General features: G+C 45.2%; 1 protein-coding gene and 1 pseudogene across 2 annotated transcripts; one reads left to right on the top strand and one right to left on the bottom strand.

Moving 5' to 3' along the window:
• Positions 1-71,454: 71,454 nt before the first annotated feature.
• On the top strand, positions 71,455-133,556 carry LOC125446944 (cytokine receptor common subunit beta-like). 2 transcript variants are annotated; one of them, XM_048520952.2, is made up of 14 exons: positions 71,455-71,569; positions 95,804-95,952; positions 98,964-99,108; positions 102,417-102,586; positions 102,712-102,869; positions 106,179-106,374; positions 108,952-109,090; positions 113,626-113,783; positions 116,131-116,267; positions 118,289-118,472; positions 121,333-121,417; positions 125,252-125,321; positions 127,778-127,890; positions 128,427-133,556. In XM_048520952.2, the coding sequence occupies exons 2-14, from the start codon at positions 95,874-95,876 to the stop codon at positions 129,718-129,720; spliced, it is 2,928 nt and encodes a 975-aa protein (XP_048376909.1). In that variant the 5' UTR covers positions 71,455-71,569; positions 95,804-95,873; the 3' UTR covers positions 129,721-133,556. The 2 variants fall into 2 exon arrangements, with proteins under 2 accessions (XP_048376909.1, XP_048376910.1); XM_048520953.2 differs by lacking the exon at positions 71,455-71,569 and adding an exon at positions 83,873-84,010.
• Positions 133,557-136,512: 2,956 nt separating this feature from the next.
• The window catches only part of LOC125447010 (cytochrome P450 2J2-like), a 74,392-nt pseudogene continuing 66,725 nt past the window's right edge, over positions 136,513-144,179 (bottom strand).

Below are 144,179 nucleotides of genomic sequence, written 5' to 3'. Positions count from 1 at the left end.
TGAATGTTGGAGGCTGAAGAGGGCGTGACCTGATTTTACAAAATTATGAGAAGCATGATTAGGTGAAAACCCTTTTCCCAGGGTAGAAATGTCAAATACTGAGCGGCATGGGTTTAGGGTAGAAGGGGGAACGTTTAAAGGAGGCATGGAGAGGCTCAGTGGTGAGCACTGCAGCATCACAGCACCAGGGGCCCAGGTTCAATTCCAGCCTCAGGTGACCGTCTGTGTGGAGTTTGCACATTTTCCCCGGGTCTGTGTGGGTTTCCTCCGGGTGCTCCGGTTTCGCCCACAGCCCAAAGATGTGCTGGTTAGGGTGGATTGGCCATGCTAAATTACCCCATAGTGTTCAGGGATGTGCAGGCTAGGTCGGTTGTGGGGGATGGGTCTGTGTGGGATGTTCTGAAGGTCGGTGTGGACTTGTTGGGCTGAAGGGCCCGCTTCCACACTGTAGGGATTCTAAGAAATATGAGAAGCAATTTTTTTTTACATAGGGTGTGAAAGTGCATGGAATACGTTGCCAGAGGAGGTGGTGAAGGTGGATACAATAACAGCATTTAAGAGGCATCTTGACAGATACATGAACAGGCAGGGTACAGAGAGATACGGACCATGTAAAAGGCCAAGGTTCTTATTTTATTTTGTATCATGTGTCAGCACAGTTTTTGTGGGCCGAAGGGCCTATTCCTGCACTGTTCAGTTTCTTTCCTTAACCACAGAGTGTGAAAGCTCATCTGGTACAAAGGTGAAAGCCTGGGTGTGGTGCTACTTTGTAGTCAGCAGGAAGGTAGGCCTTTAGTCCCAAAGGGCAACAGGGAGGGTGGGGGACCTGCAGCTGAACAGGGAGGGAATGAACACCCAGGGTTTCTCCAAATAAAAACCTATCCTTTCACCAGCAGGAACTGGGCATCAGAGACCCAGGAGGCCACACCCTACCAACAAAAACAATGCAAACATTTAAAGGGGCCTCACCCCAACTCAGAGTCCATCTGCTCTCCATGGCAACCCACGGTTGCTCTCCAGTTCATGACCATTAAATCTCCTGTTGTGATTTCACTCAGGGGTTTTCACAGCAACACGGTGTGGGAAGTCCTGATCTAGGGAGTGTCACTTTGGCAAACTGTGGAATGAGACATGGTATCTGAGTGGTTAGCACTGCAGCCTCACAGCACCAGGGACCCGGGATCGATCCCAGCCTCGGGCATCTGTCTGTGTGGACTTTGCACATTCTTCCTGTGTCTGCATGGGTTTCCTCCCACAGTCCAGGGATGTGCAGGTTAGGGTGGATTGGCCGTGTTAAATTACCCCATAGTGTCCAGGGATATGCAGGTTAGGGTGGATTGGCCGTGTTAAATTGTCCCATAGTGTCCAGGGAAGTGCAGGTTAGGGTGGATTGGCCGTGTTAAATTGTCCCATAGTGCCCAGGGATGTGCAGGTTAGGGTGGATTGGCCGTGCTAAATTGTCCCATAGTGTCCAGGGATGTGCAGGTTAGGGTGGATTGGCCGTGTTAAATTGCCCCATAGTGTCCAGGGATGTGCAGGTTAGGGTGGATTGGCCGTGCTAAATTGTCCCATAGTGTCCAGGGATGTGCAGGTTAGGGTGGATTGGCCGTGCTAAATTGTCCCATAGTGTCCAGGGGTGTGTGGGTTAGGGTGGATTGGCCATGCTAAATTGTCCCATAGTGTCCAGGGATGTGCAGGTTGTGGTGGATTGGCCATGCTAAATTGTCCCATAGTGTCCAGGGATGTGCAGGTTAGGGTGGGTTGGCTGTGCTAAATTGTCCCATAGTGCCCAGGGATGTGCAGGTTGTGGTGGATTGGCCGTGTTAAATTGTCCCATAGTGCCCAGGGATGTGCAGGTTATGGTGGATTGGCCGTGTTAAATTGTCCCATAGTGCCCAGGGATGTGCAGGTTAGGGTGGATTGGCTGTGCGAAGGACAGGGCTGGATAAGTTGGATCCGGCTGGGATGTTGTTCAGCGGGTGGTGTGGATGGTTAGGCCGAATGGCCTGCTTCCACCCTGACTTTATAAGTTGAGTGGAAGTTCTCTCTCCTTGTTGGAAGAGTGTTTAAGCTTTGGGATGTCCAGGTTAGTGCTACCTAAATGCAAGTTCTTTCTTCACTTTGATTTTTTTTTTGTTATCTGGTCATGTGTGTATGGGTGTTCCTGGCTGGGACAGATTTTGTTACCCATCCCTAATTGCCCTCAAAAGGATGGTAGCAAACTACCGTCCTGAACTGATGCAGTACATTCTGATGATGGACACCCACAGTGCTGTTAGGAAGGGAATTCTAGCATTTTGATCTAGTGCCGGTGAAGGTGTAGCTCCAGTTCTGGACAGGGTGTGGTTGGATTATTCAGGAGTTTCATCTATAACTGTTACGTTTCTGAACAGAGAACAGGTCGAACCTTTGTTAGGCTACTATTACCTGGCTGATGCGCTGGGATTGTGAAATAGGCCTCTCACTAACTTGCCAAATTTATGTGAAGCATAACAATGAATGATGAATGCAACTCCTCCGCAAACAATGACACAACCTCCTCTTGCATGTTGATTAAGTACGTTACTGTTCCTCTTTCAGGTCCCCGGCAGTATCTTTCTCCTCACCCCAGTATTTGTGCCTAGCCATGTAGGTGTTTTTCTGGTTTTATCTTGTTTTATGACTCTTATCAGCTCTGGCTCTCTCACCTCTCAATTCAACTCATTCTGCTGGTCTCACTCTATCATTTGAAAACACTGCTGCCTGTATCCAGGCTTTTCACCCATCTGATCCCAAATTCACTGAGTCTGGCTTTAGAGCTGACGATACTTCCATTGTGAAACTCTCACCCTTCTCTATCTCTGCCAAGCCTTTTAGTTCCGTGATGATGCTGTGTCTTTAAGGACATTCTAAAGAACTGCGGATGCTGTAAATCAGAAAGGAACACAAATTGCTGGAAAACCTCAGTAGGCATTGCTGAGTTGCTGGACCTGCTCAACGGGAATGCAATGGCTTTATGGTATTATTGCTGGGCTGTTAATTCAGAGACCACATAATGTTCTGGAGACCCAGGTTCAAATCCTGCCGTGGCAGATAGTGAAGTTGGAATTCAATAAATATTTGGAATTAAGAATCTAATGATGACTGTGTGTCAATTGTCAGGAAAACCCATCTGAATGAAGGGTCTAGGCCCAAAACATCAGCTTTTGTGCACCTGAGATGCTGCCTGGCCTGCTGTGTTCATCCAGCCCCACACTTTGTTATCTTGGATTCTTCAGCATCTGCAGTTCCCATTATCTCTGGTTCATTAATGCCCTTTAGGGAAGGAAAGTGCCACCCTCACCTGGTCCGGCCTACATGTGACTCCAGACCCAAGGCAATATGGTTGACTCTTAACTGCCCTCTGGGCAATTAGGGATGGGCAATAAATGCTGCCTGGACAGCGATACCCCCACCCCGTGAATGACTAAAGCAAAAAACGACCCAGCAGCATCTGTGGGGAGAAGTTGGAGTTAACGTTTCAGTTAGACCGGCTCTTCCTTAGTTCTGAAAATAAGGTCACTCGACTCAAAATGTTAACTCTGACTTCTCTCCACAGATGCTACCAGATCCACTGAGATCTTCCAGGAACTTCTGTTTTTCTATCTGATTTACAGCAACTGCAGCTCTTTTGGATTTTATTTAGAGTCTCCGGCCACCTTCTTAAAAATTTGTTGAGGGGGCCTGGTCCGGTCCATAAACAGCTCTGACTTCTTCCTTTAACAGTGTGCAGCTCCGTGCTGGATTTGAGTGTTTTCTGACAATCCCTTTGGCGATCTCCAGCCTCTTCGTCTTTGTGAAGGTGAGGTGGAAGAGGATGTGTGGGGCCTTCAGTCACGAAATGGGGCCTATTGTCACTCACAACAATATCTGGAGTGCTCTCACAACTGAGGTGTGCTTTCTGGTTAGTCATCGATGTGAACTAGACACATCTCCATCAGTCTGAGTACTAGCTGATAGGTGATGAGATAATCAGTTCCAGGAAGACAGAAGTGGTTAATGCCAAGCTTCCTCCATGGCTTGCCTTATGCCAAAGGAAGTGTTTGTTGTTAAGCATGCATTTCATTCTGGGACCATACCGGCAGATGATAGTGTTGCTCATGTTTGGCTAATTGAGCACTTCTTTCACCTTCTCAGACTAGATTCTATTCCTTCAAGGCTCACATGGATATAGATTCCCTGCAATGCAGAAGAAAGCCATTTGGCCCATCAAGGCTGCAGCACCCCTCCTGGACCAACCCCTATCCTCTGCATTTCCCATGGCTAACCCACTCCCTGGACACTGCCGTACAATTGAGCACGGCCAATCCACCCTAACCTGCACATCTTTGGACTGTGGGAAGAAACTGGAGCACCCGGAGGAAACCCATGCCGACACGAGGAGAATGTGTAAACTCCACACAGACAGTCACGTGAGGTTGAAATCAGACCGTGTCCCTGGGCAGCAGTACTAACCACTGAGCCACTACACTGCCCCTATATCTCAGCATCTCTTTTCTTGGGCGAGCAATGTAGAGAGATATTTCCAGAAAGGCCAGCTGAAAGATCAAGGCCAGAGTATAGGATATCACTGTTACTGAGGATGCCACACAAAAGAAATGGGAACACATCTAGTGAAAGATAGAGGGCATCAGATGAACCTGAAGCTGAACAAGTAAAGTTACAATAGCCCTGTACTGAAGCATTGGTCATGTATCGGCAGCAAAAGGACTTATCCAGCCTCCACCTCCTGATCCTGATGGGGTTAGAGTTGAAACAGGAATGCGGAAACGAATAGAGGTGAAAACGGCGCAACAATTTGTGAGACCTTATGAACTACCTACCAAAGCTTTTGACTAACTTACCCCCTGAGTATGGACCTCTACATGAGATCACTGCAAGGCCAGTTCAATGGTATTGAGGCAACAAACAAGAAGCAGTTTTCAATCCTACCAAGCGAACAGCGACAACAATGCCAGTGTTGAGGTGCCACAATGTCAATGATAACGTCACCCTGCAGTATGATGCCCATGATAACATGGTATTACGGGTGAACTAGCAAGATGGATACAAAACTGACTTAGTCGTATGAGGCAGAAGGTAGTGGTGGAAGGATGCTTTTTAGAGTGGAGGGTTGTGACTCATAGTATTCCATAGAGTCAGTGCTGGGACATGATCTACGTAAACGATTTGGAGGAAAACGTAGCTGGTTTAATTAGTAAGTTTGCAGACAGTACAAAGATTGGTGGAGTTGTGGATAGTGAGGAGGATTGTAGGAGGATACAGCGGGATATAGATCAGTTGGAGGCATGGGCAGAAAAATGGCAGATGAAGTTTAATCTGTCCAAAGATGATTCATTTTGGAAGGTCAAGTACAGGTAGAAATTATACAGTGAATGGCAGAACCTTTAGGAGTATTGGTATGCTGAAGGATCTGGGTGTGCAGGTCCACAGATCACTAGAGGTGGCAGCGCAGGTAGATAATGTAATAAAAAAAGCTGATGCCATGCTTGCCTTCATTGGAAAGGGCTTTGGGTAAAACATTGGACAATTTATGCTGCAGCTTTATACAACTTTAGTTAGGCCACACTTGGAATATTGCATACAGTTTAAGGGGCAACCTGAAAGAAGTTTACAAGATTGTGAATTGTGTGGATAGAGTGGAAAATGTGAGACTTTTTTCCAGGGTGGAGAGGCCAATTTTAGGGGGCACAGGGTCAAGGTATGGTAGTAGGGGGGAAGTTTAAAGAGATGTGAGAGGTAAGGTTTTCACACAAAGGGTGGCGAGTGCCTGGATCGCGCTGCCAGAGGAGGTGATGGAGCAGATGCAATAGCAGCATTAAAGAAACACCTGGACAAATACACTAATAGGAAGGGAACAGAGGGATATGGGTCACATAAGGTAAGACAGGTTTCGTGTGGAAGGCCAAAATGTATTGGCTAAGGCTTGCAGGGCCAAAGGGCCTGTTCCTGTGCTGTATTGTTATTTGTTCTTTGTATGGACCCTCATGGACCAAAGCAACCAATTGCGATGGCATCCAGATCCATCACACAAACTGAAAGGCATTCCCTGAAGAAGGAATATCATTACTGGAATGAGCAGGTACCATCTGAACATTCAGTGACAATTCACGCAAATACCATTGGAAAACCTGAATAAAGGATTATTTATACAGTGTATAATGTAAAGGTAGGCAAAAGTAATGAGAAAACAGTTTGTTCATTCGTGATAATTTTCCTTACAGATTTTTTTTTAGTCAGGTAACTTAGATCCACATGTTAAAATATTTGTAAGTTTTATTTTGTTTAGGGAAAGCAGGAATTTTGGACAAATGCATTTGTACACAATGGTTTGTACCCTGCAACTTGCCATAGTCATGGGACCTTCGATATGGTCACTTTCTGTATTAGAGTTTGAAGGCAGCAACAATTAAAGCAAGGGACGGGAATAATCCCAGTAAATCTCCCTTTTAGGATTTTCATTAGTCAGGCATCAAAAAAAGCCCCTTCTCTCCTGCAAAGATCTGGCAGAAACTATTCCTTCTGGAGTGTATATTCCAGAACTTGGGGGGGTAGCCTTTATGTGTGAGCTAGGCCATTCAGTGATGATGCCAGGGGAGATTTCTTACACCAGTGGCATTGGGCCGCCCTCCCATAAACCTCCAGAGAAGTAGTTTCAGGATTGCGAAGGCAATTTTGCTTCACATGTCACCAATATCAGCCCTTGCTCAGTGGTAATGCCCTTACCTCTGAGCCTGAAGGGCTCTGAGTTCACATCCCACCCTAACACTGCAGCTCAGAGTCAAAGATAACATAGTGTGGAGCTGGAGGAACACAGCAGGCCAGGCAGCATCAGAGAAGCAGAAAGCTGAAGTAGGGTCCTGACCCGAAATGCCAGCTTTCCTGACTCTCTGATGCTGCCTGGCCTGCTGTGTTCCTCCAGCTCCATACTGTGTTATACAAGACTCCATTATCTGCAGCTCTTACTAACCTCTGAGCTCAGAGTCAAAACTGACTTCCTTTACTGAGCTAGTGCTACACTGTCAGAGGTGTCCCACACGGGTGGGAGGTTAAACTGAGAAACCGTATGCCTTCTCAGGGAGACACAAAAGCTCCGATAATATTATGTTAAGGAACTGGCATCCTGGCCTATATTTATCCCTCAATCAACATCATAACTACAGATTATCCAGTTATCATTCATTACTTGTGGAATCCTTGTCATGTCTTTTTTAACTTTTCAACAATAACTACACTTCAAAGGCTGTAAAGCACTTTGAGACACCTGGTTGTTGTGAAAGATACTATATAAATGCAGCCCTTCTTTTTGTTAGATATTCTGGAGCCAAGGTGAACAAAATGTAGTGGGCAGCAGGCTGATTCATTGCTCAATAATGCTGCCTCACAGCGCCAGGGTTCAATTTCACCGTCGGGCGACTGTCTGTGTGTAGTTTGCACGTTCTCCCGGTCTCTGCGTGGGTTTCCTCCGGGCGCTCCCGTTTCCTCCCACAGTCCAAAGATGTGCAGGTTAGGGTGGATTGGCCGTGCTAAATTGTCCCCATAGTGTCCAGGGATGTGCAGACTGTGTGTGTTAACTATGGAGAACTACAGGGAGAATGCAAGGAAGGGAGGGTAGGTCTGGTCAGATCCTCTTCAGAGAATCAGTGCGGACATGATGGGCCAAATGGCCAGCTTCCACACCGTAGGGATTGCTCATAGTGTTCAGGGATGTACAGATTAGTTGGGTTGTAGGGGGAATGGGTCTGTGTTCCACACTGTAGGAATTCTATGATTATGTGATTTGGTTGGTATCCCCCGAGGTCACGGGATCTCAATTTGGGAACAGGCTGCTATCTGCTGTTGTTTTGAATTTGACAAACATTGTGCTCGTTCCTGAATGGATGTATTCAGCGCATCACCTGAGCAGCGACATCAGCAGAGAGAGAGAAAAACTGAGTTAACATCGCAGACTCGTGATAAAAAAACCATCAACTCTGTTACTGTGTCCACAGTTTCTGTCAGACCTTCTGGGTGGTTTCAACACATTCTCTTTAAGTATCAGATTTCCATTATCCTCAGTAATACCACATCCTGTCATATTTCTGATGTATTAAGCATGAAATAAACAAGGAGGGCAGCATGTCATGACCAGCTGGAGACACATCATCTTTACTTAGAAATCATAGAGCAAAACGTCAAGAATGTTTGATGAAACTAACATCAAACAAACTGTTCCTTGCTTTAAATCTGTCAATTGGATTGTAGAATCACTAACATTTGGAAGCAGGCCATTCAGCTTGTACCCCAACCCTATCCCTGCATTTCCCATGACTAATTTGTCTAGCCTGCACATTCCTGGACACTATGGGGACAATTTAGCATGGCCAATCCACCCTAAATTGCACACCTTTGGGCAGTGAGAGGAAACCCATTCAGACGCAAGGAGAATGTGCAAACTCCACACAGACAGTTGCCCGAGGGTGGGATTGAACCCAGGACCCTGGTTGCTGTGAGGCTGCAGCGTTAGCCAAAGCACTGCACCCACATGAGGCAGCTTCCTACTGAGTCTGTCCAACTTCATTATTGTGGGTGACGCTGACAGCACTCCTCAGCATTAACCCTGACACAATAAAAGCTCTCCAGGTCTGACAGAAGTAAATGTGAGTTTATTTGTTTTGGTAGTAAACATGAAAAGGCAGCGCATTTCTGAAATGGGAACGGGTTGGGATCTGTGGGAGTCCATTGACGGCTGGGTATCATTGCTTATGAATCATTAAAAGGCCGTTTACCACCACCTTCACGGTGGCTCAGTGGTTAGCACTGCAGCCTCACAGCGCCTGGGATCCAGGTTCAATTCCACCCTCGGGCGACTGTCTGGGTGGAGTGTGCACATTCTCCCCGTGTCTAGGAGGGTTTCCGCTGGGTGCTCTGGTTTCTTCCCACAGTCCAAAGATGCTTGGGCTAGGGTGGATTGGCCGTGCTAAGATGCCCATAGTGTCCAGGGATGTGTAGATTAGGTGGGCTGCTCTGAGGGTCAGTATAGACTTGTTGGGCTGAATGGCCTGTTTCCATACCGGAGGGATTCTCAAGGGCAATGAGGGATTTGCAAGAAATGCTCACTATACTCAAGAAGGAATAAAGGGAGAAGCAGAGGGTACATGCCTCTGTTGTTCAGTTTGGCTGAGTGTGGAGGTTGGCAAGGCATAGTTGCTGGATGCAACAGAGGAAAAACTTGACCCCAGAAAAGCCCAACAGCAAAGTTCACTGTTTGTGTAAAGTTGGAATTTTGCCTGTGAGCAAGTACAGTTTCCAGATCCCAGCTTGGCATTGTCCCAGGAAATTAAAGTGAATAACACAGAATAGGAGGAAATATGGAGACAGTCTGTCAGGGAGTAGCCCTTTAGGCGAGTTTCAAGGCCAGTTCAGAGACTTAGAAACCAGGAGCAAGAGTAGGCCATTCAGCTCTTCGAGCCTGATCTACTATTCATTAAGATCTTTGCTGATCAAGCAACCTATTCCCACTTTCTCCCCATTCCCTTTGATCCCGTTATCCCTAGGAATTATATCTAGCTCTCTCTTGAAACCACTTAATGATTTGGCCTCAACCGTTTTCTGTGGCAGAGAATTTCACAGCCTCCCCACTCTCTGGGTGAAGAAATTACTCCTCATCTCAGTACTAAATGGCCCACCTAGCATCCTTAGACAGTGACCCCTGGTTCAGGTCTCCCCAATCAATGGTCACATTCTCCCTCTGTTTACCGCATCTAGCCCTGTTAGAATTTTATAGGGTTCTGTTCGAATCCCCATCCATTATTCTAATCCTAACTGACTCAGTCTCTCTTCAAATGCCAGTCCTGCCATTTCAGGAATCAATCTGGTAGATCTTCAGATAAGCCAGATTGAAGAGCTGTAACCCCTTGTGAACTTTGTTGAGAGTTACTGAACCAATGCAACATTAATGTCTGGGAACCGTTGCTTACAAAGCCGTGGGATCAGTATTTGTTATTTGATATGTATCAATGATCTCTAATCACACTCTATTACTCATATTTCTTACAGATGTTAGAAATGAGTTGGTGTTGTTTTGTAGATTGAATTCCTGTTCTAACTTGTACAGTAAATTTATTGCTGTTTACTCAATACCATGGCTTCATTGTCTTTGTAGATCCCCTGGATCAAGCACTTCAAAGATGACATTTCTAGCCAGACCCAAACTTGAATTTATGGGTCTGGCCCACAATGGATTGCAGTGGTATAGGGAAGATAGGGTAGGATTAGGTGAGCAAAAGCCTGGATAAATCACTTCAAAAGGTTATTTATTTTTGCTTTGATATTGAAGTTTAGAGGAAAACCTTAAAGAGCAAGTCTCATTTCTCAAGGTCCCCAGCCATTCTCCCGCCAAGTCCGTCAAACTTCATCAGTGTGCAGGGTGCTTACAGCATGAACCCTTTCAGACCCTCACACCATTAAAACAACAAAAGGTCTGACAAAACAACATTTAGAGAAACATGGGAATTAGGACCGGGGTGGGCCATTTGGCCATTTGGGCCACTCCACCATTCAATACAATCATGGCTGATCATCCAAATCAATAACCTGTTATCTCTTTGCCCACCCTCCCCAACGTTTTCACTTTGATCCCTTTAGCGCTAAGTGCAATATCTAATTCCTTGTGCAGTCATAGAGTCATACAGCATGGAAATAGACCCTGCGGACCAACCAGTCCACACCTGGCCATAATCCTAAACTAAACTAGTCCCGCCTGCCTGCATTTGGCCCATATCCCTCCAGACATTCCTTACTCATGCACTCATGGAAACACATTTTAAACATTGTAATTGTACCCACATCCACCACTTCCTCTGGAAGTTCATTCCACACAAGAATCACTCACCACATAGAAAGCTTGTCCCTCGTGCTTTTTAAATCTTTCTCCTCTCACCTTAAAAGTCTGCACCTTAGTCTTGAAACCCGCAACTCCAGGGAAATCACACCTGCCATACATCTTATCTATACCCCCCAGGATTTTATGAACCCCTATAAAGGTCACCTCTGAACCTCTTACACTCCAGTGAAAAAAAGTCCTTTCCTTATAACTCAAACCCTCCATTCTCAGCAACTTTGTTATCTCGGATTCTCCCGCATCTGCAGTTCCTATTATCTCTCATTTTCAGCAACATCCTCGTAAATCTCTTCTGAACTCTCTCCAGTTTAATAATGTCCTCCCATTAACTGGGTGACTAGAACTGGACATAGTACTCTAGAAGAGGACTCACCCATGTCCTGTACGACTTCAACATGACATCCCAACTCCTACACTCAAAGGCCTGAGCAATGAGGGCTAGCTAGCCGGACGTCTTCCTCATCGCCCTATCTGCATGTGGCACAAACTTCAAAGGATCATGTACCTGAATCCCCAGGTCTCTGTCTTCTGCAGCACTACCCAAGGCCCTAATTTTAAACTGCGTAAGTCCTGCCCTCGTTCGTTTTGCCAAAATGCAATGGTTTGGCCTCAAATATCTGGGGTAGGAAATTCGTCAGGCTCACTCACTCTTGGCAAGCAGTCTGTGGGTTAAAGAGCCGATTAGCACAGACTCATTCGTCATTTGGCCGTACGCGGGTGCTATATAAATGCAGCCATTCTTAACATTTAAAAACAAATCAAGCCTACATCTGGGTTATAGATGGAGTGCAACCAGAGAACCCGACAGCTGTAACCTATTTGTAACAAGTAAATGTACAGTTTTTTATTTCCTCACTGAAGCAATGACATCAACATTTCAGAATCAGCTCAAGGAAGAGGAGACGGTGTTGTGATACTCTTACGAAGAAGGGTTGGGTCTGTATCTGTTGTGATTTAGATGAATATGGGGTGATCTGGTTGAAACATACAGGAGAATTTGACAGGATTCTGTTGGACAAGATAAAACCACACAACACAGTTTAAAACTAAGTGTGCATCCTGTTTAAGATGTCAGTCCTTCCCGTTCTCAGGGATGGGAGTCTGTAGAGCTCTCCAACCTGTACAGTTGTGGATATTAATAGTTAAAAGTATATTTATAATACAGTACAATTGTAGATTAAAAAGAAATTGAATATTTTTAAGGCAGAGTGATATAGATTTCATGACTAACGAGGGAGTCAGTGATTATCACAGTAGCTGGGAATGTGAAGTTGAGGCCATTATTAGATCATCAGCCATGATCATACCAATGAGCAGAACAGGCTGGAGGGGCTGAGTGGCCAGCTCCTGTTTGTAATCTGTATCGAGCTGGGCTTTCAGGCTGCAAGTGGGGCAAGCATTTAGCTGAGAAGGAATGGAATTGTCCACGAGCGATATATTTTGGCAACAGCCACCCACAGCTGGGTTTTTGCCCTGGAGACAGGACTGGCAACCCCATCCTTAGGTGCTGACACGCAAAGGGCTTCCAGGCCCTCAGAGGCTTATGGTCAAAATGGGAAAATTCTACTAGGCCTGCGGGCCCCCAGAGATTATCAGAGGCTGTTGAATTGATTTGAGTTGATTTACTTTTATTGTCACGTGTACTCAAATGAGAAACAGTGAAGAGTTTATAAGCTTGGCCTGCTGTGTTCATCCAGCTCCGCACTAAGTTATCTCAAAAGTTTATAAGTCGCCACTTTACAGAACCAGCTTTGATACAAAGTACCTGGCTACAATCCCAAGCTCACGGTCTGGACGTGTTCTCCTGGCAACAGACCAGGGGCCCAGTGTCTCCAGATTTTGGATGACCGCCTAGCCTTGCCTGGTTTCAGGAAAGTGCACTCCCGAGGTGAAAAGGACAAGGTGCTCAATCTTTTAGTTTAAGCCGTGCAGAGATGCCATCCCAAAATAGAGGCAGCCCCCTGCAGGTACCTTCATCCAAAAACGGAGCCTGCACTTCTTTCATTGCTGGACGTCCTCCATCTTTGAGTCCTATCCTCCTGACTTACTTAGACACACGGCCACCTCCCTGAACCATTAATTTGACCAGCTGGGGGGAAATTGCAGCTGGGTGGGGGCTGGGGTGGTTGATTCCTCATGCACTGTGAGCTCCTGAACCCTGAACTCTCCCACAAATTTGATCCTGACATCAAGGTCTCAAAGTCTATCCTGTGACCCTTACTCATAACGTCAATATTTCTGTACTCTGCTCTCTTGACATCGTTGTCAGTTTTCCAACCACTCTCTACCAACAATCTAAGGTCACAAGTTTGAGACCCACTCCATATACCGGGGGCTGCAAACCAGCTTTAGACTGCAGCAAAACACTGTACAGGACTATGCTGAGAAACATCCTGCAAAGTTTGTGCAGAGATCAGCATGAGCACAAAACCCAAGTCCTTCTGAACAGCAACACCAGGCCAATGGGGTGACCTGGTGGTACCCGGGTTCAATTCCAGACGCGGGTGACGCCCATTTTGGAGTCTGTGCATTCTCACTGTGTCTGTGTGGGTTTCCTCCCCAGTCTAAAGACTTGCATGTTCGATGGATTGGCCATACTGTAGCGTGCAGGCTGTGTGATATTAGTCATGGGAAAAGTCAGGGGATACTGGGATTGGGTAGGGTGTTGGGTCTGGGCTGGATGCTCTTCAGACAGGCAATGCAGATTTGATGGGCTGAATAGCCCGTTTCCTCACTGGAGGGCTTCTATGATGTCTTGGAATTTCAATCCAATACAAATCTGGAATTATGAGTCTAATGATGTGCACGAACCCATTGTCAGAAAAACCCATCTGGCTCACTAATGTCCTTCCGAGAAGGAAACTGCCATCCTTACCTGGTCTGGCCTACATGTGCCTCCAACTCACAGAAATTTGGTTGTCTCTTAAACTGCCCTCTGGGCAATTAGGGATGGGCAATAAATGCTGTCTGGCCAGCGACGTTATCTTCCCATGTAGGGTTGCAAACCAGTGATATGCAAAACGAGGCACCTGCCAATGAATTGCTTCTGCTTGTGGAGGATAAACTAACAATTCCCTTCCAGGACACATATCTCTGTTTCTGCAGCACAACACTTCCCTTTCACTGAACAGTGGGGTACCCATCGATGTTTCAACGGGTGGGTTGCAATTATCAAAACATTGCAAATGTGATAGCTGCACACAGAAATTGAGCAAGCAAACGGTTGTGACAAGTTGCTTTCTTTTCCGCGAAAATGTTAGAAAATTTGACGAAACAAACAAAAATAAAAGTGGTAGTTGCTTATCGGACCTGTAAGCACAACAGGAAATGACAGAATGACTTGTCGAGGGAGCATGGTATGGTGTTCGAGCATTAAAAATTGAATTTCATGTTGCTCTCACAGTGTGGAAATTTCCTCTTGTCGTCCAGAAGCTGATACTTAGAATCTCCAGCCCTTCACTTAGCTCCTTCCCTCTTCAGCCCGTCTCAGCACCACCACCCCCCCCACCCCGCCGCAGTGGGAATGCTGGACATTCTGAGGCACGATGTCAGACTTCTGGGCCCAGCATGTTTGCCATGCAAGTAGACTCATTCGAATATTTCCAGGGCGATAAAGTGGGACTACCAGAGTAGCTATTTCCAGAACGCAGTACAGGCACGATGGGCCAAATGGCCTCCTCTGGGTACGATGAGCATTTTACTTCTTTTTCATACATGGGAAGATAACGTCGCTGGCCAGGCAGCATTTATTGCCCATCCCTAATTGCCCAGAGGGCAGTTTAAGAGACAACCAAATTTCTGAGAGTTGGAGGCACATGTAGGCCAGACCAGGTAAGGATGGCAGTTTCCTTCTCGGAAGGACATTAGTGAGCCAGATGGGTTTTTCTGATAATGGGTTCGTGCACATCATTAGACTCTTAATTCCAGATTTGTATTGGATTGAAATTCCACCATCTACCATATGATTGCATTACCCACGGCAATGTGGCTGTCTCTTAACTTCCCTCTGGGCAATTGGGGATGGAAAATAAATGCTGATCCAGCTAGCATCGCCCACAGCCTATGAAAATGAAAAGAAACTCAGAAGGCAGTTACGAGTTAATTTACCTCGCTGTGGGTCTGAAGTCACATGTAGGCCAGACCAGGAAAGAAAGGTAGATTTTCTTCCCTAAAAATGGCAGTGAACCAGGCGATATTTTTCACCACAACTCACACACTCACCATGAGGTGAGCTTTCAATTTCAGATTTTTAATTAATTTCACCAGCTGCGATGGTGGGATTTGAACCTGTGTCCCAAGAGCATGAATCGGAGGTTCTGAATTCTGTTTAAGTCCCCTACTCAGTGGACGTTCCAAACCTTCAGTTCTTCCTTTTCCCAAGGGTGTTGCACGCTGGTGATGGTGAGGCACACAAAGCTGCGAACTAAACGCTGACAAATGGGATCTGAATAGGTAGGAGGTTGTTTTCTCCTGGCACGGACTCAATGGGCCAATAGGCCTTCTGTTCTGTGGGAAGCTCTATGAGTCCACATACAAGGGGGAGCCCCTGATGAGGCAAGGTGATTGGGGGTCATCAGTGGGAAGTTTGGGTGCTGAAGTTTAACCCGATGTTTTGAGACCTCATGGGATTCAACGTCAATGTTGATAACTCTCAGGATAATCCTGTCATGACTGTAAATCAGTTCTCTGATTTGATTAAAGTTGATTTATTTACTGTTGTGTGTATTTATTATAAATTCAGTGAAAAGTGTTGTCACCATACAACGCCATCTTAAAACACAGAAAATGAGCTAAAACACAGAATATAAAGCCAGAAAAATGACACAATAAAGTTCACCTAAAGTTTAATGTCACTGAAGGTCAGGCGGTGTTTGGAAGAGCTCCCGCTTCTAGGTCAGCTCCTCCAACCCGCTTGCCATGCCCCCGAGCTTAAACCGACAACATTGCCACAAAGATAACAAAGTGTGGAGCTGGATGAACACAGCAGGCCAAGCAGCATCTCAGGAGCACAAAAGCTGATGTTTCGGGCCTAGACCCTTCATCAACATTGCCTCAAATGCAGCTCCCCATGCCACTGCTCCAATTAAACGTTGCCATTCTCCGACACAATCTCGCCTCCCGCAAACGCTGCCATCGCCGTGAGGTCACCCTGGGCCAACCTTGCCGATGGACTCGCCACTGATGCCCCTACGCCAGGACCAAACTCGCCACCGTTACCGCCTCCGCCCTGGCCCTGTCCTTCCCGTAGGAGAGAACAATCCCGTGCGGGATGGAGATAGTGGCTTCTGGCAGTTTGTTTCCAAGTGATGATTCCACGCAAATGATCATGCCACATTGTTGCTTGACCAGTCTGTGGGAGAGCCCTCTCCCAGTTTTGGTTAGTGAGGGAGATGTTACAGCGTCATAGAGACTTAGAGCTGTACAGTACGGGAACAGACATCCAGCTCATCCACGCTGATCAGATACCCAAAATAAATCTTGTCCCCACTTGCCAGCATTTGGCCCATATACCCCTAAACCCTTCCTATTCATGCACATATCCAGATGCCTTTTAAATGTTGTAATTGTACCAGCCTCCACCTCTTCCTCTGGCAGCTCATTCCATACACACACCACCCTCTGTGTGAAAAAGTTGCCTCTTAGGTCCCTTTTAAATCCTTTCTCTCTCACCTTAAACCTATGCCCCTCAAGTTTTGGACTCCCCTGCCCTGGGGAAAAGGCATTGACCGTTTAACCTAACCAAGCCCCTCATGATGTTATAAACTTCTATGAGGTCAACTGGGTTAGTGGTGTTCCTAATGGAACATAGAGCATAGAACAGCACTGCACAGTACAGGCCCTTCAGCCCACGATGCTGTGCTGACCTGTTATCCTGTTCTAAGATCAAAGTACTCTGTATACCCTACATTTAATGATAAAGCTGATGCTAATCTACCCACCTGGATCATATCTCCAGTGGTTTGGTACAAACAAGGGGCTTTCTAAGTATCTCAGAGGGCAGTGAAAAGTGTTTAGCGTTGTCACCGTACTGCTGTGGGTCTGGAGTCACATGTAGGCCAGACCAAGTAAGGATGGCAGGTTTCCTTCACTGTAAAAGACATCAGGACCAGATGAGTCTTTAACAACAATCAGCTAGTTTCACGGTCACCATTCTGGGAGTATACATTAAGTCCAGATTTATGAAACAGTTCCCAGGTTGGGATATGACTTTCCATGTCCCCCAGTTCATTAGCCCCTGGTCTACCAGGCCATTAACAGCCACATGTTTTTGCTCATGCAAATCATTATTTCAATGTTGGGATTTATAGTGACAGAGTTTAACAGATTCTTTTTAGCTGTTTGTTTCGCTTCTTAAAGTTTTTGAGGGGATTCTCTCTCTCTCTCTCTCTCTCGCTCTGTTAGCAGTTCCCAGGAACGTTAGACTTGTTCCCAGATGAAGATTGATGCCATGTGTGGGTTCCCTGTGGGAATCTCTCTTTCTGACCTTGAGAGAAAATCAGGGGAGGTCCAAGGCTCAGAGAGGCCATGTTGATCAGGTTTCATCGACGTGCAGTACTGAGGGAGCGCTGCACCGTCAGAGGCCCCCCTGCAGCGTGAAACCTCAGCTCTGTTGGCAAAACCAAGGCACTTTAGAAGCATAACCATTGTTGTGGAGAATCAGAGAATCCCAACAGTGCATTAAAGAAGCTATTCATCCCTTCAAATGTGTACTGACCCTCCAAACAGCATTCCACCCAGACCCAGCCTCCACTCTATCGTCCAATCCCACATTTCACCTCAGTTAACCCACCTAGTCTGTACATCCCTGGATATTATGGGGAAATTCGGCCAAACCACCCAAGCCTGCAGACCTGAGAGTTGATAAAGTTGATAAATGATGGAAGGGGTACGTGGACTTCAGTAAGGCATTTGATAAGGTTTCCCATGGTAGGCTGATGGAGAAAGTGAAATCACATGGGGTCCAGGGTGTACTAGCTAGATGGATAAAGAACTGGCTGGGCAACAGGAGACAGAGGGTTGTAGTGGAAGGGAGTTTCTCAACATGGAGAACTGTGACCAGTGGTGTTCCACAGGGATCTGTGCTGGGACCACTGTTGTTAGTGATATACATTAATGATCTGGAGGGAGGTATAGATGGTCTGATTAGCAAGTTTACAGATGACACTAAGATTAGTGGAGGAGCAGATAGTGAAGGGGACTGTCAGAGAATGCAGCAGAATATAGATAGATTGGAGAGTTGGGCAGATAAATGGCAGGTGGAGTTCAATCCGGGCAAATGCAAGGTGATGAATTTTGGAAGATCCAATTCAAGAATGATCAATATGGTAAATGGAAAAGCCCTGGGGAAAACTGATGCACAGAGACATCTGGGTGTTCAGGTCCATCGTTCCCTGAAGGTGGCAATGCAGATCAATAGTGTGGTCAAGAAGGCATACGGCATGCTTTCCTTCATCGAACGAGGTAATGAGCACCAGGGTTGGCAGGCCATGTTACAGTTGTATAAGACTTTGGTTTGGCCACATTTGGAGTACTGTGTACAGTTCTGGCCATTACATTACCAAAAGGATGTGGATGCTTTGGAGAGGGCGCAGAGGAGGTTCACCAGGATGTTGTCTGGTATGGAGGGTGCTAGCTATGAAGAGAGGTAGAGTAGATTAGGATTATTTACATTAGAAAGCTGGAGGTTGAGGGGGTCCTAATGGAGGCCTACAAAATCATGAGAGATATAGACAGGGTGGATAGCAAGAAGCTTTTTCCCAGAGTGGAGGACTCAATTACGAGGGGGTCACGATTTCAAAGTGAGAGGGGAAAGGTTTAAGGGAGATACGGGTGAAAAGTTCTTTACGCAGAGGGTAGTGGGTACCTGGAACGCGTTGCCAGCAGAGGTGGCAGAGGCAGGCATGATAGAATCTTTTACGATGTATCTAGACAGATACATGAATGGGCAGGGAGCAGAGGGATACAGATCCTTGGAAAATAGGCGACAGGTTTAGATAAAGGATCTGGATCGGCACAGGCTTGGAGGGCCGAAGGGCCTGTTCCTCTGCTGTAATTTTCTTTGTCCTTTGTTCTACTGGAGTGTGGAAATGTAGTATGGTCAGGGCTAGAGTCAAGTGAATGCATGTTAGCGGACTTTGTTGAACGTAAGTGGGCAGGACATGCTACAAGGCGTCATCATCGAATATTGTGGACTCAGGTTCCAGTTCCGTGCGGCCTGACGTTTCTATGATACAACTCCCTATACACATGCTCAATAGGTTTTCTTAATGTAAAAGTATATTTAATCAGTTTACACCACAGACATTTTGTATGTAACAAACTCCCATAAACAGCTGTGTGGCTATGACCAGTCATTTTTTCATATTCATTCATGGAATAAGTAAATAAAAAAGAAACAAAACCATCCAAGGGAAGAGAGGAAGAAAACCCAAAAAGGAGTGAAAAGTGAAGCAGATGGCACGGACTGGCCTAGGCTCAGAAGCCCTACTCCATCACCAATTACCGGAAGCTTCTACATCCCATGGCCTGGGAGAGGATTCTGAAGAAGGGTCCCGACTCGAAACATCAGCTTTCCTGCTCCTCTAATGCTGCCCGGCCTGCTGTGTTCCTCCAGCTCCACACTGTGTTATCTCTGACTCCAGCATCAGCAGTTCCTGTTATTGCTGAGGGAGAAGTGTTCGGTGGAACGTCTCCTGTGACAGGACATGTAGCACTCCCTCAGTGGAGCTTTCTGAAGGTCAAACTAGTATTTAAGCTCGAGACTGCTTCAGAGATGAGAGGGCTGCTCTAGGGTGTAGCTGAGAAAGTAGACTGTCTTGTTCACACAGGCCTAGCTTTACAGTCCCTAAGAATCAGAGAATCCTGACAGTGCAGGTAGCAGACCATTGTAACGCGACTGTTCGCTTCTCCGCTGCCCATCGCACTTACTCTCTTTGACCCGTTCATTTCCATCTGTTGCTGCTTCACCTAGTTCCAAACCCTTAGATCTTAAGGAATAGGAGCAGGAATAGGCCTTTCAGCCCTTCAGTCATACTGGCCCATTCAGTGTTACCATGCAGGTTCCTCTTGCATCTTGTGCCCCCAACTCTCACTACATTTGCAGGATTTGAACATTTAACTTGAATAAGGCTCTCCCAGAAAGTTAGAGCTGGTACTGTGTAGTTTTATATACCCATCTAACACTCAGGAAGGGAGCTAGGTGAACCTCAGGTAGAACATTGTTCTTTGAATTTAAAACAAACCAGAATTTTACATTAAAAAAACTCATCTTTCCTTTCCATTTCTTTTTCATTCCCTCTCTTAATCTAACCCTTCCCTCGCAATGCTTCTTCCTATTTCTAATCCAATTCAAAACCTCTCCCTTCCACGTTCTTCTGTTTGTTTCTCTGTTTTTCTCTTCTCACGAAGCATCTTTGGAAATCTCGTCCACAAAAGGAGCTCGAGACAGAGCCTTTGATTGTATTTTAAGGCAGAAGCACATACATTCCATCTGAAACAGATAAAATTCTAACAGGGAGGGGCAGACTAGATGCAGGCAGTTGGTATGGGTGCCGAAACGAGAAGGTACAGCATCAGGAAACAAGGGAGTGAGTCCTTTTAGGACAGAGATAGGACATAGAACAGCACAGCACAAGAATGTGTCCAAGACGTTGTGCCAAATTAAACTAATCCCTGCACCCTGCCCTTGGCCCATATCCCCGCATTCCTTGAATATCCATGTCTTTATCTAAAAGCCCCTTAAACACCCCTGTTGTATCTGCCTCCACCACCACCAGCATCTTCCAGACTCCTACCATTCTCTGTGTAAAATAACGTTCCCCTCATATTTCCTTGAAACTGTCCCCCCCTCACCCTATATACATGCTCCCGAGTTTTAGATGAGAAAAAAAGTTCATCATTGAATGGGTAGTGATCCCATGGAATTCTCTGCAACAGAAGATCAGGTCACAGAATATATTCAGGAAGGAGACGGATAGAGTTTCGGAACATAAAGGCATGAATGGAGGAATGAGAATTTGACATTGAGACAGAGGATCGGCCATGAACACATTGAATGGTGGAGCAAACCTCAGGGGCCAAGTAGCCTACTCCTACTCCCATTTTCTATCCTACGTATGTCAGGGGGTGGCGGGGGTGGGGGGGGAAGGTGATGGGAGGGCAGATGCTGTAGACAAGAAGATGGAGTAATCGAAACAGTCATGATCTTTATGAATGGCAGGACACCTCAAGGGGCTGAGCGACCTACTCCTGACCTGAATTAAATGGCTGAAGGGTGCAGGAGACAAAAGAAAAGAAGCAAACAATGCAAGGCGTAAACTCGAGTTGTGTGAGGGGGGAAATGTGTGGCAGATAAAGGGTAAGTACGAGGTATTGGGAGCAAAAACAGGAAGGCGGATTATTATGCGAATGGCAATAGTTTGGGAAAGGGGGAGATGTGTCCTTGCACACTGGTATGGGTAGGGCAGCAGGCAGTGAGAAAGGCAAATGGCATGTTGGCCTTCATTTAGAATTGAGAATTAGGTTTTATTGTCAATACAGGAGTACAGTAGAAAGTGAACAATGTCACCCAGCACGGCACCGTCATAGGTACAAAGCACCTGGACACAAATCTTAGATACAAAACGGAGAAATAAAGAAAGAGGAAGTCACATTACCTCACAGTGAATCATTCTTTAAGTTAGAAAAATAAGTAAGAAAGTTATAAAAAGGATAAACCATGCCAGTTTTTTTATAAGGGGCCTGCTGTAAATCAAAGCAGGGGGATTTCCACATGTGGCCTGACCAAGCTGACTGTTCACACTAGTCTCCAATCCAACAGCCATCCCTGCTCCGCTCCTGGCACACTGGCCATCCCACTCCGCTTTAGATCTCCAGCCTGAAGACTGGAGCACGGGAGAAGGGATGCCTTATTGCGACTGTAAGGGACCACTCCCTGGGGCTTTGTGGGCAATTTTGGTCTCCTTGTCTGACCATGGATGTTCTGACCATGGAGGGAGTGCACCTAAGTTCACCAGACTGATTGATTCCTGGGTCTGAATTCCAGGATTTTAACCCAGCAATAATGAAGGCATAGCCGCCTATGTCCAAGTCAGGATGGTGAGTGAAGCGGCTGGATTTCCCGCCCTAATTGTGGATCTACCTAAAGCACATGGCCTGCGACTGTAAAGAAAGCTCTTAAAAACATCAGTTTGTTGATAATGAACTAGGCATAGCCAATAAATGCTGAACCAGCCAGTGAAGCTGCTACAGCCTCAATGAACAAAACTATTTCACAGATCGTAGGAACCGCAGACGCTGGACAATCTGAGATAACAAAGTGTAGAGCTGGATGAACACAGCAGGCCAAACAATACCAGAGAAACACTGCGGGCCAAGCAAAACTATTGTCTCAGTTCTGAGGAAGGGTCACCGGACCCGAAACGTTAACTCTGTTTTTCTCCTTCACAGATACTGCCAGACCTGTTCAGCTTTTCCAGCAACTTTGTTTTTGAACAAAACTATTAAGGTCCCCTCTTGTTGTCCTCCTTATTGCTCTGCAACTGCTTTCTTGACCAAAACCATAGATGTTTCCCCTTCGGAAGTTACTTAACAATCTTCTATCATTTACTCGGTCAGGCACAACATTCCAGATTGCAACTCTCTCAGTGGGTGTGTGGGAGAGAACAAAAAATTCTCCTAATCTTCCCCTGGTTCTTTTTCCAATGAGCTGAACACATTCAGTTAAGTTATGACAGAAAGTTATTTTTGAAGATTTCCGGGTGATATCAGGAACTAAAGCTGAGAGTCAGCCTGGGACTTCCAAAAGGCAAGAGTTGTTACAAAAGGAACAGTGCAACTATAATATGAGAGCCACTTAAGTGTTTCAGTGGATATCTCTCTGCATATTCCTTACGCTACATCAATTCGAGATGGCTTCACCTTCTCAGGGACAGTTAACGATACTGACCCAGCCAGCCATGGTTCAGATCCTATGAAAACTTTCCTTAAGGAGTGAGCTGAGAAATTTTACACCGTGAAAACAAAGTGGCAATTTCCCCCAGTACATCATTGAATTAGTAAGTAAATAATCCAATAGTGATGCTTGCAATTTCTGTCTCACTGCTCTGGCAGTTCAAACATTTTTCCAGGAATTTAATTACGTCTAGTCTGGATGATTCCTAGAGTCGTAGAGACATACAACGCGGAAACAGACCCTTCGATCCAAATCGTCCATGCTGAACTGATATCCTAATATAATCCAGACCCATTTGCCAGCATTTGGCCCAAGTTGCTCCAAATTGTTCATGTACCCGCCCTGATGCCTTTTAAATGTTGTAATTGTACCAGCCTCCATCACTTCCTCTGGCAGTACATTCCATTCACGCACCACGCTCTGTGTGAAAAAGATCCCCCTTGGGTCCCTTTTAAATCTTTCCCCTCTCACCTTCAACCTATGCCCCTGTAGTTGTGGATTCCCCTACCCTTTTCTAAAGACTGTAACTCTTCACCGTACCCATGCCCCTCATGATTTTATAAACCTCTATAACGTTACCCCCTCAACCTCTGACGTTTCAGGGAATGAGGATTCAGGGTAGACAATTTAGGACGGAGATGAGGAGACATGAGGATACAAAGAGTGGTGGTCCTCTGGAATTCTTCTATATTTCCATGAAAGTAGCCCCAGTCTATTCGGCCTCTAATTAGAACTCAAACTCTCCAAGATCTGGCAACATCCTTGTAAATATTTTTTGCACCCTTTCAAGTTTAACAACATTTTTCCTATAGCAGGGAGACCAGAATTGAACACAGTCTTCCAGAAGTGGCCTAACCACTGTTAGGTACAGCTGCAACATGACCCTCCCAACTCCTATACTCAATGCACTGACCTAATTGTACTTCGTCTCTCCATGACCCTGAGTTTGTTCAAATATCTAAGTCATTCAGTATGGAAGCAGACCCTTTGGTCCAACCAGTCCATCCTGACCTTAATCCCAAACTAAACTAGTCCCAGGTCTGGAAGAAGGCTCCAGACCCAAAACTTCAGCTTTCCTGCTCCTCTGATTCTGCCTGGCCTGCTGTGTTCTCCTGCTCTACACCTTGTTGTCTTGGACTCCTGTATCGGCAGTTCCTACCGTCTCTAAGCTAGTTCCACTTACCTGCACTTGGCCCATATCCTTCCAAACTTTTCCTATTCACAAACTTAACCAAATGTCCTTCAAACTTTATAATATTTGAACAAACGAATTTCCATCCTCCCAACTTCACTCCACTGACCCATTGGCATTGTCTCCTGGTTTAAAAATTCACAGCATTGTTTTCAAATCCTTCCACAGCCTTATCTCTGCTCCATTGCTGTAACATCCCCAAGTCCCACAATCATCCTCAATAACCGTTGTCCTCCAATTCTGGCTTCTTACTCATCTGAATACTGCAGCAGTAATGGACATCCCTTCATTCATGGGACCCTGAGCCTGGGAATTCTCACCTTAAACTTACCCTTTAGCGGAGAGCATTCCATCTCCAGCAAAGGCCAGCATTGTCCACCCATCCCGAATTGTCTTTGAAGCTGAATGGCTCGCCAAGCCATTTTGGAGGGTAGGTGAGAGCCAGTCACATTGGTCTGCATCTGGAGTCAAATGTAGGCCAGACCAGATGAGGATGGTAGATTTACTCCCTAAACAACATTGGGTTTTTTTCATACATTTGTGAGATGTGGGCGTCACTGGCTGGGCCCAGCATTTATTGCCCGTCCCTAGTACCCATTGAGAAGGTGGGGGTGAGCTGCCTCCTTGAGCTACTCAGTCCATCTACTGTAGATTGACCCACAATGCCCTTAGGGAGGGAATTCCAGGACTTTGACCCAGTGACAGTGAAGGAACGGCAATACATTTCCAAATCAGGATGGTGAGTGGGTCAGAGGGGAACGTGCCGGGGGTGGTGTTCCCATGTATCTGTTGCCCTTGCCTTCTAGATGGAAGTGTTCGTGGGTTTGGAAGGTGCTATTTGAGGATCTTTGGTGAACAGGATCCATCTTTACATTTTACACGGTGGCTACTCTGTGCACGGCAAGCTCCCACAAATAACAATGCAATAATGACCCAGTCATCTGTTTTTAAATGGCATTTATTTCAGGATAAATAGTGTCCATTAACAGTGAAAAATGATAGTGACTTACCTTCTATATCCCGAAATGGCCCACTGTTTTTCGGGGATCCTTTGTTTCATATTCTTCATCACGGAGTCTAACTTTTAGTTCAAATTTTAGTTTAAAGGCAATGCTTTGCAAATGCTAGAAAACCAACTCCAAACAAAAAGCACTGTAGAAACTCAGCAGGTTTGGCAGCTTCCGTGTAAAGAGAAAAACAGAACTAATGTTTTGAGTCTAATCTGACTCTTTGGTGAAATTAGAGTTTGTTAGTTGCATTTAAATTCCACAACGCTGTGAGTTCACCTCTGAGCCTGCTGCATTGGAGCCATTAATATTTAAGTCAGATTTAACAGGTCTCTTCACCTGCACTTGAAACCACAAGCTTCTCAAAATTAGGCATTAAACCCACCTCCCCACTCCCACCAAAACAGCATGTCCACAGCACCGCTCTCAATCTGATACAGGTCTAACGGCAAAGTACTGTTGGTAACCTGAAATAAAATCAGAAAATGCTGGGAGCATTCTGGCAAAGCCGACATGTTAGTGGGAGGGGAGGGGGGGAGCAAAAATGCAAGCCAATGATCTTTTTGGTGTTTCAAGGAATGATCAGTGAATGTTTATCGTCAGCAGAATGTTGAACTCTGTTTCTCTCTCTTCTGGAGAATTGGGCGAGGAGAAGGGACGACGAGCTGGAAAGTTACCAGCGCTGACATTTGCTGCCATGATTTGTGCAAGACATAGCACAAATGAAAATGAACCTGACACTTTTTGTACTGCGTAATAAAACTGTGAATCTTGTGGCCTGTGAGAAGCATGGGAACTTGTTTCATTTCAGGGTCGGCAGAACATTAACGCACCTCTCAGCTTACAGCTGAGGATTGAGATCTCACAGTTGGACGGGCATTTTGGTGAATTAAGTAGAAATTAAGTAAGGCATTGTTAATAATTCCAAAAACAAAGTGAGTGTTTTTCAAACTTAACCATATTCAAATATGTGAGCCCAGAGATTATAAGTCATGCTGGGGTCATCATAGCATTTTGTATTCATTGTGGGAGTGCTCTGAGTGTTTTAAATGTGTATTGAAAATTAAGATCCTCACATGCCCAGAGGAGATATTTCTTTGTAACTCATTTATAGATTCATTTATTTGTAATTAAAATTGCAGATGCAATAAGGGTGTTTAAGTGATTTTTAGAGAGCACAAGGATATGCAAGGAAAGGAGGAACATGGACCAAGGGCAGGCAGAAGGGATTAGTTTAATTTGGTGTCATGCGTGCCAAAGCGCCCTTTCCTGTGCTGTACCGTTCTACGTTGTACGGTATGTGGACATCGCTGGCCAAGCCAAGGTTGTGACCCTTCTCCAAAATGTACTTGAGGAGTTGGTGGCAAACTGCCTTCTTGAAATGTTGCTGTGTATGTGGCGTAGAGACACTCACACTGTGCTGTTAGGGAGGGAAAATCCCTCTGGTTTCATTATTTCTTTTGCTAGCTGTTGTAAATAGAGGCAGGCAGCAAAAGAGTGCTGGGATTTCTCAGAGATTGACAGTCTGGGTCTTGAAGCAAGATCGTAGAATCATAAAACCCCTACAAGTGTGGAAACAGGCCCTTCAGCCCAACAAGTCCACACCAACCCTCACAGCATCCCACCCAGACCCATCCCCCGAAAACCCACTAGACCTACACATCCCTGGACACTATGGGCAATTTAGCATGGCCAACCCACCCTCACATCTTTGGACCGTGGGAGGAAACCGGAGCACCCAGAGGAAACCCACACAGACACGGGGAGAAGGTGCAAACTCCACACAGACAGTCGCCCGAGGGTGGGTCTATGGCGCTGTGTGGTGGCAGTGCTAACCACTGATTGCGTTGGATAGAATGTAGTATAACGGTTGTCGAGGTTACTGTCCCCATCAACAACTCCATAAGACACAGTTCATTTTGTTTTTGATTGTGGTATAAACTGCAGTTCTCCAACAGAAATAAAAATGTGCTTTTTTCATAAATTTAGGGTCTATTCCGATAGACTTTGCGCCAACTACTTTTGATGTGTGGAAGCAAAATCACCACCTCGTCCCACTCTCATTGGATGGGCACGGCTGGTGATAACTTTACCCTGAGGGTCACCTGTCATCAGACGAGGGCTGAAGTTGAGAAGGTGGGGCCTTGGTGGTAATCTCAGCTGGTGTGGGAAATCAACTCGCACTGCCCGTGTCCGCCTGCATTTCAAACTCCAGTCGTCTGGGCTAACCACCCAAGCAAATGTCATGTAGTCCTCGTGGAACGTTTTAGGATGTTGGCCTTAATAGCCAGGCCGGTATTTATCAGCCATCCCTAATTCAGAGGGCAGTTCAGAGTCAACCACATTTGCTGTGGGTCTGGAGTCACACGTAGGCCAGACCAGGTAAGGATGGCAGTTTCCTTCCCTGTTACCGAGCCCACGAGTGATTTTCCCAACAATCAACAACAGCTTCATGACCACCATTAGACTCCTAATTCCATGCATTTATTGGATTCAAATTCCACCATCTGCCATGGTAGGATTTGAACCTGGGTGCCCAGGTTTCCTGCATTAATAGTCTGGTGATAATACACTAAGCCATCGCCTCACCTGTAGAAAATGGAGGAAACACTATGGCTAATCTGTGCACAGCAAGCTCCCACAAATAACAATGCAATAAAGACCCAGTCATCTTTATTTTAATGATATTTATTTAGGAGCAAAAATTGCTCAAAAAACAATGAAACGCAGAATCCCTAGAATGTGGAAGCAGGTCATTCAGCCCATCAGGTCCATACCAACCCTCCAAGCAGCATCCCACCTGGGCCTCTCCCTGCAACCTTGCATTCCCTGCCTAACATACACATCCCTCGACACTGTGGGCAATTTCCAATGGCCAATCCAGCTAATGTGCACATCTTTGGACAGTGGGCAGAAAGGCGAACCACCCACACAGCCACGGGTGGGAATAGACAAACTGCTCACGGGCAGTTGCCCGAGACTGTGAATTGAACTCAGGCCCCTGCTGCTGTGAGTCGACCACTGAGACACCATAACACCCCACGTCAATAATGATCTACCTTGTATATCTCCAAATGGTCCATGATAGTTACCACCAGTACATTCATTTCCAAGTATGGCTGTATCTTGTTTGACAATATATTCTGTCCAGGAGGCCAGGAAACTAGGTGGCGATGATCTCCCATTTCAATGTCAATCAATGCCATTTTGGGATTGTACCCCGTTGGCTTGAGAGGGCAGACTGGCCTCAGTTTGATACATCTCATCTGAAATAAAAATGGCACTTCTGACAGGGCAACATCCCCTCAGCGCTGTTCTGGAGAGCCAACCCAGAAGGTTTACAAAGAAAATGTAACCATGAGCTTTTAAAGAGATGTGACCACTGTTGCAGCATACCTTAATACACACAATGTGATGGTACGAATATCACACTCACCAAGAGATTCCTCTTAAGCTTCACAATGAAAAGGGCCCCCAGGTACTCTAGAACACCCACAAAGCAGATCAATATCTCTGAGGAACTACTGCTAAAGGGCCATAGTTCAACTTTCTGAGACACTTCAGCTGTTCGATGATTTTATCTTCACTGACTCTCTATCTGAACCTGACTTACTTAAGATCTTAGGTTGCCGCATGTCTCATTGTTACCCCCAGTGAGTGCGGGCATAAAATTGAAACTTTGCCAATTGATTTGAATCAGAATCAAAAATAACTTTAGCAAATTAGAAACAATTTCTGACAAATTCCGTTCCCACACCTACGTTGTTTCTTCATTTACACACTGAAATGGCATCCCATTTCTCATAAAAACCAAAAGAACTGCCGATGCTGTAAATCAGGAACAGAAACAAAGTTGCTGGAAAAGCTCAGCAGGTCTGGCAGCATCTGTGAAGTTAAAAACAGAGTTAATGTTTCGGGTCCAGTGACCTGCCCTCAGAGCTGACCCGATAAGTTCTGAAGAAGGGTCACCGGACCCAAAACGTTAGCTCTATTCTTTCCTTCACAGATGCTGCCAGGCCTGCTGGGCTTTTCCAGCAGCTTTAGTTTTTGTTCCCATTTCTCATCTCTGCATCTCTGAATCTCTCTTTTCTCAAAAACCCTTTGTGTCTCAGCACTCCTTCTCTAATTCTAACTCTGAACATCTCTCTCTGAAACCTCTCCCACAAAACCCCATATCTTAGCCATCTCTCTCTCTCTCTCTCTCTCTCCCTCTAAACACTTCCACTCAACTTTCTGTCTCTTTATCTATCTGTGCCTTCACTCTCTCAACTCTTTCTCCAAAATCTCTCTATTTTACCCCTCTACAAAGCGAAGTCAAACAGGTACCTCCCCACCCGATGAGCGCAACTCTTGCTTTGAACAGAAGGGCAGTGAAATAATGTCACCTATCCCATCAGCCTCGGGTGTGCCTGTACCCACTACAGCTACCACATCGTCACATCTGCCTTCTTAATGGTGAACTCACAGATAGCGACCAGCCCAATGGAGTTCCCGGCCACACATTCAGATCCTGTCCAGACCAGCTAGCAGGAATGTTCGCTGGCATCTTTTACCTCTCCTTGCTACAGCCTGAGGTCCCCAACTGCTTCAGGAAGACCTCCATCATCCCAGTGCGAAAGATGCATCACACAACCTCCCTCAATGACTGCTGCCCAGTCACTGGTCATTTTGAAGTAATTTGAGAGGTCGGTCATGGTGCACATCGACTCCAGCCTCCCAGCCTGCCTTCATGCTTTGCAATTCACCTACTCACGCAACCAGTCCATGGTAGACACCATCTTGCTGGCCCTACACTCATCACTGGAACATCTGGACAAATAAGGACACCCACTTGGAGACGATAAGGACTGCAGATGCTGGAAGCTAGAATCGATCATTGTGGAGCTGGAAAAGCACAACAGGTCAGATGGCATCCGAGGAGCAGGAAAGCCAATGTTTCGGGCTAAAATGCTGACTTTCCTCCTCCTCAAACAAGGATATCTATTGTCAGGCTTCTACTTATGGACTAAGTTGTGCCATTAACGCCATAATTCCAAACAAACTCATCTCCAAACTCTGAGACCTAGGTCTCAGCTCCCCTCTCTGTAACTGGATCCTTGATTTCCGGACCCACAGACCACAGTCGGTAAGCCGACAACACTTCCTCCATGACAATCCTCAACATTGGCACCCTGCATTCTCAGCCTCCTGCTATACACCTTATACTGTGTGGCCAAATTCCATACCAACTCCATTCACAAGTTTCCTGACTCCACCCTTGTAGATCGGATCTCAAACAATGGCGAGATGGAGTACAGGAGAGAGATAGACAGTTTATTGGCATGGTGTAAAATCAACAATCTTTCCCTCAATGTCGGAAAAATGAAGGAGCTGGTCATTGACCCTCTATTCATCCAGGGATGAGGGCGTCACCGGCCAGGCAGCATTTATTGTCCATCCCTAATTGCCCAGAGGGCAGTTAAGAGTCAACCACATTGCTGTGGGTCTGGAGTCACGTGTAGGCCAGACCAGGTCGGGATGGCAGTTTCCGTCCCTTAAAGGTATTAGTGAATCAGGTGGGTTTTCCTAACATTGACAATGGATTCACAGTCATCATTAGATTCTTAATTCTAGGTATTTATTGGACTCAAATGCTGTGGTAGGATTCGAACCCAGGTCCCCAGAATGTTGCCTGGTCTCTGGGTTAACAGTCAAGCGATAATATGACTAAGCCATCATTTCCCATATTTCCTGTTACTTCAGGAAGCAGAGTGGAGGACACGGCCCTGTCTTTATCAATAGTACTGAGGTGGGGAATGTTGAGAGCGTCAAGTTTCTGGGAGCTATAATCACCAGCAATCCCTCCTGGTCCACCCATGTTGACACTACAGTCAAGAAAGTATAACGACATCCTTACTTCTGCAGGAGGCTGAGGAAATTTTGCCAACTTTTACAGATGCACCACAGAAAGCGTCCTATCTGGATTACAGTGTGGTACGATAACTCCTCTTTCCAAGACCACAAGAAACTACAGAGAATCCTGAACACAGTTCAGTCCATCACACAAACCAGCCTTCCATCCATTGACTTCATCTATACTTCCTGCTGCCTCGGGAAAGCAATTGACATCATCAAAAACACCTCCCACCCCAGTTATACTCTCTTCTACCCTTTTCCATTGGGGACATAGAACATAGAACATAGAACATAGAACAGTACAGCACAGAACAGGCCCTTCAGCCCACAATGTTGTGCCGACCATTGATCCTCATGGATGCACCCTCAAATTTCTGTGACCATATGCATGTCCAGCAGTCTCTTAAATGACCCCAATGACCTTGCTTCCACAACTGCTGCTGGCAACGCATTCCATGCTCTCACAACTCTCTGCGTAAAGAACCTGCCTCTGACATCCCCTCTATACTTTCCACCAACCAGCTTAAAACTATGACCCCTCGTGCTAGCCATTTTTGCCCTGGGAAATAGTCTCTGGCTATCGACTCTATCTATGCCTCTCATTATCTTGTATACCTCAATTAGGTCCCCTCTCCTCCTCCTTTTCTCCAATGAAAAGAGACCGAGCTCAGTCAACCTCTCTTCATAAGATAAGCCCTCCAGTCCAGGCAGCATCCTGGTAAACCTCCTCTGAACCCTCTCCAAAGCATCCACATCTTTCCTATAATAGGGCGCCCAGAACTGGACGCAGTATTCCAAGTGCGGCCTAACCAAAGTTTTATAGAGCTGCAACAAGATCTCACGACTCTTAAACTCAATCCCCCTGTTAATGAAAGCCAAAACACCATATGCTTTCTTAACAACCCTGTCCACTTGGGTGGCCATTTTAAGGGATCTATGTATCTGCACACCAAGATCCCTCTGTTCCTCCACGCTGCCAAGAATCCTATCCTTAATCCTGTACTCAGTTTTCAAATTCGACCTTCCAAAATGCATCACCTCGCATTTATCCAGGTTGAACTCCATCTGCCACCTCTCAGCCCATCTCTGCATCCTGTCAATGTCCCGCTGCAGCCTACAACAGCCCTCTACACTGTCAACGACACCTCCGACCTTTGTGTCGTCTGCAAACTTGCTGACCCATCCTTCAATTCCCTCGTCCAAGTCATTAATAAAAATTACAAACAGTAGAGGCCCAAGGACAGAGCCCTGTGGAACCCCACTCACCACTGACTTCCAGGCAGAATATTTTCCTTCTACTACCACTCGCTGTCTTCTGTTGGCCAGCCAAAGAGGAAGCAACTGATTCAAGAATAGCTTTATCCCCACTGTTATCAGACTTTTGATTGGATCTTTTTTAATGTTAACATTGATCTCTCTCTGCAGCTGTTACACTGTATCCTGCACTCTATTCTGTTACCCTGCTGCACTTGTACAGTACGATACGCCTGTAAAGCAGGTAAAACAACACGTTTCACTGTACCTTAGCACATGAGTCAGTGATATATCAAATCAAATCTCTTTATACTCTAGGCCCGAAACGTCAGCTTTTGTGCTCCTGAGATGCTGCTTGGCCTGCTGTGTTCATCCAGCCTCACATTTTATTATCTTGGAATCTCCAGCATCTGCAGTTCCCATTATCTCTTTATACTTCTACTTCTCAGCTGTATTACTAAAGCCCCTTTCTCTCAACTCTCTCCTCAAACCACTTGTCTCTCATCCCTCTCTATCTCAGTCCTTTCTCTAAGGCCTGTCTCTACTCTCTCTATTGCAACACTTCCTCTCACCCCTCTGTGTCTCTTAATCCTTTCCCTCTAAACTCTTTCTACCTCAACCCTTTATTTCTCTATAACTTCTCTCATAAATCTCTCTGCAAACTTTCACTACCTTACACCGCCTGTAATCATTCTGTATCTCAATGCTGTTCATTCGAAGTGTCTCTATCTCAATGTTTTCCCTCTCCCATTCTTTCTCTCCTAAGTGTTCACCCTGAAGCTCTACCTCAATCCCCTTCACATCAACCCCCCACACCCACTACGGTCAGCTTTCCACCTCATTCATAAATCCCAAACTTCTAGGGTACTCACTCTCACTGTCCTCAGTTGCTCAACAAAATGTAGACCTACCCAGCTCACTGCTGAACTCACTTTTCCACCTTTTATGATGTCAACCTGCTCCACATATTAATAAGTTGCAATAATGTAAACTATCCATTCATATCCCTGGAGTATCAGAGGCTGAGAGATGACCTTAAAGAGGTTTATAAGGGGTATGGAAAGGATAAATAGTAAAGTCTTTTCCTAGGGTAGGAGAGTCCAAAGCTAAAGGGCACAGGTTTAAGGCGAGAGGGGCAAGATTTAAAAGGGACCCAAGAGACAACTTTTTCACACAGAGGGTGGTGCAAGCATGGAATGGGCTGCTGGAGGAAGTGATGGAGGCTGATACAATTACAACATTTAAAAGGTATTTGGTTGATTAAATGAAAAGGAAGGATTTAGAAGGATATGGGCCAAATGCTGGCAAATGAGACCAGATTAATTTAGGATATCTGATCAGTACGGACGAGTTGGACTGAAGGGTCTTTTCCGTGCTGTACAACTCTATGACTTTATATCCCTTGATCTTTTCAAAGGTCCTCTCCCAGTTAGAGAATCTGTATGGTGTAAATAAATCACATAAAATCAGACAGCAGTTACAGCACTAAGGAAGCCGCTCAGCCCAACGGGCCAGTATCAGCTCTCAGTCACTTAGTCCCACTCTTCCATAGTGTCACACCTGACTGTGATCGGTGGGGCTCGTTTTGGCATTGAGGATAATCATTCCATTTCTCCTGTCCTCTGCGAGCACAGTGGCTTTGTGCGTGTTAATTGAATGAAAGGTAGCTTGTGACTCCCAAATGAGATTAAAATCGCTCATACTTTTCAAAACATTCTGCACAGTCAGGCTAGAAATGGCCGGTTAAGAATTACGTTGTAAATCTTTTCTTTGGCACAAAGTTGATGAGAAGTCGTTTATGTCACATTTTCTCCTGAGAGGACATATCTCCAACATTTGCTAGGCTGATGTTACTGATAGTCTGTAGGGTGCACTGCACTTTGCTTGTTGGCCGAGAGTTCAGGAGTGACAGTGGCCCCGGCTTTTTACGAGCTCAAGCGTAGTCGCAGTCTATATTGAAGTTGGTAATGGGGAGACTTTGATGCTGCGTCTGTCTTGAGCTCAGAGTTCAGGATTGCAAGCGCAAAAATGCAAGAAATAGGAGGAGCAGTGGGTCATTCGGCCCATCAAACCAAGCCATTCAAGACGATCGTTAGACTTCAACTCCACTTAACCACCCACTCCTCAATGACGCGAGAGACCAAAACTCTGTCTACCCCAAGTCTTAAACAGATTCAGCAATGGACCTTCCCCGCCCTCCAGGGTGGAGAATTCTAAATGTGCACCACACTCAGAGTAAAGCAATTTCTGCTCATCTCGGCCATTAACGATAGACCCTCATCCTGAGATTGTGACCGTCCCCACCCCATCACCAACCATCACCAGCCCCATGTTTACAATTCCCTGACCCACAGAAAGAGCCTCCCAGAGTCAACCCCATCCAGCCCCTTCCTAGCCTTTAATGTCACAGAATCATAGTGTGGAAAGAGGCCATTTGTCCTATTGAGTCCGTACTGGCCCTCCAATGAGCATCCCACTGGGGCCCTGTCATATCACTACCACTTCTTATTGCTATGTCATTCAGTGTTTGAGCTGGAATATTCCCAGTGACACTCACTTACAGATTAAACTGAGTTCTTGCGTTTCTCCAGATACAAAAACCTTGAAAAGTGGATCTCTCCAGGAGCAATTTGATTTGATTACATCTATTATAGTCACACGTACTGAGGTGCAGTGAAAAGTATTGTTTTACGTGCTAGCCAGATAAATCATACCTTACATCAGCCCATCAAGGGGAATATAACAGAATGCAGATTATAGTGTTACAGCTACAGAGAAGGTGCAGAGAAAGATCAGCTCTAATATATGACAGTTGGCTTCATATGTCTGGGTGGAACAATGGCTCAGTGCTTAGCAGTGCTGCCTCACAGCACAAGGCACCCCGGTTTGATTCCAGCCTCAGGCAACTGTCTGTGTGGAGTTTGCACATTCTCTCCGTGTCAGCGTGGGTTTCCTCCCAGTGCTCCAGTTTGTTCCCACGGTCCAAAGATGTGCAGCTTAGGTGGATTGGCCATGTTAAATTGCTCATTTTGCCCATAGATCGGTATGTTAGCCATGGGTAATGCAGGGATAAGTATGGGATGGATGCTGTTTGGAGGGTTAGTGTGGAAATGAAGGGCTGACTGGCCTGCCTCCACATTGTAGGGATTCTACGATAAGTCTGAGAACATCAGGGAAGAAGCTGATCTTGAATCTGTTGGTAAGTACTTTCAAACCTTTGTATCTTCTGCTCACCAGAAGATGCTGGAAGAGAGTATAACTGGGGTGAGGGGGTGGGGTCTTTGATGTCGTTCGCTGCTTTTTCCAGGCAGCATGAAGTGTAGATGGAGTAAATGGATGGGAAGTTGGTTTTCATGTTGGACTGCGGAGAGTGGAGTGTTCACAACTCTGTAATTTCTTGCACTCTTGGACAGAGCAGTTGCCATACCACACTCTGATATGTCCAGATAGGATGCTTTCCACAGTGCATCTACAAAAATGGGTAAGAGTCATTGTGGGCATGCTGAATTTCCCTAGCCTCCTGAGGAAGTAGAGGCATGCTTTCATGTCTGTAATGTCAATGTGGATGGACCAGGACAGATCTTTGGCGATAATTACTACTGAACTATACAGTGATGGTGAGTTAATTATGTACACCTATTGTATTTCAGTGAGTAGCCCTTTTCCTTAAACCTGCCTCGAAAGAGAGAATTGTTCCAGTATGGAAGGAGGGCATTCATCCTATTGTGCATCTACTGGCTCTCTGCACAAGTATCCCACCTCATCCCAGTCCCTTGCTGTCCCTCTGTGGCCCTGCAAGTTTCTTCTCTTATCCAAATTTCTTTCGAAAGTTGTGACTGAGTCAGTCTCCCCGCACTCTCAGGAGGCACATTCCAGATCCTGACCACCCACTGCGTGTATAAAAACATTATTTTCTCATCCCATCTTGTCATATACTTTATACAGCACAGAAAGAGTTCCTTCTGCCCCCATTGTGTCTGTCCCAGTCATCAAACATCCACCTGTTCTAATCCAATTTTCCATCACTTTGCCCATGTTCTTGACTTTAAAAGTGTGCATTTATTATTTATAGTGTCATACAGCAGGGAAACAGACCATTTGCTCCAACGCATCGACACATCCCAGTCTGACCTAGACCCATTTGCCAGCATCTGGCCTGTATCCCTCTAAACCCTTCCTATTCATGTACCCATCCAGATGCCTTTTAAACGTTGTAATTGTACCCACCTCCACCACTTCCTCTGGCAGCTCATTCCATACATACCTCACCCTCTGTGTTGAAATGTTACCCCTTAGGCCCCTTTTAAATGTGTCACTTCTCACCTTAAACCTATGTCCCTCTAGTTTTGGTGTCCCCTACCCTGGGGAAAAGACCATGTCTATTCACCCTATCCATGCCCCTGGTGGTTTTATAAGCCTCTATAAGTTCCCCCACAGCCCCCAATGCTTCATAAATGTCTTGGGGGCCCCTGTCTCTACTACACTCTTAAGCAGTAAATTCCAAATTCCCACAAACCCCGGGTGAAAATTTTCTTTCCTCAAATCTGTAAATCTCCTGCCCCTTTCCTTAAAACAATGCCCCTTTATTATGAGAGTGCAAGAACTACAGGTGCTGGAGTCAGAGATAACACAGCGTCAAGTTGGAGGAGTATAGCAGGCCAGGCAGCATCAGAGGAGCAGGAAAGTTGACGTTTCGCATCGGGACCCTTCTTCAGAAATGGGTCCCAATCCGAAACGTCAACTCTCCTGCTCCTCTGGTGCTGCCTGGCCTGCTATACTCCTCCAAATCGACACCCCTTTATTAAAACCTCTCCAATAATGAGAAATGTTTCTCCCTATCTACCTGCCTATGCCCTTTCGGAATATTGTACACCTTAATCAGTTTCCTCCTCAACCTGCCCTGCCCTGAGGACATTAACCCTAATCTATTACATCTTTCTGTATACTGTCCTCTCATAGAATCCCTACAGTATGGACAATTTGGTTCACCTAGTCCACACTGGCCTGCGAAAATCATCCCACTGAGACCCACACCCCTAGCCTATCCCATCCCTGCACTTCCCATGGCTAACCCATACATCGCTGGACACCCTAGCATGGCCAATCCACCCTAACCTGCACATCTTTGGACTGTGGGAGGAAACCCACACAGACATGGGGAGAATGTGCAAACTCTACACAGTGGTTCAATCGAACCCAGGTCCCTGGTGCTGTGAGGCAGCAGAGCTAATCACCGAGCTGCCATGCTATCGTTCATTTGCTTCCATTCAGATTCTTTCATAGAAACCTAGAAAACAGAAGCAGGACTGGGACATTCAGCCCTTCCAGCTGGCTCCATCAATCAATATGACCATTCAACTGTTCCCAATTTTGCCCCATAACCTTTGATCCTTTTAACCCTACCAGCCTTAAGTAACTCCTTCTTAAAAACATTCAATTCTTTGGTCTCAATTGCCTTTCTGTGGCAGAATATTCCACAGGATTACCAGACCCTGTGTAAAAATATTTCTCATCGCCCTCTATCCACTTCCTCCCATGGGTTATCATGCCTTTGAATACTGGTATCTAGGCTCCTGTCCTTCCCTCTATTGTCCGAGCTCCAGCTACGTCAGTCTGTGCATGTGAGTGACATTCCTCATCCCCAGAACCATTCCCGAGAATCCTTCCTGCACCCTCTCTGCCGGCTCCAATTTCCACTCAAGGAGCTCGATGGCAGGCATGGCACAAAGGTCTTCCAGCACAAGTGGGGCAAAGGCAGGTAGGAATTGGGGGACTCTATCCACCACACTCCTGCCCCAATTAAATACCACCCCACACCTTTACCCCCCCACAAGCCCCTCGTGCCACAAACTGCTCACAGGGGATGGAACAAGAGCAGGATCACAGTCTCTGACCCACCCAAAGAAGCTCTGAGCAGTGCCTGAGAAAAGTGAACAGAGGGTGCTACTGAACTGTGCACCATGAGGAGGTCCAATTTGCTTCAGTGGTAATGGAGTTGCTCAATAGACAGACAGCAACATGAAATCCAGCACATGTGGTCAACGTTTAAGCAATAGCTATAGACTTCCATGTAGTCATCAGAACAGAGCTCTTCTGACTAAGCTGAATAAACAGAACTGAACGATAATTCGAAGCACAGGAAATTGTTACCAGGAGTTTTGCAGGCAAACAGTGATCATGACAGTGTGCTGTTGGACTGGAACAAGAGTTGAGTGCAGTCCATGGGGGATGGCAATACGCTGACCGCCCTTTTTCTTCTAAGGGACTCGGCGAATGAAGCCAACAGTGTGCTTGTCAATTTCATGCAGAAGTAAGAATAGCTGACAGAATCTTACCAAGAACAGTTTGAAATTCAGGCAATTTCTGAAATTATAAGAACTGAAGAAATAGGGGCAGGAGCCTGCTCTGCAAATTCAATAATAGCATTTTGTGGAGTCAGCTCCACTTACCCACCCACTCACCATAATCCTTAATCCCTTTACTGCTCAAAAATCTATCTATATTTGCCTTCAAAAACAGTCAATGAAGTAACCTCAGAGATAGTAGGAACTGCAGTAGCTGGAGAATCTGAGATAACAAGGTGTAGAGCTGGATGAACACAACAGGTCAAGCAGCATCAGAGGAGCAGGAAAGCTGAAGTTTCTGGCTTAGACCCTTCTTCAGAAAGGTCTTCTGAAGAAGGGTCTAGGCCCAAAACATCAGCCTTCCTGCTCCTTGGCCTGCTGTGTTCATTCACCTCCACATCTTGTTATCTAATGAAGCAACAGCACCTGCTTCACAGGGCAGAGAACTCTTAGGACTATAGGACTTAGATCACAGAATGCCTACATTGTGGAAGCAGGCCCTCCAGCCCAAGCTCACACCAACCCTCAAAGCATCCCACCCAGACCTCCCCTTATAACCCACCTAATTTACACACCCCTGAACACGATGGGCAATTTAGCATGGCCAATCCACCTAGCTGCACATCTCTGGACTGTGGGAGGAAACCGGAGCACCTGAAGGGTACCCACGCTGACACGGGGAGAATGTGCAAACTCCACACAGACAGTCACCCGAGGGTGGAATTGAACGTGGGTCCCTGGCGCTGTGAGGCTGCAGTGCTCACCACTGAGCCTCCATGTCACCCCAACTTCTTGGAACCTCATTTATATTTAAACCTACATTTTGCTCCTTAGTTGTGAAAACATTGGAAGTTTGCTTTCCGTGGCAGGGAACTCTACAGACCCACCGCTTCTCTGAAAGGGCTCATGCTACAGATTGCGTTGAGCTCCACCCAATCTGACAGCATCGCAGAGGCTTGGGTGGAATAAAGTGGAACACCTTGGGGTCTCGAATAGGACAGACCTCCCTCACTTACCTTGGTGACAATGTGTAACTCACTAATGAACCTGATTATTATCCTGAAGCAAATTACACCAAGTTTAAGACAGGAGCCATTTAGAACCATAGACCCACCCAAGGAGACATAACAATGGCTGAAAATTACCCTAAACATAAACTCAGAGGGCTGGCTTTGTAACATGTACAGTGACATTAATAGAGTTAAATTAGATATAACTGAGAGGAGGCTCACACAGTATATGTGTACCAGAATAGGTTTGTTGGGCTGAATGGCTTGACTCTATGCTGTCAGTTTCTCTGGGACTCTAATTTTTCAGCATAACATATGCTGAGGAATGGGTCTGGAATGTTTGAGCTATAGGGAGAATCTGGATAGGCTGGGGCTATCTCCCTTGGAGTATTAGAGGTTGAGGTGTGCAAAATCATGAGGGGCATGGATAGAGTGAAGAGCAAAGGTCTTTCGCCCAGGGTCGGGAGTTCAAAACGAGAGGGGCATAAGTTTAGGGTGAGAGGGGAAAGAATTAAAAGGGACCTGAGGGGCAACATTTTTACACAGAGGGTGGTGTCTGTATGGAACGAGTTGCCAGAGGAAGTTGTGGAGGCTGGTACAATTACAACATTTAAAAGGCATTTGAACAAGTACATAAATGGGAAAGATGTAGAGGGATATGGGCCAAATGGAGGCGAGTGGGACTATTTCAGTTTGGGAAAACCAGTCAGCGTGGACGAGTTGGACAGAAGGGCTTGTTTTCATCTGCATAAGCAAGCAAAAAAGAGTTAAACTGCCTTAAATCAAGCCCCATATTATGCTTTGATCCCTTTCTCAAAAGGGTTCCACATATCTCCATCTGTGTGAAATTCTCTGGCAATCACAAATAACATGGAATTGTAAATGATTGTGTCTGTTGGCCAGGTGCCTGATGGGTAATAAGTTAAAAATGATTGACACAACTAAGTATGAGTTGAAAGAAAGGAATTTTGTGGCAGTCAGTCTGAACTGTAATGTGAACACTATCCTCTACAGAGCAGAGTCTTAACATCACTTTTCTTATTAAAAACATCATTCTGATATCAAACATCCCAAAGGATATTCCTTATAAATTGAGTAATTTAGTCTTAAACTGAAGGAGGCTCTGTTTGGCCTTTATGAAGCACAAGTTCATCTGAGGATTGGTTGAGAAGTACGGGTCTATGCTCGATGGAGTTTAGAAGGATGAAGGGGCTCTGGTTGAAACTTGCAGGATGCTGACAGGCCTGAATAGAGTGGAGATGGAGAAGATGTTTCCACTGGTAGGTCGGACTAGGACCTGAGGGCACAGCCTCAGAGTGAAGGGATGACCTTTTAGAACTGAGATGAGGAGGAATTTCTTCAGCCAGAGGGTAATCTGTGGGACTCATTGCCACAGAGGGCTATGGAGGGCAGGACATTGAGTGTCTGTAAGACAGAGATAGATGGGTTCCTGTTTGGTAAAGGGATCAGGGCTACAAGGAGAAGGCAGGAAAATAGGAATTCCACTCCGATATCACACGGCCCTCTGGTCTGTCATGATCCACAGCTGATATGTTGTGTTTAATTCTGGGTCTAGCAGTTTAAGAAGGTTGTCAAGGCCTTAGAGATAATGCGAGAAATTTGTGATAGCCCTTGAATTCAAGGCAGCTTTCATTTGAGAGTGACATCAAGAAGCCCTGGTGAAACATGAGCCAATGGAAATAGGTGGGGGGGGGGCTGGGAAGCTTTCTACTGGCTGGAGTCATTACTGGCACAAACATTGTTGTTGAAGGTCAATCATCTCAGCTCCAGGATACCTCTACAGGAGTTCCTCAGGGTAGTGCCCCAGGCCCAACGATCTTCAGCTGCTTTATCAATGACCTTCCCTCCATCATAAGGTCAGAAGTGGGAATGTTATTACCATTGCTGAATCCCCCACTATCAACAGCCTGAGGGTTACCATTGACCAGAAACTCAACTGGACTCACCACATTAACACCGTGGCTACAAGAGCAGGTCAGGCGCTGGGAGCACTGTAGTGAATAACTCACCTCCTGACTCCTCCAAGCCTGCCAACCGTCTACAAGGCACATGTCAAGAGTGTGATGTCCCCATTTGCCTGGATGCCCCAACAACACTCAAGAAGATTTACACCATCCTGGACAAAGTAGCCCACTTAATTGACCCAACATCCACCATCTTCAATATCCATTTCATTCGTCACCAACACTCAATAGCAACAACATGCACCACAGCTCAGCCGTTTTCAAGCAAAGTTGTGGCAGAGTAGCAGGGCTGTGTGTGGGCTCCTGAGCCTAGGGCTGGTCCGCTCCCATCTGCTTCCCTTTCTTTGTTATTTTTACTTCTGCTTCTACTTTCATTCATTTTGTTTTTCTATCTCATTTTTCTTCTCTTTAGTGCCTTTTACAGCAGGTTAATTGGCAGCAAACGTGGAGGGAAAGTTTCTCCAGAGACTGGTTGTGGCAATAAGAACGCAGCTCCTCTGGGCAATCGACGTGAGACTCGTAGGCTGACCAAGGCTTCAGGCCTTGGCTAGGCCCGGAGGGTTCCAAATACCCTTTTGGAGATAAGACTCGGAATTTAACAGCTGGACATTTTTTTTACATTTTGGTTTTCTTTTATTTCTTTTATTTCGGCTGTATTCCCGCCAGCTTCGAGAGCCTGGACTTGTAACGAAGATGGCGCTGGAGAATGGCAAACTTTTCGCTGCATTCCTGTATTCCTACACTCGAGTACTGTGACAATAAAATCTACTTCTAATTCAATGCGAAGCTGCTTTTGTAATAATTCACAAAAGCTTCTCCAACAGCACCTCTGAAACCTGCAATCTCTACCACCTGAGATAACAAGGTTTAGAGCTGGATGAGCACAGCAGGCCGAGCAGCATCATAGGAGAAGGAATGCTGACGTTTCAGGCCTAGACCCTTCTTCAGATTTCTGAAGAGGGGTCTAGGCCCGAAACGTCAGCTTTCCTTCTCCTCTGATGCTGCTTGGCCTGTTGTGTTCATCCAGCTCTATACCTTGTTATGTCAGAGTCCCCAGCATCTGCAGTTCCCACTACTCTGGAATGTCAAGGGGCAACTGTCTCATGGGAAAACCACTTCCTGCACTAGGCCACAAATCACCTGAACTTGGAAAAACACTACCATTCCCTCACTGTCAGTGGGTCAAAATCTTGGAATTCTCTTCCTAACAGCACTGTGGGGATAACTACATCCCATGGCCTGCAAAGTAGTTCGCCAACACTTTCTTCAGGGCAACTCGATACAGACAAAGGTCACTAGCCCAGCAAAGGTTGCTCACACCCCATGAATGAATTAAAAACATATCACCAGGGGGTGTTTTAGTTCAGCAGAGACCCTGGAGAAACTGAGATTCAACTTCTTATCACAGAGACAGTTCAGAGGAGGTTTGATCAAAGTGTTTAATATTGTGAGGGGTTTTGCCAGAACAAGTAAGGAGAAGTTGATTCCAGTACCAGAAGTGTGGGCAGAGAGACACAAAATGAAAAACCAAGTGAGTAGCTGAGATCTGGCAGTTGCTTTTTCTTATTCCAACATGGGATTTTTTTACATAAAAAAAAACTCATTTGTAGCAGTCCAAGACTCAACCACATTGCTGTGGGTCTGGAGCCACATGTAGGCCAGACCAGGTAAGGATGGCAGATTTCCTTCCCTAAAGGACATTAGTGAACCAGACGGGATTTTCCTGACAATACTTTCATCTTAATCCCAGAGTTCTTTTAATCACTGAATTCAAATTCCACCTCATGCCATGCTGGAATTCATACCCAGGTCCCTAAAATGCCTGATAGTCTAGTGACAACATCAGTAGACCTTGCATGGTGAGCACAAATTCTACAGAAATGTCTTAAAAAGAATTTAGTAACGATATGAGAGGAAACATTGGCAGTGTTACTTCTTGCAAACATACAGAATTAATGGACAGATTAATTTTAAAAGTAGCCCTGAGCCTTGATGGACACAATGTTGCGGCTGAACACACCGTGCTCCCTCCCACCACTCCCTAACCACCCACTGCAACATCCTGGGAGAGACCAAAAGGCAGAAAAGTCCCGAGGTTGTTCAGGGAAATAAAACTGGAGGAAATTTCTCTCCACTTCCTCAGTCAATCAAAATCAGGCTTAGTTTTGTGAAAAAAGGCATATTCATAAACGTCACTAACCCTCGATATTACTTGCTCTCTACCCAGTCAAGAACACAACTGAGTCCCTCTTAAACCATCATTAGCTGGACCAGCATTTACTGCCCGTCCCTAATTGCCCAGAGGCCTGGGTCTTTCACTGAACAAGACAATTCTGTGCCAAAGGGTCAGAAGGCTAATGGGGCAAGATATCCCAAGGAGCAATTGGGGGTACAGAGAGCAGGATTTCCTTTACCACTGGTCTATATCATTAAGGCTTGGTTTGAACCCACTCATTACCGCCATCTTCAACAGTCTGAGGCAAGCTCCTGACCATCATCACCGTGTTTCATGGAGGAAAATACAGCTCCACCGTATCCTTTAGATTTAACAGGAAGGGCATTGCCGCAAAGCAAGTGTCCTTTTTGAAGCCAGCTCTGCAAATACTGAGGCAGAAACTCTGCAACAAACTGCAACCACAATGGTTTGGACTTTACGTCTGAATGGTCTGGTCATACTGGGTCTTAACTCTCAAAAGGCCACCATTCATAAACCTCTGTAAGGTCAATCCTCAGCCTCCTTCCCTCCAGTGAAAGAAGTCCCTGCCCATCCAGCCTCTCCTTACAACTCAGATCCTTCATTCCCGGCAATATCCATTAAAATCTTTTGTACACCCTTTCTCGTTTAACAACATCCTATAGCAATGAAAACTCGTGAGACTTCAGAGTTAGAATTTCACTCTAGAGATTTATCAAATTATAAGGCGCATAGATTTATATAAATGATTGGGAAGAGAATATAGGAGGCATGGTTGGTAAGTTTGCAGATGACACCAAAGTTGGTGGTTTAGTGGACAGTGAAGAAAGTTATCTAAGATTATGAAAGGATCTTGATCAATTGGGTTAATGGACTGAGGAAAGGCAGATGGAGTTTATTTTGGATAAATGCAAAATAAACAAGGGCAGGACTTGTACAATTAATGGTAAGGCCATGGGGAGTGTTTTCGAACAGAGAGACCTAGGCGTTCTGGCACATAGTTCTTCGAAATTTGCATCACGTGTAGACTGGGTGGTTACGAAGTCACTTAGCACACTTGGCTTCACATAGGAGTTGGGACGTCATATTGAGGTTATAGAGGACTTAGGTGAGGCCTCTTCTGGAGTGCTGTGTCCAGTTCTGGAAAGATATTATTAAACTGAGAAAGGTTCTAAAAAGATTTACCAGAATGTTGCCAGGAATGGAGGGTTTGAGACACAAAAATACATGGAAAGGCTAGGATTTTTTCCACAGGAGTGTGGGTGGCTGAGGGGTGATCTGATTGAGGTTTATAAAATCATGGAAGGCATCGATAAGGTGAAAGACAGAGATCTTTTCCCTAGGGTGAGGGAGTTCAAAACTAGACCAAATATTTTTAAGGTGAGAGGCGAAAGCTTTAAAAAATAAATGAGGGGTAACTTTTTTACATGGAGAGTAGGAATTATGTGGAATGAACTGCCAGAGCAAGTGATGGATACGGGTCCAGTTACAGCATTTAAAAGACTTTTGGATAAGTACATGAATAGGAAAGGTTGGGAGGGATATAGACCAAACGTAGGCAGGTGGGTTTAGTTCAGTTTGGGAACATGGTCAACATGGACTGGTTCAATGGAAGGATCTGTTTCCTGTATGACTCGATAAAGTGGTATGGACTTGGATGAACGCATGACATTTTGGCCCTGTAACCCGAACCTTTCTTCGAGCCCTGACCCGAAACGGCAGCTTTCCTGCTCCTCTGATGCTTCCTGGCCTGCTGTGTTCCTCCAGCTCCACGCTGTGTTATCTCAGACCCAAGCTTCGGCAGTTCCTGCCAACTCTATAAAGTGAGTAGCCAGGGTCTTTTCCCCAGGACAAATATCCACTCAGCAACAATTGGCTACATCGGAGGGACCGTTGCCTGGGGGCTGGGGCATTGGTATTCAACAAATTCAGCAGGGAAAAGGAAGCTAAGTGGGCGGCGCGATTAACATGGAAAATGATCATTTCACTTGAATGATCTTTGCAATTCAGAGAACTGTGAGCACAGAGTTGTTTAGAATGTAGAAGGGAGCATTTTACCCAATGTGCCTGTAACTGCTTACTGAATAATGATGACTCTGTGCCAGTCTGCCGCCTCCCCTATCCCCATAACCCCACCCACTGTTTCTATGTCAACAATCATCTGTCTTATGTCTCCTTTCATTTTTCGATGGCCACACCCCAGGCGGTGCATTCCCAATCTGAACCACTCGCTACGTTTTCCTCTCTGACATCCCATTTCCTTCTCTTTGTGGGTCCTTTTTAATCCGCACCCCTCGCCCTTCAGCCTTTTACAGCGTTCCCATGTCTTAGCCTTTTGCCAACAATCCCAATCTCCGGGTCGATCTTCCTGTGCAATGTCTTTCACCCCTGGAACCATTGGCTTCTGCACTCCACCTCCTCTCTCTCTGCTGCTTACACATCCTTCCGACAGTGCAATTTCTTCACTTTGTTTTTGAGGTGTTTGTCTCTCTTCATCACTTCCAGTGAAGTGAAGGAAACATGAGGTTCCGATACGGTAGTGACAACTCAAAAAATAAAGTCAAGAAAGGAGAACTTGAGGTTTCTGAAGTTGGACTCGTTACATCCCTGTGTGTGTCTTTTTGCTTCTGATGAAGTCCTCAGCTGAGGGTCCACAGGAAATAAACAGAGTGTTGCACAAAACTGTACAACAAACTGAAGTTACCAGTCGCTGAAAGAAGGCGTTGTGCCTTCTTAAAGAAACAAATATAGACAGAAGCCATTCGGCCAGCCATGTCCAGCCTCTCCCTTTCTATCATTCCAGATGAAGGTTCAGAGGGATTTGGCCAGTTGCGGGCAAATGGGACTAGTTTAGTTTGGGAAACTCGGTTAGCATGGACAAGTTGGACCGAAGGGTCTATTTCTGTGCTGTATTACTGTATGTCTGTGACAGCCCTTCATCAATTCTTCCCAGTCCTTGGTCTTTTCTCATTATCCCATAAACTCTTCTGCCTAAATACGCAAGGGCAAAGGCAAATCCTCCTCACAGGGTTTAAAATTGTCCAGGCCACACTTCCCTCGTCCAGCGAGCTCTTTCTCCCAAATTAGAGAACTCACCAGGCCACAGGAGGTCAAGTCTAGTCGCACACAAGAACGTTAACAATCGAGGTCACTGTGACATGCACCAAGCACACAGCCAATGGGTGAGTGATTTTCCAACTGGATGCCTAAAAACAGGATTTTGCAATCCCAAATTGGACTAAGTGCAATGAAAACAGAATGTAAATCAAGAGCTACTCGACAGAAAACTGGAAATACTGCAGGTGGTGGATTGCAGAGGTTACTGTACAGAGCCTGATTAGGGAGCTATCTGCAAAACCAGAGAAACACAGACAATAGGAGCAGGAGTAGGCCATTCAGCCCATTAAGCCTGCTCCGTCATTCATTATGATCATGACTGATCATCCAACTCAGTGACTTTTTTTGCTCCATATTCTTTAATCCCTTTGGTCCTAAAATCTGGATCTAACTCCTTCTTGGAAATATTCAGTGGTTTGACTTTCATCAGTTTGTGGGACAAAGAATTCCAGAGGCTCCCCAGTCTCTTGGTGAAGACATTTCTCCTCACCTCAGTCCTAAATGGCCTACTCAGCATCCTTAGAATGTGCCACCTGGTCATTAGAAACATTCTTCCTGCACCCAACCTGCCTGGTCCCATTAGAGTTTTATTGGCTCCTATCTAACTGATATGGAATTATAAGGGAACATGGTCATGGTGTTGTCTCCATATCATGGTATGAGATCCAATAGCATAAAACTCTCAATACCCATCTTACTACCTCTTCTCGCAGCATGTCACGCTGAGGAAAGTGTGCTACAATATATTGCAGATAACAAGGTGTAGAGCCGGATGAACGCAGCAGGCCAAGTAACATCAGAAGAGCAGGAAGACTGAAGTTTCAGGTCTGGACCCTTCTTCAGACATGGGGGAGGGGAAGGGGAATCTGAAATAAATAGGGGTAGAGAGGGAGGCGGATGAAAGACAGATAAAGGAGCAGATAGGTAGAGAGGAGTCGGACAGGTCGAGGAGGTGGGGAGCCAGTAAAGGTCAGTGTAGGTGGGGAGTTTAGGGTGGGGGTTGGTCAGTCAAGGGAAGACTGACAGGGTAAGTAGGAGGAGATGATGCTGGTAGGTAGGAAATGGAGGTGCGGCTTGAGGTGGGAGGAGGGGATACGTGAGAGGAAGAATAGGTTACGCAGGCGGGGATGAGCTGGGCTGGTTTTGGGATGCAGTGGAGGGAGGGGAGATTTTGAAGCTTGTGAAGTCCACATTGATACCATTGGGCTGCAGGGTTCCCAAGTGGAATATGAGTTGCTGTTCCTGCAACCTTTGGGTGGCATCGTTATGGCACTGCAGGAGGCCCATGTTGGACATGTTGTCTAAGGAATGGGAGGGGGAGATGAAGTGGTTTGCGACTGGGAGGTGCAGGTGTTTTACTATTATCTCTACAATATATTGTAGTTGCTTTGATTGAAGCGAGACATGAAAGTGCCTGGGATTGTAATAGACATGTGCAGACTCCATATATTAGCATTTTATCGATTTTGTCAGAACTATGTGGCCCATTTCACACTCATGTACAGTCATAGAGATGTACAGCATGGAAACAGACCCTTCGGCCCAACTCGCCCATGCCGGCAGATATCCTAAATTAATTTGCTCCCGTCTGTCAGCATTTGGCCCAAATCCCTCTAAACCCTTCCTATTCATGTAGCCATCCAGCTCACAACAGCTGAAGATCCCCAAGGCCCATAGGGCTGTTAAAGGTCAACAACATGGCTGTAGGAATTGCCTGTTGTCCATACCTAGTAAGGACAGCTGTTTAATTGACTAATTGACATAGGTTCTTTACCCCTGACGATTGGCATTATTAGACTATTAAGTCCAGAACTCCTACCAAGCATGGCAGAGATTTGAGCATGGACCCCTAGAACATCAAGTGGGCACCTGGAAGAATAGCTCTAGGCCATCGGCTAACATGCCACCTCACATCAGGTATCACCTCTAGCACGCTGGCTTGTTGAATATAAGACTGCAGCAAAATATGTCAGTCAGATAGCCACTTAAAGCAAATGTTTAGTTTCAAGAAAAAGCTACTAAATGGTGGCTCAACTGTTAGCATCGCTGTCTCACTGCACCTGGGACCCAGGTTTGATCCCAACTGTCTGTGCAGAGTTTGCACATTCTCCCTGCATCTGCGTGAGTTTCCTCCCACAGTCCAAAGACGTGCAGGTTCGGGTGGATTGGCCATGCTAAGTTGCCCACATTGTCCAGGGATGTGCAGGCTGGGTGGGGTAGCCATGTGAAATGTGGGGATAGGATAGAGGGCTGGGTTGGGGTGGGATGCTCTTCGGAGGGGTGGTGAGAGCTTGATGGGCCAAATGGCCTGCTTCCACACCGTAGGGATTCTATGATTGTGTGACCCAGCAGTTACAGTTGATTGCATGCCCAGGTAAAACAATTTCTTTGACCCTGGATACCTTGCGTCGTCTGTCAGTAAAGAACACAATCATTTGTTACCAATTGCTATTGACTGAGTCACCATTACAAGGGCAGCTGTGTGTGTGTGTGTGTGTGTGTGTGTGTGTGTGTGTGTGTGTGTGTGTGTGTGTGTGTGTTCAGAGGCTGGAAAGATTTTTGGACCACCCATGTACTTTGTGGGTGAAGTCAACACAAAAGCTGAGGATATTGGGCTCTCGGGTTGTATAGGCTCAAGCTGCAGGTATGGTTGATCTGCTGCATTGTGCCCTATTGAGGAAAAAGAACATCCTAAAGTTGCAAACCCTTGTCATGCAGGAAGACCAAACCCATGGCTACAAAGTGACCCAATGATGAACTGGAATGCCCCAGACATCCTCTTCTAGACCAAGCCCGTTTGATAAAAACTAAACCAGACTTATGCCTTTTGGATTTGACGTTCATTACTCCAGACGAACAGATGAATAAAATCAAAATATCAGTTGTCAATGCAAGACTCCATTTCATTCGGACTATGGGTGAAGATTCAAAAGGCCATTCAAACATAGGGGCCACACTGGAAGACCATCTCGAAGTTAAAGTGAATTTTAGAGTCGATTGTTCAGAATTAATGCTATCCAGACAATCGCCAATTTATGAGTCAACGTCCTACAGAGCACAAAGAGGCCATTCAGCCCATCAAATCTGTACTAACCCTCTGAAGAGCATCCTACCCAGGCCCTACCCTATCCCTGCATTTTCTTTATTCATTCACAGGATGACGACATCACTGGCCAGGCAAGGATTTATTGCCCAGGCAGCTAATTGCCCAGAGGGCACTTAAGAATCGACCATATTGCTCTGGGTCTGGAGTCACATGTAGGCCAGATCAAGAAAGGATGGCCGTTTTCTACCCTAAATGGCATTACTGAATCAAATGGGCTTTTCCAACAATCAATTCATGGTCATCACGAGATTCTTAGTTCTAGATATTTCTGCAGTTCAAATTCCACCACTTGCTGTGGCAGGATTCAAACCCAGGTCCCCAGAACATTACCTGGGTTGCTGGATTAATAGTCCAGCGATAATACCACTAGGCCATCACCTCCCCATTGCATTTACATTACCCACCTGATGTACACATCCCTGGACGCTATGGGGCAATTTAGCATGGCTAATCCATTTTTGGATTGTGGAAGAAAACAGGAGCATCTGGAGGGGAATCATGCAGACACAGGGAGAATGTGTTAATTCCACGCAGACAGCCAGCTGAGGGTGGAATCCAACCCAGGTCCCTGGCGCTGTGAGGCAGCAGTGCTAACCACTGAGCCATCGTGCCACCCACTAATAGTGCCCAGACAGGGACTTGAACCCTGTACTGTCAGGTTAAAAGTCTGAGCTTGTCCGACTCACCTAGCAGGCTCCCTTATGATGGGCGCAAGGCATTTGATTTATCAGGAGCAGAATGGTCAGGAAGAATTGTGAAGGCCAATACTGGATCAGCACCAGTCGAATGGTTTCAGAAGAACAAAGGACATAAGATTGACATGCTACGAAAGGGTGGTAGGAGATGTGAAGCCATGGTTTGTCTGACAACTCATGAGCTGAGAACATTGCCCACCTGCAGGGTGGTCAAATTAGCACAACACATAGGAGATGGGCCTCATACACAAATCAGAGACAGCTCCTGCACTTTGAGATTCATTCAGATTGGAGAGATATTGCCTGAGGCAACAAAGAATATTTAGCTGGTCAAGGGTAACAGCAAAGTCTAGTCAATACAGCAGCAAGGAGTTTGTCAATGATCAGTCTGAGCACCAGAAGGGATTCCCCAACAATGGTTTCTTAGTAACCATTGGACATTTTATTCTGGATTTTCTTTTTTTTATTAGAAAAAGAGCCGATTCCACCATGTTGTGATGTGAACACCCATCCTAAGAACATTCCCCAGGTCTCTAGATTAAACTGTCCGGCAAATAAACATCATTAGGCCATTCCCTGCCCAGCCAGCTTGATCACGTACCTTGAGGTATTTGTCATTAAGTGCACTACATAAATGCAATTTGGTTCCTGCCATGGCCACAGGCACCAGGGGGCTGTTGTCAACATATTCGAAAGGCCCCAGCCCCTATGCTGAAACATTTCGATCCTACGTTTCTTTTCCCCCACTTTCTCATGACAGTTATAGGCCACTCATGTCAGAATAGAGGGGCAAAAACCGGAACTAACACAAGAAAATCAAATCCTTATCAAGGGAAAAGCTGGCCTTGGCTTTCAGAAAAATTCTCTTTGATAAGAATTGACCACCCTGCTTCGTAACAGAATGAGAATCAGCTCTGTATCCGATAGGAATCTGAAGAAAAAGCACCAAAACAAAACAGAGGAAATGTCAAAACAGTCTGAAATGTACAGTTTTGGTGCCAAACATTCTGGGATGAAAACATCGCTGTGCATTTCCCTGTTTTTAGGGAGATAAAGGAGTATAAACTGATGGGCTTATGACAATCTGCAGCCAACGTGCACAATTCTCCTGCTGAATCTATGGGGTCCATGTTTTAGATGCCCACAGCAGATGCCTGTAACTGCTGACAGATTCTTTGAATTAATAGCCTATCGCTTATTCTTTGCCTCGCTTTACAATATCAGTCGCTTAGAAGGTATTGGAATTCCTGAAAGTTTCCACAGCATTCACAAACTATCAGTATTTTGGAAAAAAAAGTCAAATTTACAAATGATGCTGACCGGTCTGAATTGTTTTATGTTCCTCAGGGCAGTGGTCCAATGCATTCATTTCCCAGGATTGCTGCTTTGTTACTCATTTCTCATTTCCCTCTGGGATTTCATGCACTCCTGGAAAACAAACTCCAATAAAATTGAGGGGAGGCAATGGCCCAGTGGCATTATCACTGGTCTACTAAACCAGCAACCCCAGTAATGATTTAGTGGGCTTGAGTCTCGCTCTGGCCAATGGCGAAATTTGACATCAACTTTTAAAAACCTGGAATTATGAGTCTAATGACGGTCACAAAACCATTGTTGATTGTTGGGGAAAAGGGCAAAGCGGAATTTATGTTAGAGAGATCCTGTTAGACAAGGGGGTGAAATGTTATCAGGGTGGGCAGGAATGTGGACACAGGGTTGTGATCATATTAGCAATGTGGGGAGGTGATGGGCTAGTGGTATTACCGCTGCTTGTTGTTGAGGGACCAGGGTTCAAATCCAGCTACGGCAGATGATGGAAACTGAATTCTATAATAAGCTGGAATTACAAGTGTAATGATGACCATGAGTCCATTGTTAAATATCAGGGAAAAACCCATCTGGTTCATTAATATCTTTTCAAGAAGGAAATCTGCCACATTTACCGGGTGCGACTCCAGATCCACAGCAATGTGGTTGACTTTTAACTGCCCTCTGAGGCAACCAGGGAAGACCAATAAATGCTGGGCCTAGCCAGCAAAGCCCTCATCCAGTGAATGAATAATCAAACAAAGAAATTGCTGGACAAGATGATGAGAGGCATAGATAGAGTGGATAGTCAGAGACATTTTCCCAGGGCGGAAATGCTATTATGAGGGGGTATAATTTTAAGGTGATTGGAGGAAGATATAGGGGAGATGTCAGAGGTAGGTCCTTTACACAGACAGTGGTGGGTGCATGGAATATTCTGCCGGCAGTGGTCGTGGAGTTAGATACTGTAGAGACATTTAAGCGTCTCTTGGATAGGCAGATGGAGGGTAGTAAAATGTGCGGTATGCAGGGTAGATTGATCTTAACAGGAGAATAGGTCAGCACAACATTGTGGGCCGAAGGGCCTGTGCTGTGCCATTTTGTTTTATGTTCAATGTTCTATAGTAATCAGCAGGCATGGCAGCATTCATGGAGCGAGAAAGCAGAGTTAGGCTGCTGAGTTTGTCCAGTTTTTGTTTCAGGCCTGCGGCTCTTTGTTTTATTAAATCACAACTAAGTCTTGGCAATTGCTAAACACCCTCCAGGTGCTGACGTCAAATGGTCTCTTACTGTGCTGTAAATGTTTATGAGTGTGTAAGATGCTGGAAGATGGCCACTGAGCCCCCAATCTGATCTCTGGATCATTCAGGCTTCTCTGTTCTCATAGGCCCGGACACGGGCCCACTCTAATTTGTGTTGATTTTAGAAATCATGACCCTTTCGGAAGTGGGAACGCTGTGCTCTCGTGCCGCTCCCCTCCCACCACCATTTAGAACGCTGACTGCATTTGGCGCTGCCACCGATGCCAATGCTGTTCCCGCAGGCACCCATGGTGCCAGTGCCAGTGAAGCCAGATCTAGCCAGCTCCCTGAAGAGGCCGCAGGTTGTTTCTGGAGCCTGCAGCTTTGGGAGGTATCGGAATCTCACCGGCGTGGGATTGGGATGCCAACGTGCATTGGCATCACTGTGGGCAGCCCCTTTTGCCAAACCAAAGCCAACTCCGGCAACTGGGTGTTCTGGAGCAATCACAGATAAGCAGGTACGAGGGTCATCATTGAGATGTGGTGCATCAATGCCCATTGCGGGTGGGACAGTAGCTCAGTGGTTCGCACTGCTGTCTCATAGTGCTAGGGACCCAGGTTCAATTCCCATCTCAGGCAGCTGTCTCTATGAAGTTTGCACATTCTCCTTGTGGTTGTGTGGGTTGGCTCTGGTTTCATCCCACTGTCCAAAGATGTGTAGGTTAGGGTGGATTGAGCGTGCTAAACTGCCCAAAACGTGTAGATCAGATGGGTCTAGGTGGGATACTGTGAGGGTTGGGGTGGGCTTGTCGGGCCGAAGGGCCTGTTTCCACAGTTGTAGGGGATCTGTGATTTATATTCAACTATCTGTCTTAGCCAAGACCGAGTAAAGGCCCTTCAAAGGGTACAGTTTAAGTTGCTTAAATTAGAAATCTTCTTTACTGCGCTTGTTAAAATTAGAGTTCTATTCTATTACTGAAGAAATCTGGTACATGAAATAACTGCACAGAGGCATTCAATTACGAAGTCACCCTTTATTTGCACATGTATAGTGCTTGACATTGACCCATCGTTGGACTGTTAATCCAGATACCGGGATAACATTCTGGGGACCCAGGTTCGAATCCCGCCATGGCAGATGGTGGAATTCAATAAAATATCTGGAATTAAGAATCTAATGGTGACCATGAAGCTATTGTTGGAAAAACCCACTTGGTTCACTAATGTCCCTTTAGGGAAGGAAGCTGCCACCCTTACCCAGTCTGGCCTAGGCATGACTCCACACCCACAGCTATGTGTTTGACTCTGAACTGCCCTCTGGACAATTAGGGATGGGCAATAAATGCTGCCTGGCCAGAGACGCCCTCATCCTGAAAATGAATATATAAAAAAGTGATGAGGCACAATTATTGATGCATTCCTCCCAGTTTAGCCTTGACACAGTGGAAAACAAAACAAAAGCCCTTGATAAAATTTCAAGAAGACTCCTTCGAAAAGCAAATTCTGTGCTTTGCTTCTCACTCAACGTCCCATTCATTTTGTTGCATTTGTCCTTTTTACAGCAAAAGCGAGAATACTGCAGTTCATAGGTTGCCTGAAAGCTGCTTCATGTGCCAAGAATTGTTTTGAAAGTTGACAGCTTGAGGTGAATCTTCCATACAGTGAGATGCTACAATGAAGCTAAAGCAGACATGACACAGCCTGACTCTGGAATCTCCCTCAACCGCACAAACCTGCATGACCGTGATGGATTCCAAAGCTGTTCTCCGATGTGTCCCTCATTTTCATCGCTCTCTCTCATGGGTTGCCATGGCATCGGCTGCCTATTCTCCCAGCTTTGGAAATCCGTTCCTAAATCTTTTCTTGTCTTGCCTCTGCTTTATAATTCCTGCATCTTTCACCCAACCCTTTTTGGCCACTGTCAAATATCTCGATTTCTGGCTTGGAGTCAGTTATCTGTTTGATCATTTTTTGACATCCGAGGAGGTATACAAATGCACGTTGTTACTGTTGTTGCTGCTATTGACGTTGGCTCAATCCGAGCTGGGATGCTAGAACTGACCGCAGCCTGTGTGGTTTCACATGGGAAATGATAGCAAAGGAGCACCAATCTTATTTGCTATTGTGTGAGTGGGTCCTTATGGAATGTGAACTCAGGACCGAATCAGCTTTCACTTTCACATCTTCCTTTAGACAAGGTTCCCAAGGAAGCCATCATTCACAACCAAAGGAAGTGACAAAGACAAGTCACAGGAAACAGGCAAAAAATCTTGGCAGGTCGAATACAATGTGTGGTTATACACTTTGGCAGGAATAATAGACAGGCTGAATATTATTTAAATGGAGATGGACTCACGAGATCGACAGCACAGAGGCACTGGGGAGTCCTTGTGTGCGAATCACAAAATTCGCGGGTAATAGGGAATGTTGGCCTTTATTTTGAAAGGAATGGTACATAAACATTAGGTAGGTTTTGCTAAAATCATACGAGGCTCCAGTCAGATCATAGCTGGAATACATAGAACTTAGAACATAGAATAGTCCAGCACAGTTCAGGCCCTTCGGCCCACGATGTTGTGCCGAACTTTTACCCTAAACCTAAGGTCTATCTAACCTCCACCCCTACCTTATACTATCATCCATATGTCTATCTAATAGCTGCATAAATGCCGCTAATGAGGCCGACTCCACCACCCTTCTCCGGCAATGCATTCCACGCCCCGACCACTCTCTCAGTAAAGAACCTACCTCTGATATCTCCCCTGTATCTACCTCAACTCACTTTACAACTATGCCCTCTCATATTAGCTACCTCCACCCTAGGAAAAAGTCTCTGGCTGTCCACGCTATCTGTACCTCTGATCACTTTGTACACCTCTTATCAAGTCACCTCTCATCCTTCGTCATTCTAAAGAGAAAAGCCCTAGCTCTCTCAACCTTTCCTCGTAAGACCTTCTCTCCATTCCGGGCAACATCCCAGTAAATCTCATCTGCTACGAGCAGTTTTGGTTCCAATATAGAAGGAAAGATGTACTGGAATTGGAGGCAAGCCAGAGAAGGACGGAGACTGATCCAGGGGTATGGGAGGCCTATCTGATGAATAGGGTTTGAGTAGATTGAACCTGTATCCATTGGAGTTTAGAAGAAGGAAGTCGCAGGAAGTTAGCAATAGATAAAAGTAGAGTCACCACCATCCTGGCTGCTCTAGCATTAGAGGGTGGTGACGAATTGTGGCCTAGCATGAGGATCATTATACCTCAGGTGAGGGGAGAGAGGAGGAAACAGTGCTTCATGGTGACCTCAAGTTGTGCAGGAACTGAACCCACACTGCTGCTGTCACCGTACATTGCAACTCGCCCAGCGAACTGAGCTAAACCAATCAACCCCCTCATTTTCTGGTCAACTCAAACCTGCTCCCCAAACGAGGAGAGATCAGGAATTAATCTCTCATTTGTCATCTGGTGCCAAGGCTGGGAATATCCATTGTATCTAATTTGTTTCTCAGAGTGAGTGAGACCAATAATTGTTATGAAGAGTAGTTTCGGTAGAATAAAGGAAACTTCTTTCTGAATCTTCTAGCAGTCCATGTGTTTGAATCTCATGTTACATTATACTTCCTAGAATAGGGGCATCTGTTGGTTAATTACAAGAACCAGAACAGGAGGGCAGCACTAAAAGCCCATTGCTTTCATTTTTGAACTAAAATAAAAGACGCCGGCTATAGGACCGTAAGATATAAGGGAAGAATTCGGCCATTCGGCTCATCAGGTCTGCTCCTTCAATCAACCAAGGCTGGTATCTTTCTCAACCCCATCCTCCTGCCTTCTCCCTGTAAGCTTTGATTCCCTTACTGATCAAGAATCAGTCTATCTCTGTCTTAAAGACACTCAATAACTTGAGCTGTGCAGCCGCCTGTAGCAATGAATTCTTCAGGTTCACCAGCCTCTGGTTGAAGAAATTCCTCCTCATCTCAGTTCCAAAGTGTCATCCCGTCACTTTAAGGCTGTTTTCCTGGATCCTAGTCTCTTCTACCAGTGCTAACACTTTCTCCTTGTCCATTATATCCAGGCCCGTCAGTATTCTGCAAGTTGCAATCAGATCCCCCCACTCATCCTTCTAAACTCCCTCGAGTATAGATCCAGATATCTTCTCCAGATATAACTAGCACTTCATCCCTAGGATCATCCTCATAAGCTTCCTCTGGATCCCTTCCTAAGCCAACACATCCTTCCTTAGACACAGAGGACAAAACTGCTCACAATAATCCAAATACAGTCTGACCCAGAGCCTTAAACTGTCCCAGCAGAAGACCCTTACTGCTGTATTCTAACCATCTCGAAACACTGCATTTGCCTTCCTGTTGTTCCACTGAGAAAGAGGAAAAGACTTGATCCAAGTGATTGGGGCTGGGGCAGTCTGATCCAGGAATATTACAACACAAACTGTCTCGTAGCTGTCCTGCTGTTGGGCGAGGGCAGGTTCACTGAAGTCGGTTGGGAGCAAAGAGGAATGGGTATGTAACTCCACCCCTCCGGCAGTCTCTTCACAAAGCATCAAGGATGCCCAGGCAGAAAATTGGTGACCAAGTCTACAAGGGGAGATCAAGAACATTGTCATACAATATGACGGGATAAGGCTGGTCACTGATGCTTATGTCCAAGATGGTAGCAATGGGGTAGGCAGCGTCCGTACTCCTGACCCTGAGTCTCGCCCATTCTGCCCGTGTTTGTTTCTTCTTTGCTTTTTTTTTTCTCTTTGTTTTAGTTTCTCAGTGTTTTTTATTCCACTCCTGAAGAGAGCTCAGTATTGGAGCCAGCAGCTGGGACCCAGCATGAGCCAAGATGGCAGACTACACCAAAGCGAGTAGCACTTAGCCTAGCATGGAACGACTGCAGGCCCATGGCTTAAGAAAGGACAGTAATGTTTAAATTCTTCTTTTATTATTCATTCATGGGCATCACTGGCTATGTCAGCATTTATTGCCAATCTCTAATAGTGGCATTGTACACTTTTCACTGTACTCCTGTACTTGAGTAAACATGACAATAAACTCTAAATCTAAATCCAATGCATCACCTTGTGCGAGAGTTGTTGACTGTGCATATTAACAGAAATCTTGCCATTGCCGTTCTTTCACTGATTGCGCAAGTAAATATGTGACCAGGCGGATTTCTCCCACCTCCAGGATGGTGGAGACTTCTCCATGCTGCCTGCCTTGCTGAGACGCCTGCAAATTGCGATGTAGCAGCTTGGAAATCGGACGGGCAACAGGCTCGCCATGAGTTTGGACAAAAAGTCATTAATCTAAGGTGGTAAGTTGTTCTCCCTTCCTGTGGGTGCTCCTGAGAAGGGAGTCACAAGGAAAGGCAGACAGGAAGCTGAAACCACAACTGGATCAGCTACAATCTTACGCAATCAGGGAGAAGAGCTAAGGGGCTGAAAGGCCTGTGTTCTCTGTTCCCTCCTCAGCGCTTCGCATCTTTGTCTATCAGTAGCTTCCAGCAATCTAGAATCCTTCACAAATCCTTTTGCCACATGGAAAGACTCGGGAAACCATTTTTCCACTGCCACTGTCTTAGAGCCATAGAATCCCCGCAGTGTGGAACCAGGTGATGGCCAAGTGGCATTATCGCTGGGTTGTTAATCCAGGGATCTAGATAACGTTCTGGGGACCCGGGTTCAAGTCTCACCAAGGCAGATGCTGGAACTTGAGTTCGATAAACATCTGGAATTAAGAGTCTAATGATGACTGTGAATTCATTGCTGATTGTCAGGAAAAAACCATCTGGTTCACTAATGCCCTTTAGAGAAGGAAACAGCTCTCTGATGAAGGGTCTAGGCCTGAAACGTCAGCTTTTGTGCTCCTGAGATGCTGCTTGGCCTGCTGTGTTCATCCAGCTCCACACTTTGTTATCTCGGATTCTCCAGCATCTGCAGTTCCCATTATCTCTGCCATCCTCACCTGGTCTGGTCTACATGTGACTCCAGACCCACAGCAATGTGACTGACTCTTCACTGCCCTCTGGGTAATTAGAGATGGACATTAAATGCTGCCTGGCCAGTGACACCCTCATCCTGTGAATCAATAAAGAAAGGCCATTCAGCCCTTCCAAGAACTTCCCATGCAGACCCCTACCCATAACCCTGCATTGCCCATGGCAAACCCACCCTAATCTGCACATCCCTGGACACTATGGGACAATTTAGCACCATCAATCCACCCTAACCCGCACGTCCCAGGGCACTATGGGGTAATTTAGCACGGCCAATCCACCCTAACCTGCACATCCCTGGGCACTATGGGACAATTTAGCACGGCCAATCCACCCTAACCTGCACATCCCTGGATACTATGGGGTAATTTAGCATGGCCAATCCACCCTAACCTGCACATCCCTGGATACTATGGGGTAATTTAGCATGGCCAATCCACCCTAACCTGCACATCCCTGGACACTATGGGACAATTTAGCACGGCCAACCCACCCTAACCTGCACATCCCTGGACACTATGGGTAATTTAGCACAACCATTCCACCCTAACCCGCATATCCCCTGGACACTACGGGGTAATTTAGCACGGCCAATTCACCCTAACCCGGACATCTTTGGACTGTCATCAAACAGTGAGTGCTGATAGGCTTCCAGCTGATGTGGAGTAACTGAGACAGCTCCCCGAGTGGAGTTTCAGTTCATGCAAGCAAGTCCTGGCTGGAATCAATGCTGCAGCTGCTCACGTTCTGCACGTCACTGGACGGAGGCGTCAGAGTGAGATGATTGTGACTTCTCAGAGGAGCTGCTTGTTTAAGGAAGGAACAACATTAACCTCTGCTGCCCTGGTTTGCCTTCAGGCTTATTCAGCTTGTGGCTCTCCAGCATAACTCTGCTCCAAATGCTGCCACGCCCACAAATTGAGCAGAATGCCAGCATTTTTCAACAAGCCAACAGTGTTCCGAAGCTCCTCGTTACCTAAAAGTTTAGTTTCAAAAACTTTTGACACCAAGCCATATATTAGGCCAAAAAACAAAGGCTCTGGAAAAGCTCAGCAGGTCTGGTAGCATCCGTGGAGGAGAAAACAGAGTTAACGTTTTGGGTCCGGTGACCCTTCCTCAGAACAACCTGGAATTCCCAGACCAGTTTGCAATGTGCTGACCAAGCTGTTTTGCACGGAGTGGAAATTCCACACATGCTTTACTACATACAGGATATCAAGGGGCTGCTAGCCAGAGATGCACAGAACCAGAGCAGGAAACTCCTCGGCCGGGATTCCCAACCCCAAGCTGCATTCTGTGCAACAACAATTTACACTTATCTCGCACTTCCAGCGCAACAAACCCACCCAAGGCGGTCTACAGGAGTACGACCAAGCAAAGTTTGGCATCGAAACATTATCATGATCTGTGATGGGAGGGATGATGGAGTTGTGGGAGAGTTTCTGCGCTTGTAGCCCAAAGGCCCAGGCTACATCCTTCAGGGACATGAGTTCAAATCCCAAAACAATTTAAATTTAATTCACAAATCGGGCATGTAAAGCAAGTTCCATTGATGGTGATCATGGAACTATCATTGATTGTCATAGGATCCGTATAGTGCAGATAGAGACCATTTGGCCCATCAAGTCTGCACTGACCCTATCCTCATAACCCTGCATTTGCTATGGTTAATCCAGCTGGCCTGTACATTTCTAGTCACTGTGGGCAATTGAGAAATCCACCCAACCTGCACATCTTTGGACTGCGGGAGGAAACTGAAGCACCCGGAAGAAACTCACGCAGACACAGGGAGAATGTGCAAACCCCACACAGACAGTTGTCCGAGGCTGGAAGCGAACCAGGGTCCCTAGTGCTGTGAGGCTGCAGTGCTAACCACTGAGCCACCGAGCTACCATGTCAGCCCATTTTCTTTTATCATTTCGTCCCCCTCCCCACAACCCCTTTTCTTGTTTCTTCATGTCCCTTTCTTTTACCTTTGGTTTTGCTTACCTTGTTGTGGAAGCGCCCAGTCACAGTGACAGCATCAGCAGAGAACAGGCCGAGCGGCGCGGTCTCATCCTCCGATGTGAGTTTGGGTTCCCGTTGGCATCTCCATCCAGCGCAGGTTCATGGGGGCGGTGGCAGGGTCGGGTTTGGGCCCTCTGGGAGACCAGGCAGCGCTGGCAATGAGGTGGGCCCAGAGACGACTCGGAGCGGCCGCGACAAGTGGCGTTTGGGCCAGTGCAGTGCCGAGCAGGGTCAATGGCATCTCTCATGACGAGGTCCAGCTGGCGAGGGCATTGGTGGAGGCAAGATGGCACCAAAGGGCAGGTGACTTTTATTTCCAGAGATGGCATCACGGCGAAGTAGGCTCGCGCCTGGCCACCAGGCCCAAGGGCCCATAATGGAGCCCCGGACAATAAAGCCTGTAACATTGGATTCTTTTTCTTTATTCTTCAGCTGATATATACTATGTTTTGGCTTATTTTTCAGTGTTTTAAGCTGGCACCTTACAGCGGCAACACTGTACAACATTTTTGTTGTATTTTGTAAAAAAATTCCCATGGCAATAAATAAATCAAACCTAATTATTATTATTATTATTATTATTCATTCACGGGATGATGGTGTCGCTGACCAGGCAGAATTTATTGCCCATCCCTAATTCCCAAGAGGGCAGTTTAGAGTCAACCATATTGCTGTGGGCCTGGAGTCACATGTTGGCCAGACCAGGTCAGGATGGCAGTTTCCTTCCCTAAAGGGCATTAGTGAACCAGATGGGCATTTTCTGTAAATTGGCTATGGATTCAGGGTCACCATCCGATTCTTTAATTCTGTATTTTTTAGAATTAAAGTTCCATCATCTATGGTGGCAGGATTTGAACCCAGATTCCCAGAACATTATTTGGTTCTCTGGACTAACAGCCTGACACTAGGCCATCACCTCCCCAAATCACATCCCATGAATGGATATTAAAACAAATTAATTATTGAAGAAATGACCAGAAATCAACAACATCCTTTCAAAAAGAATTCTGAGAGGTCCCATCTACACTGTCTGTTGGAGTTATTTTACTGATCCTTTCAGTAAAGCAGACTTCTCTCCAACTTTGATCATCAGGTTGAATGTGACTCGGTAGATATGAAAATCTTTTTATTTAAGTCCTAACAATCCCCTATCTTTCTCCTCTAGAATTGTTCTCGAGTGTGTCAGTATGAATGAGGGTGCAGAGTGCGTGTGTTTTATGGGTTATTCAGTTTCAATTGCTCTAAAATGAACAATCGTACTTCTCTGAAGAATCCCTGATCTCTGTCGTTGTACAATTTCTTGACTTCGCGCTCAAGAGGTTAAATGAACAGAAAAAGGTTTCTACATTTTCAATTCACTGATAAAGAACAGTTTGTAATGGGGATAAGGCTTGTCAGCTGTTCCTTTCCAACTTTGAGTGGCTTTTCTTCTATTTCTTCTCTTAACTTCCTGTTCTCCCACAGTGCCCTTTCACCGAAACCATCTTCCTTCATTCACTCATGGGACATGGGCATTAGTAGTAGAGCCAGTATTTACTGCCTGTCATTAGTTCCCGATGAGAATGACAACAGACTGAAATACATCCGAGTTGTTACAACACTGTGAAGGATGGAGCTTCTGTGGATCTGGCATCAATCAAAAGGGTTGTTTTGACCTGTATCACCTCCTGGAAACATAAGATTAAAATAATGATACCTGATAATTAGAAAGTCAAGTTACCGAGGAGAGATTACACAAACTAGGATTATATACTCCATGGCATTTATATGCTTAAATGGCATTTTGGTCAAAGTTTCTAAGACGTGACAAGGATCAGAAAGGGTTGATACAGAGAGATTATTTCAATATACTGTGGAGTTCAGAACAAGACTGAAATTTACCACCACATCTTCAAAGATCCAATTCAAAAGACCTGCAGGGTCGTAGAGTAACAGAGGATGGAAACAGATCCTTCGGTCCAGCTTGTCAATGCCAACCTGATATCCTAAATAAATCTAGCCCCATTTGCCAGCATTATGGTCCATATCCCTCTGAACCCTTCCTATTCATATACCCATCCAGATGCCTTTTAAATATTATAATTGTACCAGCCTCCACCACTTCCTCATTCCATTAACGCATAACCCTCTGTGTGAAAAACGCACATCAGGAATGCACCCAATATAATCAAAGATCCTTCCTGCCCCACTTATGCTCTGTTTGACCCTTTCCTGTTGGACAAAACATATAAAACTTTGTATAAATGTACAAACAGATTCAAGAACAGCTTTTTCCTTGCTGTTTTAAGACTTTTGATTGGACCTCTTTAATGATAATTAAAATGACTGGCAGCTTCCTTCCCTAAAGGGCATTAGTGAGCCAGAGGGATGGTTCTGACAATGCATTCATAGTCACTATTAGACCCTTAATTCCAGACTTTTTAAAATTCAGTTCAAATTCTCCTACTGTAGTGGGATTTAAACCCAGGCCCCCAGAACATTACCTGGATTTCTGGGTTAACAGTCCAGCAATAATACCACTTGGCCATCACCTTCCCCCTGAATCAAACAGCTACACTATTATCCAACAGACACAAGTAATGCTCTAGGGATCTGGATTCTTGGCAGATGGGAAAAACTGAATTCAATAAAAATCTGAAATTGACCATCAAAGCTAGTGTTGGGAAAAACTAATCTGGTTCTTTGTTTTTATTTCATCCGTGGGTTGTGGGCATCGCTCGCTGGGCAACATTTATTGCCCATCTCTAGTTGCCGTTGAGAATGTGGTGATGAGTTGCCTTCTTGGACTTCTGCATTTCGTTGGCTGCAGGTGGACTCACAGTGCAGTTGGAGAGGAAATTCTAGGATTTTGACCCATTGACACTGAAGGAACTGCAGGATGGTGAGTGGGTCAGAGGGGAACTTGCAGGGGATGGTGTTCCCATGTATCTGCTGCCCTTGTCCTTCTAGATGGGAATGGCCGTGGGTTTGGAAGGTGCTGTTTGAGGATCTTTGGTGAATTTCCCGCAGTGCATCTTGTAGACAGTACACACTGCTGCTACTGAGCGTTCATGGTGGAGGGAGTGAATGCTTGTGGATGTAGTGCCAATCAAGCGGGGCTGCTTTGTCCTGGATGGTGTAGAACTTCTTGAGTGTTGTCCCACATCCAGGCAAGTGGGGAGTATTCCATCACACTCCTGACTTGTGCCTTGCAGGTGGTGGACAGGCTTTGGGGAGTCAGGAGATGAGTTACTTGCCACAGTATTCCTAGCTTTTGATGTGTCCTTCTCGAGTCATAGAGTATGGATTCATACAGCATGAAAGCAAACCCTTCGTTTCAACCAGTCCATGCCAAACATAATCCCAGACTAAACTAATTCAACCTGCCTGCTCCTGGCCCATAACCCTTCAACATTTCTTATTCATGTACTTATCCAAATGTCTTTTAAAGGTTGTAGTTGACCCCACATCCACCTTGGAAACACATCGCCATTCGAACAGTGTCACTGGGTTAAAACCCTGGAATCCCCTCCCTAACTGCACTCTGAGTCTACCTACAGCCAATGAACTGCGGAGGTCCATGAAGGCAGCTCATCACCACTTCCTCAGGAAGGTCATTCCACACACGAACTACCCTCTGTGTAAAAAAACTTGTCCCACTTTTTTAAAAAATCTCTCTGCTCTTAAAAATGTGCCTCCTAGTCTTGAAGATCCCCATCGTCAGGAAAAGGTTCCACCCTGGGGCAACTGTCAGCGTGGAGTTTGCACATTCTCCCCCTGTCTGCCTGGGTTTCCTCTGAGTGCTCTGATTTCCTCCCACAGTCCAAAGATGTGCAGGTTAGGGTGGATTGGCCATGTTAAATTGCCCCATAGTGTCCAGGAATGTGCAGGTTAGGGTGGATTGGCCATGGGAAATTGCCCCATAGTGACAAGAGATGTGAAAGCTAGGTGAGTTAGCCATGAGGAATGCTGGGTTATGGGGATAAAGCGGGGGTCTGCAAGGGCTGCTCTCCAAAGGGTCAGTGTTGATTTGATGGGCCAAATGGCCTCTTTCCACACTGTAGAGATTCTCTGAACCTACTGACTTCAATATGTTCGTTTAAATTTGCTGTGACATTGAATGGGCAACTATTTGAGCACTGTATTGAGAAGAGGCCCAAAGGCATGATACAATATGACAGGGTAAAGTTATGATATTTCTGTCCACTGAAGAGTAAAGATCAGCCATTTCATTTCAACGTTTCCCCCATAATCACTAAAAGAGCTGAAGGGCCCGGAGGTAAGGGAAGTTTTGCAAAGATTTGAAACATAACTTCTGTCGGAGGAGTGCAATGAAAATCTATGCAGAAATTACTCATTTGGCAGAAAAGGTTTTGGCCGGCAGTGTAAACAGGTTAAGAGAGTGAGAACTGCCGATGCTGGAGTCAGAGATAACACGGTGTAGAGCTGGAGGAACACAGCAGGCCAGGCAGCTTAAGAGGAGCAGGGGAGTTGACGTTTCGGGTCAGGACCCTTCTTCAGAAAAGTCTAAACAGGCTGTTGCTTGGCTGAAACACCAAAAAGTTACAATCTAACTGTAAACTTAAGGAGCCAAAATTCCTAAATGTTCTATAGGGAGGGAAATCTGCCTTTCTTACCTGGTCTGGCCTACGTGTGACTCCAGGCCCACAATAATGTGGTTCAATTTTAACTGCCTTTGGACAATGAGGGATGGGCAATAAATCAATTCGGTTTATTTATTGTTATGTGTATTTTGTTACAAAATGCAGTGGAAAATGTTTTATAGTGTCGCCATTCTCTGCCACCATCTTGAAACACAGGAAAAAGAACCAAAACATATTATATTCAGGCAGAAGAGTTGAGAAAAAGTGTCCAACTTTACAGTCCCTCTTGTTAAATGCGTCGCAAGAAACCCAAGCTCGCCTCCGACACGACCACGCTGCTGGGCCCACTCACTGCCGATGCTGTCGCTGATGCTACTGAGCTCTTCGCCAAGTGGCAAGTGAGGGAAAATAGAAGAGAAAAAGCCCGAGAGAAGAGGAAATAAAGAAGAAATGAAATGTAAAGAAAAGCAGTGAGCCCCAGGCCCACCATCATCCTACTGGATGGCAAATTAGAATCCTGGTCTAGCCAGCGATACCCATACTAGAACATAGAACATAGAACATAGAACAGTACAGCACAGAACAGGCCCTTCAGCCCACAATGTTGTGCCAACCATTGATCCTCATGTATGCACCCTCAAATTTCTGTGACCATATGCATGTCCAGCAGTCTCTTAAATGACCCCAATGACCTTGCTTCCACAACTGCTGCTGGCAACACATTCCATGCTCTCACAACTCTCTGTGTAAAGAACCCGCCTCTGACATCCCCTCTATACTTTCCACCAACCAGCTTAAAACTATGACCCCTCGTGCTAGCCATTTCTGCCCTGGGAAATAGTCTCTGGCTATCAACTCTATGAGGAATTTTTTTTTTGAATTGCATTGAAGAATCATCCAGAGGCAATATGTTCCTGTCTTTGTGAGGGGAAAGATTGATAGGAGTAGGGAGGACTGGATGAGTAAAGACATTGAGATCCGGTCAAGATAAAAGAAATGTATGTCAGGTGTAAACAGCTTGTGAGCCACCGTGATTCCTCATGGTCTTGGGAGTCTTTCATCTTGCATTTTTGAAGGACTACAGGGGGAGTAGGAGTATACTGAAGTGGCAAATCGGGAGGGAAGAAAATGGACATGAGATAGCTTTGGCAAATAGGGTTGCGGAGGAATCCAAAGAAATTCTATAAATTCACAAACAGCAAAAAAGTAGCCAGAACGAGAATGGTGCCCCTTAAAAGATCAATGAGGCCGTCAATGTGTGGAACCACAGGAGACAGATGAGGTACCAAACGTATATTTTGTGCTGGTACGTACAGTGATGGAAAACACAGAAGCTAGGGGACTCAGGAAAATGAATAGTGATGTCTTCGAAAGAGTCCACTTGACAGAAGAGGAGATGCTGGAGGTCTTAAAAAAAACACTCAGGTAGAAAAATCCACGGGACCTGATCAAGTGTATCCTAGGACACTGCGGGAAGCTAGGGAACAAATTCCCAGGCCCCCAGCAAAGATAATTGTATCATCGACAGCCAGAGGTGAGGTGCCAGAAGTTTGGAGGATGACTAATGCTGTGCCATTATTTAAGAAAGGCTGCATGGAAAAGACAGGACCTACACACCAGTGATCCTGACGTCTGCTACAGGGGAATATAATACACAGGTTTTATATGTGTTTGGATAGGCAAGGCCTGATCTGGGAAAGTCAGCATGGCTTTGTGCAGGGATAATCGTGTCTCACGAACTTGATTGAAGAGGTGACTGTGAAGGAACATGAAGGTAGAGCAGTGGACAATGTCTACATGGACTTTAGCAATCCCTTCGACAAGGTCCTGCATGGTAGATCGGTTAGTAAGGTTAGACCACATGGGATCTACAGAGGCCTAGCCAATTGGATACAAAATTACCTGGATGGTAGGAGACAGATGGTGGTGGTAGAGAGTTGTTGATCGGGCTGGAGGCCTGTGACCGGTGGTGTGCCACTAGGATGAGTGCTGGGTCCACTGCTGTTTGTCATTGATATAAACAACCTGGATGAGAATATAGGAGGTATGGTTAGTAAGTTTGCGGATGACACCAAAATTGGTAGTGTAGTGTAGCAAAGAAAGTTATCTCAGAGTACAATGAGATCTTGATTGGTTGGGTCAATGAGCTGAAGATTGGCAGATGGATTTTAATTGCATTTTGTTAAGACAAACCAGGGCAGGACTTACGTAATTAATACATGGCCCTGGGGAGTGCTGTTGAACGGAGAGACTGGGGGGCAAATACATAGCTCCTTGAATGTGGCCTCACAGGCAGGCAGGGTGGTGAAGGTGGTACACATGCCTTCATTGGTCAGAACATTGAGCACAGGAGCTGGGATGCCATGTTGTGGTTATACAAGACAGTGGTCCTACCTCAGTTGGAACACTGTGTTCAGTTTTGGTGGTCCTGCTATAGAAAGGATGTCATTAAACAGGAAAGGGTGTAAAAAGCAGATTTACGAGCACGTTACCGGGACGGGAGAGTTTGAGCTATAATGAGAGGCTGGATAGACTCGGGACTTTGCCCCCTGGAGCGTAACAGACCGAGGGGTGACCTTATAAAGGTTTATAAAATCATGAGACAAGGTGAATAGCCAAAATATTTTCTCCAGGGTAGGGGGGTTAGAAACTAAAGGGCATAGATTTAAGGTGAGAGGGGAAAGGGGTCTTTTTCACACACAAGGTGGTTCATGGAACAAGCTGCCAGAGGAAATGGTGCAGGTCGGTACAATTATCTTTAAAAAACATTTGGACAGGTACATGAATAGGGAAGGTTTAGAGTGGTATAGGCCAAATGCAGTTAAATGGGACTCGCTCAGTTTGGGAAGTCTGGTCGGCGTGGACCAAAGGGTCTGTTTATGCGCTGTAAGAAACTATGGCTCTATTCAATCTCTACTCACTGAAGAGTACAGGAGGTCGCATAGGAGCAGCACTTGGCATTCTTAAAATTGAGATGCCAACCTGGTGAAGCTACAACACAGGACCACCTGGCCAAGTAGCTTAAACAGCAAGTACACAACAGAGACAAGTGATCCCACAACCAATGACTCACACCCAACCCACAGCCCTATCCCATCCAGGCATGAATGGTGGCAGTAAATTAAACAACTCACTGGAGGAGGAGGGTCCACAAATATCCCCCCCATCAATGATGGAAGAGCCCAGAGCATCATTGCAAAAGATAAGGCTGAAGCTCTCGCAGCAATCCTCAGCCAGAAGTGCCGAGTGGATGCTCCATCTCGGCCTCCTCCTGTGGTCCGCAGCGTTACAGATACCAGTCTTCAGCCAATTCGATTCATCCTACCTGATCTCAAGGAAACTGGCCATCAGAGTACACGAGCATCAGCTAGCAGCAAACAGCACAATGAGCTTTCGTTAATATCGGCACACTCAGAAAATGAAGGCCATCAGTTTAATTGGGACAAGGTAACCATAGCAGCCCAAGCCAAACATAGCCACTCACAGGAGTTCCTAGAGGCACGGTTCTCCACCCATAATGCAATCAACAGACATAAAGAATTGGACCCCATGTACAAACCCATACAGATCAAAACTGGAAACGACAGGACTCACCATAACGGACCAGGCAGTATAAATTCCAAGCAGAGTAGGACAACATCACTTCCTTGGAGGCCTCACTGATGATTATTACCTATCATGGTGATGAAACATCTGAATGAAAACAAGCCAGCTCAGCGAGCAAGTCAACAAATGCACTTTTTGGATGGACCTTTCAAATTTTTAATCTAATGTTGATCTTGCTTTGTAACCGTAGCTTTGCATTTGTCGATCTGTTCACCCTAGGATTTTTGCACATTATGATCTGCCTGTACTGCACCCAAAACAAAACTTTACACTGTAGCTGGGTAAATGTGACAATAAGAAATCAAACCCAAATCAAATCAATGCTTCAGTGAAGCCAAGCTTGAAGTACAACATCTCATTTTCCACCCAGGGACCCTGCAGCCTCTAGAGTTCAACATCGAGTTCAATAACTTTCAAGCTGGATTCCATCCTCTGAAGTTTCTTTCCAAGTCCACACCCAGTCCTGTTATGACATCAGGGTTAGAGCACATCCTACACATTCCCTCCTACTCTGAGCTCTCACTGTCACTTATACAGCTTCTGGTCGGCTATCCATAATCCCCTCATCTAATTACCCTTTTTAAGATTTACAGGGGGAAGGCAGGAGAGTGCGGTTGAGAGACAAATCAGCAATGACCAAACGGTGGAGCAGATTTGATAGACCCAGGGGCCTAATTCTGCTTTGATGTCTTAGGGTCTTACACCTCTGTCTCCCTGAGCCCTGTCTCCATCTATTCGCTCACCTCTCCCTCCAACAACCCCCAAACCTCAACTTCAGCATAAATGCCACATTTTTCCAGCTATTATCTGTCCTGATGAAGACTCACCAGCTTTGAAACACGTTAACTCTGCTTGCTTCCCACAGACGCTGACAGATCTGCTGCGTATAGCCAGCAGTTTCTGTTTTGGTTTCATAATATTTGTTGCTATTGGGAGAAGGTCATTGATGAAGCAGCTGAAGGTGGTTGGGCCTAGGACTCTACCCTGAGGAACTCCTGCAGAGATGCCCTGGAGCCGAGATGATTGACCTCTGATAACCACCATCTTCCTATGAGCCAGGTATGACTCCAACCAGGAGAGACTTTTACCCCCGATTCTCATTGATTCCAGTTTTGGTAGGGCTTTGTGATGCCAATTTCAATCAAATGTGGACCTGATATTAAGGGCTGTCACTCTCACCTTACCTGTGGAATTCAGCTCTCCTGTCCATGTTTGAACCATGGCTGTGAGTAGATTGAGAGCTGAGTGGCCCTGGCCGAAACCAAACTGGGCGTCACAGGGAAGAAGCTGTTCTTGAACCTGCAGCAGGCCTGAGGCAGAAATATTGGCTAAGGAATACTGCGGTGTGTTGAAGTGGCCAGCAACCAGAAGCTCAAGGTCATTTTTACAGACAGAATGAAGGTGTTTCACCAAACAGTCACCCAGTCTGTACTTCTTCCCAACGTAGACAAGATTATATTGTGAGCAGCGAGTGCAGGAGGCAAGACTGAGTGCAGGTAAATCGCTGCTTCAATTTTGTTTCAGATCTCTGGCAGAATTTTATTCTTTGGTTTACTTTAATAAATGTGGTGATTTGCTTCTTTGTTTGTGTGTATCTCTGTCTCTCTGTTCCTTTGTGTCACACACTTCTCTATTTCTACGCCTCTATTCACCTGAGTTTGTGTTTCTTTTTCCCTGTTAGGTCATGTCCCTTCATTCTGGTCTCTCTGTGCCCCTAACCCTGCTCCTTTCATATTTTTTTTCTGATCCTCAGTCTATGACTCATCCTATCTCTCCCCTTGCATTTGAAGGAATGCTATTTCGTCACATCTCACTGATTCACATGTCTCTCTGCCAAAAACTTCTCCATGGAATTTCCCAACTTCTGAAAAATAGAGCATGCACACTCAATTGTGTCCAGTAAGTCACACTGATGTTTTTCTTTTAAGCATTCAGTTCCTGAATAAAGTTACAGTATGAAGCCAAGACTTTCGGGAACATTCTGTTGATAATCATTGGAGATTGGAGCAAACTCTTTAAGCGTGTAAAGCATTTTCTGTTCCCCTGGAGTCTAGTGACAAAATTTTCAGCCAGCCAACCACATGCAGAGGCTGTTACAAAGAGGAAGTGTTCCACCAGCTGATCACCCTCAGTCAAAGTATTCAACACAGAGTACAAACTACAAACTATACCCAAGAAGGTAAGCAAATTCATTCAGCTTTCAACTTCTGGGAGTTTTAAGAACAGTGCAGAAACATGCTGTGCAGATCTGGTTTCCTGTATGGTATTGCTCACATATTTCAATTCTGTCTCTGTTTTCGTGTTATGAGTAAATGCATTGGTCAAAAGTGAGCATTTAAATGTACCTAATAGAAGCAGAAGAGTGGATCCAGAATTAGTGAATATGTTTTTGACATTTTGTTTGTTGGAAGTTACTGACTAATAAATAAAACTGACACTGAGCCATAAACTATAACTGTCAGGTGGCCACAGATAAATGCCACGGGGTGTTCAGGAGAAAGGTCTTTAACTCAAAGAGTAGGTGAGATTGTGGAGTTTGGTTCCACAGGGAGTAAAGCTAAGGTTGTTATAGTCTTAGCAGATCTAATATGGGATTGGACGATATGGCTGTTACAGAAACTTGGCCGAGGAATGGACAGGACTGGCATCCTGCTTCAGATGTTAAAAGGAATAGAATGGGTGGCAAAAGAGGAGAGAGAGTGGGGTGTTTTAGATTAAGGAAAACATTACTGCTGTAACTAGAGAAGGTATTTCTACTGAAAATCATCCAGTGAAAATATCTTGTTTGAAATTAGAACGAAGAAAAGAATAATCACCTTGAATATACTCAAGCTCCACCACCAAACCCACCCCCCCCAATAGTTAAGAGAGAAATTAGGGAGCTAATATATAGAGAGATCTCAGACATTTGTAAGAATAATCAGGTTGAAATAATGGGTGACTTTAATTTTCCAAACATTGACGGGGACTGCCAAAGTGTTAACAATTTAGATGGTGAGGATTTTGTTAAATGAGTTCAAGACAATTTTCTTTTTCAATGTTTAGATGTTCCTAAGGAGCAAAACTTGACCTTCTTTTGTGAAATAAGGCAAGGCAAGTGACTGAAGTGAACACTTTGGGCTCCGTGATCATAATTCTATCAGTTTTAAAATAGATGTGGAAAAGGATAAGCCTTCCATAAAGGTTAAAGTTTTTCATTTCAGTAAGGTAGATTTTAACAGTAAGAGACAAGAGCTTCTAAAAAGTTGATTAGCGTAGAGAGTAAAGATACTTCTGATAAGTGGGAGGCTTTCAAAAGTGTGTTATCAAGAGTTCAGAGTCAATATGTTGCCGTTAGAGTGAGAGGTAAGGCTGGTAGGATTAGGGAACAATGGCTGAATAAAGTTAATGAGGCTCCAGTTGAGACTAAAAAGATTCATACAATGGATTTCGACAACTGAGTTCAAAGAAATCTCTTGAACTGTATAAAGAGTGTTAGGTCATTCTGAAGAAAGAAATCAGGAATTCAAAGGGAGAATATGAGATAGCCTTGGCAGATAGGGTTAAGGATAATCCAAAGAGATTGTACAAGTGCATTAAGAGCAAGAGAGTAACTAGAGAGAGAGGAGGGCTCCTTAAGGGTCATAGAGGCTGTCTTTGTATTAAACCTCAGGACATGGGAGAGATAGTGTCAGAGAGATTTTGTGCCAGTTTTTACTGTGGAGAAAGAAATTGAGGCTAGAGAACTCAGAAATAAATATTGATCCTTTAAAAATGGTCACATTACAGAAAAGGAAGTGCTCGAGACCCTTAAAAAATATAAAGGAGAAAGTAGCTGAGAAGATTGACGAGGGCAGAGTGGTGGACATTGTTTACTTGGGCTTTCATAAGGCCTTTGACAATGTTCTGTATACTATCCCCAAGGGGGATTCAGAGTGAACTTGCCAATTGAATACAAAATTGGCTTTATAGCAGGAGACAGAGTGTGATGGTGGAGGATAGCTTTTCAGAATGGAGGCCACAGGGACTAGTGTTGGGTCCACTTTTGTTTGTCATTTATATATATGACTTAGATGACAATATGGAGGGCATGGTTAGTAAGCTTGCCAATGATATCAAAATTGTTGATATAGCAAACAATGAAAAAGGTGATCTTAGATTAAAAAAGAGATCTTGCTCAATTGGGCCAATGGGCTGAGGAGTGGCAGATGGAGTTTATTTGGATAAATGCGAGGTATTGCATTTTGGTAATACAAACGAGGGCAGGGCTTATTCAAATAAAAGTAGGGCCCTGGGTATTGTTGGAGAACAGAGCGACCTCGGGTTTCAGGTACATAATTCTTTGAAGTTTGCAACACATGTGGATAGGTTGGTTAAGGTGGTGTTTGGCACTCTTATCTTCATTGCTCAGAGCTTTGAGTACAGGAGTTGGGATGTCATGTTAAGGTTGTACAGGGCATTGGTGAGACCTCTTCTGGAGTAATGTGCAATTCTGATCATCTTGTTATCGGAGGGAATGAGTGCAGTGGGTTCAGAAAGGATTACCCAGAATGCTGCTGGGAAAGGAGAGTTTGGGTTATATGGAGGGACTGGATAGGTTGGGTCTTAATTCACTCCAGTGTAGGGGGATGAGGGATGACCGTCTAGAGGTTAATAAAATCATGAGGGATATATATAAGGTGATTGGCAGGTATCTTTTCCTGGGGTGGGAGGGGGTTGCTTTCAAGACCAGGGACATATTTTTAAGGTGGGAGAAGAAAGATTTTAAAAAACACATGAGGGGCAATGTATCTTTTACACAGAGATACATTGTGTGGAATGATCTTCCAGAGGAAGTGGTAGATGTGGGCAATTACAAAGTTTAAAAAACATTTGAATAAATACATGAATGGGAAACATTTGAAGGGATATGGACCAAGCAGAGGCAGGTGGGATTATTTTAGTTTGGGATTATGGACTGTTCATACCAAAGGGTCTGTTTCTTTGCTGCAGACTCTATGAACCATCTCTCGTGCCTTGAAGTCATAAATAAGCGTTTTGGCTAAAAGTTAGCATTTAAATTTAGCTAATGAAAGCAGAAGAATGCACCCAGTGTTAGTGCACATGCTTCTGAGTAAGCCACTGACTAATAAATAAAACTAACGCTACAAATGATATGTCTCATGGTATCTGATAAATGCCTCAGGGGGCTCATGAGAAACATCTTTAACTCAAAGAGGTAGGGGCAAGGTGGAGTTTGGTTCCAGAGGGGGTAACGCTATTGTAGCTAAAGCTTTACCAGACCATAGGGGTGCTCTCTCATTAGTGACAGACAGCTGGTAGCACTTTAAACTGGAAGTCACCATGCCTCAGGCAAGGGGAGAGGTTGTGGTGACAAGTCTTTTACAGCAAACTCAGCTGATACGGAAATTGAACCCACTCCTCAGCCCCTTGACCCAATTGAGCAAGATTTTTTTGTAATCTTAGATACCCTTCTTCATTGTTCACCGATAGCATCAATTTTGGCATCATCGGTGAATTCACTAACCGTGCTTTCTATATTCTCACTTAAGTCATTTATATAAATAATCATTCTGCTTTGTAAAGCAGCCAACAGAGCTCACAGAGAGCTGTAAAAGCTGCAGTACATAGCACAGGCTCCTTTAAGGCAAGGAGAGCTAGCCACAAACAGGAGGAATATAAAGTTGACAGTTTTTATGGTGCATTGGACAAAGACAAGAGAAGGATAGAATGGAGCATTGAAAACTGGTTGGGCTAGATGGGCTGAATGGTGGCATGGTGGCTCAGTGGTTAGCACTGCAGCCTCACAGCACCAGGGACCCGGGTTCGATTCCAGCCTCAGGCGACTGTCTGCATGGAGTTTGCACATTCTCCCCGTGTCTGCGTGGGTTTCCTCCGGGTGCTCCGGTTTCCTCCCACAGCCCAAAGATGTGCAGGTCAAAGATCAGCCATGATCTGGTTGAGGGGCTGAATGGCCTACCCCTGTTCCTAAATGTTAAACAACTGCTCCTGGGAGCTGAGAGGTCAGCCCTTATTTTTATTTCATTCTTCCTCAAAGCCTTAAGTTGAGAAGCCTCTGGTTGGTGAAGCGAGCACAGATCAGAACGCAATGAAAAGACAAGGAGCTTTCACAGGGAGCATGCTGTCAGACTGTCTCACACCCACCAACAGAATTGCAGCCACTGAGAGTTGTGTCAGCAAGCAAGGCACAGCAAGATCCCACCAGCAGGCGGTTAATATGCCAGGGTGGATTTGGCCGAGGGGTGGGTGGCAGTTAGGTCGCTGGTGGGTCTCTATGGAAGGCCTGGCTGCTCAGCTGGTGGTCTTTCACACAGGCAGTAAACTGTTATAAAACACTGTGGGAAAAGGCTGCAGAACAGCCAGCATTAAAAACAGAAGTTGCACGTCAATCAGCAAGGGTAAGGATCATTACAGTGGGGCGTCGGAAGCAAACCGATGCCTGAATAGGGATGTAACTCACTCAGAGGTAGCAAGAACTGCAATACTGGAGTCAGAGACAACACAGAGTGTGGAGCTGAACGAACACAGAGGGCCTGGCAGCTTCAGAAGAGCAGGAAAGCTGCCGTTTTGGGCCCAGACCCTTCTTCAGGAAAGGTCCTGACCTAAAACATTAACTTTCCTGCTCTTCTGATGCTGCCTGGCCCTCTGTGTTCCTCCAGCTTCACACTGTGTTATCCCTGAAAAAGGGGCTGGTTGTGTCTTACATGGCATGATCCTATTGCCTCATGGGGACAGGTTCTTTGTTGAAGGGAGGCCACTGTGGGGAGCCTCAACACAATGCTGATTATCTCAGGCCGCAGGCAGTGGAAAATCTAAGCAAGTGCACTAAGGCGAGCCGATACTTTGTCCTGGGTTCTGTCCTGCAGAACAGAGTCCGGGTAAAAATGCTCGGGAGAGATGTGGAGCGAGCCGTTTGCTCATTTCACCCGAGCCTGCAAAATCGTGAGGCGCCCTTCTGGGTGCAACAATAACTGGCATTTGCACAGAGCCCTTTCGCGACCCCGAATGTCTCAAAAAGCACTTGACAGCCAATGAAGTTCACTGTTGGGGGGTAGAAATTGCCAAATTTGACGCAGCGAGCTCCCACAGTGACAGTGACCTGATAATCGACTATGGGGAGGGGCTGAGGGAAGGAGTAAGCATAGGTCAAGCCATAGAATCCCTACAGTGCAGAGAGAGGCCATTCAACACATCAAGTGTACACTGACTTTCCAAAGAACATCCCACTGCCATCACCCACCCATAATCCAACATTTTCCATGACTAACCCATGCTATGGGGCAATTTCCCATGGCCAATCCACCCTAACCTGCACATCTTTGGACTGTGGGAGGAAACTGGAGCACCCGGAGGAAACCCACGCAGACACGGGGAGAATGTGCAAACTGCACACAGACAGTCGCCCGAGGGTGGGATTGAACCCAAGCCCCTGGCATTGTGAGGCAGCAGCGCCAACCACTGAGTCATTGGGCCACCCTCTGGGGACATTTGCCCTGCCCTTCTTCAAAATAGCACCAAGGGATCGTCAACAGCCAGATGAACAGGCAGACCACAGTTTAACATTTCAACCACAAACCAGCCCCACCAGCAGTGAGTAAGGCAGTGGACTGTCAGTCTTGATTGTAGAGCTTGGGCACTGGAGTGGAATCTGGCTCAGAGAGAGTGTGTTATTTGAGGCTTAAGACAACTGAAGGATAAATGAAAAGCAAAACTCAGGAGCAACATTGCTTCTGTCCTCCTGGTGGCTTTTACTGGATGGAAACATTTATTACTTAACTATTAAGAAGGCTGATGAATTTTAGTCTTTACTGCAAGAAGTGGTATTATTGCTGGACTATTAAGCCAGAGACCCCAGGTGATGGGGACAGGGGGTTTGAATCCCACCATGGCGGATGGTGGAACTTGATTCCAATAAAATAAAGTCTGGAATTGAGTCAAATGATGACCGTGAAACCATTGCTAATTGTTAGGAAAAACCCATCTGGCTCCCTAATGCCCTTTAGGGAAGGAAATCTGCCGTGCTTCCCTGGTCTGGCCTACATGTGACTCCAGATCCACAGCAATGTAAAATGTACCCTGGTAACTAGGGATGGGCAATAAATGCTGGCCTATCCATTGACACCCTGATCCTCTGAATGAATTTAAAAAGAAGACTTTAGTACAAGAGGAGCTGCTCCAATTGTTTCCAATTAGACTGCACTTGCAGTGTTAATCTCAGAAAAAAAGTTACTGCTATACAGAGAGGTATAGGAAATATTTATCCATCGTGTTTCTGCAATGGCTGGTCTGTCCTTTGAAGGGAAATTGGACAAACTGGACACAAATTCTCTAGAGTTTCGAAGAGTGAGAGTCAACCTCATTGAAACCTACAAAATACTTCCAGACAAGAGAGATGTGACAAGACTGGTGGATCCACAAATGGATAAAGTGGTCGTGAAGTCAGACATCACACACTGGCTAGGGCATTGAATATAGAAGCTGGCAAGTTAGGTTACAGCTGTACAAAACTGTAGTTAGGCCACATTTGAAATATTGCATGCCGTTCTGGTCACCGCACTGACAGAAAGACAAATGCATCAGACAGGGTGTAATGAACGTTGCCTAGTTTGGAGAGTTTGAGTTATGAGGAGAGGTTGGATAAACTTAGATTGTTTTCACTGGAAAGACGGAAGCTGAGAGGCGACTTGACAGAGGTCTGCCAAATTATGAGGGGCATAGATAAGGTAGATAGTCAGCTTTTTCCCCAGGGTGGAAAGGTCAACTACAAGAGGGCACAGGTTCAAGGCGAGAGGGGGAAAGTTTAGGGGAGAAGTATGGGGAGGTGGTGGAAACAGGCTTGTTAGCAACATTTAAGGCCTATCTTGATAAACACATGAGCAGGAGGTGAACAGGGGGACAGAAAACACACATAGGCAGTAAGTAGTGCATGGGCTGAAGGCCCTGTCCCTGCGCTATATTGTTTTGTATCAGGACACCTCTGCTGTCTGGAGAATCTAAAAGCAAGGGTACAATTAAAAACATGAAAGGGATGCCATTTAGGTCCAAGAAAAGAGCGATTCTTTTACTTAAAGCGTTTTGTATACTTACCACAGAGGGCTGAGGATGTTCAGCTTGAGTTTGTTTGAGGTAGACGTTGATAGATTTCTGGTTAGCAGTGGTGGAAAGGGTTTTGGGGATGGGAGTGAGTCAAAGAACTGAAGCGTTCAATGAGCCGTGATCGTATTGAATGGTGGGATAGGCTCAATGGACTGAATGGCCTACTCCTGTTTCTAGGATACATATATATCTCTTGGTGTATCCGCCTTGACATGGGACAGTACTCCCAAGAAGCAGCCTTGTAGGGAAGGCAGGGTTTAATGCTCTCATAGGATAGTGAACCATCGTTACTGCCCATCCTTGACAGAGTCCCATTTCAGAGGGTAGATAAGAGTTGACCACATTGGTGTGGGTGTGGATTCAGGGATTAGTCAGCTCGGGAAAAGATGGTAGGTTTCCCTTCAAGGAACTCACAAACCAGGTGGGTTTCTGTGACAATTAACAATGATGAAAGCTGCAGATTTAATTACTTAACTTGAAATTCCAGCCACACTCAGGGTGGGATTTGAACCCATTACCCCTCACGACAGCAGCTTGAGCTCTGCATTACTAGCCCAGTGGCATTAACATTGCACCAACACTGCCCCCTGGTAAACTGGCACAGGTTAAAGGGTTTTCTGGATGGAGGAGATGAAGAAAGATTTCTTAATGCCTGGAAGGTGGTAGGAGTCTGGAATTCACTGGTGAAAGAGGCAGGAACCCTCACCACATCTGAGATGTCCTCAGATTTCTCCCTAAAGGTCATGGACTGCAGGGTTACTGAGTGCAGGGGGGTGGGATCAGGCTAGGCAGCTCTTTATAGGTTCACATGAACATGATGAACTGAATGGCCTCTGACTGCTGTAACAGGATTGTTACATCGAAGTTGGCACCCCTTAGAATTTTTCTGTTCTTTCATGGTGCAAGGGCATTACTGGCAAGGCTAACATTAGCTGCCCATAACCAATCGCCCTTGAGCAGCTTGCTCGACTGTTTAAGAGGGCAGTTAAGACTTAACCTCAATGCCATGGGTGTGGAATCACATGTAGGCCAGACCAGCTAAAGATGGCAGTTGCCTTCCCTAAAGGATGCAGGGAGTTCTGCTGTAATACGTGTCCCAGTAATGTGAATTAGCAGTAACGCAATTAATAAATTGGGGAATGTATTCCTGCAAAGTGAACTTTGTGTTGGCTATTTCATCGAGTCCACTGGGCTTGTTCTTTACGAAAGGAATTGAAATAGTGTCACTTCACCATCCTTTCCTAATCTGCTTTTTGGGTGCCAATAATTCATGCAACTTCTTTTTCAAAGTTGTTATTGAATGATTTTCTTTGACCTATAACACTCAAGCTGAAACCTAACCATTGATTCATAAAGCTTCAGCACAACTTCCTTACATAAACTATACATCTATTTATATTCATAGTGTAACACACCTGCCTTTCTCACCAAAACCTCACTGTCGCATACTGACAAGTTGCAGTTCTTTTCAGCAGCCATTGATCTGTCTCTGATTATTTTTGACATTAAATACAAATCCTAAACCCTCGCTTTGCTCTCAGATGAAATAAATATGGACCGCTCAAAAGTTGATGGAGCCTGTATGCAAAATTTCATGGCCACTGTCTAAGCTGGCCTAAGGAACTTGGATAAAAATACTAGTACCTGTTCTTGGAGTATTAGTTCTCTCTTCTGGAAACTGTTATTGTAGAATGAGGAAATGTTTTGGCTTGCTTGGTTATGGAGTGGAAAGCTTATCAACATTCACTGTCATGTTCTATATGGAGAACAGTCACCTGAGCAAGATTGAGAAAGGTCAATGGTTTCTGTAGAACAGGCTAGCACAGCAGATGGACCATCGGCTGGACCGTGAATATTCACTTCCGAGCCATGATCATTCTGTAGCTGTATCATCTCCACAATGACAGTTAGATCATATCTACTCACATCAGTTAATGCTGTCCTTTCATCTGCCTCGCTGTACATGCAGGGAGTGTTTCAGTGACAGTTAAAGCTTTGGATAGGGGATAGAGAGATAGGGAGGTTTATACCAGCAGTAGAAAGTTTATGAGGATCGTGGGAGCTGAAGGGACCAGTAGCGTTGGACTTGGAGAGGCTGACAGGTGCTCGAGAATGTTAGAGTTATGGAGAATTGCAAGCGCTCGTGAATGTTCGTGGGAGAGAGAGAGCTTTAGCAATTGGAACTCCTGTAGTTAGAGATGTAGTGGGCTGGATTAGATTCCAGAGGAAGGGTGGATGCAGGGAGCGAAAGACATACATATGTGGAACAGGCAGCACAGTCACCCAGTGGGTAGCGCTGCTGCCTCACAGCACCAGGGACCCGGGTTTAATTCCAGCCACGGTCTGTGTGCAGTTTTCACATTCTCTGTGTCTGTGTGGGTTTCCTCCGGGTGCTCCAGTTTCCTCCCACAGTCCAAAGATGTGCAGGTTAGGGTGGATTGGCCATGCTAAATTGCCCCATTGTGTCCAGGTATGTGTAGATTAGGTGGGTTATGGGGGGGAATGGGTCTGGGTGGGATACTCCAAGGATCAGCATGGACTTGTTGGGCCAAAGGGCCTATTTCCACACTGTAGGGATTCTATGATTCTATAAGCGAGGGACACACACAAACACTTGCAGTTTGAGTGTCAAGTGATATCTTTGGTGCTCTGCCCCTAACCTTGCTTTTCCCATAGGCCCCATTATCTCTCTAGCATAATTTTGTATAATGCAATATTGCCCTGGAGTGCAACTATCAAGTTATAGCAGAACTCCTTGTATTTGTGAACCAGATGGATTTGCTGACAATCGACAATAGTTTCATGATTATCATTAGACTCAATTTCAGACTTTCTCTTTAACATTGCGGACATTATTTTGAAATATTCAAAGGGTGGTTGTTTTAAGTGCTGTGAGTGCTTGACATTTGCTTTTGACAGATCCTTTAAACATTGTCAATGAGATTGACAGTTCCAATGGACTTATGTACTTTTTAAGCATCCGTCTATGTTTATCAATCCCAAAGTCCCCATTGCTTTTCCAAAAATTCAGGGCATCTCTTCCAAAGAGACAGCTTACCTCTTCCAAATGATATTTGGCCTCTGCTAAGTACCACATTCAAAAGTGAAGCCCATCTCTCTGAAGGACTCTGGTAACTGTAGGTCTTCTCCTAGCAGGCTGAAGTACATCATACTGTAGACATGCCACTGGTAGAAAAGCTGTCACTTGTGCAGCTACCTCTGTAAAAGGCAAATGCACAATTTAGAACCCACCTGCACTTCCAACTCCCTGAGGAAATGCCAGGTTCTGTGTTGGGGGACAGTCTGAAATAACCAGTATCTTGTCACCAAGTCCTCCTTTTATTTTGTCGTGTGGGTGGTGTGGGGTGGGGGGGGGGGGGGAGAGGAGGGGGGAGGGGGAGGGGGGAGGGGGGAGGAGGGAGGAGGGAAGAGGGAGGAGGGAGGAGGGAGGAGGGAGGAGGGAGGAGGGAAAGCCCTTGACATTGACCCAGCTCCCTCAGAGCCAGTTCTCAGAGTGAGGAGAATCTCTGGCTCTCCTGTTTATATCTGTCAGCCAGGTCTCCCTGATTGGACCAGGTTAATCAGGGAACTTCTATTCTATGCAGTCCACCTGGCTGGCCTCATTACAAACACTACACTGACCTTCTAAATTCACATCTCCAATACTGTTTTTATAATGCACAGAATTCCAGGGCATACTGTCTCCTCCTGATGGCTGGACAATGATTGTTGACGTTACCACAATGAACATCACTGTCAAAGCCATTACTAAATGTCCCTGAGAAGGTGTTAATGGCTTGATGCACTCTTGTGCAGGTAGAGCTACAATGTTATTGGTGAAGGACTTCCAGGATTTTGAACTGGTGGAAGGAAAGGAAGGGCATTATATTACCATGCCTGGATAGTGTGCGGCTTAGAGGGGAACTTTCAGGTGATGGTGTTCCCATGTATCTGCTACCCTGCCATTCCAGATGGTAAAGTTTCCAGTTTTGGAAGGCATTATCAAAGGTGCCTTGGAGTTTGAGCACACCCTGTTCCCACTGCTCTTCACTGGTAGAGAGAACAGATGTTAGAAGTGTCAGTTAGGTGCTTATCAAGCGACCTGCTTTGTCCTGGATGTTGTTGAGCTTTTTCAGTGTTGTTGGACTTGTGACCAAATAGGTAAGTAAGCAATGTTCCATCACATTCCCAACTTGGGTCTTGTAGGTAGGAAACAGGCAACTGGGGAACTGCATCCTCGCTGCAGGATTCCAAGCCTTTGACCTGCTCTTATAGACCTGCTCTCATAAAGTCATTGAGCATGGGAACAGATCCTTTTGCCCAAGCTGTCCTTGCTGACCATAATCCGATACTGAACCTGCCTGCTGTTAGCCCATATCCCTCCAAACGTTGCTTATTCATGTGCTTATCCAAATGTCTTTTAAACGTTGTAACTTTACACACATCCACCACTTCCTCTGGATGTTCCTTCCACACACAAACCACTCTCATGTCTTTTTTAAATCTTTCTCCTTTCGCCTTAAAATTATGCTCCTAATCTGGAAATCCTCCATGATAGGAAAAAGACACCTGCCATTCACTTTATCTATACTTTAGAAACATCTATAAGGTCACCCTCAACCTCCTACGGCTGCAGCGAAAACAGTCCCAACGTACCCGGCAACATCCTGGTAAATCTCTTCTGAACCCTCTCCAGTTTGATAATCTCCTTCCTACAACTGTGTGGCCAGCACTGGATGCAGTATTCCAGAAGAGGCCTCGCCAACTTCAACATGACATGCCCAACTCCTATACTCAAAGGACTGAGCAACGGAGTTAAACATACCAAACACCTTCTTAATTACCCTGTCTACATGTGACTCAAGTTTCAAAGAATTATATATACTGTAGCCGTTGTGTTTATATGGCCTGGCCCAGGGCAATTTCTAGTCAATGGAATTGAACTGAATTGACTTGAATAATTTACCATCACTTGCATTTCACAAACAAAAACAATAAAAAATGTAACAGGTGAACAGCACAACGGAAAAGCATCAATGGAAGATTGCGTGAGACAAAACCTTTGGTTGTGTTGTTTCAGTAGTATAATACTCTGTACAGATAATCTCTTAGAAACGGTGTTAAAAGACAAAGCTAATGTCTCTTAGCTACATCATGAGATAACAGCTAAAGCTGAGATCTCAGGCAATGGACCAGATTCAGGAGGAGAAAGTGTTAAACAGCAGAGAGTGTCAGAACTGGAACAAACTCAGAGCATTCATGTTGGGCAAATGCCAGCTTCCAGTGGGATGATGTCATAGTGTGACGGTCCGTATTTCCTTGGAAGTCAGAGCTCACAGTGCGTTGTCAGCAACATGCACCATATCACTTTTAAGTCCTCCTCCACAAACAGACATCACCCTCCAGCAAACATACGTCGATGAGTTATTTGCAGTAATCCTTTGAGAGAAGCTGGTTACACAGCTCCTCAAAGTCTGCTCCAGAGAAGGAAACTTCTTCTGCACTGTTCAGAGCAACAGAAATGGTAAGAGTACTCAGTTTGTGTTAGAAGCGGGGAATGATCCCACTACTTCAAATGCCGCGCAGGCCTGAAGGCTGTGTGGAGTTTGGGGTCGTTGGTGTTTCATATTGTAACTGTAATGATCCCTAGTGAACGCACTGCCCCATTTTCCCCACTGAAGTGTTAAAGTCAGAATTTCCTTTGAACCCTGTCCACAAGGGAAAGGTGATGATGGAAAACCCCTTGATGGAGTAAATCCTAATCCATTCAATTCTTCTCAGAGTTACCACAAAGGACTCTTGTTCTTAAACACTTCCCCTGGTAACTGAGGTATGGTGACCCTCAGGTTAAATGCCATCAACTGCCTCCCTGCACACTCAGAGGATGGCTTAATGGTCTAGTAAGACAATGGCAAATTTACTTTAATCTAAATCCCTCTCCAGGCAAAGTTTGCCTGTAAATCGCAATCTGGAAGTCAGGTCAGGAGGAAGACATAATTGAAGGGGCCAAATGAGATGAGGTGAGGTGCGAGAAGGTGGATGGAGCGTGCATAAAACAACTGGGCCACAAACCTTGTGAAATTTACAGTACTCTTCATTGCTTGGTGTGTATTATCCATTTGATCCTTACTGTGGGGCGATTAATGTCAATCTTAGAAATGCAGGACCGTTCCAGACTAAACTAGTAGATAATTTCTAACTAACCTGTCATGATGTACCTCTGGAGCAGGTGGGACTTGAACCCAGGACTCTTGATTCAGACATAGGGACACTACCACTGTGCTACAAGAGCACAAGGGGAAAATTAGAAGAGTGATGTTTTCCATAGCAACTGGCTCAGAGATATTATGGCACTGTTCTGGAGTAGGTAGGACTTGGACCCAGGGCCATAGGTGAGAGATTGGGACACTACCTCTCTGCCACAGAAACTCTCAGTAGTTAGCATTTTAATTGTTTTGGCTTCCAGTTAAGTCCGTGTCAATGTGGGTTTATGGATATATGTACCTCAAGGCATTAGTTTGTAGGTCCAATAACTTTAAGAATAAGCCACCATTTCTGCCAGGTTAAGACTAACGCTGATTAGATCCAGAGACGATCAAGAACAGATGATGCTGATTGGATTTTGGTGTGGTAGCCCTAAACAGGGCAAAATGGTTTATCTCTCCTTCCAGAGATATTAGGGACTGGAGTCTGAGATAACAAGGTGTACAGCTGGAGGAATGCAGCAGGCCAGGCAGCATCAGAGGAGCAGTATCTCTCCTTCCAACTCTGCTTTGGTTTAGCCCACTCCTTCTCTCCCTATCTCTCCCTCACTTCAGATGGTGTTCATTGCCCTTAATGGGCTTTGTACGTCAACAGATTGATTGGGAAACGTGATTAATTTCCTGGCACAAGGTAAAGGATGAACATTACAGGAGGGGTGATACAGTGATGGGGGGAAACGGAGTTCAGTTGTGTGTTAGAGCACTTCTGTATTGAAGAATAAAGTTGGTGAGTGGCAGTGTCTAAACCAAGGGATTCATGTTTGTGTCCCGCTTCTTCCAGAAGAATTCCTGAGCAGGCTGTTTAACTTTTTTTAAAAAAAGAATTACGAAATTCCGTGTTTTTCAGACGTTCTTCTGGAGCAGGACTTGCCTGAGTAGTTTGATTTAGAAAATATCTGCTGATGTAAATGCTGGAATAAAAGCAAGAATTCAAATCTAAAGGATCTCCGGAAAGACGTTAAGAGTGTATTTGGAGTATAGATTGAGAAATGGCGGCATTTAAAGAGTAAAGCTTAATTCTTGTGATAGAGTGGTAATGCCCCTCCCTCTGGGCTGGAAGACCTGAGATCAGATTTCACCTTCTCCAGAGCTGTGCAGGTCTTGTCCGAACAGGCTAATTCAATGTTCCTTAGAAAGAGCTGTAATCCTTTCCAGGCAGCGGGCCAAGAACAGGGCTAATAATTCCTAACTGCCTGCCTCTTTTCCATGGCTAACTTTTTGCCTAGCCAGAGAAACTACACTGTGTCCACCAACGCTCTCAAAAACCTTAAAAAAGAGAGATAGCCATAGAGCCAAACAGCTTGGAAATAGACCTTTTGGCCCAACTCATCCATGCTGACCAGATATCCTAAGTAAATCTAGGTGTGGAGCTGGATGAACACAGCAGGCCAAGCAGCATCAGAGGAGCAGGAAGGCTAATGTTTCTGGCCTGGAAGGGTCTAGGCCCAAAACGTCAACCTTCCTGCTCCTATATTGCTGATTGGCCTGATTGATCCAGCTCTACACCTTGTGATCTCAGATTCTCCAGCATCTGCAGTTCCTACTATCTCGAAATAAATCCAGTTCCATTTCTCAGCATTTGGCCCATATCCCTCTAAACCCTTCCTATTCATCTAGATGCCTTTTAAATGTTATAATTGCACCACCACTTCCTCTGGCAGCTCATTCCATACGCACAGCACCTTCTGAATGTAAAAGTTGGCCCTTTTAAATCTTTCGCCTCTTGCCTTAAAAAAAATTGAATTCTAATCCCTCTCTCCCCCTGTGATGGGATTCGAACCCAGCTCCACCAGAATATTACTTGGATTGATAGTCCAGTGATAATGGGGGCTGGTGTGCACGTTTACTCCGCCTGATTCCATTTTCATTTAACTTCTCCCGCTTTGCCTATTCGTGATGTCATTGTCATGCTGCCCCTGGTAGGCAGCTCTTGTAAATTGTTGCTTGTTTTAAGTTGAGGAGTTGGAACAAAAATAAAAACACAAACTGGATCCCGGTCCAGAATGTGGGTATGGAGGTAGTGATAAATCCTGACTGCCTTCCTTCTTTGCTTTGACAGCTGTCCATGGGAGCCTCAAAGCTTTCATGGGTAGGTGGGCTCCACAGGGGCTGGACTGTGTTATCTCCACCATTATTTTGTTCTTTATTTCCTCACCGTTTTGATTATTGTTCTCATTAACACTTGTCGATTGGAAGAATTAGTGATGGTTTTATTTTTAATGTTAAATGTGAAAGAACAAGAACTTGCCTCCCAGTGGGCAGTATTAGTCATAACAAGGCATAGAGCCGGATGAACACAGCAGGCCAAGCAGCATCAGAGGAGCAGGAAGACTGACATTTCGGGCCTAGACCCTTCTTCAGTGTTCATCCAGTTCTACCCCTTGTTATCTCAGATTCTCCAGCATCTGCAGTTCTTGCTATCTCTGAACTCATTGCATTAGAACTGTTTGGCTTTGTTTCATTTGCCAGTCACATTAAATTAGTGCCCTCTGTTCCCAAGCCCTCCATCAACATAGGAACATGTGCATTAGGAACGGATTCAGCCCTTCGGGCCTACTCTGCCATTTAATATGATCTTGCCCCATCTTATCCTGGTCTCAACTCCACTTGGCCCCTTTATCCTGCTTTTCACCAGAAACACGTGTGTTTCTTTCTTGAGTCTGTTGATTGATTCTGCCTCCATTGTGCTCTGTGGTAGTGAGTTCCACAGGTTCACAACCCTCAGAGAGAAGCAGTTTCTCCTCATCGCCGTTCTGGACTTACTTCCTCTCACTCTATATCCATGCCCTCTTGTTTGAGACTATCCCACAAGTGGGAGCATCTGTTCAACATCCACCTTATTAATCCCCTGAAACATGTTATATGCCTCAATCAGAATCACCCGCCCCCGCCTCATTCTTCAGAAAATAAAAGTATTTTCCCAACGAGGGTGTGGCTCCTACAGAGAGAGGGCCCATAATGTAAATGTACAAATTGATGGTAGTAATAAATTATAGATTTACAACAAAACCTCGTGCATCTCTGAAATTTGATTGTTGCCTAATTTAACATGTGACTATTTTCCTGCTAAACTATTAAGAGGAATAATTTCCATTGTTTTTATATGCATTAATTACATTAAATATATCAGAGAGATATTCAAGTTATAGACTAAAAAGGTAGGTGTTGATCTAAGCAATGGTCCTATCAATTGTAGGAAGTAATTCTCCCAAATCCCAAATTATGGTCTGGCAGTTCCCACTCACCAGCCAATGAACAAGCTGCGTTCTGTGGACAAGATTTGACAGGAAGACTGACCAGAGAGAAGGAGAGACTGAGGGAAGGGAAGATAAAAGAACGGTTAAAGGAAGGAGAGAGCCACTTTGCTGTGAGACAGGGGGTTTGTTGAGAAAGTCGCCTTGAGAAGGTGGTGTGAGCCACTTTCTGAAAGAGGATTGGTTGGCTTGCTGGGCCATTTCACACTCACTGAGTTAATCACATTGATTATATTTAAGGCTGAGACAGACAGATTTTTAATCAGGAAGGGAAGCAAGGGCTGCAGAGAAAAAGCAGGAAAGTAGAGATAAGTAATATCAGTTTGACCATTGAATGATGGAGCAGACTTAATGGGCCGAATGACCAATTCTGCTGCTTGTGAACCTATAATAACAGTACTAGCACAACCCCTCATAAGTTTCTTTCAGCTGTTGGCTTCTTCCCTCAAACCCTCATTACTACTGAAAGTGGATTTATTTCCAGTAAATGAGGACTTCATCCGTTTTCTCCTTTGGGTTACATCTCGCCCTGTTTTGCATGCAGTTGGTTGGGTGGGAGATTAGTTAGCTTGGCTGGTTTCCTAACAATGCAGCAACAGCACTGGTTCAATTCCCACATCAGCTGAGGTTACCATGAAGGTCCTACCTTTTGGACCTTACTCCTTGTGTGAGGTGTGGTGGCACTCATGTTGGAATCACCATCAGTTGTGAGTCTGTCTCTTTAATGAGAGAGCGGCCCTATGATCTTCTGGGACTTGGGCTACGACTACTGTTGTAGAGTTAGGTGGTCAAAGCCCCTTTCTTCCTAGAGTAGGAATTGTCACTTCCATTACCTTCCCAATTGTCACACCCACAGTACAGGCAAGTCCCTTGGAGTTTCCAAGACAATAAAATGTGAGGCTGGATGAACACAGTAGGCCCAGCAGCATCTCAGGAGCACAAATGCAGGAACAGCAACTCATATTCCGCTTGGGAACCCTGCAGTCCAATGGTATCAATGTGGACTTCACCAGCTTCGAAATCTCCCCTTTTCCCACCGCATCCCAAAACCAGCCCAGTTCGTCCCCTCCCCCACTGCACCACACAACCAGCCCAGCTGTTCCCCTCCACCCACTGCATCCCAAAACCAGTCCAAGCTGTCTCTGCTTCCCTAACCTGTTCTTCCTCCCACCCATCCCTTCCTCCCACCCCAAGCCGCACCTCCATCTCCTACCTACTAACCTCATCCCACCTCCTTGACCTATCCGTCTTCCCTGGACTGACCTATCCCCTCCCTACCTCCCCACCTATACTCTCCTCTCCACCTATCTTCTTTTCTCTCCATCTTTGGTCCACCTCCCCCTCTCTCCCTATTTATTCCAGAACCCTCACCCCATCCCCCTCTCTGATGAAGGGTCTAGGCCTGAAACATCAGCTTTTGAGCTCGTGGGATGCTGCTTGGCCTGCTGTGTTCATCCAGCCTCATATTTTATTGTCTTGGATTCTCCAGCATCTGCAGTTCCCATTATCCCTTGGAGTTTCAATGCCTGAATTCCTTTCGCAAGGCTATAGCTCATTAGAAGTTTCACGTTTTAAAATCTAGAAGGGAGACAAAACATCTGCTCGAAAACCAGTCAGCGCAGCGAACCAATCCAATCAGAATTTTGTTATCCTATGGGAAGTCTACCCCAGCTGTGTTTGGCTGATGTCATGCATGGGGCCAGTTGGCTGGATGGCTCGCTTTGTAATGCAGACTGATGCCAAGAACCAGGGTTCAATTCCTGTGCCACCCCAGCTCAGGTTATCGTGAAGGACGTTCCTTTCCAATCTCTCCCCTGGCCTGAGGCTTGGTGACCCTCGCATTAAGCCACCACCAGTCATCCCTCTCAAATGAGGAAGCAGTTTGGAAAGGCATTTTTTTTCTTCCTTTATTCATTCACAGATAAGGGTATCCCTGGCTAGGCAGCGTTTATTCCCCATCCCTAACTGCCCAGAGAGTCAACCATATTGTTGTGGGTCTGGGGTCACATGTAGGCCAGACCAGGTGAGGACGGCAGCTACCTTTTCTAAAGGACGTTAGTGAACGAGATGGGTTTATCAAACAAGCAGCAATGGATTCATGGTCATCATTAGATTCTTCATTCCAGATATTTATTGGATTCAAATTCCACCATCTGCCGTGTCGGGATTTGAACCTGAGTCCGCAAGATGTTACCTGGGTCTCTGGATTAATAATCCGGCAATAACGCCAATAGGCCATAGAGCCTCCTGACTCTACCTTTACCTCACCAAATCAGCAGGCTTCCTGACAGATCCAAGGCCAGTCTGCATATCGCCTCAGGCTTTCCTGTTCAGTTGGGGAGTGGATAACAGACAGTGCTCTCTCAGAAATCATTTTAAAATGGTGGTTTGACCTAATTGAATAAATAACAAAAAGCTCCCACATTGAGGTGATTTGGATATTCATGACATTATTATGTATATGTTTGTGCAGGCTCACAGTGCCAGGAGTGTATGTACATTTTGAGGTGAAACCAGAAAGAGATTACCAATTAGAAGACTGGGAGGTCCCTGTGTGATTGCTGATGATTCATCAATGCATGTAGCATCCCCTTATTTACATAACCATTGAAGCTTGAATTTAGAAAGGTCAATAAAGCACAGGGAAAGCTGATTTACACTCATTTGTTTACCCGAGTTTTGAATAGCCGGACTTTGTACTCAGTCCCAGCAAACAGCAAGGCGGCTTAGCCCTATCACTATCTGACTTTAAAAAAACCGAAAGAACTGCAGACGCTATAAATCAGGAACAGAAACAGATGTCGCTGGAAAAGCTCAGCAAGTCTGGCAGCATCTGTGAAGAAAAAAATCAGAGTTAACGTTTCAAGTCCAGTGACCCTTCCTCAGTACTGTTCTGAGGAAGGGTCACCAGACCCGAAACATTAACTCTGACCTTTTTTTTCTTCACAGATGCTGACAGACCCGCTGAGATTTTCCAGCGACATCTGTTTTGGTCACGATCTAACATTAATGCTATCACAACCATTCTTTCTTGCCTTCCCGACCTATCCCAAATGTGATCCATGACCACATATCGGTAGGTATATTTTCTCCATTCTGTTATTAGCAGAATTGAAAAACCGGTCATTCTAAGCTTTCATAGGACCTTTAACATTATAAAATGAATAACATTATTTGAATTGCAAGCTAAGAATAGACAAGAGCAAAGAATAGTTAAAGTAACTTAAAGACTTGGATTTATATCAAGCCTATCATGACTTTACAACCTTCTGAAATGATTCATAACAAATTAAGAACATTTTTTAAACTTTAATAACTGCCATAATGTGGGAAACAAGGCCACAATTCCATAAGACCATAAGCAGAAGTAGGTTATTACAGCCTCTGAGTCTGTTTTGCCATTCAATGAGATCATGGCTAATGAGATCCTTCTCAACTTCACTTTACTGTATTTTCCCATGAACCCTTGATTCCCTTCCTGATTAAAAATCTGCCTGAGCCGCGATTATACTAAATGATCTAAACTTGACAGCTCGCTGCGATAAAGAATTGCTCAGACTCACTTCCCCACTGAGAGAAGAAATTCCTCCTCCTCACTATCTCAAATGAGTGACCCTGTCATTCTGAGATTATGCCTTCTGATCCTAGACCCTCCCACAAGAAGAAATAGCTGTCACATTGCCTGAGAATCTTAAATATGTCAATAAGATGACCTCCCATTTTTCTAAATTCCGAAAGCACAGGCCCCACCTAACCCATCTCTCCTCATAAGATAAGTCCTCTGCAACTGGTACCAGCCTTCCTTCAAAGCCTGAAATCCAAGGATGTGCAGGGTAGGTGGATTGGCCACACAAAATTGCCCGTACTGTTCAGGGAGGTGTAGATTAGGTGGGTTATAGTGGGATGTTGTGAAGTTCGGTGTGGCCTTGTTGGGCTGAAGGGCCTGTTTCCACACTGTAGATATTCTAACTCTAATTCTAATTCTAGAAATAAGGGGCCCAAAAACTGTTCACAGTTTTATAGCTGTTGTCCCCCAGAAGAAACAACTCAATGTTGGTCAAATAATCTACATTTGTGGTGTTTACTGAGGCTTGCATGTTGGCCAAGACACTGGCGGTAACTACTTGACCTTCTTCCAATGTAGACACCCCCCATAAAATGTGGCCACATTGCTTGATTTTACCTGAAAGACAGCACCTAGGACGTGTGACGCTTCACCCGGTTAACCGTCAACGTTGACTCCTCATACACCTTTGAGTTTGATTTGAACCCGCAATGCTCTGACTCGGAGGTAACAGTGCAGTCCTCTGAGCCACAGCGAAATTGAGAGATGCGTACGTCAATGGTCAGAGGAGTAGATCAATGCAAACTCTCCAGAGAACTGCACGGCATGCCCCTTCATAAATCCGAGAACAGAAACGTAATGGTATTACCTTTGGGGGAAGATATTTCCCTAAATACCCATAAGCATCAACTCCAGACTTATGTCAAGTTTCCTTCACAGATGCGTTGTGCCCTGAGTAAAACTAAAGTTCTGGCTCACTGTAAGATAATTGAACTAATCCTTATTTACACATTGCTGAATAAGAGGGCAATGGAGCAATATGTTCAGACCTGGTAATATATTACAACAATGTGACAAAGAAATGGCGAGATCTTGCAGTGGTTGCAACAAGCCCAAAGAAGTACAGGTTAGGGAGGATTGGCCATGCTAAATTTCCCATAGTGCCCAAGGAGGTGTAGATTATGCGGGTTATAGGGGAATGGGCCTGGGAGGGATGCTGTAAGGGTCAGTGTGGATGTGTTGGGCTGAAGTGCCTGTTTCTACACTGTAGGGATTCTATGATTCTATGAATGTCAGGGCAAATCTCATAGAATGTGAGTTCCCTGAATGGCCCAGGTTGACGGCCCCAATCAGGGAGCCCTGGCTGACAGATAGAACCAGGAGTACCAGGGGTTCTGCTCCCTCTAGGAGGTCAGTGTCACTTACTACGCATGTGTACACACAGGGTGACATAGAGATGGGATTGCAGCCTCCCTAGAGTTATTTCAATCTAGACATGTGAGGTAAATCCTCAACAAATGGTAAAGAGGAGTATTGGGTGATGTAGTCATGTCATGTGATTTTACCTGAAAGATGCCACCTTGGACCCATCACCTGGTGGGCCACCAACTTTGACTTCTTCCGAAAAATACAAGGGGGCCAGAGTCCTTCTGAAGAAATGGAGTAAAGTGCAGGAACAAGAGGATGACATTCAGCGCCTCGAGGCGCTCCTGCTATAGATCTATTTCAAGGCAGATTTGGAACTTAATCCCATCCACCTGATTTGGTCCCGTCAAATCTTAAAGCCTAACACGACAGAAAGCATTTTAGGTGCAAAACAAGGTAATATAGAATTCAACAAGATGACAAATGATCCATAGAAAGTGCCAGAAAGGTCCCATGGCGCTACGAGCAGGAGAGATGTCCCTAGTGTCTAGGTCTACTTATCTTTCAAACCCAATATGATAAAGCACCCTCTCTGATGAAGGGTCTAGGCCCGAAACATCAGCTTTTGTGCTCCTGAGATGCTGCTTGGCCTGCTGTGTTCATCCAGCTTCACATTTTATTATCATGGTAAAGCACATTATTGGGCCCTTATCACATCTCTGCTTCTGAGAACTTCTACACCCAATTTGCGCCATTGCATTTCCTACGTCACAACATGTTACATTTCACCGAAGTATGCTGAAATAATCAGAGGGGATCAAAGGCACTGTCTAAAGTCAACAACTTCCTTTCAATAATCCAAGTAAGCAGGAGAACAGGCTTAAAGGTCTAAATAGCCAACCCCAGCTCCTGCATCTGGATTGGCAAACTGCCACAGGGTTATCTGTTATCTCTGCTGTTATCAATCCATCCATTACACCCACAACCAGGGACTTCCGCAAGATGACAAGGCATTCATCACGAAATACTGCAGTAAACGTTCTATATTTTATCAAGGCTTGACTTCTGCCCATTTTCAAGGGACCTGACCTCGCACTGCAAACTTATCTCTGATCACTTGTCTCAAACTGCTCTTTGAGAGATTAATTGCTGTTGTTAATTTGGACAAAGCTATTTCAATCCCTTTCAGGATTGTTCATGTGAGTTCAGATAAACACGGCAACTGTTGGCCCCATTGTCGTGGTTTGTTTAACACTTTCGAGGAGATTTGTTTTACTTCTAGATATTATTACATGCACGTGATATGGATATCTATCTATATTCTCCAACAGAGTACAAAACATGAATACATTTGGATGAAACCTAAATATACATTGTATATATGTGAGTGTTTATATCTACTTGGGAGTAGACAAGCATCTCACACCATGGCCCTAGGGGACGGCTCTCTCTCATTATAGAGACTTAACTGGTGGGAACTTTAACCTGAGGGTCACCACATTTTTCAAAGGAACACCCTCCATGACAACATTAGCCAGTGTAGGAATCATACTGCATTGCAAACCAGCTAACAGAGTCTCAAAAGATCAGCCATGATCTTATTAAATGGCAGGTCAGGATCAAGGGGCCAGATGGCCTACTCCTGCTCCTAGTTCTTATGTTCTTGTGTTAACTAAGCTAAACGAGATACCAAGCTGTAGTGCTGGATGAACACAGCAGGTCAAGCAGCATCAGAGGAGCAGGAAAGCTGATGTTTCAGGTCTGGACCCTTCTTCACACTCTGCTGTGTTCATCCAGCTCTACGCCTTGGTATCTCAGATTCTCCAGCATCAGCAGTTCCTACTATCCCTAACTAAGCTAACCAACCTCTTTGGATACAGGAAGATAGATAAATGGCAAGACTGACACCCTTACAAAAGTACATATGTCCACACTTATTTTACACACATATGCTTACAAAACCACACACAGGCAGAGAAAATGGTAAGCCCACACTCATGTGCAGAGGAATATATAACATGCACAATCATATCACACACTCACTCTCATGCGCACATATATAGACATGCACACAAACACAACACACACACACACACGTACACACACACACACTCCTATGCGTGCACACACACATACACAAACAAATACAGCTTCACACACACTCACACACAAAAACACATACAGATACACACACACACTCACATACATTTCAACAGACATACATACACACACATATGCAGACATACACACAAAAACTCATATATACACACACAGATACACTCACAAACATACAGACACACACTAAGGCACACACACACATACACACAAACACTCATACACATTCACACGCATACACACAAACATACACACACACACACACACACACACACACACACACACACACACACACACACACACACACACACTCACAAACATGCACATACACGCACACACTCACAAAATAGAGATACAAACACCTTCAAACCAAATGCAGAGCTTACCAAAGTTCGGAACACAAAAGCACCCGAGTCAAAGAATATATGGAGGTAGGTCCCTCTTCTGCAGATGATGCTTCTAAGCATTGACATTGCATCACTGTGAAACAGAGGCTGAGGACAGATTCTTGTGCTCTCTGAGGGAACAGTGTAGTGATGGGAAGAGAGGCTCTGGCTGCGATGGGACAGGTAAAGGAGGAGCAAACTGAGGCAAGTTCCATTGAGCGAGAGGAGGAAGATGATGTCGACTATGTCGAGGACTGAAAAGAAGCAAAAAAGGATTATTCAATGCCCTGGTCACAGTTAACACAGATTCAGGTCTTCCTGATCTCTTGTGTGGTGCATTCATGATATTTCTCTTTTTTGTTTATTAAGATAATGAGGATGTGAAAGCAAAAGGCTGAAACCCCTTCAGACAAAAGATCTGTGGAAAAGAAGTTTCAACATGCCTGGAGAAGAAAGACCAAGCTTTTTGTGTCTGATTTTCGCTTTGATCTCCACCACTGTTCAGTGTGCCACAGAAGGTAAGCCATTTCTTCTCTTTCAGAAATATTCCCGAGTTTCCCGAACATGGATTAGAGCTGACGTTAACGCACAGCATATAATCTCTATGACACTTTTTGTTCCTCTGTGTCCCAGCAACAGTTATGGTGCTAACATTTGATGTACAAAGAAATCATTCGACCCAGACAAGTTTATATTCCATGCAAGCTTCTCATTGTCCTTTTCAATCAACATATTCTTTCCATCCTCGTGCGTTTACCTAGATTCCCTTTAAATATACCTACCCTTTTCCCCTATCTTCTCTTTGCACCACATTCTCAGTAAAGATCTTTCTTCAGAATTCCACATTGACCCCACAAGCATACACAGTTCAGGGGTCATAGAGTGATAGAAGCCTTCAGCGTGGAAACAGGTCCTTCAGCCTAACTTGTCGATGCCACCCAGTTTTCACAATTAATCTAGTCCCATTTGTCTGTGTTTGGTCTGTATCCCATCCACGTACCTGTCTAAATGTTTCTCAAATGACCCAACTGTACTCGTCTCCACCAATACCTCTGGCAGCCCTTGCCAGACACTCACCACCCTCAGTGTGAAAAAAATCACCCCTCTCACCTTAAACCTCTGCCCTCTAGTTTTAGTCTCCCCTACCCTGGAGGCACGCTGACAGCTATCCCACCTTATCTATGCCTCTCTTGATTTTATACATGGCCTTAAGGTCACCTCTCAGTGCCCTGTGCTCCAGGGAAAAAAGTCTCAGCCTCTCCTTACAACTCAAACAATGGCCCCAGTTAAGCCTTTGGAGGATGGTGGCCATTGTCATCATCTCCTGTCATTGGCTTGTGTCCCAGCCACTAATTCTAAACCACTCCTAGATACTGGGCCTAGTTGAGCCAGACTGCTTGCAACTTCAGCATCCTCTTCATCCCATGAGATCACTTGATATTTTAAGATCTCTGCCACTTCCCCATTGGTAACACCAGTAACCCCTATCTCTGCTGCAGTCCATCTGATGTGCAAACCTTCATTTGTGTGTTTTCCAACTCCAGACTCAAACAGTTCATTGATGCCTGGTTGATTCCCATCTCTCCCATTAACATTCCATCTTCCTAAATTCAGTTGCCCTTATTCGATCCTGAAATTGGGCTCGTTGTCACTAACCAACAGGGGCTCATGCTCTCCCAATGACTTACTAAGGGGTATTGGCACCTGTAGTTGGAGACACAGGAAGCAGGTACAGTACTCCATTCACTCCTGTCCATGGCCATAGCCCTCATCTTTCTCCCTTGTCTAGTAACCAGCTGGAAACCTCTACTGACAGTCTAGCGCCATATTACCTTGGTTGCCTTCTTTTTCTACGTTGAGTAGGAAGCCCATAGTATGAGATGATGGTCAGGCCACAATGATAGCAGCCATTGATGTGGCCAAGCCAGCTGCACTGTCTTTTGGAGATGATTTTAACCTGAAGGTCCACCATGCAGAAAGTGAAGAGGAAAGTTGAGAAGGAGACTCATTCATGACATCCTCAGCTACAAAACAAAGTTGCTGGAAAAGCTCAGCAGGTCTGGCAGCATCTGTGAACGAGATAACTTGAAGGAAGGGTCACCGGACCCGAAACATTAACTCTGTTTTTTCCTTCACAGTTGCTGTTAGACCTGCTGCGCTTTTCCAGCAACTTCTGTTTTAGTTCCTGATTTACAGCATCCGCAGTTCTTTTGGTTTTTATCCAGTAAACTGAGCTAATTACACCTTCCCACCCGCCCCACAAAGTTTCAGACACCCTGTGTTAAGCTTTAGTTGAGGTTCAGAAGTTGCACTCAAACCTATGTCAGAGATATTTATGGATTTAGGCTCCACTCCAATGATGCAACGGAACATGCATTGAGCGATTCTGTTGGAATAGATATCAAGCTGAGGTTCCAGCTTCTTTCAAGTAAAATTGAGTCGCATCATGATCTTGAAACCACTGTTGGTTGTCCGGAAAACTCCACTTGATTCCTTTAAGGAAGGACTCCAGACCCACAGGAATGTGGTTAATGCTTAACTGTCCTCTGGGCTATTAGGGATAGGCCATAAATGGTGGCCTGGCCAGTGACACACCCTACCCCCCACTGCCCCGTGACCCCATCACATTAATGATTTTGAAAAATTCTTGAGGCACCACTTTGGCAGGGGTAGTTTGCTGGTCAATATTGACTCCTCATCACAGATGTCTCTAAAAAAAATCACTGAAGAGCTGATCATTCCTGCCTTATTGTGTCTGGGGTCTTGCTGTGTACAAGTGGCTTCTGGGTTTCCTGTATTTCAAAGGAGGTGACATTTCAAAATTACTTGGTTGGCTGTGGTCTTGAAAGGAGCTGTAGTAATGCGATCTCAGAGATAGTAAGAACTGCCGATGCTAGAGTCAGAGATAACATAGTGTGGAGCTGGAGGAACACAGCAGGCCAGGCAGCATCGGGGAGCAGGAAAGCTGACGTTTCGGGTCAGGATCTTTCTTCAGAAAATTCAAAATTCGATAACGTCAGCTTTACATAGAGCATAGAACATAGAACAATACAACGCAGAACAGGCCCTTCGGCCCTCGATGTTGCGCCGACCTGTGAACTAATCTAAACCCCTCCCCCTACACTATCCCATCATCGTCAATCTGCTTATCCAAGCTTTCCTGCTCCTTTGATGCTGCTTGTTCTGCTGTGTTCCTCCAGCTCCACACTGCGTTATAGAAATGCGAGCTCCTCTTTTTGGAGGATAGACCGCATCAAAAGATTTCCGAGATAATGGGAACTGCAGATGCTGGAGAATCCAAGATAATAAAATGTGAGGCTGGATGAACACAGCAGGCCCAGCAGCATCTCAGGAGCATAAAAGCTGACGTTTCGGGCCTAGACCCTTCATCAGAGAGGGTCTAGGCCGGAAACATCAGCTTTTGTGCTCCTGAGATGCTGCTGGGCCTACTGTGTTCATCCAGCTCCACACTTTGTTATCAAAAGATTTCCCACTTCTTTCTGATATTTGGTGTCCTTTTTGATTTCAGCCTACGACATTGCCAAAAATTTGAAGTGCCACACTGACTACTCAACAGAGATAGACTGCCAATGGGTGGAAAATGCAAAGGCAAGAGAATACATTCCAATGGAATTACATTACAGGAAGGAGACAGAGTCCACGAGAAAGTACCCGTGAGTATTCCAAGATTCTTTTATACAAGTGTTATGATTCCTGAGCAGGAAAGAAATCTTGCTTGATAGATCATTTTGTTTTTATTTTTGTTAACGTGGTTACTGAAACATAATCACAGGCCTCTCCAGTACATATCTAACAATATAACAGAAGTTATTCTGCTCTAGACAAAGCTGAACAGAAATCAAATTGGCCTATTACATGTAGAAGACAGTTTAGATAAATCTTTAATAGCACAGCAATACAAAGTTTTCAGTGCACTTCCCAATACCATGCATTTCCTGAAATTCAGGCCCAGAGAAGTTAAGTCCCTACATAAGATCTTTAAGAGTCACGTGACAGCAGATTACAGTCCAACAGGATTATTTGAAACCACAAGCTTTCAGCACTCTGCTCCTTTGTCAGGTGATCTGTTGGACTATAACCTGGTGTCGTGTGACTTCTGACTTTGCTCAACCCCTCCAACACCAGCATCTCCATGTAATAAGATCTTTACGTTCTACTTTTATTGGTGCTCCCCATTCTCTTCCCTGTGAACTGTGGAGTCTTCTTACACAAATATCCAGAAAACTGACAGCTCAGATTTTCTCAACATCTAATAACCTGCCAATTTCTAACCAAACTCTTCAGGTTGGAAACTGTACAAACTAAATGTTTCAGAGTTGAGATAACTACATTTTCTCTGAACTGTCCTGCCCTCCTGTAAGGGGAGAAAACTGATTTCATTTTATTTGATTTGATCTGATTTATTATTGTCCTGGCTCCATTTAGGTGTCCTCTCAACTGCTCCAAAATCTTTCAAATTCTGGATTTTTTCCTAAACTTAAGTCAATTTTTGGTTATTCTGAACTGAACTCAAGCTAATGGCCATACAAGTTGTAAACCCCATGAAATAAGTATCATTCCATTTACACTTCAGGGGTTTGCAATTTCCTCCTCTGATACATACTGGGTTAGGTTACTGTTCTAAAAGTATAGTCTAACAATGTTTCTCTATAAAGAAAAGCTTCACAAAAATATTCTACACCCAAATGCCTCTATTTTGAAATCTAAGCTCTAAAGGTTATATATACAAGTTAAATCAAGATTCATTTTTGTTTTCTCCTAAAGTTATTGCCACCCACTGATACATTATTCCCATTATGCCAATAGGCAACGCCTTCGCCTCTGGGTCAGAAGGTTCAGTACCCATTTTGGAGGCATGAACATGGAAATCTAGACTGGTATTCTAAGCGCGAAGCATTTAAGAGCATCCTATGAAAGGTGCTATAAAAATGCACATTCAGTGTCGCAGGCAAAAGCACAATACAAGACAATTGACAATGGTTTCATGGTCATTACTAGAATTCCAACTTTATCAATTTCTAATTCCACCATCTGCTATGGCCAGGTTTGGAACTTCTGAAGATGGATTGAGTGGACGCCTAAAAGCAAGACTTTCAGTTCCTTTGCTTTCAAAAATCAACACAGGAGAAAGACAAAGGGAAAGAATTAGAAGTAATGAAGATGCTAGAGGAAGCTGGGAGGAGGCGATGGCCTTGTGGTATTACCACTAGACAGTTAATTCAGAGACCCAGGTGATGTTCTGGTGACAAATGTTTGAATCTTGCTATGGATGGTGGAATTTGAAATCAATCAAACTGGAATCCTACTAATGACCATTGTCAGGGATGGGGAGCTAAACAACTGGCTCATGAATTAGGGGAACGGCCGTCCTTGCCCAGTCTGGCCCATGTGTAACTCCAGACCCACAGCAATGTGATTGTTCCTTCACTACCTTATGGACAATAATTGGCTGAGCCAACAATAACTCCGCATCCTGGGAATGAATGTGAAAATTGAGGGGGCATTGCATCACAATGCAGGCTGGGATGTGGAAAATCAGCATTCCAAATTGAGGCCGCTATATTAAAGCGGGAGAAAAATAATGTCCTTTTGTGTAATAGAGACAACAAGGTGCAGACCTGGAGGAACACAGCAAGGCGGGTCTAGGCCCAAAACGTCAGCTTTCCTGCTCCTCTAATGCTGTTTGGCCTGCTGTGTTCATCCAGCTCTACACCCTGTTATTTCGGATTCTCCAGCATCTGCAGTTCCTATTATCTCTGTCCTTTTGTGTAGATGTTCCCACAGAACATCCTGCTTCCTAGTCAAAGGGAACACCTCGTGAGTGTCATCCAGATGTTGACATTGAGTAGGAGGTGTCTGGAGACTCAGAGGAGAATTTTATGAAGGGTGTAGGCTGGAAATGAAACTAACACACAATGTGGATGGTTTGGTTAGATCAGGAATAGTAATCTAGCCCAACGCTTCTCAAAGTGGAGTCATAGAATCATGAAGTCCCAACAGCATGGGAAGAGGCCAGACCTGCACATTATTGGACTGTGAGAGGAACTGGAGGACCCGACAGAATCCCACACACACACACACACACACACACACACACACACACACACACACACAGAGACAGAGAACGTGTGTGTGTTCTCCCTGTGGATGCTGGAATTGAGCCCAGTTCTCTGGTACTGTGAGGCAACAGTGCTAACCACTGAGTCATGCAAGCCACTTGTGTGAAACAGAACAAAAGCAGAACTGATGCAATTACTTTTTTATTAATTCATGGAATTGGAGCATCCCAGGCCAGGCCAGCATTTATTGCCCATCCCTAATTGCCCAGAGGGCAGTTAAGAGTTGACAACAATGCTGTGGGTCTGGGGTCACATGTAGGCCAGACCAGGTGAGGATGGTAGTTTTCTTCCCGAAAGGACATCAGTGAACCAGATGAGTTTTTCTGACAATCGACAATAGTTTCTTATGCCCTTTGGGCTCCAAATTGCAGAATTTTTTGGAATTCAGACTGGACTGTCACAGTATACAAGATTCAAATCTAAGTGCCTAGAACATTGCCCGCGTCTCTAGACTGAAGCAATGTCACCATTGTCTTACCAAACCATACAGCTGCTCTGTCATTAGACGATTAGATGATTGGTTGTGGCTTAACCGGACGGTCACTGTGCCTCAGGAGAAGGGACAGGTTGCAAAGGAGAGTCCTTCACTGTAACCTCAGCTGGTGCAGGAATTGAACCTACACTGTTGGCATCACTCACCAGCCAACTGAGCTAATGAAAAGACTTGAGAGCCATTTTGTTTGAGCCTGTAGGTGCAAAAACATAACATGGACATTTCTATAGAAGGGTCTAGGCCCGAAACGTCAGCCTTCCTGCTCCTCTGATGCTGCTTGGCCTGCTGTGTTCATCCAGCTCCACACAACTTGTTATCTCACACTGACAAGGTACTTCTGTGCTTTCAGACAGCAAAAGTGCAACTCGAGAAAATCACCAGGCAGTGGGTCTAGCTCTGTTCTCAACTGGAGATGCACCATAGAGGATGACAATTACGCTGTCTCATTTCGATATAACTATGTCTTTAAACCAGTAGAGCCCGTCAATCTGAGCAAATCCTTCAGACCCTTGGCAAACAGTAAGTCGAGTTTGGAAATCAATAAAGTTTGAAGCCTGTTTCAACTGGATGACATTCCCCGTCTGTGTCATTACTCAATGGCTCCACAGTTAATCTTCTCTCTTGTTTGTCTCTTCAATTCTCAGTCAAACCTCAACCCCCGTTTAATCTGAGTCTTGCCAACACAGTGGAAGGGGATTACTTACTGTCCTGGCTGACAATCTACACAAGAAATTCATCCAATCGTCTCTTTGGAAGGCTACAGTATGAAATTAACTACAAGCGAAGCTGGGATTCATGGGAGGTACAGGCTGGCTTTGATTATGATTCAATTTATTCTTGTTACATGCAGCAAGATACAGTGAAAAGCGTTGTTTTGCGTGCTATCCAGCAAACCATACCTTACATGAGTACATCCGAGTAATAGAACAGAATGCAGAACACAGTGTTACAGCTACACAGAGGCGCAGAGAAAGATGAACTTGAACACATGAGAGGCCAGTTTATAAATCTGATAACAGCAGGGAAGAAGCTGTTCTTGAATCTGTTGGTATGTGTCTTCAAACTTTTGTGCCTTCTGCCTGTTGGAAGAGAGAGGAAGAATACGTAATTGGGTTGTTCTTAAATATTAGAGCTGAATTTCATGTTGTTGGGGTCGGAGAAGGGTGAGGTTAGATTACACAGTGGATTACTGCGGCACCTAAACTGGGAGGCCAATGATACAATTATGATTTCAAGTAAATGGTGAAGAAATTGCAAAGGAGGCTCAGGAGACTGGTTCCTGGGGTAATGGGGTTGACATACCAACGGCAGCTAAACGTGTTAGATCTTAATTCATTCGAGCTTAGAAAAATGAGGGGTGATTGTGTTCCTATCGTATTTAAACACACAAGATTCTGAGGGGTTTTCACCAGGTAGGTGTTGTGAAGATCTGGGGATGCGGTGGGGAGGTCTTGAATTAGGGGATTCATTTAAAACTGAGATACGCAGGAATTCCATCTCACAGAGGTCTGGAAGTCTCTAACCCCAGGAAGTTATAGGGGCTAGGTCAATGAAAGCATTTACAGAGGAGGGAGATAGATTTTGGAAATATCAAGTTGAGGGCCTCCACGCTGGGCTCACTCTCCCTTCCCTGAGGAGGTGGCCATTGCCACCCTTCCCCCCTGTGACTCAGGAGGCCAGGCCCGCTCTTGCCCTGCCAAAGACCCTGAAAAGACCTTCATAAAGAGGGAAAAAAAGTTAAAAAGCAAAAGAAATGAGACAGCAAAAGCAAAAGTAATAGGAAATGAAAGAAACAGATGAGTCCTGGGCCAGGAGCTCGGATGCAGCACGGCTGCTCTGCTGCCATCTTGGTCACTTGCATTAACATGGGGTGCAAGTCCAGGCAGGAGAACACTTGGATGAATATAGGGGATATCTGCAAACTGCACACAAACAGCCACCCTAGGGTGGAATTGAACCCAGGTCCCTGGCGTTGTGAGGCAGACGTGCTAACAACCAAGTCACCGTGCCACCCAGTTAGCATTGGAAATTGTTGGACCATGTTTATTCTGAGATGCTGTGAAGTGTCCAACGAAGAAATGAGGTCGTGTTCCTTAAACATCTGTTGAGCTCATTGAGGTAGCATAGGATGGACAAGGGCTTTCATTCGCTGGGTAGGACGAATTGGTTTCTGTACTAACAGCCATTTACGGGGATGAGAGGTGATCTCATTGAAACGTGCATGATTCCAAAGGGGCTTCGTAAACTCAAATTAGGAAAGAGGTGGTGCAGTGGTAATGTCCCTATGTCGTAATCCAGAGCCTCAGGCCAGAGTTTTAGGGGCATGGGTTTGAATCCCTCAATGGAGGATGGTGAAATTTGAATTCCATAAACATTTGGTTTAGTGGCAACAATGAAGATTCTCATTCAAGACCCATCTGGCTCACTAACGTCCTTTAGGGATAGAAACTGCCATCCTTACTTGGTCTGACCTATACATGACTCCAGACCTGTGGTTGACTCTTAACTGCCCTCTGGGCAATTAGGGATGGGCAATAAATGCTGTCTGGTCAGTGACGCCCTCATCCCATGAACAATTGTATTTTTTAAAAAGCGCTGAGAGGATGTTTCTTTAGGGCTTGAGAATCTAGAACACGAAGGTACAGTGATAAAATCAGAAATTGCTGGAAAATCTCAGCAGGTCTGGCAGCATCTGCAGAGAGAGAAACACAGAGATAATGTTTTGGGCGCAGTGACTCTTCAGAAGAAGACCCTTCTTCACCAACTTTGACTCGGTAATCTCTCACCCACAGACACGGCCAGACCTGCTGTGTTTTTTCAGCAACTTCTGTTTTTCTTTCTGATTCCCAGCATCTCGCAGTTCTGTGGTTTTATTAATGGCACAGCGTTTGAGCATCATTGGAACTGAGATGAAGAGAAATGACTTCACTCAAAAATATAGGAAATTATTGAATTATTGACCCTCAGGAGGGGTGGTGGAAGTTCCGTCTCTGAAAGTTTGAAAGGCATATGTTTATCCTGCTGCCCAGAAAGAAGTAATCAAACCTTTGACCCAGCTCCCCTTTCCCTTGTGTGACAGGCAAAAAACAGGGAACTGACTCAGAAGTTAATTAAACAAACCCTTCAGTTGCTGGAGTCAGAGATAACACAGTGTGGAGCTGGAGGAACACAGCAGGCCTCAGAAGAGTAGGAAAGTTGACGTTTCGGGTCGGGACTCTTCTTTAGAAAATGGACCCTATCTGAATAATAAAATGTGAGGCTGGATGAACACAGCAGGCCAAGCAGCATCTCAGGAGCACAAAAGCTGACGTTTCGGGCCTAGATCCTTCATCAGAGCGCAGTTCCCATTATCTCTGACCCTATCTGAATGTCAGCTTTCCTGCTCCTCTGATGCTGCCTGGCCTGCTGCGTTCCTCCAGCTCCACACTGCATTATCACTTTTTTTCCAATGTGGGCTGGAGACTTCTTCTTCTCCCTCTGAGAGAGAAAAATTCCTTTGCTCTGTAAGATGTGCTCCTTTCCAGAAAGATCCCTGGCACTCATCCAACGGATTGATCAAAGCCTCATCACATGGTGCGATCCCAGCCAACGGAGTCTTACAACTTACAACTTTGCCATGAGCAAAGATGTGCCATACTCCATATAAGTTGCTGGTGTGTTTACAGACCATAATGACACTGCCTTATTTGGTCAATACTGAAAACTGCAGCTCGCAGCAGGTCCTGGCACCCGTTTAACTGAGGTCAGAGTTTAAACTAGCTTGAACGAAATTCCCGGCATCCTTGTTTGTAGCCAGACTCTCAGCCATTTCTGCTGCTGACCACCTGACCACAGTCCTCTCAGGGAACTAAGGGAGTAGGGGGAACAGACAGGAGAGTAGAGCTGAGACTGACAATCAGCTATGCTTGTATTGAACACTGGAGAACCTTGCAGGGGCTACTCTTGTGCCTTTTGTTTGGTACATTCATTACATTTTTAATCTCTTTTAAAATTTAAACAAAATAGAAGGCATGGGGTTTTGGCAGAGACGTCCCAAGAACTTTTACTGCTTTGTGCTGGACTTTGAGTGTATAACTGACTGTGTGAGCCAAACAATCATCTTTCCCTGCAGAATTCTGCAATGGAAGCTGTGCAGGAAGGCAGCCAGCAGATACAAATCAGCAGATCATTGCTGGTAGATTCAGAAACCTACGTTGCCCGTGTGAGAGCGAAGCCACAGCAGCAGGAGGATTCTAGAGGCCACTGGAGTGAATGGAGCTCAGAAATACAGTGGGAGACATCTGCAAACAGCTATAACCTCCTAAAAGGTAAGTGGCTTTCACTGAATGGATAGGCGCAACAGATCAGAGATGCAGATCTCCAAATATAACTTGCACTTAAAAGGCATAAAAAAACAGAAACAGAAGTTGAAGAAAAAGAAGAGTTAACATTTCCGGTCCAGTGACATTCTGAGAAAGGGTCAACGGACCTGGAACATTAACTGGTTTTCCCTTCACAGATGCTGCCAGACCTGCTGAGCTTTTCCAGCAACTTCTGTTTTTGTTCCTGATTTACAGCATCCGCAGTTCTTTCAGGTTTTATTTAAAAGGCACATTTGAAACCAGTAAAAAAAAGCAAAATTTGTCTCGCAGTTTGTCAACGAAAATTGGAACAAGACAGAGAAGTGTCAGGAGGAGACACCAAAATCTTGTAGGGGAGAGGTAGATTTTAAGGATTCTCTTCAAAGGTGATGGATTTGATTTGGTTTGAATTATTGCAGTCACATGTACTGAAGTACAGTGAAAAGTTTTGTTCAACGAGCAGCACAGGCAGATCATAGCTAACAATAACAGACAGATGATAGCGTGCTCAGACAGAACAAGGCATACAGATTACAACTGCACATGGTTTACACAAAACAAGATCAACATTAACGAGATCATTGAAGTTAGAGAGTCCATTCAGCAGACTAATAAGTGCTGGGAAGAGGCTGTTCATGAAACTGTTGGTAGGTGTGTTCAAGCATGGATGGGAGGTCAGTTTCCATGATGATCTGGGCTATGCGCACAACCTTCTGTATCTTCTGAGACAAAGGGACAGAAAAAGACATGACCAGGCTTAGAAATGAAATTCGAGATCTTCGGCTCCAGCAACTAAAGGCGCAACGATAAAAAAAAGGCTGATAAATGTTACACTTACTAAAAATGTTCATGCTACACAAGCCCAAAGATTAAATTGATGCAGCTTCCTGGTGTTAGAGCCAACATCCTGCTGTGGCCAAAAGCTGCTTTACTGCGTCATTTATCTCATGCAGAATGTGTTGAAAGTTTCTGAGTGTTTTTACTTTGTATCAAATGTATACCAGCAATGCAATACTGACCACAATCGAAAACAGCTGACTTTGTTTGAAGTGCTTTGAGACATTACTGAGAGATCTTGATAAGTTGCTACACAAAAGCAGGCATTTATTTGGCAGTGACAGTGCAACAGGAATGGGTTGGTCATTTCCCCCAAACATGCTTCGCTCTCCAACTTGATCAAGACTGTTCCTGATCTCAGGACAGAAGCGCTCTATTGAGAGCATGGGAGACCGGTAGTCCAAAGGCCACTGGTCCAATCCCAGGTTCAGAACAAACATGTAACTTTCTATTTCATTTTTCCTTTGTGCTCCCTTTAGCAGCATATATATTTAAATTGGAACGACACAGAGAAGGATGGCACGGTGGCTCAGTGGTTAGCACTGGTGCCTCACAGCACCAGGGGCCTGGGTTTGATTCCACCTTCAGGTGACTCCACACAGACATTCTCCTCGTGTCTGCATGGGTTTCTTCTGGATGCTGTGGTTTCCTCCCACAGTCTAAAGATGTGCGTGTTAGGTGGATTGGCCATGGAAAATACAGGGTTAGTGTGGTGGAGTGGCGCTGGGTGGGATGCTCTCCTAAAGATTCAGCGTGTCCTTGATGGGCTGAATGGCCCGCTTCCATCTTGTTGGGATCCCATGCTGAGTATGGGCCTGACAACAGGTAAATCTGTGAAGTGCCCCATATTCTGGCAAGCCCAGATGGTTCAGTTGGTAGAGCATTAGACTTGCAGTGTGGTGGTAGTGTCCCGACCACAGGAATGGGAGCCCGTGGTTCAAATCCAACTTGCTCCTCTAAGGTGTAATAATATCTATGAACAGTCTGATTTGAAGATAAAAAAGGTCAGCTTTGACCCAGTAGGGCTCCTGTGGTGTAGCGCTAGTGTCGATATGACTGAGCCAGAGGGCCCAGCTTCTCCAGAGACATGTGGACAACATTCTCAAATAGGTCGGTACAAAATGTTTGCTTTGCTCCCTATCTCTTGTTAGCTTCAAGAGGAATGATCCAACTCAGTTTTGAAAGCCTGACCCTGAAAGGTACCAACAGCCATTTCCCAGGGAGAGAGGTTGAGAGCTGGAACGCTTAGTGCTTCCTGGGATTTATCTTAAATGACTTTGCCATCATTTCCAGACCATATCCCAACCAGAAATCCAGCAAGGAGTTCCGGAGGTGGGAGTGAGTGGGACAAGGAGTAGGTGGAAAGATTGGCATTACTTTCAACGCTAATCAGGTAGATGAAGTAAATGCATTGGCAGGATACATGTATGAAGTTATGAAAGAGGGATGAAGAGATTTGTGTGGGGAATATGCCATTAGGCATGGTCCAGCAGGGCTGAATGGCCTGTTTCAATGCTGTAAATTCTGCTGCAGATGCTGCAACCTTTCCCTAGAATCAGTTACTTGGTTTCCACTCCGTTCCTCCCTATACCTGCAAACACGGACTTGCAAACTTGTGTTGTTGAAGGTCCCAATGAGCAGCATTCACAGAGCTATGAGCTAAGATTCTGTATTTCAGAGCTAACCATCTGTCTTGATTGTTCACAGCTAAACCTGAGGTGATGCCTCGAAATCTGATGTGTTTCTACGATGGTATCCAGGAGATCGAATGTACTTGGGAAATAACAAGGGAGTCCAGTAAATATTTCCAATTCAGCCTGCACTATGGAAAAGCTAATAGCTCTGAGTAAGTAAACCAGCTGAAATGTTCCCTTAACCCCATCTTGATTGTCAATTTGAAGAGCATTAAGCATGGGAGAGGCTATTCAGCACATCTTAGATCATCCATCCTTAACTCCCTTAAGAATATAAGCAATAGGAGCAGAATTAGGCCATTTGGCCCATTAAGCCTGCTCCACCATTCAATAAGATCATGCTGATCTTCATTATAGACTCAGCTCCACTTATCCACCCGCTCACCATGACCCTTAGACACTGTAAGGACTGCAGATGGTGGAAACCAGAGTCAATAAATGTGGAGCTGGAAAAGCACAGCAGGTCAGACAACATCCAAGGAGCAGGGAAGTCAACGTTTCAGGGCTGACTAAGGATTTCGGCCCGAAACGTTACTTTTCCTGTTCCTCTGATGCTGTCTGACCAGCTGTGTTTTTCCAGCTCCATGTTGATTCACCATAGCCCTCAATTCCTTTGCTGTCCAAAACTCTATGTATCTTTGCTGTGGAAACATTCAATAAGGAAGCTTCAATTGCTTCACTGGTTCTACAGTATAAAGCATTGAAGCTTCCCAATTGTTCTTAAAAGAAGTAAATGAAGTATTGCTGAACTATCCAGTCCCTTTTTCTAGATGTTGATCATTATGTGAGGATAGCTTTAACATCTGGAAATGGGCATTTCGTGGAAAGCTCATCCAACATTATCTAATTTTACCTATCAGCACTCGTTATGATCCCCTTTCTGTGTGAAGAAGAAGATCCCTGTATTAACCCTAAATTTACCTTTGAACCTATGACCCACGTGTCCTACTCTCAAAACATTTCAATCTTCAACATTAACCATTTCCACTCTGCCCATGATTATATTTATTGTGTGTAAGGTCAAATCTCATTTAACTCTTTGCAAAGGCAAAGGGTCCTATACACTTCAGCATCTTCTCACCATTAATGCTTCTGATAGAGGGCTGCCATATTTGTGACTCCGTCCTCCAAGGCTTGAGAATGTCACATTTCATTAACCTGGGCCAAAATTTCCTGCGCTCTCAGCAAAGAGGAACCACATGTATTTGTAGATTTCTGAAGAAGGGTCCTGACCCGAAACGTCAGCTTTCCTGCTTTTCTGATGCTGCCTGGCCTGCCGTGTCCCTCTAGCTCCACACTGTGTTATCTCAGACTCCAGTATCTGCAGTTCCACATGCATTTGCATTTTCTAAAATGCATGCCCAACCCACACGTGACTCTACCTGGGATCTTTGTCTTTTCATACAGGACTTGATTTGAGATTTGTGATCAAGTGCATGAGGAGCATGTACCTGGAGGTGGACTGATTAGAAAACACGTCAGGCCTCCATCACAGCAACCCAGCTCCCATCACTTGAAGACCCCCTACACCACATCTACATTCACTCACTCGTGCCTCATCCTTGTCCCCACAACACAATCTTCCTCCATAATTATTGATCTAGATACCATCCTCACAGCCATGCAATAGCAATAGGGATCAGTTTAACATCTAAAAAATTAATTAAACTTTAAATTTCCTACACACCACCATTGTTACTGAAATTACATCAAACATATATTCTGCCATGATAACTTCCTAAAAGTGTTAGTTATTCTTGTGCATCCCTGATGATCTGAAACCATTACAAGCATCTGAAACCCAGCTAAACATTCGTAATGGTCACAGCTGTCACTGCAAATGTTTGTAGCTACATAGCCTAAATGGACAGAACAGAAAGATGTCCCAGCAATGTGTCCATTCATTAATGGATTGGTAAGTGCACTGACATTTATCTTTAGCATTTGTTAACAAATCTCATCTCAAAATTCCTTTCAGCATTGTGGAACAAATAATACCAATCATTGGACAGTCATTGTTTTTGACCTGAACTGAATTGAATTGACCTAATTGTCACATGTCCTCCAATGAAAAAGTCGCCACTCACAGCACTGTCTCAGGTACAAAGGTACCTAGGGACGTCTTTTTAGTCACAGGTTAGTTACAGGACAACATTGTAGCCCCATCAACATCTTCCAACTCGACAGTTTTTGTTTATTCTTTCATGGGATAAACTAACATTTAATCTTCCGCAGTTGCTGTCCAGAAAGATGCGTGCAAGGCAATTACCTGAAAGCTCTGAAATCCTTGTTTCATCATCTAGGCAGCACCTACACGGTTATTAGTTTTTTGGTGGCAGTTTCACAAAACTGCCCCTTTTCACCCCCTTTTCAGAGGCCAGGCTAATTACTGAGGATCCAGAGCCACATGTGAGCCCGACCAGAGCAGACAGCAAAATTTTCTCCGCTCCCCTGCTCATATTAATAGGTCAGATATATCTGCTTGCGATGGCCACTAATACTGAGTCTGGCTTTTGTTCCAGTTTTAATCATGCTTCCAAGATGGATTTGAAATCATATCCTTGCAAAGGGCCTAGCTAACGATTTCAAGAGTACTAGCCCAGTCACACAGCCTCCACATTACAATACAGATTAAAACAACTGTGTCTGTTTGTTTGATATGGGTGACCCTCACCAGGACTGGCATTTATTGCCCATCCCTAATTGCCCAGAGGGTAGTTAAGAGTCAACCATATTGCTGTGGGTCTGGAGTCACGTAGATCAAACCAGGTAAGGATGGTGATATCCTTCCTAAAAGTTGTGGCCGTCGAGTTATAGAGATGTACGGCATTGAAGCAGACCCTTCGGTCCAACTCGTCCATGCCAATTAATCTAGTGCCATTTGCCAGCATTTGGCCCATATCCCTCTAAACACTTCCTATTCATGTACCCATCCAGATGCCTTTTAAATGCTGTTATTGTACCAGCCTCCACCATTTCCTCTGGCAGCTCATTCCATATACACACCATCGTCTATGGGAAAGGTTTGCCCCTTATGTTCCTTTTAAGCTTCATTCTTACCTTAAACCTATGCCCCTCTAGTTTTAGATTCCCCCACCCTGGGGAAAAGACCTTGACTATTCACCCTATCCATGCCCCTCATGATTTTATAAACCTCTGTAAGGTCATCCCTCAGCCTCTGATACTCCAGGGAAAATAGTCCCAGCCTCTTCCCATAGCTCAAACCTCCAACCTCAGCAACATTCTTGTAAATCTTTGTGATCTAGATGTATTTTTGTAATGACAATTGTTACCATTAGGTTAATTTTTTTCCCCAACTCCAGACTTTATTGAATTCAAATCTAACCTGGTAGGGTTTGAACCCATGACTTTCAGAACATTACCTTAGTACTTGGCATTGGTGGTCGAGTCATATCACCATGACGACACAACCACCCCCACTAATTCTACTTTCCCTTATGATTACTTGAAGGAAGTAGATGGTCAGAAAACAGTAAATTTAGCACAGTCCAGGAACTGAAACTGTACACTTCTTGCTCTGTTCAATATATTTGGACTCAAACACGGGCCACAGTGTAAGTTTAATGAGTTAAACCTTATCTTTAAATCCTTCCTGAAATAACTCCACGGAGGCTGGTATCCTGTCACCACATCACCCTTTAATTACACATACAGAGTCCTTGCCACTGACCCAGTTAGCTCAGAGCCAGTCCTCAGAGTGAAGAGGACCAGATTAACAGCCCCAATCAGGGAACTAAGAGTCTGAGAGGTCCACCGGCTGACCTGTTACAGTCACTACACCAACCTTCCTCCGGCTCTCCCACGTTACAGAGTGACAGATCTGGCCACTCTCATCTCTGTGTCAGAGGGTCATAAGTTCATGTATTTCCCCAGGGTTTGAATACAAAATCGAAGCTGAAGATCTGTTGCACTGCTGAGGGAGTGTTGAAGTATCGAGTGTCCAGTTTTTTTTTGATTATCACTCTGAGAGACAGTCTGCCCACTGATATGAGACTTCTGAATGGGCCTCTCAAATTTCAAATCTCATATTGAACTCACTTCTTGTGCACCTTCTCTGCAGCTGTAACTTTGTATTCCTCACCCTGTGCAATCAATGACATCTGTTTGTACTGCATGCAAAACAAAACTTTCACTGACTTAGGTATGTGTGCCAACAATAAATCGAACCAAATCGCTAGTTGAAGAAAGGGCAAGCTTGACCACCACGCCCTTGGCAATGTTTATCCCTCAGTCACCTCTGAAACAGACTGTCTGGTCATGAACACATTACAGCTTGTGGTTTTGCAAATCAGCTGTAATGTTTTATGCAGTACACTAAAGTCTACACTTCAAAAGTACACTTCAACTCACAAAACAGGAGGTACTGAAGAAGCCCTCTGGGTTTGGCAGCATCTGTGGAGAGAGAGAGATGCAGAGTAAATATTCTGAGCCCAGTTCTAAAGAAGGGTCACGAGACTGAAAAGATTAATTGTGCTTTCTCCCCACAAACCTGCTCCAGCACCTTCTGTTTTTGTTTGTATCAGACCTCCAGGCATCCACAGTTTTACCTCAAGAGTCCTCCACTGGCTGCAAAGTGCTGAAAGGCGCTATACAAATGCAAGCTTTTTTGATTTTGCCACTGCGCGAGTCTGTCCGATCATGCTGACCAACCTTTCTTAATCTGCAGGACCAAGGAGTGTGAGAATCCAGGTATAATGCAGACGTTTAAACATCTCACCGTTCATCGCTGTAGCATTCCTGTGAATGAGCAGGAGGCCATGGATGACTATGAGGTGTTCCTGAAGATTGTCGAGCCATCAGTAGTATTTAAACCCTATATCAACAGTGAGTTCACTGTTTTAGTTTCACATTTACTGTGCAGTTCATTTGTCAGCATTTGTTCAGAAACTCCACTGAAAGCAGAGCCTGTCAGTTTCCTGGGGTAATAGAAGATGTCAAATCAGTTACAAAAACAGAAATTACTGGAAAGGCTCAGCAGGTCTGCCAGCATCTGTGGAGAGAAATCAAAGTTAATGTTTCAGGTTCTTGGAGTATTGCGTACAGTTCTGGTTACCGCATTATAAGAAGGATGTGGAAGCTTTGGAAAGGGTGCAGAGGAGATTTACGAGGATGTTGCCTGGTACGGAGAGAAGGTCTTACAAGGAAAGGCTGAGGGACTTGAGGCTGTTTTCATTAGAGAGAAGAAGGTTGAGAGGTGACTTAATTGAAACATATAAAATAATCAGAGGGTTAGATAGGGTGGATAGGGAGAGCCTTTTTCCTAGGATGGTGACGGCGAGCACGAGGGGGCATAGCTTTAAATTGAGGGGTGAAAGATATAGGACAGATGTCAGAGGTAGTTTCTTTACTCAGAGAGTAGTAAGGGAATGGAACGCTTCGCCTGCAACGGTAGTAGATTCGCCAACTTTAGGAACATTTAAGTCGTCATTGGACAAGCATATGGACGTACATGGAATAGTGTAGGTTAGATGGCCTTCAGATCGGTATGACAGGTCAGCACAACATCGAGGGCCGAAGGGCCTGTACTGTGCTGTAATGTTCTATGTTCTATGATCAGTGACCCTTCCTCAGAATTTCAGTCCCAAGTCAATATCCTGAATCCACCTGCATGTCTTCCCATGTATGACCCAAACTAAATTCCAGTGTTTTTTTTGTTCTTTGCTACATGCAGTTACATCCTTCTTCTTCTAAGATTTCAAAGGGATCTTGATCAATTGGGTCAATGGGCCGAGGAATACCAGATGCAGTTTAATTTGGATAAATGTGAGGTACTGCATTGGTAAAACAAACAAGAACTGGATTTCTATAGTTAATGGTAGGGCCCTGGGTAGAGTTGCAGATTAGAGAGACCTGGGAGTTCTGGTACATATTCCTTTGAAATTTGCATCACATGTAGACAGGGTGGTTAAGAAGGTGTTTAGCATGCTTACCTTCATTGGTCAGACCTTTGAGTCTAGGAGTTGGGATGTCATGTTGAGATTGTACACAAAGTTGGTGAGGCCTCTTCTGGAGTGCTGTGTGCAGTTCTTGTCTCCCTGTTATAGGAAGGACATTATTGAACTGCAGAGGGTTCCGAAGAAATTTTCCTGAAGTGGAGGATTTGAGATATAAAAATAGACTGGAAAGGCTGGGACTTTTTTCGCTAGACAATTGGAGATTTGAGGGGTGACCATATTGAGTTTTATAAAATTATAAAGGGCATAGATAAGGTGAATATCAAGGGCAATTTCCCTAGTGTGAGTTCAAAACTAGGGGACTATATTTTAAGGTTAGAAGATAAATGTTTTAAAAAGGACGTGGGAAGCAACTTTTTTGCACAGAGAATGGTTCATGAGTGGAATGAACTGCCAGAGAAAGTGATGTATGTGGGTACAGTTACAATGCTTAAAATACATTTGGATAAGTTAATGATTGGTAAGGTTTGGAGGGATATGGGCCAAGCGCGGGCAGGTGGGACTAGTTTAGTTTGGGATTATGGTCGACACAGACTGGTTGGACCAAAGGGTCTGTTCCCATGCTAAATAAGAACCAAAAGAACTGCGGATGCTGTAAATCAGGAACCAAAATAAAGTTGCTGGAAAAGCTCAGCAGGCCTGGGGGCATCTGTGGAGGAGAAAACAGAATTAACATTTTGGGTCCGGTGACCCTTCCACAGAGGAAGGGCCATTGGACCCAAAACGTTAGCTCTGTTTTCTCCTCCACCAATGCTGCCGACCTGCTGAGCTTTTCCAGCAACTTTATTTTGGCTTCTGTTTCCGTGCTGTATGACTCTTGGCGCCTTGGCTGACGGGAGAGGTTGAGAAGGAAGGCCCTTCATGGTGACCTCAACTGTTGCAGGGAATAACCCCATGCTGTTGACATCACTCTGCACTGCAAACCAGCTCTCCAGCCAACTGTGCTAACCAACCCTCTCTCAGAGTGTACAAGAAACGCATCAGCATCTCCGATAGGGCAGAAAGGGACAGCTCACTGCAAATGTTAACTCTACACTTAATTTCCACATTGAGGAACAGTGTTTGAGTCCAAATGATCCTATAATAGAAAGAGGAGTGTTGGAGAATATTGGGATGTTCTGTTTCTGGAATGTTAATATCCAGCACAGTTGTTCTGTTATAAATCAAAGTCTCAACATTTTGTGAAATCTTGTCTTTTTTATGTCTTTTGTTATTAGTAAAACCAAAGGCCCCTTTCAACTTGACCATAAAACAGCTTCCAGATGAGAGGTATCAATTGGACTGGCTCGCTCAGCAGGCTCAATTTAATTCCGAATATGAAATACATTACAAGAAGGCTGGAGATTCCTGGGAGGTCAGTTGAGATCGTACATCGGTGAAGGGGAGAGGTTTGCAGGACTGTTTACCTTGTGTGCCTGTGTCTCTGCTTCTGTGTGAGCTGGTCTTGAGCACGCTTGTTGATCGCTACAGAGACCAATAACCCTGCAAGCGAGGAAATCCCCACAAAGACGATAGAAAGAAAACCCATGGACAGGGATTTTGTTTCTTAAAACCTTGGAGGAAAAGCGGGAATGGAATATTGCATAATCAGCCACGATCGTATTGAATGGTTGTGCAGGCTCGAAGGGCCAAATGGCCTACTCCTGCTCCTGACTGCAATCAACATAACTCAAACATTAATTAATAGTTGAAGGATATTGCAAATATAAAGGCATATTGCACTCGAACTACACAAGATGCCTTACAAGCATTCCTTTTCGTTCCTATACAAATATAGGGCCACATGTAATCTCAGTCTTTCACAATAAGCCTTTGCTTTGTCCACAGTTTCTCACTTCCCACTCCAAGAGTTTCAGCCCTTGAGTTGTATTCACTAGCTTCCCTATTCCATCCAATGTCCCCAGACAGAGACAACATTGGTGAAGCGCACATCTATGACCCTTCTTTCGCTTGTGCCACCACAATCCTGAAGGCACAAAATCATTAGAGAGCCCTTCCTTCAACTCTGGTGGATTCGGCCAATACTGAAATCACAGCAATGAGAACTCGTCCAAATCACAGACCCTTACTCCTCTCCATGCATCTCTCTCTCTATCTGCTCTTTCCAACTGGTTATCACACACAGTAACAAGTCTCGGCTCCATTCGTAGCAGCCTGCTTCAACACCAGGATTTTTCATAGACTGCCAAAGTGTTTCATTTGGAGAGAATCTTATTTGTTCCCTCTTTACACAAGTACTCAGTGTATTCTAAGATGTCAAACTCAAAGACATTAGCTGAACCAAGTAGCCTTCCGCTTACCCAATGCTACTTTGCCGTTGGCAGACTAACTTCAAATTACATATACATTTCTTGGAATGCAATGATCTCATGATCAGGAAATTTCAGAATACTGTCCAGTCAATTTTGGTCTAAAAGGGACATTGTACAAGGGTAAAGAAAGGCTTTTGCCAGCACACATTTCACTACAAGTATGTACATCCCTGGGTATGTGTGAGAGCTGTCTGAATCATGAGTTTAAGTTAATAAATGAAGTGTATGGACGTGAAATCTTGTTGGTAATTGTAAAACCTGTGCTTATGTAAGATTGCCAATGGGAGATTTTTATGCAAAGTATGTGAGCACAACCATATTTATTTCCGTGAGGTTTGTGTGCATACTTTAGCGCTTGTGCACGTATGTCCATGAGTGCGTAAGGGGGTATTAGAAAGGGTACAAAGATGTTAAATGCCAGAACAGCATCTTTTCTGGTTTTGGAGGGAATAATTGGGTGGCAGTTTAAATGATAGAATCCCTACAGTGCAGCAAGAGACCATTTGGCCCAGTCAGCCTCGACTGACCTACTGAAGAGCATCCCACCAGATATACTTCCAACTTACCTCCATAAGCCCATATTAATCCATGGCTAATCCTCCTAGCCAGCACATCCCTGGACACTCTGGGGCAATTTGCCATAGCCAATCCATCTAACCGCACATCTTTGGACTGTGGGAGGAAGCCCACACAGACGCGGGGAAAATGTGCCATCTCCACACAGACAGTCACCCGAGGATGGAATCGAACCCGGGTCCCTGGCACTGTGAGGCAGCAGCGCTAACCACCGAGCCACCGTGCCACCCCAATTAAATAATTAACTACATAATTAGGCCAATTAAATTTCAAGGGTAATGACAAATGACCTGTAACTGAACTAAAGGCAAACAGTGATAGTAAGGACTGCAGATGCTAGAGATAACACAGGAACTCCAGACTGCGTTATTTTAAACATAAACAGTGCTGTTATTCCTCCATTTAATACATTGGTGATAAATTCAAACAGTGCTTCCAAACTAGAAAAAATTGCAACATGGAATAACACATCAATGTTTTCTGCCAGAATTTCAAAGTACTGAAAATTCCTCAAGACACCAAATCCTTCCAAATCCAAAAGAATTCATTGGAGGCATCCAGTCACTATGTTGTCAGAGTGAGAGCGAAGGTGAAATGTCGACAAGATCCCCATTCCTACTGTGGACCGTGGAGTGACTGGAGCAAAGAAGTTTCATTTAAAACAGAGCCTGGTATGTGGTCAAAATGCAACTGTACTCTCGTAGAGTTTCTCCTGGCACTGATTGTGTCAACAACAACAACAGCTGCTGCTTATTGGTAGGCCATCGGTCGTAGCTTCCAAACCCACGCTCTTTACCCACTTGAAGGGCAAGGGCGGCATAATGGCTCAGTGGTTAGCACTGCTGCCTCCTAGCACCAGGGTCCCAGGTACAATCCCACCGTCGGGCAACTGTCTGTATGGAGTTTGCACACTCTCCCCGTGCCTGTACAGGTTTCCTCCCACAATCCGAGGATGTGCATGTTGGGGGGAATAGCCATGTCAAATTGCCTGTAGTGTCTGGGCATGTGCAGCTTAGGAGGGTTAGCTATGGTTTATGGGGATCAGGTAAGGGTGTGGGTCAAGTTGGGATGCTCTTCAGAGGGTCAGTGTGGATTTGATGGGCTGAATGCCCTGATTCCACACTGTAGGGATCCTGTGATTCTTCCTTCACCATCAGCAAAAGATGTATGGCAAAGCCACCCACCGATACATTTTCCCATCAAGTTATTCACGAAACTGACATTTAGAAGATTTTGCTTATGGGATGAGGGCATCACTGGATAGACCAGCATTTATTGTCCATCCCTAATTGCCCAGAGGGAAGTTAAGACCTAACCACATTGCTGTGGGTTCAGAGTCACAAGTCTTCCCCAATTGGAGACCCAATTGACTTTGCAGCCATTGGGCAGCCACTTATTCCAGAGTTTGGTTGAATTCAAATATCACCTTTGGCCTGGGTGGGATTTGAATCCAAGCCTCCAGAGCATAAGTCTGTGGTTCTGGATTACTAGCCCAAAGACACAATACCACTCCCACGCTGTTGCTCGGTCAAACTCACACTCTGTCTCTAACAACGCTGGGTTCCTCTACCCCATGTGGGCTGCAAGGGTTCAAGAAGGCAGCTCACTACCACCTCCTCGAGGGCAACTAGGGACGGGCAATAAATGCTGGGTCCAGCGAGGGATGCTCACAGCCAGTGTGTGAATTTTTGAGAAAAGCACATCACAGGATCAGTATAAAGTAAAATATGGCTCTGAGCTACCAAAAGGGACAGTCGTCAGGTGATCAAAAGTTTGGACAAAGAGGTGGTTTTGAAGGAGGGCAAACTTTAAGGAGGAAAGTAAGTGCAAGAGGTGGCAGCAGGGGAATTCCAGAGCTTTGGACCCAGGCACAACCTTAACAATCAAACTTAGTGAGGGACAACTGGTAGAATTGGGGGAACGCCGAGATCTTGCAGGGCTGGGGAAGATCACAGATATAGGGAGGCACGAGTTCATGGAGGGATTTGAAAATGAGAATGAAAATTTAAAATCAAGGCATTATATGACCAGTGAGCGCAACAATGTTAGGGAGTGGAGTTTGGTGCAAGTTAAGACACAGGCAGCAACATTTTGGACAACCTCAAGTTTAATGTGGCTGAGCAGACAATGGTGCACAGGAATGGTCAAGTCTTGAGGTAACAAAAGCATATTGGTGAATGTTCTTCACATCAAAGTAAAACGGGCGGCACGGTGGCCCAGTGGTTAGCTCTGCAGCCTCACAGCGCAAGGGACCCAGGTTCGATTCCAGCCTCGGGTAACCATCTGTGTGGAGTTTGCACATTCTCCCTGTGTCTGCTTGGGTTTCCTCTGGGTGCTCTGGTTTCCTCCCACAGTGCAAGGATGTGCAGGCTGGGTGTGTCGGCCGTGCTAAATTGCCCATAGTGTTCAAGGGTGTGTGGGATAAAGGGGGATGGGTCTTGGTGGGATGCTGCAACGGGCAATGTGGACTTGTTGGGCCAAAGGGCCTGTTTCCACAATGTAGGGAACCTAATCTAATCTAAAACAAAACTTAATAAATTTCAAAGCCAGATTGGAGTAAGTCAGAAGCCACACCATACCAGGTTATAGTCCAACAGGTTTGTTTGAAATCACAAGCTTTCGGAGCGCTGCTCCCTCGTCAGGTGAAGTCTACATTAACTAGACAAAGGAGCAGCGCTCCAAAAGCTTGTGATTTCAAATAAACCTGTTGGACTATAACCTGGCATTGTGTGGCTTCTGACTTTGTCCACCCCAGTCCAACACCAGCACCTCCACATCACAGATTTGAGTAACACAGAGATCTCAGAAGTTTGAAGAAGTTACAAAGATAAAGAGGGGTGAGACTTGGGAGGGATGCAAGTTCTCAGTTGGAAAGGTTGGTGGACTTGGAACCAACAGACATCAGTGAGCAAGGTATGAACAAGCAGTGAACAGTACTCTGGCGTCATTTATATACCAAGTAGTAGACTCTAAACAGATGGTGAAACTAATTTGCCAGAAGTTAAACCAGTCTTTCCCTACCTCTCATGCAAAAGCACCACAATACCATTCCAATGAAAGGAGATTCCCACTTAGAGCTATAAACTTTGCTATTGTATGGTGGAGGCACAGTTAATCTGCATGTTTTATTTTATGTTTCTAATTTATTACTGTGATTTGTACTTTTGAAATTGTATAATGCTGGAATTTTTAATACTTCATTTTTTCTAATTATTTTCCCGAAGAAATTGTCCTCAAGAATCTGTACCTAGGTACCTATGTACCTAAGATGGTGCTGTAAGTGGTGACTTGTCAACTTTTCACTGTACTCAGATGAGTACGTGAGACAATAAAGCTAATTCGATTCAAATTGATCATCATCATGTCGACTATGTGGCTTAAAACACAGACCAGTAACACTGATCGTATAATCAATGGGCCAGTCAGCACAGTGAGGATCACACCATAGTGTAACACTCTTACAAATCATTAAAATAAAAATCTAATTAACAATTCTTGCAATGCCTTTTCTTTTGTTTATTTTTCACTTAGATAACAAGATAATCATCATCGCGGCAGTTATAATTCTGATGGTTTTAACCCTTTTTGTTCGTCCCTTCTTCTGCCTGATACAAAGGTAAAATATCTTGTTCATTTGTTTTTTATTAACAGTCTGAATCTATTCAGGTAGATTGCTGGCTGATAGCCAGTAGATCTGTGGGATTTTACCCATGAAACCCATGCTTTTGTTCTGTGAGCATCATGGACTAATTTTGATGTTCCATGAACATGTTTGTAAGTATCTATTGAGATGCAGCACGGAGGCCCACTGGTTAGCACTGCCATCTCACAGCACCAGGGACCCAGGTTCCATTCGACCCTCAGGCAACTGTCTGTGTGGAGTTTGCAAATTCTCCCCGTGTCTGCGTGGGTTTCCTCTGAGTGCTCCAGTTTTTTTCCCACAGTCTAAAGATGTGCAGGCTAGATGGATTAGCCGTGCTACATTGCCCATAATGTCCATGGATGTGCAGACGAGGTGGGTTAACCATAGGAAAACGCAGGGTTGCAGGGATGAATTGGGTTGAATGGGATGCTCTTTGGAGGGTCAGTGTGGACTTGATGGACTGAATGGCCTGCTTCCACACTGAGTGGATTCTACAAGGTGGTAGCATTGATAATGAAAGCTTTTAAATGGAAACAATTGAAAGATGAGTCTTCAGGATTTCATGCCCTCCACTTTCCTCTGCCCCCGTCTCATTCTGATCTCCTCATTCCCTCCTTCCCTCTCTCTTCTCAGCCTTATTTTCCCTTCAATGCATCAATGCTATTCACTTCCATTGTTCCATGAGGTAGCGGGTTCCACCTTAGGGACATAGGAGCAATGAAGCAGAAGTAGGCCATTCAGCCCCCTTCATCCTCGATCATCTACCTCACTACCATATTCACACACCACCTCCATCCACCTTGATATCACCAGTAACTGGGAATCAGTGGAGGTCTGTCCTGAATTCAATCAATGACTCAACCTCCAACATGGTCAACATCCTCTAAGTGAAGTGGTACGGTGGCCCAGTGGTTAGCACTGCTGCCTCACAGCGCCAGGGACCCAGATTTGATCCCAGCTCCCGGCAACTGTCTGTGTGGAGTTTGCTCTGACCTCCTCCCACAGTCCAAAGATATGCAGGTTAGATGAATTGGCCATGCGAAATGATCCATAGTGTCCAGGTATGTATAGATTCGATGGGTTATAGGGGGTGGGGTGCTTTTTGGGTCGGTGTGGACTTGTTGGGCCAAAGGGCCTGTTTCCACACTGTAGCGAACCTATGAGTAACTTCCCTCAGCTCCATCCTAAATGGCTCACTTTTCTTCAAATACGATACCCCTTTCCCCACTTCCAGGCTTCACAACAACAGGAAACCACATTGTTTTTTTTTAAACATATTCTTATTTTTATAAATAAACCATCCAAGGTCCTTATTTAGACTCCAGCTGGCGTATCCTCTGCTCCATATGTTTGAGCACTCGGTTAGAATCTGTCAGGGAAACCAACTTCTTAACCAGGGAACTCCTCAGCCCCATGATGGGACAAGCATGTCTGGTGGTCGAAGCGTTTTCTGCGTCCCTGCTGCTCACATTCCGTGGTAACTCAAATCTGAGCTCACAGCTCCACTAAGGAATTCAGGGCAAAGCCTTTTCACCAGAGAGTGAGAGAGAATGCTTACCAGACTGATCCCTGTGCTGGTGAGGCTGTCCTTTGAGGAGAGAGAGAGTAGTCCTGTACTCCCTGGAGTTTAAATGAATACAAGGCAATTTCACAGGAACTTACATCCTGTCTATTCCCTTCAAGAATTTTGTCAGCAGGAAAGGATGTTTGCCTTCCCAGTGTGGGTCTTGAACCAGGGGCCACAGTCTTGAAATGAAAGGTGAGCCATTCTGATCTGAGATGAAGGGGAACTTCTTAGAAGGTGGTGACTTCTTGGGATTCTTACTGACTTGATGACTATGAGGACTGATATGTGGCAAGTAACATTTATGGCCACACAAACGCCAGGCAGTGACCATCTCCAATAAGAAACAGTCCAACCACCTCCCCTTCAATTGTGTGACCATCACTGAATTCCTAGACAATCAACACCCAGGGTATTGCCAGAAACTCACTGGATACACCATATAAATACAGAGCAAAGCAGAGGTTAGGAATACTGCGGTGAGTAACTCACCTCCTGACTCCCCAAAGCCTGTCCACCATCTAAAATGCATAAGTCAGGAGTGTGATGGAATACTCCCCACTTGCCTGGATGGGTGCAGCTCGAACAACACTCAAGAAGCTTGACACCATCCAGCACAAAGCAGGCTGCTCGATTGGCACCACATCCAGAAGCACCCACTCCCTCCACCACTGACACTCAGTAGCAGCACTGTGTACCATCTACAAGATGCACTGCAGAAATTCACTAAAGCTCCTCAGACAGCACCTTCCAAACCCATGACCACTTCCATCTTGAACGACTAGGGCAACAGATACATTAGTACGCCACCCCCTGCAAATTCCCCTCCAAGCCACTCACCATTCTGCCTTGGAAATATATCACTGTTCCTTCAGTTTCACTGGGTCAAAGTCCTGGAATACCCTCCCTAATAGTATTGTGGGTCAACCCACCCCATATGGACTTCAGTGGTTCAAGAAGGCAGCTCACTGTCACCTTGTCAAGGGGCAACCAGGGACAGGCAATAAATACTGGCCCAGCCAGTGATGCCCATGTCTCACAAATGGATAAAAAAGAATATTCATACAAACATCAATTGACCCTGGTACAAATAATGTCCAAGGTTATACTGAGAAATGTCAACTCAGTAAAGGATCAGCCATGATCTAGGATGGGAAAGCAGCCTGAAGGGGCTGAGTGGCCCACTCCAGCTTCGATGTTCGTATGTGACTAACGTGAAGCCTTAGTAGAGGAGCAATGGACAGCATTGATTCTGTCGGAGGGTTGAGAGCCTTTGGCGTTCCCCGCCTCAAAAGGCAGTCAATGCAAAATGTTTAAATCTTTCTAAGGCAGAGATTCTTTATGACCAAGGAGACGAAAGGTTATTTGGAGTGTGCAGGAATGTAGACGTTGATAAACATCTACTCACCTATGGTATCCAGGGATACAGGATACTGTGGGAAACTAATGGGGAGGTGGATGAACAGCCATGTTCTTGAAAGGCAAAGCAGGCTGAAGGGCTGAATGGCCAACTCCAGTTATAGAGTCATAGAGTCACACAGCTCAGAAATAGACCCTTTAGCCAAACCAGCCTGCGCCGACCATGTTCCCAAACTAAACTAGCCCCACCTGCCTGCGCTTGGCCCATATCCCTCCAAACATTTCTTATTCATGGACTTATCCAAATGTCTTTTAAACATTGTAACTGTACCCAATGTGTTCATTCCACACATGAGCCACTCTCTGTGTAAATAAAAATTGCCACCATGTTTTTTCTAATTCTTTATCCTCTCAGCATAAAGATACACTTACTATTATTTAAATTCCCCACCCTAGGAAAAAGACACCTGCCATTCAACCTAACTATATCCCTGGAAGATTTTATAAACTCTCAACCTCCTACACGCCAATGAAAAAATTCCCAGCCTATACAGCCTCTCCTTAAAAATTCCTATGTTCCTACATTTTAATGTGCAACACATTACCTCATAGAACAGTAGAGATTAAGAACATCTACACATAGATGGGAAAACTGGATAAGTGTCTGAGGAGAAAGAAATATAAAGGTAGGAGCGAGGTCATATCAGCTGCTTGAGGTAATGTGGGCTATTGAGAGACTTGTGTGAGGTGTAACTACTGATGTAGAGACATTGTGTCACGTGGCCTGAACGTTATTCAATGCAATTATCTGTAAAACGTTGATACCTCCACTCTTTGTAATTCAGTAACAATGATTGTATGCTTGTTTGTTCAACATGTTAAAGAAAAAAGAAGTCCTGGTTGGAGAGTATCCCTGACCCAGCAAAGAGCAAGCTTTTCCTGAAACAGAACCAGGTAACAGCGCTTCACTAGAAAGTAAAATTCTGCAGATGCTGGAGATCCATCCATGAGCTAGAATGAGAGAGCAGGCTGAAGCTCCTCTGTGGGCCATTCAGAGCACAGGAAGTGTTGGAGAAACTCAGCAGGTCCAGTACAGCTGGAGACAGAGTTAATGTTTCAAGTCACCAATTTAGCGATATCTGGTCAGCATGGACGAGTTGGATCAAAGGGTCTATCTCCGCCTATACATCTCTCTGTCTCACTGACTCTAAGTCTAGTGGTCTCCTTCCAAACTGGAGATGTTCTGGACATGTCTGAAGGAGAATAGTATTGGAGTGGAAATGTTACTTGTTTCCCTCTCTGCAAATGCTGACAGACAGATATTATTTCATTGTTATAGTGTGTCCACTACTGTTTATTTTTAATATTGACTCATGGAACATGGGCGTTGCTGGGTGGCCAGCATTTATTGACCATCCCTAGCTGCCCTTGAACTGAGTGCCTTGCTAAGCCCTTTAGGGGGACAATTACGAGTCAATTATATTGATAACACAGCACAGAGCTGGAGGAACGCAGCAGGCCAGGCAGCATCAGAGGAGAAGAAGGGTCAATGTTTTGGGTCGCGATCCTTCTTCAGATTTCGGAAGAAGGGTCCCAACCCAAAACATCAGCTTTCCTGCTCCTCTGATGCTGCCTGGCCTGCTGTGTTCCTCCAGCTCCATGCCGTGCTATCTTTAACTCCAGCATCAGCAGTTCTTACTATCTCTCGACTATATTGATGTTGGTCTGGAGCCCCATGTAGGCTTGACCAGGTGAGAGTAACAAATTTCTCTCCTTAAAGGGCATTAGCAAGCCAGATGGTTTTTCCCACAATCGTCAGTAGTTTTGAGGTCATAAGTAGATTCTTAATTCCATATTTTTATTATTGAATTCTAATTCCATCATCTGCCTAGGCGGGATTCAAACCCAGGTTCCCAGTCTGGACATAGTCTGGTGTTAATGCCATTCAGCCATTTATGATGTGAAGATACAAGCTATGATCTCTGACAGTCACAGCCTGTATCTGCTCGTTGAACCTGACTTGTCTCAGTCATTTAAAAGCTCTGACACCCTACTCATTCGTCTGGTACATCTTTGAGTTTTGTACAGTCGATGCTTAGATTACGTAACCTAATGATTATATGGAAACATTTCAATTTAAATCCTGGAGTTAAAATCAGTGGTAATAGTTCAATCTCCCTGTGGCAGATGGGGAATTTCTTTTGGTTAAGTAATCTAAAACACCCTGGACCCCCTAATAGTGACAGTGAAGCTACCAGATTGTCGTGGAAATTCATTTGTTTCACAAGTGTCCTTTTACAGAAGGAAATTTGCCATCCTTATGGAGTTTGCCTTACATTGATCGTGAGGTCCATGGCAATGGAGATGATTGGTAAATACTCAATGGAGCGGGTGTCAGGGCCTCCATGTGATGGCTTCAAGAAAGCGGGCCACCTGCTCCTTTGAAGGGAGGTTAAGTATGGGCAATACAAGTTGCCCGTGTCAGTGATAGCCACAATCCATGAACAAATGAATCAAAATCAATATTCCCTATCCCAAACCTTTTTTCATGCGTTCATGGGATGTCAGTGTCACTAGCCAGGCCAGGCCAACATTTATTGTACGTCCCTCATTGTCCAAAAATCAGCCACCTTGCTATATAGACAAGACCGGGTACGGATGGCAGATTTCTCTCCCTAAGGGATACCAGGGAATCAGACGGGGGTTTTCCTTGAATTCAGATGTTAGTACCTGCCACAGTGTGGATTTGAATCCATGCCCCCGGAACATTATCCTGGGGCTGCTGGGTTGCTCACTGAGTGACATTGACACTAAACCATCTCCCCAGCAGTAGCACCATGAAGACCAATTATATTGTTCTAAATGCGATCAACGGACTTACTCATCAAATCAAGAAACACCACTAGATTTTGAAGGATCTAACTTGCTCAGGAACACTGTGATTTACTATCCATGCCACGTCCTGTTGGCAGACACCCTGGGGCACATTGGCCGCTCAGTCAGTGGGGGACCCATTTCTTTGAATTCTCTGATGGGTTGTATTTGTTATCTATTCAAATTGCTCTGAACTCATCGGCCTACAAGCTATGTCAGAGGGCAGTTCAGAGCCAACCACATCACTGTGGGAGTGCAGTCAGATATTGGCCAGACCGGGTAAGGATGGCTGACTTCTTTCCCAAAAGGGAACTAGTAAACTGGATGGATATTTAATGACAATTGATGATAGCTACATGGCCATTGAGAACAGCTTTCAACTTCTAGGCTTTAAATTTGACCAGCACCCAGAGTGAGATTTAGGCCCATGATCCCTCAGAGTATTAGCCTGCGTTGCTGGATTATTGGGACTGTGAGAAAGCCCATGCACTACCGCCACCCTGTGTTGATTTGTATCTGCTTCTTTTTCCTTCTAGACAGGGATTCTTGGATATTTGGTCCCCGTGGGGACTGTTACTCTGGAAGAAGGCAATATCTGCCAAGTGGTGCCTGATGGAACAGGGGAGACATCTCCTCAGGTCATTTCTAAGTAAGCCCTCTTATTTCATTCAGGATCCTGCTATCGTTTTGTGTTGATTCAGTCACTGGGACTTAGTACAAGAGGCAGATACACCACTCACACTGTCTTCTCCCCACTAAGACACCATTCTGAATGAGCCAGTGTGGCTAGCAGGGTAAATAGACTGATACTTGCTGTAGATCTCTCCTCCATGCAGGATGATGGGAATGAATCTTGGTGTGCCAAGACACCTCACTGTCACAATCTCCTCTGCTATTCTTCTCAATCTATCACACTCAGCTTGGTGTACAGGGGTCAGTTTGAATGTCTGTAGATAACAGTAAACTGGGAAGATTTGTAAATATGGTGGAGGGCATTGTGGGATCACCGAAAGGACACTGACAAGTTGGTGGAGTGGGTGAGTAGGTGTCACATAAGGTTCGATGCAGAAAAGTGAGAGGTGAAGTACTTTGAATGCAGGCTGACTGTAGCTAAGTCTCAGAAATGAATGAGGATTAACAGTGTAGGAGCTTGCCTTGTGACCTTTTAATTTGTTCCTATAACAGGGAGGAAGCCACATCTCTCCAGATAGAAAAGGAGAAAGCCAGCTCGTCCCCTCTGCTGACTCGAAGCCAAGATGCTCTCGAACAGTTGTACCCTGCTGTTGGAGCGAACCCATCTTCTCAGGACGGTTTCTCTAATTTCCCGATGTTTCCGAGTGAGCTATCTGATTACAACGGCCCATATTTGTTCAATTACCAAGCTATAGCTTCTGGGTCTGAGTTCTGTTCGGAATTTAATCATGGGTGTGAGAAACGTTTCGAATGTGTAACAGGGCCCCCCGGATATGTGAAACTTCCTGGGGAAAGCCTACATTTGGTCCAGGCAAATGATGGACCGACACCGCCTGTGCCAAGTTCTGCTTACGTCCTCAACGCCCCACAACCCAGCCCGGATGTGCCGGACCCAGCTGGTTGTCACATTGGCACTGGCAATGCCATGGATGCTACTTTGAGCCAACTGGCGTCGGAGCAACAGCCCTCCCTTTCCAGTTATGTCCTGTGCCCCCCAGTGTCAGGCTCCAGCCCGACGTTTCCGAGAGAGGCACACTCCGGCTACGTCCGCGAAAACGATGCGGGCCAATCCACTTCAAGCCAGGCCCATCCGTGGGTGGATGTGATGGCGTACCCACCAGCCAGCCAGCGGCTGACAGGTCCCGATGGGGAGTTAGAGACGCGGTGCTTTATTCCGACGGCGGGCGATGAAAGCACGCAGGGATGGCGCAGCCACACCGACGGCTCCCAGGAAACTCAGTCGGTCACACCTCAGCAACCACCCAACAATGTTAACTATGTGTGTATTCCGCCCAGCGATCTCTCAGGACCCTCGCACGTCCCTCCTGAGCAGGCCTTATTGAGTGCAGATGGAAACACAAGTCTGTCGAGTGACCATCAACAGGCTGTAGACTTTACTTGGACAACGGCCATTAATAACGGCGTAGATTTTAATTACCCTCCAGAGCATCAAGTAGACTCCCAGAAATCTCCATCCAAAGAGGACACACAGTTGCTTACTAACATGCAGAATGATACTCCTGTAGTAATCCTCTACCAACAAGGAGGCAAACCACTAATCCTCAAGCAAATTGGAGATTATTGCTTCATTCCAGGATCCCGTCCTGCCAATCCAAAAGAACCCATCAAATGCCACCCAGCAACGGATACTGAACCAGCTAAAGAAGCTTCTGTTTGGCATGAGGGTTTCAATGTGATGCCTTGTATGACAAGTAACAAGGTAGCTCCACCTCAGAATACTCCTCCATGCTTCTTCGAAAACCATCTTAAGGAAACAATTGCGTAGCATTTACTCATCAAAAGAGAAGCTGGAACAATTTCTGGCTGTTGATAGCCAACTGCCAGAGCTAGTTGTCTCACCGAACCAGCACAAGCTGAATGGCCTCTTCCTGTGCTGGATCATTCCACCATTGTCAGATGCTGACTCTATTTGACCTCGGCAAAGCATCCAGCTAATGGTCAGGCATCTTGCATTTCTTCATCTTCCTTCTTCTGGTAGCTCTGATCAGGAAAAGCATATGGACGTACATGGAATAGTGTAGGTTAGATGGGCTTAAGATCGGTATGACAGGTCGGCACAACATCGAGGGCCGAAGGGCCTGTACTGTGCTGAATGTTCTATGTTCTATGTTCTATGAAAAGCCCTGACCACCACACTAACCTCCCCGATTGTTAGCCAGGCTATGGGCCAGCTCACGTGTGATAATTTCTGACACTCTGCTGGCGATTAAAAACCGAACGTTTACATTTTACATGCTTATGTGAACCTTTTCTGAATTTCACCTCTTAACAACTTCGTTGTGACCGAAAATTGCATTGACTACCAACTGGAAGTCAAGGAATTGATGCCCATGCTCAGCAGTGAATGAGCGCGTATTCTGATGATGCTGTTAAATTGTTACTGCCTCTAAAGCCTTCATGTGTCTGAGAGGACTGTTTGCCAATCAAGGGCATATCTTCGATTTTCAATGCCCACCCCGTTCTTAGACAGTGGTGAGAAGAGAGGCCGTGGGGGAATGGAGATGGTTGGCAAAGTTTTCCCTTCCAAGCTGAATTGACAGAGGCAACAAGGAAATGACAAATCAGCCGAAATAAAGAAGTCGATGGATCTATACAGGATGCAATCTCCTCCAAAAAAATCTAAAAGAAATTATTTACATAGCAACTTTTGTGACATCGGAGTGCCCTAGAGCATTTTGCAATCAGTCGAGCCCTTTATGACGTGTGGCCCTCAGTGTATCATAAGGTCAGTTGGCTGGACAATGGTGGAATGATGCCAATCAATTCCCGCAGACGCTGAGGTCACCACGAAGGCTATGCCATCTCCAGATTGCCACATGCCAACAGAATGGCAACCCTCAGGTTAAACTCGCCACCAGCCATCTCTCTCTCTCTCTCTGTCTCTCTCTCTCTCTCTCTCTTTCTCTCTCTCTCACATGAGAGAGCTGCCTTTGGTCATTGTAAGCATTCCCAGCAGGAAACACAGCAGTTAATCTCTACACAATTAAACTCTTTCAAGCAGCAGTGTGATAGCACTGAGATCAACCTGCTTTTAATGCTGAGGGGCAAATATTGGCCAAGCCGCCAGAAAACACTTCCTGAAAATAATGCCAAGTGACCTTTCCCATCTATCCAAGAGGCTAAAAGATGGGATGTCTAAACAGTGTATTTTTTTTTCTGCTCCTGTGTCAAACAGCGATTGTCAGTTTCAGGACTTCTGTTCTGAAGTGAGAGTTTTTAGCACAACCAAGATACAGGGCAACGCAATGGTTCCACAAAGGAATTTGAAACAGTTTGAAGTGATGAGGTCCCAGTTTTTGGTGGACAGCACACTATTGATAACTAAGGAGGAAGCATTTCTAATTGGACAGGACAGCAGCCCAAATGCTATGTTCTGGAACACAGTTTCTGACAAGATGTGGGCAGCATCAGTCACATTCCTAAAGGGAATTGGATAAATATGTAAAAGGGGAAAGATTTTTCAGGATTGAAAGGAGAGGAAGCAAGGGAGTTGGAAGTGCTTATTCTTTTGTGGGAAGGGAGCACCACTGGCAAGATTCGTTGCCCATTTCCTGATATCCCCTGAACTACAGGCAGTCAGGAGTCAAAGAAACATAAAATCTAAAAGCAGCAGTAGGCTATTCGGCCCTTCGAGCATGCTGCACTAATCAATAGGATCATGGCTGAACCTCTATCCCAATGATATATTCCTTTTTTCTCCCAATAGCCATCACTCTCTTTAACATCAATGGAATCAAAGAATCAATGTCACTGCTGTGAGTCTGGAGTCATGTGTAGGCCAGACCAGCTAATGGTGGCAGATTTCTGTCCCTGAAGGACATCAGTGGAACAGTTGGGTCTTTATGACAATTTATGATTGTTACTGTTACTGAGGCTCGCACTTTGCTGCAGATTTATTAATCGGATGTGAATCTCATGACTTTGGTTAGACTTTCCCACTGACTCATTTGTGTAAGTCGTAAAGTTTGCACCGTACATATCTTTAGTGTGGAACCTTCATTTCTATGTATTATTGGGCACGGTTAAATGAGATGCTTACTTAAAGATTTCTGATGTGTTGAATGGTTTCATGCAGCTTTAAGGGGTAATAAAAAACATAGGCATGAACTGAGGTTGATTTCTGAATAATTCTTTTATTTGGGTTTCAGTCAGCCTGGCATTAGCCACAAAAGGAAGTGATACGACAGCAGTGAACTCTGGGCATTGGCTGAAAATAAAGGATAGATATGTAAGCTGGTCTTGCGAGGACTTGCCTAGAAGCCATTATGTATTTGGTCAAGAATTGTAAATAAAAGGTATGAGTTAAAGTTATCTTGTTGCGTGAGATCATGGCTGATGTGAGAATCTTCAAATCCAATTTCCTGCCTTTTACCCACAATCCTGGAATCATTTAGTGATTAAAAATGTTCTCTCTCAGCCTTGAATATACTTATCAGCCCTCTGTGGTAAAGAATTCCACAGATTCATTACCTTCTGAGAGAAGAAATTTCTCCTCATCTCCCACTTAAATGAGTGACAGCGCACTATGAGTTTATGCCGTCTATTCCTAGACACTCTGGCATAATTTGAGGTCAACATTACCTACAAAGAGGGTGTGGCAATCAAACTCTTGCCAGAGGACTTTTTTTCATGAGTTAGGTACAGCACTTGTCAAATGGATTAAAAACCAAAAGAACTGCGGATGCTGGAAACCTGAAACAAAAACAGAAATTGCTGGAAAAACTCAGCAGGTCTGGCAGCATCCGTGGAGAGAAATCAGAGTCGATCGTAGCTAGGTAAAGGTTTGTAATTTTACAACAGAAGGGTTGGAGGGGAGGGCTGGGGTTAAGTGAGCGATAGGTGGAAACAGAATCCAAAGAGAGAGAAAAACAGTTGGAGAGACAAAGGTCAGTCTCCATCTTCATAGAATTCCCTACAGTGTGGAAGCAGGCCCTTTGGCCCAACAAGTCTACACTGACCCTCAGAGCATCACATTCCCCTATAACCCACTCGATCTACACATCCCTGAACACTGTCGGAAATTTGCCATGACCAATCCACCCATCTCTGGACTGTGGGAGGAAAACAGAGCACCCGGAGGAAACCCACGCAGACACGGGGAGAATGTGCAAACTCTCAAAGGTGGGATCGAACCCAGGTCCTTGGTGCCATGAGGCAGTAGTGCTAACTGTTGAGCCACCATGCTGCTCTGGGAGCTTGCCAAATGGATGCTGGCTAAAAGGAGGGTCTTGTCACAGAAGTTAGGAATTGGTAGTGGATGTTTGATTGGGGCATTAACAGTCAATGGGTAACCGTCATTATTACAGATCACTGTCATAACCAGGTAGAGGAATGAGATCAGTGACAGAATCCACGAGAAGGCTGAAGGCAGTTGTAGAGGGAGTGAGGGATAAAAAATACACATTCAGCTCAATGTTGTCACGACAGCAGTTCAGGTAGGCTGCAAAGTTAGAGGTGACATCTTAAAACTGCAGAATTTGTTGCGCTTTGGGGTTCTCTTAGTTTAGCTAAAACATCACGAGACTAGAGACAAGCTTGAAGGAATCAAGACTCCGGTGACCCAGGGGTTGACAAAGGGCAGACCATCACACATTGAACATCCTGTACCATGGCTGAACTCGTGTAATTTTAGTTACTAATCATTGCTGTTAATAAATACTGGTGGTTTGCATTCTTAATGAATGATGGTGCTTTTGTGTCAGTTAAGATATTTGTCAACGAACATTTTCCATCTGGCGTTGAGTATGGAGTCGAAAGGCCAACATTGTGGAAATCGTCAGCAATGTAGCTACAGTGCTTTAGTGGGGAAGGAATGGGGATGATTAAAGAGTTGGGTACAGGGTTAGGTGTCTCAATAATCTAACAACATCTACTGAGCACAGAGCGTAAACAGCTCAGTCATGATAAGATCCCACAGGACTGAGGTCGGATGGAGAAATTCACTAGTGAAACCTTGCTTTCCTCTGCTCTGTATCTCGTACCTGTTCCCATTTTACACTAGAATTTTGTTCATTCCTCATCTGCGTCAGGCTCCCAGAAGCTGCAGGTGATGTTCAGTGGATGGGATGCCTATCAAGTGGGCTGCTTTGACCCAAGTGATACTTGAACAGGTACATGGATAGGAATGGTTTAGGGGGATGCAGACCAAACATACACAAATGGGACTAGATCCGTTTGGGAAACCGGGTCAGCATAGACGATATGGGCCAAAGGTTTTGTTTCTGTGCTGTATGACTCTATAGCAAACGTTTGTGTTGTTAGAGCCACACTCATCCAGGCAGGTGGAGATTCGATCTATCAGAACAGAATACGAGGAACACAAGCGAGAAATCATAAAGAGAGGTCACTCTCTGTCTGGGGACCAAGTTCAATAAAACACATAATACTGGCCCTGCATCAAACAGATTGTTAAAATTAGTGTGTCCATTTATTGGAAAAACTGGAAAAGAGGAACACCAGTCATTTTCGAATAACACATATTCATGAAGAAGGGAGGGTGCGAGAGGTATGGGGAAGACGGAAGATAGAAGGCGGTGATGAGAATGACATGGATGTTCGGGTGAGGGAAAGCAGGAAGTTGGGGTGAGTGTGAGGAATGGGTTAGGGTGGGGGAGGGGCAAGTTGGGGAGGGGGAGGAGAGGGTTGAGGAGGGCATTGGGGAAAGGAGTGGTTTGGGGTGAGGGAGGGTGTTAGGGTGGGGAAGGGGCAGGAGGGCTTGGGGACGGAGGGCTGGGGTTTGAGGTGAGAAGCATGGAGTTGGGATGCGAGTGAGGAGGGGATTAGGGAAGAAGAGGTGTGAGTGGGGTCGTGAGGACAGGATGGAGGAGGGGCTGGACACGGGTCTGGGGAGGTCCATGTGGGGATTGGGTTGAAGGGAGGAAGGGTTTGGGGTGAAAGGGTTTGGGGTGAGGGAGTGGAGGCGTTTGCTTTGCTGGCATGAGGTAAAGGGGAGGAGGATGTTCGGAGGAAGGGGTTGGGTGAAGGGTTAAGGGTGAGGGGAGGAGGGATTTGGGATGGGTGGGTTGGGGTGAGGAGGAGGAGGAGGTCAGGGTGAGGGGGAGGAGGCAGTTTGGGGTGAGGGGGAGAAGGATGAGGTGATCTTTCCATCCATGGCGTTGCGTCTAGCGTCAGTCTCCTCGATCTCCATTCCCTCACCACACTCACATCTTTTGTACACTTGTGGGACATGGGCATCATTGGCTGGGCCCAGCAGTTATCGCTCATCCCTAATTGTCCCCTGAGAAAGTGGTGGTGAGCTGCCTTCTTGAACTGTTGCAGGCCACATACTGTGGGTTGCCATTAGGAAGGGAATTCCAGGATTTTGACCCAGCGACAATGAGGGAATTGCAAGATATTCCCAAGTCAGGAGGGTGAGGGGCTTGGAGGGCTTAGTCCCACCTATCGACCAGCCCTCCCCAGCAGCATGCAGCCAGAGCTGGGGGTTGGAGGCCATGGCAGAAGGCTAGAACTGAGGATGTACCTTGATATCCTTCCCCATGCCCTACTCCTGTACCCCTTTTCTACATCTGCCCCTCCTCCACCTCCCCAGCTATTTGCCCCCTTGGCATGTCTGTGGAAAAGGGGTGACCCACATTGGAGATTGCACTGGGCTTTCTCCAGTGCCCATTCTGGGGGCACTAACTGTGCAGACGGGAGCTGATAGGGCCCGGCTGTGTGCCCATCCATTACAGACCAGGCACCAGCTGTCTCTTTCTGTGTGCTCCTGGTGTCACCTAGTGTTAACATCTATACAACTCACAGCCTTTCAGTGAATCACTGAATTCATGTGAACATAGCATTTGTGGAACAGAGTCCCTACACTTTGCCATTCTGGATATAAGCATTTCTTGGTTTCATTTTCAAATGTAGTTAACATATGTAGGCTATGCCATGTCTAAAGATGTGTAGGTTAGGGTGAATTGGCCACGCTGAATTGCCCCATAGTGCCCAGGGATGTGCAGATTAGGTGGGTCAGCCATGGGAAATGCAGGATTATGGAAATGGGATAGGCCGTGTGTGTGGGCTGCTCTTTGGAGGGTCAGTCTGGACTCGACGGACAGAATGGCCTGTTTGCATGATTCTATGTATTCTAGATTCTCCAATCATCAGGAAAAAATAACTTCCCTCGATCTACTTGCTCTTGATATCTTGCAAACTTTAAATCAGCTCATCTCTAAACCTCCCAACTTCCAGGAAATTCAGCCCTAGTTGGCTTCGTTTCTCCTGAATTTAATCATTCTGATACATCTATACAGTACCCACTCCATGCTCACTATATCCGGCGGTCCCCACAGCAACTCGCAGGTTTGATCCAAGTAGCTGATTCCCTTGAATACCTGAAGCATGTTCTCCATCTTCTCTCCATCTAGCCCAGAACAAACAGTTCCCTTTTCATCGTCATACCTATCTGTGCCTGTTTTACAGACCCACATACATCCTTTCAGTCCCTCGGAACCTCAATGACTTCTACCCTTTCGAAAGCACTTGGCGATTAGTGACCCTCATGGATACCTTCCCCTCTTCTCCCTCAGGGAGACGGTCAATTCCCAGAGTTACATCAATCCGGGAGCTCTGCTACGTCACATTTTGGCAAGACCTGGTATGGACCAGTTTTGTACAGCTGGCATGAGTCTTCAACAGCAGTGGTAGTGTTGCCAGGTAACAGGGCAGCCCAATTTCCTACTGCTGACAGAGCCATACAGTCATACAGGACAGGAAAGGCCCTTTGGCCCATTGAGTCCAGGCCATCAGAGAAGAACCAACATTGATCTCCACTAATCTCATTTTCCAGCACCTGGCCCATAGCCATGAACGTTATGACCTTTCAAATTGATCCACATATATTTTAAAGGTTGTATGACTTCCCATCTCAACTTGTCCAAAGATGTGCAGGTTAGGTGGACTAGCCGTGCTAAATTGCCCTGTAGTGTCCATGGAAGTGCATGCTAAGTCATGGTAGGTTTCCCCCCACCCCGTTATTCATTCGTAGGATGAGGGCATCGCCGACCAGGCAGGATTTACTGCCCATCCCTGACTACCTAGAGGGCAGTTTAGAGTCAACCACATTGCCATAGGTCTGGAGTCACATGCAGGCCAGGCCAGGTAAGGAGGGCAGTTTCCTTCCCTAAAGGGCATTAGTGAATCAGATGGGCTTTTCCTGACAATCAACAATGGATTCATGGTCATCATTAGATTCTTAATTCCAGACAGTTTAATGAATTCAATTTCCACCATCTGCCGGTGGCAGGATTCGAACCCGGGTCCCCAGAACATCTCAGGGTCCGTGGATTAACAGTCCAGCAAAAATACCACTAGGTCATTGCCTCCCCTCATGCAAGTTGCAGAGATAGGGTGGAATGCTCTTTGGGGAGTTTGGTACAAACACAAATGGGTCGAATGGCCTCGTTCCATGCTGTTGGTATTCTTTGATTCTATGAGCTACTCTCCCAGGCGATGCATTCCCAGCAATCTCTGGGGTTCCATACAGGCTGAAAACATGGAGCAAGGTCAAACAGTCAATTTACTGGGCAGATTATCTCTTACTTCTAATGGTCACTGTGCATGCTTCCAAGGACATGTGGATCTCTCTCAACACATTCAACCCCAACACCACAGGTACACAGGGTATGCTCAATTTAGAGTCCAGGAATCCTCACAGTGTGGAAACAGGTCCTTCAGCCCAACAAGTCCATACTGACCCTCAGAACATTCCATCCAGACCTAGCCCTGTAACCCACGTACATTTGCACATCTCTCAACACTGTGGTACAATTTAGCATGGACAATCCACCTAGCCTGCACATCTTTGGACTGTGGGAGGAAACCGGAGCACCCGGAGGAAACCCACGCAGACACGGGGGGAATGTGCAAACTCCACACAGACAGTCTCACAAGGGTGGAATCGAACCTGGGTCCCCGGCACTGTGAGGCAGCAGAGCTAACCACTGTGCCACCGTGATGCCTTTTTTTGGGGGGGAAAGAGGAGCATGCCACTGCCCTAGCTGCTCACCCAGCTTTTCCAGCAATTTCTGTCTTTGTTCATGATTTACAGCATCCACAGTTCTTTCGGTTTTTATTTACTGGAAGGTTTTGTTGTTTTTAAAACTTAGAAGTGAAACCAGGAGTTCCCAAGTGTAAGACCCTCTTCCTGGTCTAAAGGTCCTCACAGAATGTAACTCTCCAATTTCAAATCTAATGTTGATCTTGCTTTGTACATCTCCTGTGCAGTCATAGCCTGTAAGCCTCGCTCTGCCTAAGCACCCTACGATCTGCCTGTAGTGCTTGCAATACAGAACTGCACTTGAACAGAAATGTGGCAACAATAAATCAAACAACCGAAAAAAAGCACATAACTTGGATTCTGTTCCACGCGACATTGTTCGCTCTTAATAAACATCTAAACTGTTGTGTAGACCCATAATGACACCAGCTGCACAGTGACCTCACTACCTACAGTCTGTCTCAGGGGGTCAATCCATCGAGAGATCTGCAAATAGAATAACTGACTAAACCATTTTACTGCAACGAATCCTTTTCAAAAGCTTTCATTTTGCCTTTCCTCGCTGTGTACCATCTAAGATAATAGATATCTTTTTGGACAAATTAATAGGTTTTTAATGACATTGCTATTTTGTTTGTTCAAAGCTACTCTCATTTCTGAGCCCCAATCTCAAGGCTAACCCTGGAGTAAACCCAGGCAGTTATCTGTGTTGTCATCACAAACAGTCTTTTTATCTATCTCCATTGCTGGAGGGAAGAAGGGTCATTTTTCTCTCACAGTTCCAGCACATTTTAAAGTCTATTGGAAGACTCTAGCTGTTCTCAGCAGTTCTGAGCCTGGAACCACTTTACAGATTTCCCACGCTTGCCTTTGCAAACCCACAATGCAATTTGCCACTTAGTGAGCCCTTTCTCATCCAATATTACATGTAGTCCCCAGTTTGTGAATGGGTTGCATTCTGGAGTCTGACCACAAGTTGATTTGTACGCAAGTCAGAACACAACGCAGGACATTGTAGAGCAGCCATTCATACAAAGAACGGTACAGGAACAGGCCCTCCGGCCCACCAAACCTGTGCCAGCACATGATGTCCTTCTAAACTAAAATCCTTGTGCCTCTATAAGGTATCCCTCTATTCCCTGCCCATTCATATAACTGCCAAGATGCCTCTTAAACATTGTTGCTGTACCCGCTTCCACCATCTCCTCTGGCAGTGCTTTCCAGGCACTTACCACCCTCTGTGTAAAAAAAAACTTGCCCCTCACATCCCCTTTCGCCTTAAACCTAACTCCCCTAGTGATTGGTATTTCTCCCTTCGGAAAAAGACTCTGGCTATCCATTCTATATACGGTTCTCATAACTTTATAAACTTTTTTCAGGTCACTCTGCATCCTTCAATGTTCAAGTGAAAACAAACCACGTTTGTCCTCATAGCGAATACCCCCTAAACCGGGCAACATTCTGTCCCCTCTCCAAAGCCATGTAGTGACCAGAACAGTACACAACATTCCAAATGTGGCTGAAATAAAGTTCCACACTGCTGCAAGAAACATCCATACAACCCTGTATGGGACTGCAGTCGTAAATATGAGTGTTTGTAGGTCAGATATGTGTAAATCAAAGACCCCTGTATATTCACAGTGAGATAAGCTCAACACACAGGACACCACCACAACCAGTTCATGTTAATAAATGTGACAGAAAGAAAAAAAAGTCCATGCACCTAAGAATGATAGTACAATTGGAAGAGGAGAAGGGGGTCATCATCTTGATTAAAGATACTATTACAAGGATGGATATAGTTGTGGTTGGTTGGCTCGTCGAGCTGATTCATTGTTCTGCAGACGCTTCATTACCCTGCTGGGTAACATCACCAGTGCAGGCCCCGCTGTGTTTTCCCACTTGTTATTTAAACCCTGGAGTCCATTGAGCTGGATCACCTCACTTCCAGTTTTCCTTTGCAGTGGAGCGTATATGGGGTTGAGCTCTATGTGTTTGTTGATGATTTTCTTTGTGGAGTACCAGGCTTCTAGGAAATCCCACGCTTGTCTCTACTTTGCCTGTCCCAGGAGCTTAATGTTGACCCAATCAAATTGGTGGTTCTCCTTATCCATGCGGATGGAGATGAGCGAGTATTGGTCATGTCTTTTTGTAGCCAATTGATGTTCATGAACCCTTGTGGCTAGTTTCCTTCCTGTTTGTCCAATGTAGTGTTTGTCACAGTCTCTGCAGGGAATCTTGTACACGACATTGATCCTGTCCATAGTGGGTAGTGGGTCTTTGGTTTGGGTTAGCAGTTGTTGTAGGGGTCACCAGAGAAGAGAAGAACAAACAGCTCCCATTCCTGCACGTCAAGGTAGAGCGCAAGACAGATGGGGAATACCTAACGGAGGTACACAGGAAAGCCACACACATTGACCAAGTACTGAATTTCGACAGCAACCGCCCTAACACACACAAACGAAGTTGCATGAGAACAGTGTATAAACGGGCAACAAACCCTACAAAAGCACAGAGCTACACCAAAAAGAAGAAGGCTATCTCTTCCAGATATTCAAAGACAACGCATGCCCAAAAATCTGGGTCAGAAGTTGTCTATTACACGAGCAACACCAGGAAGATACTATACGCCCTGATGCACTCATCACGCTGAATTACGTCAAGAACACATCTGAACTGACCATGAGACTCCTACGACCGCTGGGCATCAGAGTAGCACACAAACCCATGTCAACCCTACGCCAACTGCTCACCCAAACCAAAGACCCACTACCCACTATGGAGAGGATCAATGTCATATAAAAGATTCCCGGCAGAGGCTGTGATGAACACTAAAAACTAACCACAAGGGTTCATGAGCATCAATTGGCTACAAAAAGACATGACCAATACTCACTCATCTCCATCCACATGGATAAGGAGAACCATCAATTCGACTGGGACAATACCAAGATCCTGGGACAGGCAATGCAGAGACAAGCACAGGAATTCCTAGAAGCCTGGTTCTCCATGAAGAAAGCCATCAATAAACACACAGAGCTCAACCCCCATATACACACCATTGCGACGGAAAACTGGAAGTGAGTAAATCCAGCTGAATGGACACCAGAGTTTAAAAACCAGGCCAGCAAACACAACGGCGCTTCCTCAGAGGCTGCACTGATGATGTTACCCAGCAGGGTCATGAAACGTCTGCGGAAAAACTATGAACCATCTCATGAGTCAACCAACCACAGCTTCCACAACTCAAGCTACAAATCTGCTCAAGAACCTTAGGATGGTCGTAGGTCACAGAAAACAGTCAGTGGATACTCTGGGTAGAATTTCCAGAATACTGCATTCAGTCCTGGTCTCCCTGCTATAGGAAGGCTGTTGTGAAACTTGAAAGGGGTCAGAAAAGATTTACAAAAATGTTGCCAGGTTTGGAGGATTTGAGCTATAGAGAGAGGCTGACAAGTTGAACCAAAAGGTCTGTTTCTGTGCAGTATAACCCTATAACTTTATTAATTTAGGATATCTGGTTGGCATGGACAAAAGGGTCTGTTTCTACGCTTTACAGATCTATGACTCCATGGCCCTAGAACTGTGCAATAAGAAAGGATCTAAAACTATAATGAAAGTTGTTTACAGACCTTTGGAGAGCAGTAATAAAGTGGAAGAACGCATTGACTCAATAATTGGAATGGTTTGTGGCACCAACTTAAATGCTTTAATAGGAGGCTTTACATCCCATGGAGATTGGGAATGAATTTTGATCATTTTCTGCAGCAATATGCTGTAGGAGTAAGTGATGAGAAAGAGCTGTTTAATTATCTTACAGTAAGAAAATATTTACCAAATAACAATCATGATATACTCAAATTCAATGCTGAAAAGAAACATGATACCACTCCTACAAGCGTAGATTTTGGTAAAGTTGCATTCACTGAGCATATTGGAATCCAAAACACGAGGGCATAGGTTTAAGGTGAGAGGGGAAAAGTGAAGATCTAGGCCCAAAATGTCAGCTTTTGTGCTCCTGAGATGCTGCTTGGCCTGCTGTGTTCATCCAGCTCCACACTTTGTTATCTTGGATTCTCCAGCATCTGCAGTTCCCCTTACCTCCTCTCTCAGCTGTCAAAGACTCTGACATTGGGCTGTAACCCCTCAAATTCAATGCTAGAATTGAACTCCCAATGTGTTCCAGGCAGGCATTATCATCACTAACAGTCCAGCAATAAAACCACTGGGGCCATTGCCTCCCCTATGTATATGTTTAGATGCTAAATTTAATGGGGAGGTGGTTTTTTTTTGATGTTGATGAAATCTTCCAATTCTGTTTCTGTGATTCCAAATGGCCCATACCTCAATACAAATATCGTGGCTGGTGTTAGTCCGTGACCACAGTACCCTATAAATGAGTTGGCGGCAATGAAGGCCTAACGCCCAAAAAGCAGAAAAAAGGAGTCCTCAAAAATCAAAAAATAGTCCAAGAATCACCAAGAGGAATTTTGAAGTGAAAAAGTGTTGATCCTTGATCTGACGCCATCAAGTGGACAGCCCCTGAGATCACAGTTCACCATCTCTGGCTCTTCTGTATCTTATTCCCATTTTATGCGGTTGTGGTACTAGAGTCATTTTGTATTCACCCTGCAGTTTTGGTGTAGACGCCTTGTCAGGCCAGTAGAACTCAAAATTCTGAAGGAGAACAGTGAAAAACAGAAATAACTCCATTCTGGCCAGTTTTTCTCCTGGGCATGCTCACAGACCTGGAAAATTCAACATAACACATTAGCGAGTTAAGATGAAAAGTAGGTCTAGCTTGAACCAATTTCTAGTGATTTAAGTGTCTAAGCTACATTGTGATTCATGTTGTGGCAGATAATGAAATACTAGGCAGTATAACATTTATCATTATTCCGCCCCAACTCACAAACCCAGTACGGTATACATTCCCGGGCTGACCTTTGTACACATATCCGCTCCATCGCGAAGCCAATTACTCCTTCCTTTGTAGCGTCACCTATGTCCAGCCTTGTCTCAGTTCTCCAGCAGCTGAAAGACCATTTGTGCCTTTGTTATCACATTGACTATCTCAATGCTCTTACGGTCAGCCTCCAACACTGACAGGAACCTGCATTTATGTGATGTTGTTAACAGGTCAAAGCATTTCACTAGAGCTCAAATGGACTAAACTTGACACTGAGCTACATCAGATGATGCTCAAACAACTGCCGATAGGATTGGTGGAGATGTAGGTTTTCAGATGCGTCTTAAAGGAGAAGAGAGAGATGGAGGTGTTTAAGGAAGGAATTCCAGAGTATTGGATTCTGAATGCCTAGCCACCAATGGCAAGAAACGGGAATGAATTAGAGATCAGGATTGGAAGAACACCGGGCTCTCAGAAGATGTGTCTTTGGAAGATTTGATAGAGATGGAGAGATGGGGCCAAGCCAATGGAGAGATTTGGAAACAAGGCACTGGTAGCAGTGAAGGTGAGAGTGAATGAGACTTGGTGTGAACTAGGAACTGTGCAGTGGAGCTTTGGACAACCCTGAGATTTCCACAAAGCAAGGGCAGAGAGAAACTCTGCAGGAGACTGAATTCTGCAAAATCTATCTCTAACCCAAGAAAGAGTATATTGCGAGCGAGATTGTGTCTGTGCTTCTCAATAGAGGTGAGCTCTGTAACAACAGGTCTGCTAGCAACATCAAGAACCTACTCACCCAGTGAAAATGGGATAAATGCATCTGGCTTAAAGAATTCCCTATTTTCGTTCAGGAAATTCTCCCGATTGAAATGTTTCGGGTCCTTCCAATGCCCTTCATCAGACAAAACAGACCCCATGTTCAGTAAGATGAAGGTCCCCTGGAAAAACAGAAGAAAACATTTGCAGTGAGTTATATAATTGAATGAGTTACAGTCATCATCACTTCCTCATGCCAAGGATGGGTACCGTATGTAAAGGGAAGCAGCACTTACCATTGCAGTCAGCTTGCTAAAATAACACAAAGAACTGCGGGCGCAGGAGCTCAGAAACAAAGACAGAAATTGCTAGAGCCACAGGTAGACTGGGTGGTAAGAAGGCATTTGGCACACTTGCCTTTGTTGGACTGAGCGCAGGAGTTGGGACATCATGTCGCAGCTGTAAAAGACATTGTTAAGTTGACATTGGAATATTGTACACAATTCTGGTCGCACTGAGTTAGGAACGATGTTATTAGATGGGAAAGGGTGCAAAAACA

The sequence above is a fragment of the Stegostoma tigrinum genome, chromosome 38 (assembly GCF_030684315.1).
Source record: "Stegostoma tigrinum isolate sSteTig4 chromosome 38, sSteTig4.hap1, whole genome shotgun sequence".
NCBI classification, from domain to species: domain Eukaryota; kingdom Metazoa; phylum Chordata; class Chondrichthyes; order Orectolobiformes; family Stegostomatidae; genus Stegostoma; species Stegostoma tigrinum.
This window is presented reverse-complemented; position numbering and strand designations above follow the sequence as displayed.

Coding starts and splice junctions, on each gene's coding strand:
- LOC125446944 (XM_048520952.2), top strand. CDS start 95,874: ATGCCTGGAGAAGAAAGACCAAGCTTTTTGTGTCTGATTTTCGCTTTG. Junction 95,953..98,963: donor TGTTCAGTGTGCCACAGAAG/GTAAGCCATTTC, acceptor TTTTGATTTCAG/CCTACGACATTGCCAAAAAT. Junction 113,784..116,130: donor ATTTAAACCCTATATCAACA/GTGAGTTCACTG, acceptor TTTTGTTATTAG/TAAAACCAAAGGCCCCTTTC.